This window comes from Oncorhynchus mykiss, chromosome 28 (genome assembly GCF_057628025.1).
Source record: "Oncorhynchus mykiss isolate SJ-2025 chromosome 28, ASM5762802v1, whole genome shotgun sequence".
Taxonomy (NCBI): Eukaryota; Metazoa; Chordata; class Actinopteri; order Salmoniformes; family Salmonidae; genus Oncorhynchus; species Oncorhynchus mykiss.
Genome location: NC_143049.1, coordinates 29615610 through 29739410, shown reverse-complemented (window position 1 = coordinate 29739410; position 123801 = coordinate 29615610). Strand labels below are relative to the sequence as shown.

Below are 123801 nucleotides of genomic sequence, written 5' to 3'. Positions count from 1 at the left end.
TTTGGGTTGGCTGAAGATTGCTTGTCCAAAAATGTGAAATGCTTTTTACTGGCAGAAGTGCCATATATTGCCTGGCGTTCACCTATACATATAGTAGGGGAGGAATCAGAAAGATAAGTACTGGATCAGTACTGGATAAACTTGCACAATTACCATAAATGGTTTGTCTTTCACTTAAACAATGGGAGGAACCAGAAATATAAGTTTTAGGCTACTGGAATTCTTTGCAGTTTGGATGTTTTAACTATAATTGTTTTATCACCGGCCAAATGGGGCAATCTCAGAACGGGCTCAACTGCTCAGTTGACTTGCCCCAGCCAATAGGGCAACGCTTAATGTCAATCCCTGCTTATACCAGTAACTTGCAACTTGAATTCTAGTTTATGAAGTTTTGGCTCAGCCACTGAGACTGGGTGCCAACAAACCGTTGGACAAAGGAAATTATTACACAGCCACATGTCAAGTTAAATAGTGTGAGCAGCCAGAAAGGAAAATGTGAACAATCCAAATCCATTAGCAACAAGGACTTCATTATAATCCTGAGAATTTTATATGGGAATTTATTGGCATTTTATTTAATTTGTGTTACTTTGATATTGGTCAAACGGAGGTAAAGGTTTTGTGGGTGGTTTTGCTATGTTATGTATGGTATGAAACCAAGTCTATCAATCATGACAGGTCTATTTATTGTGCTTGAAACCCATCACAGTGACCATATACTATCACAATAGTGGCATGAGAAATAATGTCAGTACTGAAGATGTCTTGAAAGTTAAGGAGCCTGTAGTCATTTTAGAAGGGGAAAGAAATGTGTAGGAGTAACAGTAGCCTGGGTCCAATATCTGCTTGTACTCTTGCCAACTCCATTGCTGTCATTAACATGACAATTCCATAAGGAGTTATCAAAAGAGATACAAACTGGCACCCAGGCTAGCCTAATGGTAGTTTGTACACAACATGACACAAAAAAATGTATTGTGATAACATACTGTGTGCATTGGGACAGAAGCCTAACACCTAGCTTACCTGTCACACATTAAGTCACGATGCCGAACTTTCTGGGTATACAAGGAGCAGAACATAGGCATCCTATTCAGTGTTTAATAGATTGTCTATGGTATCACCTGATTTGCCCAATTAGTGCTTGCGTTGCGTAATTAGTGCTTGGTTTGGTTGGTGCATAGTTTTGGATCATAAATTCTCTGCTAACCCAACTGGGAGGCTGCAGACTGCTGCCAGCTATTTGTGTGGGCAGCTGTATCTGGTCTCAGAGCATTTTGTATTATTCTGTACGTAAATCTGAGACACTCCTTTTTAGTATGATATGTTATGTATGTTATGTATTAATTTATGGATGTCCATCACCCATTTTGTATGACATGTTACAAATTAAAATTCGTATTACATGTTACAAATGTGCAAAAATCTATGATATTTTACAAATTCTAGCTAGGATGCTAACATTAGCTAGCTTGCTAACGTTAGCTAGGCTAGGATTTAGGGTTAGGGTTAAGGTTGGGGCTAAGTTTAGGAGTTTGGTTAAATGGTTAAGGTTAGGGGAAGAGTTAGTTAAAAGGGTTAAGGTTAGGGTTAGGGTTAACTAACGTGCTAGGTAGTTGCAAAGTAGCTAAAAAGTAGTAAGTAGTTGAAAAGTTCCTAATTATCTAAAAGTTGCTAAAGTTGTCCATGATGACATTCGAATTCGCAACCTTTGGTAACCCTCTGTCTTATGTAACCATACCAAAAGCAACATATCATACTAATTTGAGTATGCCGGATTTACATTTACTATGTTACTTCTAGTCTATGAGACAAGGCTGGGCAGCTGCAGCCGCCACTGGTTACTTCTACTATCAGAAGGCCCAGAAGACCATCAAACCCAAGGAAGAGGTCCAGGTGATTTACAATGAGAATAGTAAGCGCCGACAGAGATGGCCGCCTCGCTTCGCGTTCCTAGGAAACTATGCAGTATTTTTTTTTTTTTACGTGTTATTTCTTACATTGTTACCCCAGGTAATCTTAGGTTTTATTACATACAGTCGGGAGGAACTACTGGATATAAGAGCAACGTCAACTCACCATCATTACGACCAGGAATACAACTTTCCCGAAGCGGATCCTCTGTTTTGCCCACCACCCAGAACAACGGATCGGATCCCAGCCGGCAAACCAAAACAACAACGCAGTAAAAGGGGCAGACGAAGCAGTCTTCTGGTCAGGCTCCGGAGACGGGCTTATCGCACACCGCTCCCGAGCATACTACTCGCCAATGTCCAGTCTCTTGACAACAAGGTTGATGAAATCCGAGCAAGGGTAGCATTCCAGAGAGACATAAGAGACTAACGTTCTTTGCTTCACTGAAACATGGTCGTTACAGTCACCTGGTTTCTTCACGCATTGCGCCAACAGAAACAAGCATCTTTCTGGTAAGAAGAGGGGCGGGGGGGGGGGGGGGGGTATGCCTTATGATTAACGAGACGTGGTGTGATCATAACAACATACAGGAACTCAAGTCCTTATGTTCACCTGACCTAGAATTCCTCACAATCAAATGTCGACCAAGAGAATTCTCTTCGATTATAATCACAGCCGCATATATTCCCCCCCCCCCCCCCAAAGCAGACACATCGATGGCCCTGAACAAACTTTATTTGACTCTATGTAAACTGGAAACCACATATCCTGAGGCTGCATTCATTGTAGCTGGGGATTTTAACATTGGGATATGTTCCGCATTGCGTCAAACAACATTGACGAATACGCTGATTCGGTGAGCGAGTTTATTAGCAAGTGCATCGGCGATGTCGTACCCACAGCAACTATTAAAACATTCCCAAACCAGAAACCGTGGATTGATGGCAGCATTCCCGCGAAACTAAAAGCGCGAAGCACTGCTTTTAATCAGGGCAAGGTGACCAGAAACATGACCGAATACAAACAGTGTAGCTATTCCCTCCGCAAGGCAATCAAACAAGCTAAGCGTCAGTATAGAGACAAAGTAGAGTCGCAATTCAACAGCTCAGACACAAGAGGTATGCGGCAGGGTCTACAGTCAATCACAGATTACAAAAAGAATACCAGCCCCGTCGCGGACCAGGATGTCTTGCTCCCAGACAGACAAAACAACTTCTTTGCTCGATTTGAGGACAATACAGTGCCACTGACACGGCCCGCTACCAAAACCTACGGACTCTCCTTCACTGCAGCCGACATGAGTAAAATATTTAAACGTGTTAACCCTCCCAAGGCTGCAGGCCCAGACGGCATCCCCAGCCGCGTCCTCAGAGCATGCGCAGACCAGCTGGCCGGTGTGTTTACGGACATATTCAATCAATCCTTATCCCAGTCTGCTGTTCCCACATGCTTCAAGAGGGCCACCATTGTTCCTGTTACCAAGAAAGCTAAGGTAATTGAGCTAAACGACTACCGCCCCGTAGCACTCACTTCCGTCATCATGAAGTGCTTTGAGAGACTAGTCAAGGACTATATCACCTCCACCCTACCTGACACCTGTGACGACCCTCCCACTCTGTCTGCTGTATTCTGTCTTTGTTATTGTTTCCTTATTAGGATGCCGGTGGGCGGAGTTGGGAGGGTCGTCAGCTTCATGGGAAACACCTGGGCCAGGTGTCTCCCAGGATAAATAGACCTCTTCCACATTCATGGAGGAGACTCTCTCCATGCAGACATTTGTAGATTGTGTTGTGGTTCTTGGTGGCCTTTTGTTTGTTTGCTTTGGCACCTTTCAACACCCTGCATTATCACATTCATGCATGCAAAACACTCACTTACGCTACTGATTACTGATTACACACATCATTGTATATTTTCCTTAGTTGCTTTAGTTAATAAATATATATTTTGTTACTCCTTATCTCCACGTTGTCTCCCTTTGTTACGGGCTTTGAGCCGGTTCGTGACACACCCTAGACCCACTCCAATTTGCTTACCGCCCCAATAGGTCCACAGACGACGCAATCGCCACCACACTGCACACTGCCCTAACCCATCTGGACTAACCCATCTGGACAGCTCAGCATTTAACACCATTAGTACCCTCCAAACTCGTCATCAAGCTCGAGACCCTGGGTCTCGACCCCGCCCTGTGCAACTGGGTACTGGACTTCCTGATGGGCCGCCCCCAGGTGGTGAGGGTAGGTAACAACATCTCCACCCCGCTGATCCTCAACACTGGTGCCCCACAAGGGTGCGTTCTGAACCCTCTCCTGTACTCCCTGTTCACCCACGACTATGTGGCCATGCACGCCTCCAACTCAATCATCAAGTTTGCAGACGACACTACAGTGGTAGGCTTGATTACCAACAACGATGAGACGGCCTACAGGGAGGAGGTGAGGGTCCTCGTAGTGTGGTGTCAGGAAAATAACCTCACACTCAACGTCAACAAAACAAAGGAGATGATCGTAGACTTCAGGAAACAGCAGAGGGAGCACCCCCCTTGAATGGACACTCCAATTCAAAGCAATGCACCATGAGATGTGGATTGGCAGCAGCCATGTGGGATGGAACATTGCTTCAGTGAGTTTCAGAACATGATGTCTCCCTTCCTCTTCATCTCAGATTGCCTGGCAGAATGTGGAGCACTTATGCGCACACAGCTTTAGAAGTTACAGGTCTATGAGAGCCAGAAATCGTGCTTGTCTGTAGGTGACCAAATACTTATTTTCCACCATAATTTGCAAATAAATAAATTACAAATCGTACAATGTGAGTTTCTGGATTTTTTTTCTCATTTCGTCTGTCATAGTTGGAGTGTACCTATGATGAAAATTACAGGCCTCCCTCATCTTTTTAAGTGGGAGAACTTGCACAATTGGTGGCTGACTAAATACTTTTTTGCCCCACTGTAGCTCTTCCCTTGACTTCTTCCTCTAGCATCACACTGACTGATGTCATATTTTACATGTCAACTCTCAGGTGGAAAAAAAGCTGCACTGCAGTACATGTGCATCGTCAGGGGCAACAAGACACGCCTGTGCTAGGCCATGTACACAAAAAGGTCCATGCTGTGACTCAATGGAGTATAACTACGACCGGAAGTGACTTTCCATAGCAGATTCGGATAGCACTAACCCTAACCCTAGTGCTATCCGAACTAACCCTTTTCCTAACCTTAACCTAATTTTCCTAAACTTCTGTGTTAGCTCTCCTAACCTGCTACGTAAATTCTCCTAACCTGCTACGTTAATTCTCCTAACCTGCTACGTTAGTCCTCCTAACCTGCTATGTTAGTTCTCCTACAAAAAAAAAGTTACTTCCGGTCGTAGCTGTATACCACCTAGTCAAAACCCACTGGATGAGTCTGTAGGAGCAAAGACTCCTACCCCTTCAAAGATGTCACTATTATTTGAGATAAGCAACTCTATACAGTCAAAGATGTCCCTCTTATAGGAGATAACCAACTCTACACATACCTTAAGAGCAAAGCTAACACTCTCATAGGATTACAAACTCTACACCATAAATCAGGGACGGATAACTGGCTTATTTTTATTTTAGGAACTCTCAAATTACTGTTGAGTGTAAGAATTGTAGAATACTTAAGGTGCAATTTCGAAATTTGGTTGTGCATCAGCAGTTTATCTCTTGTTATGTCAGCCACTCATTTAGCCCATGTCAGCTAAAACATTTTTTGATCGGTAAGATGGCCAGACTATCTAAACTTTTAATAATCATGGTCGAAATACAGACCGGGAGGCCCCCATTGATTTTGTTAGTCACACTCACTCAGATATCATATGCTGGCCTACTAGGCAGAGTTGCTCTGTCCACTGTCTGTGTTCGTTTGCCCATCTTAATCTTTTATTGGCCAGTCTGAGATATGGCTTTTTCTTTGCTACTCTGCCTAGAAGGCCAGCATCCCGGAGTCAATTCTTCACTGTTGATGTTGAGACTGGTGTTTTGCAGATACTATTTAATGAAGCTGCCAGTTGAGGACTTGTGAGGCGTCTTTTTAACAAACTAGACACTAATGTACTTGTCCTCTTGCTCAGTAGCGCACCGGGGCCTCCCACTCCTCTTTCTATTCTGGTTAGAGACAGTTTGCGCTGTTCTGTGAAGGGAGTAGTACACAGCGTTGTATGAAGTCTTCAAAATATTTCTCGCATGGAATAGCCTTCATTTCTCAGAAGACGAATAGACTGACGAGTTTCAGAAGAAAGTCCTTTGTTTCTGGCCATTTTGAGCCTGTAATCAAACCCACAAATGATGATGCTCCAGATACTCAACTAGTCTAAAGAAGGACAGTTGTATTGCTTCTTTAATCAGAACAACAGTTTTCAGCTGTGCTAACATAATTGCAAAAGGGTTTTCTAATGATCAATTAGCATTTTAATTAGCATTCCAGCTTCAAATGGACAAATGGGCTCCTGAGTGGCGCAGCGGTCTTAGGCACTGCATCTCAGTGCTAAATGCATCACTACAGACCCTGGTTCGATTCCAGGCTGTATCACAACCGGCCGTCATTGGGAATCCCATAGGGCGTCGCACAATTGGCCCAGTGCTGTCATTGTAAATAAGAAATGACTTGCCTAGTTAAAAAGGTTAAATAACATAAAATGTTTATTAAAAAATTGTTGGTGGAAGGTCATGATCATTACTCTGAAATGTTTTTGGCTGCTATTCTTTTCAATATTCAATAGGGTTCAATCATTTTGGTTGAATAGGTTGGCTATAGTAGAAAACCAGGCTTCCTAGATGTGACAACATCGTGATTTTGGAGGTATGGCTACGCAAGACTAATAGTAGCATAATCTTTCTCACTGGACTTACAGTTGAAGTCGGAAGTTGACATACACCTTAGCCAAATACATTTAAACTCAGTTTTTCACAATTCGTGACATTTAATGCCAGTAAAAATTCCCTGTATTAGGTCAGTTAAGGATCACCACTTTATTTTAAGAATGTGAAATGTCAGAATAATAGTAGACAATTTATTTCAGCTTTTATTTTTTTCATCACATTCCCAGTGGGTCAGAAGTTTACATACACTCAATTTGTATTTGGTAGCATTGCCTTTAAATTGTTTAACTTGGGTCAAACGTTTCGGGTAGCCTTCCACAAGCTTCCCACAATAATTTGGGTGAATTTTGGCCCATTCCTCCAGACAGAGCTGGTGTAACTGAGTCAGGTTTGTAGGCCTCCTTGCTCTCACACACTTTTTCTGTTCTGCCCACAAATTTTCTATGAGATTGAGATCAGGGCTTTGTGATGACCACTCCAATACCTTGACTTTGTTGTCCTTAAGCCATTTTGCCACAACTTTGGAAGTATGCTTGGGGTCATTGTCCATTTGGAAGACCCAATTGCAACCAAGCTTTAACTTCCTGACTGACTGATTTTGCTTTAATATATCCACATCATTTTCCTACCTCAGTTGCCATCTATTTTGTGAAGTGCACCAGTCCCTCCTGCAGCAAAGCACCCCCACAACATGATACTGCCACACCCGTGCTTCACGGTAGGGACGATGTTCTTCGGCTTACAAGCCTCCCCCTTTTTCCTCCAAACATAACGATGGTCATTATGGCCAAACAGTTATATTTTTGTTTCATCAGACTAGAGGACATTTCTCCAAAAAGTACGATCTTTGTCCCCATGTGCAGTTGCAAACCGTAGTCTGGCTTTTTCATGGCCGTTTTGGAGCAGTGGCTTCTTCCTTGCTGAGCGGCCTTTCAGGTTATGTTGATATAGGACTCGTTTTACTGTGGATATAGATACTTTTTTACCTGTTTCCTCCAGCATCTTCACAAGGTCCATTGCTGTTGTTCTGGGATTAATTTGCACTTTTCGCACCAAAGTACGTTCATCTCTAGGAGACAGAACGCGTCTCCTTCCTGAGCGGTATAATGGCTGCGTGGTCCCATGGTGTTTATACTTGCGTACTATTGTTTGTACAGATGAAGGTGGTACCTTCGGGCGTTTGGAAATTACTCCCAAGGATAAACCAGACTTGTGGAGGTCTACAATTTTTTTTCTGAGGTCTTGACTGATTTATTTTGATTTTCCCATGATGTCAAGCAAAGAGGCACTAAGTTTGAAGGCAGGCCTTGAAATACATCCACAGATACACCTCCAATCGACTCAAATGATGTCAATTAGCCTATCAATTAGCCCATTAGCCATGACATAATTTTCTGGAATTTTCCAAGCTGTTTAAAAGGCACAGTCAACTTAGTGTATGTAAAGTTCTGACCCACTGGAATTGTGATACAGTGAATTATAAGTGAAATAATCTGTCTGTAAATAATTGTTGGGAAAATTAGTTGTGTCATGCACAAAGTAGATGTCCTAACCAACTTGCCAAAACGATAGTTTGTCAACAAGAAATTTGTGGAGTGGTTGAAAAACAAGTTTTAATGCCTCCAACCTAAATGTATGTAAACTTCCGACTTCAACTGTACATGGACAACTTAGCTGTCTATCTGTACGAGAACCTGTCTGTAATGTATTTTTTGTTGTGTTGGAACCCCTGGAAGACTTGCTGTAATCATGGAATGGGGATCCTAATAAAATACAATCTAAACCAGCAGTGAAGGATAAGAATGTGAGTCTTTTTGGACTTTCCCTCGTCTGTGATGTAAAGAAAACATGTGGTGTCGGAATGTCAGATGTGCTTCCAGGCACGAACCAGGCATGTTGGAAATGAATGGGAGGAGTCATGGACTGGAAAGAGCTCTGCAGGGTAGTTATGCCTCCAATAACAGACCTGGAAAAACCCAACTCAATGTGTGTGTGTGTGTGTTTTTGTTGTGGGTGGGTGTGTGGGTGTGTGTTCGCGCGTGTCAACGAGCCTCACAGTCCACTTACAGGCAGCCCTTCTGGGAAAGTTGTACTAAGCATCTCTGAATGCATTAGTAGAGGCATTTCCACGTCATTTCATTGAAATGACGTGGAAACAACATTGATTCAACCAGTGGGTAAGGACCCAGTGCTGGAAGTGTGTAGCCTGTAAACAAGACAAGTAAAATTATAAACTTGTAATAATATGTAAAGTCTACATTTAGTAATGGTATTTTGTGAAAAGGTATGTGGTCACAAAAATTAAATTCATAATTTACCTAAGATGTTGGAGCCACCTTATCAATGTCATGTAATATAGGTCTAATGGTTGAGTATGCCTACTGGCACAGCACATTTAGTACAAGGACAGTAGGTTTTGACCACAACAAAACATTTAGAGTAGTTGCTAATGCCTCTTTGTTGTAGGGGAAATGTTTTTTTTCGCTCTCCCATCACATTCATTTAGGATGCTGGAACGCATCCCTTTGGGCAAAAACTGGTTGAATCAACATTGTTTCCATGTCATTTCAACAAAAAAATTCAATATGGTGATGTTGAATCAACGCGGGAAAATGATTGGATTTGAAAAAAAGTCATCAAGGTAAGGGAATTTCATATTACTTTCACCCAACTTTTAAACTTAATTCAAGAATATGGTGCCATTTTTTTTGCTGATTTCACATTGAATTCATGTTAGTTGACAACTCAACCAAATGTAAATCAAAACTAGATGTTGAACTGAAGTCTGTACCCAGTGGGATGACAACATGACCTACCGTGGCACAGACGTGTGCAGTCAAAAGACTCTCCTGTTTCTTCTTAAGAACTTCTCAACTGGAAAGGATCTGACTAAGAAAAGGAAATAATCTTCTTAATCATCAATCAGAAAAACATCCTTACAGAGGCATGCCTGCGCACACTCACACACACACACTCACGAAGGGCGGGTTCAACATTACAGCAGACTTTAAAGGCGAGGCAAGACTGACGGATCTACAAATCATCTTACATCATAAATAACTACTCAATATAATATGTAGATCAGTTACCCATGAAATATCACGGTTTTGGTGCTCTCGAACACAGCCAAAGACTCGCGTGTGAAGGGATAGTCAGGGCTGACTGACTTGGCTAAGGAGGGGGATTAGTGGAATGGGAAATTGACTGTCCAGCAACCAACAGTCAAATTAAATTAAATTGTATTTGTCACATATGATGAATACAACGGGTGTAGACTTTACCATGAAATGCTTTCCCTTCCCAATAATGCAGTGTAAAAAAAGAACTTGGAACACGGCAGAATAATATACACAAGAATTAAGCTATATACAAGGAGTACCAGTACCAGATCAATATGCAGGGGTACGAGGTATTTGAGGTAAATGTGTACATAAAGGCAGGGTAAAGTGACTAAACATCAGGATAGATAAGAGTCAAATAAAACATGCGCCGTGACTAACATAAGAATAGGGAATGACAGAGGAATTAAAAGGAATTAAAGGATGAAAGGAGGGGTAGCAAAAAAGTCATGTTGTTACAAGAAGAAGGAATAGGGGATCAAACCTGCTGCACAATATGTCATGAGTCACAGACTCACACGAAGGCCATAATGGCTATGCAGCTTAGATCTCCCAAACTAGGAGCGGCACCATGCAATTCAACAATGTGAATTACACTCAGTGGTGGAAAAAGTACTAAATTGTCATACTTGAGTAAAAGTAAAGAAAGATACTTTTACTTGAGTAATTTTCTATTAAGGTAAGTCACATAATAAAATACTACTTGAGTAAAAGTCTAAAAGTATTTGGTTTTAAATAAGATTGGCAAATTCGCCACTGGCGCCCTGTGCTCTTCACAGATGAAAGCAGGTTCACACTGAGCATGTGGAGACGCCGTGGAGAATGTTCTGCTGCCTGCAACATCCTCCAGCATGACCGGTTTGGCGGTGGGTCAGTCATGGTGTGGGGTGGCATTTCTTTGGGGGGCCGCACAGACCTCCATGTGCTCGCCAGAGGTAGCCTGACTGCCATTAGGTACCGAGATGAGATCCTCAGACCCCTTGTGAGACCATATGCTGGTGCGGTTGGCCCTGGGTTCCTCCTAATGCAAGACAATGCTAGACATCATGTGGCTGGAGTGTGTCAGCAGTTCCTGCAAGAGGAAGGCATTGATGCTATGGACTGGCCTGCCCGTTCCCCAGACCTGAATCCAATTGAGCACATCTGGGACATCATGTCTCGCTCCATCTACCAACGCCACGCTGCACCACAGACTGTCCAGGAGTTGGCGGATGCTTTAGTCCAGGTCTGGGAGGAGATCCCTCAGGAGACCATCCGCCACCTCATCAGGAGCATGCCCAGGCATTGTAGGGAGGTCATACAGGCACGTGGAGGCCACACACACTACTGAGCCTCATTTTGACTTGTTTTAAGCACATTACATCAAAGTTTGATCAGCCTGTAGTGTGGTTTTCCACTTTAATTTTGAGTGTGACTCCAAATTCAGACCTCTATGGGTTGATAAATTTGATTTCCATTGATAATTTTGTTGTGATTTTGTTGTCAGCAAGAATATTTCATTCATTCAGATCTAGGATGTGTTATTTTAGTGTTCCCTTAATTTTTTTGAGCAGTGTACATTCTTTAGGCCCTAATCTATGAATTTCACATGACTGGGAATAGAGAAATGCATCTGTTGGTCACAGATACCTTGAAAAAAAAATTGGGGCGTGAATCAGAAAACCAGTCAGTATCTGGTGTGACCACGATTTGCCTCATGCAGCGCAACACATCTCCTTCACATAGAGTTTATTTTGATTGTGGCCTGTGGAATGTTGTCCCACTCCTCTTCAATGGCTGTACAAAGTTGCAGGATATTGGCGGGAAGTGGAACACACTGTTGTACACGTCGATCCAGGGCATCCCAAACATGCTCAATGGGTGACATGTCTGGTGAGTATGCAGGCAATGGAAGAACTGGGACTTTTTCAGCTTTCAGGAATTGTGTACAGATCCTTGCAACATGGGGCCGTGCATTATCATGATGAAACATGAGGTGTTGGCGGCAGATGAATGGCACAACAATGGGCCTCAGGATCTCGTCACGGCATCTCTGTGTATTCAAATTGCCATTGATAAAATGGAGAAAAAAAACGGATGTGGCAGTCCTCGGCCAGTTGGACGTACTGCCAAATTCTCTCAAACAAGGTTGGAGGCAGCTTATGTTAGAAATTAACATTAAATTCTATGGAAACAGTTCTGGTGGACATTCCTGCATTCAGCATGCCAACTGCACACTTCCTCAAAACTTGAGACATCTGTGGCATTGTGCTGTGTGACAAAACTGCATATTTTAGAGTGACCTTTTATTGTCCCCAGCACAAGGTGCACCTGTCTAATGATCATGCTGTTTAATCAGCTTCTTGATATGCCACACCTGTCAGGTGGGTGGATTATTTTGGCAAAGGAGAAATGCTCACTAACAGGTATATAAACAAATTTGTGCACAAAATGAGAGAAATAAGTTTTGTGTGCGTTTGGAACATTTCTGGGATCTTTTATTTCAGCTCATGAAACCAACACTTTATATGTTGCGTTTATATTTTTCTTCAGTATACATCATCCATACACATGCATTATGTAATAATCTAATGAACACTTCCACTGAGATTGTAAATAGTATAGGATACACCAACCAAAACTATTTTAAACTTAGGGCAAATTGGCCAGTTTTCTTTTTGGCATTCTGTACATATCAACTATTTTTTTTCTCTCTACTTACTTACATTCAGAATATCTGCAGTCAAGTTGGATTACCAATGACAGAGAGCAGGGTTTCTGGGTTGATGTGTTCAAATCTGTCAGGCTCCAAACTCTCTTGCATTTAAAGAAAGTGGAACAAGGATGTTGACAGTGAAGTCGTTCATCTGGAGAAAAAAAAATGTGAGCAATTTAAATGGTTCAGATAATGATTGGATAAGGGGAGAGGAAGAATAATTAACTACAAAGCGTCATTGTAGAATGCCAGGTGCCGTGTGCAGTAGACCAGTTCTCTAAGTCAGCGCATTGCAAATAGTTGGGGCCAGGTTAAGGGTTGTGAGGAGGCAGCGGAGCCAATGTAATGGGGGCCACATTAAGGGGAGCTAGGATAGTGATGGGGTTTGGACCAGAGAAAGAGACTGGGGATGGTGCTGCTGTACTGCCGAAATTAGGAGCCTGGCAAATGGGCTGGGCCAGGGCCAATGTAGTGCAGAGAATATGGGTTACAGGAGGCACAAGCTGGGTGTAAGAAAGCTAACTTGGTGCTTCCTTACTTGTCTTCTGTAATTTATATTAAATGTTTACGAATTACTTAGCACAGATCAAACACAGGTGACACACTCAACCAAAGGTAATATTTGGTGAGGTGACCAAGCAATTAAATCCCCATGTACACTGTGAAATGGGACTAATCAGATGAAGTGCATTAGTTATGTTGCTCGTTTAAAGCAGTATTTACAAATGTTTCTGTGTGAGATCTGTCTTGTAGCATGTGGATGGGCGTGGCCAACAAGCACACAGGTGACATGTGACATGTGCACACGGTTTGCTCATTAAGAAAACACATTCCATTACTAATTGGAGGGAAAGAGAAAACACACTCCATTACTAATTGGAGGGAAAGAGAAAACACACTCCATTACTAATTGGAGGGAAAGAGAAAACACACTCCATTACTAATTGGAGGGAAAGAGAAAACACACTCCATTACTAATTGGAGGAAAGAGAAAACACACTCCATTACTAATTGGAGGGAAAGAGAAAACACACTCCATTACTAATTGGAGGGAAAGAGAAAACACACTCCATTACTAATTGGAGGGAAAGAGAAGACACACTCCATTACTAATTGGAGGGAAAGAGAAAACACACTCCATTACTAATTGGAGGAAAGAGAAAACACACTCCATTACTAATTGGAGGGAAAGAGAAAACACACTCCATTACTAATTGGAGGGAAAGAGAAAGCACACTCCATTACTAATTGGAAGGAAAGAGAAAACACACTCCATTACTAATTGGAGGGAAAGATTTTCTGCTCTAGTCCAGCTCTTTATAAGTATTCTATATATGCTTGTATCGTACAGGTTATAGTATCTAAACAGTTATTGTAGAGTTGTTTACTTTGTTAATTATTTATTGGCTTAGTTTGACAAAGTGTTTTCTATTAATATAAGTGTTTTTTGTTTCCGTCCACCTGGTCTCTGCAAAGGTATGAAATGCTCAGGTGTAGCGCTTTATGATTAAGATTAAGATGGCAGTCTGTCTCTACAGGGGTTAGTTAGGGTTGTTCTGAGCTCTTGGGGCTAGTCAGACTGTTCTTCAGCCTTTTTAATTCTTAGGGCTAGGCCCCTTTTTTCTCCACTTCCTGTCTGAATGACATGCCCAAAGTAAACTGCCTGTAGCTCAGGCCCTGAATCCAGGATATGCATATAATTGGTACCATTGGAAAGAAAACACTTTGAAGTTTGTAGAAATGTAAAATAATTCAGGAGAATATAACACAATAGACATGAAAGGAGAAAATCCAAAGAAAAACCAACCAGATTTTCTTTTGAGAGACCATCCTCTTAGAATTGCAAGAGAAAGGTCATATTGAACATTTGCTCCCTGGATGCAATTCCTATGGCTTCCACAGGGTGTCAGCAGTTTATGTTCAAGGTTTGAGGCTTGTAACTTCAAAAACGAATAAGAAATATCAGTTTTAGTAGAGGGACACAGTCTTCGAAATTCATGTTTGCGTGCACCATGAAGACATTACGCACCTGCTTCCTATTGAACACACTCCTTTCCGAAATAAATATTATAGTTTGATTACATTTTAGGGTATCTGAGGGGTAAATAGAAACATATTTTGAAACAAAGTTTAGGGGTAGATTTTCAGATTCCTTTCTCTGCATGTTGAACGAGTGGATTACTCAAATCGATGGCGCCAACTAAACTGACTTTTTGGGATATAAAGAAGGATTTTATCTAACAAAATGACACTACATGTTATAGCTGGGACCCTTTGGACGACAAATCAGAGGAAGATTTTTAAAAAATAAGTGAATATTGAATTTTTATTGGTGAGAGTATGAAACCTGTGCCGGTGGAAAAATATTTTGATGTGGGGCGCCGTCCTCAAACAATTGCATGGCATGTTTTTCGCTGTAATAGCTACTGTAAATCAAAACAGTGCAGTTAGATTACCAAGAATTTAAGCTTTCAGCCGATATAAGACATTTATATGTACATAAATGTTTAAAATCCATAATATTTATTTATTTATAATATTTATGTATTGATTATTTATTTGAATTGCGCGCCCTCCAGTTTCACCGGAAGTTGTCCCTAAGAGGTTTTAATCAGTTTATCATTTACTTTGAGCCTGGTCCAGCATCTTGTTGGATGATTTGTATATTTTGTAAATACCTGCATCTGCTCCAATAACCTTTAAATAAAAACCTTTCACTGGATATTCTGCTTCCTGCCTCTCTTTGTTCACCAACAGTAAACAGACAGCTCGAACTATCCAGGGCAACTAAGGGGCCTACCATCCACCCTTACACTGCGGTTTATATGGGGGTAACTAGATACAGTTGGTCCTCAGGCTGAGATAATAGTTTGACCTAAAAAAGGTTGGAGGATTTGCGTAAGCAGTGAGGGGGTGTTGAATGTGGGGGTGGTAGGTGAATCATGTCTAACCCAGATGAAGACCAGTTAGACCACCCATCCCATATACCATATCTGTCTGTGAATCAGGAACCAACATTGAGTTTCCATGGCGATGGCACACATTCACAAACCTGACCAATTACTGGAACTTTCCATGATGATGCATTCACTCCCTGACCAATCACCTCTCCTTAACATGGACACACATTAGAGGAGTGTTTAATGTGTTTAAATGACTTTTCACTTTGCATATACCTGATTATCTAGCTGGTTAATGATAGTGATTTAACATTACACCATTATATCGTTTGATAACACAGTGAGCAATGGTTCCGTGGTTGCCATGGAGCCGTGAGTTCGCCTAGGTAGAGAGCTACTGTACATTTTGTAAATATTTAACAATCTGAAATCTGAAGTCCTCGTTCAGGTAGACTAAAACTGAACCTGACACACAATTCGTTCAGACAGAGAAAAGTATGATAAGAACTGGTTAGTATCATCAAAGACAGAACAATCAGTTAAAAAATATATATTGACCACAAGACAACTGGATTCTCTGAGTGTGTGACCCTGATAGGTTTGTGTTACAGGCATAAACAATGGATGAAAGGGACAAAGATACACAACAAGATGAAAACAATATACATTTAGTCTCTTCCTCTTTACATCTAATCGATGCCACTCCTTTCAGGAAGTGCAAAGGACTGAGTGACAACCTAAAACAAATACTCAGTTACTATAATGTAAGCAACATGACATTGAGGGTTGTTATAAGGACAATGAGCTCTTTATTATATAGAAGTAGGGATTGACATTAAGGGTTTCCTTATTGCCTGGGGAAAGTGAACTGAGCAGTTGCACAAGTTGAGCATGCTCTGAGGTTGCTCCATTGGGCCACATGTGCTTTAAACAACCAAACTGCAAATAATTCCAGGGGACTAAACAGATCTTTCTGGTTCCTCCCTTTTGTTTAAGTGAAAGACAAACAATTTATGGTATTTATGGCAGTCGGGCAAGTTGAGCCGGCTCTGAGATTTGTTTTACTGATAACAACCGAATTAAAGAATTCCAGTACTGATCTTTCTGATTATTCCTATATGTGTAGGTGAAATGCAGGCCATATATGGCACTTCTGAATGTAAAAAGCTAATTACAATTTTTGGGCAAGTGATCATAATCTTTGGGTAACAAAACAATTCTGCTGATTTGCCCAATGGTCAAATGCCTTTCAGACTTTAATGTCAATCCCTTAGAAAATCAGAATGTGTTCCCACTAAAATAATATGATGAAGAAGTACAGTGGCAAGAAAAAGTATATGAACCCTTTGGAATTACTATTCTGTTGTTAATTTACTTATGTGTTTTGGGTCGCTGTCCTGTTGTATTACCCAACTTCTGTTGAGCTTCAATTGGCGGACAGATAGCCTTATCCTTATATTCTTTTTCATTTTTCCGTTTTTCCGTCATTTTTCCATTGATGATAGCAAGCTGTCCAGGCCCTGAGGCAGCAAAGCAGCTCCAAACCATGATGCTCCCTCCACCATATTTTACAGTTGGGATGAGGTTTTGATGTTGGTGTGCTGTGCCTTTTTTCCTCCACACATAGTGTTGTGTTCCTTCCAAACAAGTCAACTTTAATTTAATCTGTCCACAGAATATTTTGCCAGTAGCGCTGTGGAACATCCAGGTGCTCTTTTGCAAACTTCAGATGTGCAGCAAAGTTTTTTTTGGACAGCAGTGGCTTCTTCCATGGTGTCCTCCCATGAACACCATTCTTGTTTAGTGTTTTACATATCGTAGACTCGTCAACTGAGATGTTAGCATGTTCCAGATATTTCTGTAAATCTTTAGCTGACACTCTAGGATTCTTCTTAACCTCATTGAGCATTCTGCGCTGTGCTCTTGCAGTCATCTTTGCAGGACGGCCACTCCTAGTGAGTAGCAACAGTGCTGAACTTTCTCCATTTATAGACAATTTGTCTTTCCGTGGACTGATGAACATCAAGGCTTTTAGATATACTTTTGTAAACATTTCCAGCTTCATGCAAGTCAACCATTTTTTATCTTGGGTCTTCTGAGATCTCTTTTGTTCGAGGCATGGTTCACATCAGGCAATGCTTCTTGTGAATAGCAAACTAAAAATGCATGAATGTTTTTTATAGGGCAGGGCAGCTCTAACCAACATCTCCAATCTGGTCTCAATGACTGTACTCCAGGTTACCTGACTCCTGACTCCAATGAGCTTTTGGAGAGTTCATTAGCCTAGGGGTTCACATAGTTTTTCCAACCTACACTGAATGTTTAAATGATGTATTCAATATAAACAAGAAAAATACAATAACGTGTGTGATATTAGTTTAAGTAGACTATGTTTGTCTGTTGTGACTTAGATGAAGACCAGAACTAATTTTCTGACCAATTTATGCAGAAATCCAGACAACTCCAAAGGGTTCACCTACTTTTTCTTGCCACTGTAATTTACTAATTTAACATCGAATTGTAATATAAAACATTATATAAACAGTTGAGCTTGGCTTCCAATGAGAATGTTTGTAACTTTCCACCCGCCTCTATCCACATCTGTTTCAGATATTATAACAGCAACTTGCCGGAAAGCAATCATCCTGTATGAAAAAAATCTGTCACTCTGCCATGCATATACAGAAGTATGCCCTGGTCTGAAAGTCCCAAGACAGCATTAAACCATCGCTAGTGTCAGAATGAGCAATATTCACACAGCTATTCATGTTTGGGAGCAGTATTGGGTTTGGTTTAAATTGATGCCAAATACACATTTTTATTTCAATTCATTTCTGGGCCTGAGGATTACGTCTCGTCTTAGTCATGATGTAATCCTCATCGCTTCGACAACCATATACACGCACATCCCTTTCACTAGGATAGAGCTCTGTGAGTCACAGAAAAAGTGAGGGCAAACGTTTAAACCAACAGAATCACAAATATTGTAAATATTTACTGTGTGGGAATTAGGGAATCCCTGTCATGAATCATGCTGTCTAGGAAGGAAATTCAGTCTGAATTCAGATTTGTTAATTCATCATAGAACAGTCTATGCTATTGGTTTTGCCCTGCAATGTATGCATGATAATGTGATTTCAAGAATTATTGGAAAATCTTTTTCAGAGGCCTACTGACTGAATATATAATTATTCTATTCTAATAAAGAATTAATGTTTCCCACGATACACAATCATGTCTAGTCACACATGCAGTCAATCACAGTCCCAAAGAGGAAACTGCTCTTTTCATTTTAGAATCTTTCCATTATCATTCTCTTCAATAGATTTCAATAGAAAAAGATTCAACAAAAGTCTAGCAGCATCCCTGCACCACTGGTTCCCCCGTCCAATAGTCAGTTATGCCATGCGCAAATTCTGTCTCATTTTAACCATTCATAACCTCTGTCACCTTGTTAGGTTATGATAATCCATACAGACTTTTAAAAATAATGAAACATTTGGACAGTCTTCTCTTGCCCAGCTTCCCAGATTCAGCATGTGTTATGCTTGGAGTTGGGCACTGCTGGCAGTATGAGGGGCCCCTAAAATTTCCATGTTGCATGTTCTGAGAAATTTATAAAATTGGGAGGGGGGTTAGGAAACTGATGTTGCCATTGTGATTGTGTAGCTTTTTTGCCATGTCGAACATGTGACTGAATCAAACTAGCTACACTTTAATGAGTTACCAGATTGAATAATCATGGTATTATTTACCCAAATTTCCCAACATGAAAACAATGGCCAGTAAGAGACTAGCAGGTCTAATCATGTTAGCTTGATCCCAGATCTGTCTGGCCCACCCCTATGGTAAACTCACAATGAACATTGGAGTTGACAAGACAGCACAAACAGTTTTGGAACCTATCTTGCCCTTGCACTGTCCAGAGAACACTTTTAGGATGTGGTCTGACTCTGCGTGCATCTCAGATGTTGTTTACAGAATGTTTGCTTACTTTACATCAACAGTGATACAGTGACACATCCACAGAGGATTATTTGGTGATGCATGTTTAACAGATGAAAATAAACTATGTGACTCATCCAGTTAGGGGCTGTGTTGCTGATATTATGCTTTCAGAACACACTCCTGAGTCGAAGCTACGCATGAGAACATATCCTGGTCTTCTATGACTGACCTAAGGCACTGGTGGCAAGCTTTCCCTTTCAAGGCCCTGGCAAGTTAGGTCTTGACTCTGTGTGTATGTAATATTGCCATAGCAACAGGAAGGGAAAATATAACAAGCCTGAAGAACAAATAAAAGATATTGACATAACTTTTGTTTTGCTTTACCTCCTGAGCATGCTGTACAGTCGTGGCCAAAAGTTTTCAGAATGACACAAATATAATTTTTCATAAATTCTGCTGCCTCAGTTTGTATGATGGCAATTTGCATATACTCCAGAATGTTATCAAGAGTGATCAGATGAATTGCAATTAATTGCAAAGTCCCCCTTTGCCATGCAAATGAACTGAATCCCCAAAAAACATTTCCACTGCATTTCAGCCCTGCCACAAAAGGACCAGCTAACATTATGTCAGTGATTCTCTCATTAACTCAGGTGAGTGTTCACGAGGACAAGGCTGGAGATCACTCTGTCATGCTGATTGAGTTCGAATAACAGACTGGAAGCTTCAAAAGGAGGGTGGTGCTTGGAATCATTGTTCTTCCTCTGTCAACCATGGTAAACACGTGCCGTCGTCATTGCTTTGCACAAAAAGGGCTTCACAGGCAAGGATATTGCTGCCAGTAAGATTGCACCTAAATCAACCATTTATCGGATCATCAAGAACTTCAAGGAGAGCGGTTCAATTGTTGTGAAGAAGGCTTCAGGGCGCCCAAGAAAGTCCAGCAAGCGCCAGGACCGTCTCCGAAAGTTGATTCAGCTGCGGGATTGGGGCACCACCAGTACAGAGCTTGCTCAGGAATGGCAGCGGGCAGGTGTGAGTGCATCTGCACGCACAGTGAGGTGAAGACTTTTGGAGGATGGCCTGGTGTCAAAAAGGGCAGCAGGAAGCCACTTCTCTCCAGGAAAAACATCAGGGACAGACTGATATTCTGCAAAAGGTACAGGGATTGGACTGCTGAGGACTGGGGTAAAGTAATTTCTCTGATGAATCCCCTTTCCGATTGTTTGGGGCTTGTCCGGAGAAGACAAGGTGAACACTACCATCAGTCCTGTGTCATGCCAATAGTAAAGCATCCTGAGACCATTCATGTGTGGGATTGCTTCTCATGAGCGGTTTGTGGCTGGTTGAAAATTTCAACAAGCATGTCTATTCTGGGCTCAGTTTTTGATAGTGCAACACTGAGGTCATGCTCAGCATTGACACAGTTTCTTTGCTTGAGAACCCTGACTTGCATATGTATGTGGTGCCAAACTGGATCAGAACATCTACTGCTTTCTCAGTCAGGCAGGAGACCGCTTCCTGTTGTAGATGAACAGCCCAGAACTGTCTGAGTGTTTGTCTAAAAAAAACCATCTTGCTTCAATCAGTTTATTCCAGTTCAGAATAAAAATGATTACTTGTATTTTAACAGCAACAGTTCCGACCTAGACGTGTTTTCAACAAACATTTCTACAGTTAAATGTACAGTAGGCCTGCATTTTTCATCTGTACTGTTTCTTAGGGTTGCACTATCAGTAGCTAGTTAGCTTGCTTTGGCTAACGTTAGCTATTAGCTGTGTAACGTTAAAAGGCCAGGGGATTGTTTGAAAGAGAAACTCACATCTACTACTATGAGAGATAGTACTCCCTTATTTCTGCATATACCTGTTATAAAATGACAACAATGCCTTGCTAGTTGACTGACTTTTCCACTTTAGAAGCACTGTTTCTGTGATCTTCAACAAAACTGCAGAGAAAAGATCCGGTAAACCGCGAAGCACGTGGTCATCTCCCTCTCCAACTCGCGCAACTACCAAACTGAGCAGAGCGCGTACTGAACCGAAAGCGCAGTCGCACTTGGCCAAATAAATTCCAGTAATTAATGAAATAATGATGCATTTACGTCGCGACCCACCATTAACAGGTCCGCGACCCATACTTTAAGAAACGCTGCTTTAGGAGCTTAGTTCAACTGTCCTACCCCATCATAACGCAATATACAAGCCGGTTTTACGTCATTGTTTGTAAACAATGAAATTGTAAACAAACCCTATATAGCCTCAAAACATGGTTAAAAATATAATTTTGATATAATGGATAGTCAGTCCTTGCACCCATAGCTCTTTCTATTGAATTGAGAGTGGTTAAATTTGTCCCGCAACATCCATCAAAGTTTTACTAAAAGGTGGAAGGGCTTTGTTATTGTTTGAGCTGCAGATTTTCCCTTTATAGGTTTATGGTTTTACAGTGTACTGTGCGTCACTGTGTTCTGACAGGTGTACTAAAGACCATGTTTCATGTCTCTGGGATTAGAATGCACATTCAGATGGTTAAAATACGTTAATCTGCAACCCATCATTTCAGATAACCAGCGCAATAGTCCGCACTAGATGGAGCAATATAAAACGACATCAGGCCTTATCATAATTTATGCTCAACATTATCGAAACCACTGAAATGTTTTGCTTGTGCATGGATCCATATAAAGACTATTCTGTAATTTACTGCAGCATAGCACACATTTGAGGGACAGTGCCTAGAGCACTGGAACGTCACCTTGGACACAATGATGATGTACAAGACAAACCAAAATACATTGACACACTGTACACATTTATTAAGAATCTAGCAAGTTGTGTTGGCAGCGTTATCATCAAAGATAATGTTTTATTTTCAGCTCTGTAGAAGCTTTATGGATTATGGTTGCCCTAGGGGGGAAAAGTAGCTTTTCAAATTTAGCGACAGAGATCAAATGAGAAAGGTTTCAGGTTAAATTGAGATGTTGTGTTGTAGTTGCTCTAACACTGGAGATGGAGATGGAGATATTTTGGGGGGAGGGTGTGTATATCACAAGGATTGGCATGGTCCAGATTAGTAAGGTTTAGGTTTGAGGCATTGTTTTGAGCAGGCCTATGAATGCTGTCATTACTCAGACTTAGCCGCATCATGTCTAAACAAGCTGCTGTTGTAATCGCCTCTTTAGATGCTCCACCTGAAGAGTTGTATTGGCTCCCTGATCTTATGCTTAGTGGTTTAGGGGGTCTGTATAGGTCATACAAATAATACATGCCACATTGTTATCTTTATCTCCAAGCAGCATCTTACACACGTAGTCCCACGCAGACCCATGAATTAACTCTGTTTTAGAAAACCCTGAATATTAGACATAATCTTAATCTGATAATACAGTATCATCCTGGCTCCCTCTGAATGTCTCTGACAGTTTCAACATGCTGCATACAGCACACAAGCCAGGCACACCTACGAACCAATCCTAGACATCCTAGACATGAGCCTTAACTCAGCTTCCATCACCCCATTTGTCTCCATACAGATGAGTATCCAGGAGTTTGAAATGATTGCAGAGGAGGATGAGAAGTGCCTGCGCAAGAATCGACAGCAGTGCATGAAGGAGATGCACAAGCGTCTCAGCTTTGGCCCTAAGTTTGACAGTGTGGTGGAGTTGGACAGCGCCGAGGCCTTCCTGGAGGTCATTGAGAAGGCGCACCGGCTCACCCTGGTGATCGTACTAATCTACGAGGACGGGGTCAAAGGTTGCGAGGCACTCAACTCCTGCCTGGACTGCCCGGCCACAGAGTACACCAGCAGCAAGTTCTGCCACATCCAGGCGACCGCAACAGGTGCCGGCGAGCGCTTCTCAGACAACGTGCTGCCCACCATTCTGGTGTACAAGGCAGGCAAGCTGCTAGGCAACTTCCTGTCCATGACACAGCACCTCAGTGAGGAGTTCTTCGCTACCGATATCGAGGCGTCCCTCAGCGAGTATGGCCTGCTGCCCGAGAAGGAGTTTGCGACCTGTCCTGATGAGGAGGATGCAGGTGTGGAGGTGGAATAAGGGTCTTAATAGGGTGTCAATGACAGTCAGAGCACATTTCTGAATCTATTAGCCTTCTAGGCTGCTGTAAATGCTATATTTTTAGTTAACAGTATCCACTATCCAGTCAAGACCGTTTAAGTTTATCACAGGCAGCGTACATTCACATCAGCAAAGCTACAGATTTCAGACATCAGCTCAATACTGTATGTGTGTATCACTATGAAATGCTTTTATTCTCTATGTGTGTGAGATTGATAAGTGGATAATATTGCAATCTTTGTTAAAGGTTGTATTGGCGACACAGTATAGGATCCTGCGGTTGGAGTAATGAACCCCCTTTTGGGGGCTTGGGCTTGTTTATCACTATTGACTCAACGTCATTGCATTCTGTGCTATATTTTCATGTTTGAATTCAATAGGTTTAATGTGTTTACCCCCAATCAGTCATTAAAAGCAGTGAAAGTGTTGGTTGGTTTCTCATGAAAGTGTTGGTTGGTTTCTCGGTCTAATTGTTTTATCAATATTAACAAGCCTATAGGGAAATGAATGGGGGTTTTGTATGGATTTTAGATAAACGCTGAAAATAAGTCTGTGGTAACAACAGGCTTAGGAGATGTTATACATTTTGTTCCTTGAAAATCAGCTAATGTAGCTTTTTGTGAATTTCGAAGCATTTATGTAATCAAAACAAGCCCGTAAAGCACTGTACATAATAATTGTTCATAAATTCATAAAGGTCATGTTAACTGACTGATATTATCTGACAGAACAAAACTTTTTAAATACTGTATTCTAAGCCTGTATTAAACTGCAACCTTATTTTCGGCATTTATCCAAAAAACAACGTCCTTCCCCGTAGGAATGGCTGAATGAACCAGAGGTAACTCATTGCTGTTTTGTAGGTCTACAAGCTGGCGAGCTCTATACCGAGCATGACCATACTGTAGCCCTAGGTCATCGCAAAATACTGTAATGAATACCAACGCTCTGAGCACTTCTGATGCATTTCCGTTGTTCGTTGTGCCAGCACTGTGGGTGAGGAGTGGTCCGATAGACATGGTTGTTGGCATGAAGCGTGGGTGGCATGAGGTAACATGTCAGGACAGAGTGGATAGTTTGTGGTTATCTCACATCAGAATATCTTATGATGCCTGAATTAACTGAAAATAACAATTAGCGGGTCCATTTTCCCCATCATAATAAATCATAGAGGGAATTTTAAATATATGCTTCAACATGTTAATTGGACACACACTTACTGTAAGACATTACACCATATTCTATACACATGCTTCTCTGAGAAAATTCTTTATTTCTCTCTATATAATTCTGCTTTACAATTCATTTGAAAATAAATATGCTAAATGATCAATACAGCTTGCATATGCTTGTATAATAATAAATCATGTCAACTCAATTTCATGAAAATGCAATTAAATCAAGCGATTTAGTCACTCCACATAGGACCAGCTGTTGTTGTGTGTGTATCCTGTGTGCCTCCACCACTTGTTGCTCAGGTAGAGCAGCAAGTTGCCCATGGCTAGGAGAGTGATTGCAACACCTATACAACATGGCAACACCTACAAAACACAACGGTATCTGGCTGAGTCAAGAGACAGCTATGTTACATACCTGATGATGCTGATTAATAGGTTGGTTAGGTGTTAGGAATGTCACGAGAGGTGCTTGCCTAGTGGTTCACAAAATAACCACAATACCATTGTCATGGTTCCACCTGTCACCAGAGGGCGGCAGAGACCATCCTAGAGACATTAACGACACTCAGGTGTGTCCTATTTACTTCTGATTTCCCTGTTAAAAGGAGGTGTTTTCTTGTGCAGAAGCCTGTATTATGTGCTGTGTGCGGTTGTCTCCCGAGTGAGTTTTCGAGACTCAGTGTTTGTTGGTCTCCCAGTGTTACTGCGATCCTTCTGTTACCGTTTCTCAGTAAAGTAACATGTTTTTCCTTAACCACTGATTCCTCGTCTGGTCTCGTTACACCTGGGGCTAACCTCACCATGTCACAACCATTACCCTAATCTTTTCGCAATCGATACTTCCTGTACATGCCTTTACATACACAAGCTTCAGTCTTTCTCAATAGCTATTGATATAATGTTAACTCAAATCACGACAGCCAGGAGTTTTTCCCTGGTCATTCAGAGTCGTTGGGTTAAATGCAGAAGACACACTTCAGTTGAATGCATTCAGTTGTACAACAGACTAGGTATCCCCCTTTTCAGTTCCTTTCCTTTCTTCCTCCTGAATTCTGAGGAAATGGTTGTTTGAAGAGAGTATTTCAAACTAAATACCAGCGTAGTACACTATATATACGAAAGTATGTGGGCACCCCTTCAAATTAGTGTATTTGACCATTTTAGCCACAGCCGTTGCTGACAGGTGTATATAATCGAGCATAGAGCCATGCAATCTCCAAAGACAAACATTGGCAGTAGAATACCCTTACTGAAGAGCTCAGTTACTTTTAATGTGTGGCACCATCACATTCCAACATGTCAGTTCCTCAAATTTCTGCCCTGCTAAAGCTGCCCCGGTCAGGAGGAGCAACAACAGCTCAGCCGCGAAGTTGTAGGCCACACAAGCTCAAAGAACGGGACCACCAAGTCCTGAAGTGCGTAAAAATTGTCTGTCCTCTGTTGCAACACTACCGAGTTCCAAACTGCCTATGGAAGCAACGTCAACACAAGAACTGTTCGTCAGGAGCGTCACACTTCACTATCTGGCAGTCCGAAGGACGAATCTAGGTTTGGCGGATGCCCCAATGCATAGTGCCAACTGTAAAGATTGGTGGAGGAAGAATATTGGTCTGGAGCTGCTTTCATGGTTTGGGATTAACCCTTAGTTCCAGTGAAGGGAAATCTTAACGCTGCAACATAGATGATTCTGTGCTTCCAACTTTGTGGCAACGGTATGGGGAAGGCCCTTTCCTGTTTTAGCATGACAATGCCCACATGCTCAAAGCGAGATCCATAGAGAAATGGTTTGTCGAGATCGTTGTGGAAGAACTTGAATGGCCTGCACATACCCCTGACCTCAACCCCATCGACACCTTTGGGATGAATTGGAACGCCGACTGCGAGCAAAGCCTAATCGCCCAACATCAGTGCCCGTCCTCACTAACGCTCTGTGGCTGAATGGAAGTCCCCGCAGAAATGTGCCAACATCTAGTGGAAAGCCTTCCCAGAAGAGTGGAGGTTGTTATGTCGGCAAAGGGGGGACTTTGGAATGAGGTGTTGGACGAGCAGGTGTCCACATACGCTTGGTCATGTGGTGTACATCTTGTATGTTTTGGGGTCTTCAGTCTTCAGAGGGTGTCTTAGGAGGTGCATCAACAGTAGATTTAGCCTTCAGCTACTTCTGAAAAATCATCTTCTCTAGGTCAATCATAGGAGCTTGAAAATCAGACATTTTCAACAATGTCACCCTTACAATCAATGGAAGACAAGTAGAAGTATGGAAATAATAGAAAATGTAGATTCTAAACTCTACAATGATTTAGGAAGCTAAAACAACCCATATGATATCACTTCTTAACCAACATACCAAAAGAAAAACTATTGGTTTGAAGAATTTCAATTATGAGTAACGACCATCATAAGATGTCTTTCCTCACGTGACTGACTAAACCGAAACACAGTTGACAATGAGGTTTCCCCACAACATTGTGTGTCACGGTGGGGAAACCTGATATGTTTCCAAGTAGTCATTGTATGATCTTTCATGAACTATTCACAGGCATGTAGCCTCAGGTTACTGATTGTGACCGTTTCCCTCTGGAATTCCTGTTTCATTCCTCATAGGGAGTAACACTCCTTGCTTTATTGACCCGGTCATTGGAAGATTACACTTGATACTGTGGTAGTCTACATTGTCTATACCAAAACAGAGAATACCCACTTCCTGGATCATGTTTATTATGGCATGTTTGTGTTTTGCTATGGAAAACGAAAATTTGTCTTTCCTATTGGGAAAGTTCAGATAGTACCTCCCTGTTTGACAAGCATAATTTTAACAATCAACTAGCGTAATACTTGTCATTCTTTGAGTTACTTATAATCCAAATTAAACTAACTGTCATGGCGTCCACCTACGTTGACCCCTGACCACCAGTTGTCATGGTAACCCTAACCCACCTAAGAGGGCCTCCTGGGATGTGCCTATGTTGTTCTCGGGCATGTCCCTGTCCAGCATCTCTTTGAGACGGTCACTCACGTCGGACACACACTCGTCACGGAACATGTAGTCACACACACACAGGCCCATGCCGGGCAAGGAGGCAAAAACTCTGCGAGGGAGCACTAGCTGTAAACCAACTGACCCCGCTGAAGAGAGGAGAGCAGAAAAGCATTATTATTATTTTTACCTTTAACTAGGCAATTTAAGAACAAATTCTTATTTTCAATGACGGCCTAGTGGTGGGTTAACTGCCTGTTCAGGGGCAGAACGACAGATTTCTACCTTGAACCTTGTCAGCTCGGGGGTTTGAACTTGCAACCTACCGGTTACTAGTCCAACGCTCTAACCACTAGGCTACCCTGCCGCCCCATTATGTAAACTCTGCAGATTTAAGTATGAGTCATTGTTCAGTGTTTGATTTGTTAGTGTTTGGGGGAATATATACTGTAATGCAGGAGAACAGGTAAATGATGGGACAGTGAGTATTGCGACGACCAGTGAATGGTCAACAGTGTCACCTTGTGGTTGATCTGCATAGCCTAAAATCCAATGCATAGCCTAAAATCCAGAGAACTAATACTGTATCTTTGTCCTCTCTCTCTCTATTAAAATATCTTCCAGGAACATCTCCACTCTGCTGGACATTATGTTCATATTAGTGGTGTAAAATACTTTTGGGGTTATCTGTACTTCACTTTTCATATTTTTGACAACTTCTAATTCACTACATTCTTTTAAAAATTATGTACTTTTTACTCCATACGTTTTCCCTGACACTAAAAAGTACTCGTTACATTTTGAATGCTTAGCAGGACAGGAAAATGGTCCAATTCATACAATTATCAAGAGTGGTCATCTCTACTGCCTCATATCTGGGTAACTCAGGGCTCCCGAGTGGTGCAGTGGCCTAAGGCACTGCATCTCAGTGCTAGAGATGTCACTACAGACACCCTGGTTTGAATCCAGGCCGTATCACAACTGGCCGTGATTGGGAGTCCCATAGGGCCGGGCACAATTGGCCCAGCGTCGCCTGGGTTTGTCCAGTGTAGGCCGTCATTGTAAATAAGAATTTGTTCTTTACTGACTTGCCTAGTTAAATAAAGGTACACTTTTTTAAAATAAATTTGAAAAAACTCACTAAAGCACAAATGCATTGTTTGTAAATGATGTCTGAGTGTAGGAGTGTGCCTCTGGATATCCGTAAATTCAAGAAAAAATGTAATTGTATCGTCTGGTTTGCTTATTAAGATAAAGAATTTGAAATGATTTATACATTTACTTTTGATACTTTACACTGGATGATATCTCTTTTGATGACCTATCACAAAGGCGGCAGGGAGAATGTTCATTCAAAGATGCTAACTGTTGTGGCTCATGCAATGGAATGAATTTTTTGTAATGTCAACAAATCACAGCACAGATTGAAGGGTAAACTTCCTGGTTTTCACTCGCAATGGCTGCCAGTCCACCCACAATGCCACCATTTACTTGAACGGGCATGCCCATTCTATTCATTATATTTCTACAATACACACAAAAAAAAACCCTACTCATGACATTCTTACCAATAGGATAATGATCTGGGCTCGGAACGTCTGCTAAACAGCCTTTACGTTATTTTTCTGAACAGAAAAGCATTGACTTGTAATAAGCAGTAATACGGTCCTACGAACTACACTGTGCCACCAAAAGTAACGCTGTGCTTACCTGCCCTGCCACTAGCTACACTTCATCAGGCATCGTTTTGCCATTGATGAGGCAAAGCCCATCTTCAATCTGCTTTGCCCATGTTTGAAGTTCCTCCTGAAACACACAAGCAAATTATTAGTTTCACTAGAACTAACATTTTAATCCACTGTCCTATTTGAGAATATAAAAAAAGGCAAAGTGAGCTCTGCTAAAGAGGAACTCACTAGGCATTTCCTAAAATGTACTGTTTATTCATCTCTCATTTAGTGATGTAATGCTGACACACTTAATAAAGGTGTTTTAATAAGGGTGTTATAAACATTCATATGGAGCTATAACAATAGATCAGGTAATAGTATCCAATATAACCTCCATCACCTTCACACACTTTTCCATGTCCTGTGGAAAGACATGCATCTCTAACATGGGGAACAGCAGGTCCAGTTTCACTGAACATGTAAACATTGGCCACGAAGTACACCCCCACCACTGGTACTTCCAATCAGCAGGCTTGGCTCTGAAATCACCAATCAGAATAAAGTTAAGGCTTGTAGTATTTCCAGGGCTGAATTTGAATACAGAAAAGAGAAAGTAGAGGAAAATTGACCGCTTTAAAAAGGCCATACTGTCACACATATTAACTCATCTTGGGATCTCGAACATCAAATGTTCAGCAAACGGCTCTGAGAATGATACAAATGTTTTCCAATGCTAAGGCTTCTCCTTGCATCAAGCACACCACACAACTCGGCAAAGATGTCACCACCTTCATCAGGGACTTTAGTGAGACCATTGTTCATCATTTACTGTCTTTGGGCAGTAAATAGATGATGCAATTGAGACCAATTTGGGCAGATGTGAAGCGTGACCTCAGTAACATCCTCCTTTGTGAGACTCCATATTCGTCACTTGGATATGTGCTTTCCCACTGCAAAGATCAACAACTAAAAACACACTCTAGTTTTAAGAAGCCCACTTTCTAGTAATGCAGTTCCTGTTATTAAAATGCATGATCTCTCTATATATAATAATACTCAGATGGATTTAGGCTTTTGAAACATTATTATTATTGCCCCAGCTTTAGTTTGTGTCATGCTTAACTGTCTCAATGTATTTTGAGTCTCTTTGGGCAGCTCAGGTGGGGTGACAAGAAATATACCAAAAACTGAGAAACCTCCCTGTAACACCCGGGAAACCTTCAGAAAACCTACATTACTACATAATTAAACATTATTACAGAGTGAGACAGAGATATAAGTAATTGCTCACAGTGCTAAAACTGTGTCATGTTATGTGAACTAACTATAAGAGCTGACATTTTCATTTTAAAAGTTGCATTATTATTATTGTATAAAATGCACTATTGTCATTATCTAGCTGTCTGGCATGCTCAGTGACCCCGTCCAAGTCCAGGTGGTCCAGTGAGATCCCAGCTCTCCTGCTGACAGATGGAGACCCCAGTCCCTCTGTGTCCTTCTGAGGTGTCCTCATAGTCAGCACCACAAAGTCTCTCTGGGATGAACTCTGACAGAGGGGACTAGGATGTCCTACTTAAGAGTGGTTAGAAGTCCTACCAGGAGTTTTTCTGAGTCCCGTGACCTGAATAAGAAAAACTCTGGGCCCTCTGTAAAAAGTAAGCTATTTTCTGGTCAAATTGTGTGCTCACTAGACACCAAACTGAAGAAGAAAAAACAGACTAAACCAACTTTCCAGCTGAAATAATAAATGTAATAAAAATATAGATTCAATTATTATATATATTTATTTTTTTCCGATTTTTCAAGGGGTGCTGCACCCCTCAGCACCCCTACTTCCCATGGCTGTGTAAACATGAATATAAACTACATTTATTTGCAGACGATCTCCTGATATACCCAATCAATATGGAAAACTCAATACCCCCTTGTTTAAAATATTTTCTGAATACTCTAAAATCAGAGGATATAAAATTAACGTGGTTAAACTTAAATAATGCCAATAGGAAAAATAATAACTCATGATCTACAGCAATCCTTTAAGTGGACCATGAAAAAAATGAAATACTTATGATGCTTAATATAAGTGACATCTGTCACGTCCTGACCTTAGAGAGCCTTTTTATGTCTCTATTTGGTTTGGTCAGGGTGTGACTTGGGTGGGCATTCTATGTTCTGTTTTCTATGTTTTTGTATTTCTATGTTTTGGCCGGGTATGGTGCTGTCTATCGTTGTCTCTGATTGGGAATCATACTTAGGCAGCCTTTTTCCTTTCTGTCATTGTGGGAAGTTGTCTTTGTTAGGGGCACTATAGCCTTTGTAAGCAGCAAGGTCGTTTTTGTTATTTCTTGTTTTGTTGGTGACATTTTAACGCTGCACCTTGGTCTCATTCTGACGACGGCCGTGACAACATCAAACAACAAATATTTAAAGATAACTTTATCCCATTATTCAACAATATGAAAACAGATCTAATTAAATGGAACAATTTTCCCAAAAATCTTACAGGTAGAATAAACCTGTTCAGAATGGCATGGCTCCCAAATCTATTCCCGGTAATACCAGTTACCCCACCGAAGACATTCTTTAAAAAAGTATACTCGTCATAACAGACTTTATATGGGAAAATAAAACTCATAGAAGAAAAGGAAAGTTTCACATCTCCCCAAGTCTGAGGGTGGTTTTAACCTCGCAGACGTGGAATTGTATCAACACGCAGTGGCGTGTATTCCTAGATGCCAAGGGAAGCCAAGGCTTCTCCAAAAATGGACAAAACCCCCCTACAAAAAACACATATCATTTATTTTTTTCATCATCTCTCTGTGTTTCATAATTTTCCTTCAATTTGCAAGAGTCTGAATGTATCTCACAGGAGAAAGCATCCGAGCGAGAGAAAACAGCGCCCCACTGTCTCAGTATGTGTAGGCCATCTACGTATCTGACACTCCTCTGGTCAAAAAGTGTATTGCATTGTTGCCACCTGTAGCATTGAACGCAAAGGAAGCCAGCGAGTATTTGGCCTCCCTTGATAAAAAAATGGTATAAAATAATAGCCAATCAGCATTGAGCTAAACTGAGTGAGCTCAATTGTGAATGGCCCTGGCGCACTAAAATAAATTGTCAAGGGAAGCCAGTTTGGATATGGCTTCACTCCTATCACATGGCATAGAGAGCATACATCATTGACAGACAATTTGAATTGTTGCATCTCATTATGTTGATGTCCTCAGGTACTTAGCTAGCTAGCTAAAATTGGCCCTTTCCTAAATTAGCTATGGATGGAGATAGGGATTTGGACTTGTGGTTTTACTTAATTATCTGTACTGGCCAATGGTTGTTACTGGCGATTCTGATCTAACCATAAATTCATACATTGTGCCCCTTGCCCGAGAGGATGGAAGTTCAACATGTAACGCTAGCTAGATGTAGAAGGCTAATGTTAACTAGCTAACGTTGCCCATGAAAGGAAGTTAGGCTAGCGAGCAAGCATTTTAGCCAGGTAGCCTAGGACAACAAAAAATAAAAGCGTGTACTTTATAACAGAGTCATAGACCGTTTCGTCAACATGAAAGAGAGGAGGATGGCATTGGCGTTCCTCTACAAGTAGGGTGAATCAACATGGTTTTTCTATTTGCACGAATGCATCCACACACACACACACACACACACACACACACACTCACATACACACAGAAATAAGAATCATGGAAAGCCACATCATATTTAGCTTACGTTGTTTGAACTAAATTGTTTTTGGTATATTTTAGTTGTCACTGTACTAGACTAAGCAGAGGTGATTTGATGATATTGAAGTGGGGGTCTTGGCTTCTCCAGTGATTTTACCCACGCACCGCTACTGTCAACTCGCCACCCAAGGCTTTTACTTGAGACATACACTGAGTGCACAAAACATTAGGAACAACTGGTCTTTTCATGACATAGACTGGCCAGGTGAATCCAGGTGAAAGCTATGATCCCTTATTGATGTTACTTGTTTAATCCACTTCAATCAGTGTAAATTAAGGGGAGGAGATAGGTTTAAAAAAGCCTTGAGACAATTGAGACATGGATTGCGTGTGTGCCATTCAGAGAGTGAATGGGCCAGACAAAAGATTGAAGTGCCTTTAAATGGGGTATGGTAGTAAGTGCCAGGCACACCGCTTTGAAAGGGTCAAGAACTGCAACGCTGCTGGGTTTTTCACGTTCAACAGTTTCCTGTGTGTATCAAGAATGGTCCAACACCTAAGGGACATCCAGACAACTTGACAACTGTGGGAAGCATTGGAGTCAACATTGGCCAGCATCCGTGTGGAACGCTTTAGACACCTTGTAGATTCCATGCCCCGACAAATTGAAGCTGTTCTGAGGGCAAAAGGGTGTGCAATTCAATATTAGGAGTGTGTTCCTAATATTTTGTACACTCAGTGTATTGTTAAATGCACTAAAGAGGAACAATGGGTACATATTGTTTTCAAAGGATAAAGCTAAGAACATTAACATAATAAGAACACCATAGCAATATGGAAGAAAATGAAACATTCTACAAGAATCAATATCACTCCCAAAAAACACACCCCTATGGAACAATTCTTGGATAGCTTTTCAGAGCAACAACATCTCCACCCCGCTGATCCTCAACACTGGGGCCCCACAAGGGTGCGTTCTGAGCCCTCTCCTGTACTCCCTGTTCACCCACGACTGCGTGGCCACGCACGCCTCCAACTCAATCATCAAGTTTGCGGACGACACAACAGTGGTATGCTTGATTACCAACAACGACGAGACGGCCTACAGGGAGGAGGTGAGGGCCCTCGGAGTGTGGTGTCAGGAAAATAACCTCACACTCAACGTCAACAAAACTAAGGAGATGATTATGGACTTCAGGAAACAGCAGAGGGAACACCCCCCTATCCACATCGATGGAACAGTAGTGGAGAGGGTAGCAAGTTTTAAGTTCCTCGGCATACACATCACAGACAAACTGAATTGGTCCACCCACACAGACAGCATCGTGAAGAAGGCGCAGCAGCACCTCTTCAACCTCAGGAGGCTGAAGAAATTCGGCTTGTCACCAAAAGCACTCACAAACTTCTACAGATGCACAATCGAGAGTATCCTGGCGGGCTGTATCACCGCCTGGTACGGCAACTGCTCCGCCCACAACCGTAAGGCTCTCCAGAGGGTAGTGAGGTCTGCACAACGCATCAATGGGGGAAAACTACCTGCCCTCCAGAACACCTACACCACCCGATGTTACAGGAAGGCCATAAAGATCATCAAGGACAACAACCACCCGAGCCACTGCCTGTTCACCCCGCTATCATCCAGAAGGCGAGGTCAGTACAGGTGCGTGCATCAAAGCTGGGACCGAGAGACTGAAAAACAGCTTCTATCTCAAGGCCATCAGACTGTTAAACAGCCACCACTAACATTGAGTGGCTGCTGCCAACACACTGACTCAACTCCAGCCACTTTAATAATTGATGGGAAATGAAGTAAAATATATCACTAGCCACCTTAAACAATGCTACCTAATATAATGTTTACATACCCTACATTATTAATCTCATATGTATACGTATATACTGTACTCTATATCATCTACTGCATCTTTATGTAATACATGTATCACTAGCCACTTTAACTATGCCACTTTGTTTACATACTCATCTCATATGTATATACTGTACTCGATACCATCTACTGTATGTTGCCTATGCCGCTCTGTACCATCACTCATTCATATATCTTTATGTACATATTATTTATCCCCTTACACTTGTGTGTATAAGACAGTAGTTTTGGAATTGTGAGTTAGATTACTTGTTGGTTATTACTGCATTGTCGGAACTAGAAGCACAAGCATTTCGCTACACTTGCATTAACATCTGCTAACCATGTGTATGTGACAAATAAAATTTGATTTGATTTGATTTAGAATTCACAATAAACTGGTCCACAAAGAAAAAATTAAAGTCATAGAAACCATAAATGACTTGGTAATAGGAAATACATTTAATTCAATTACAGAATTAAAAAGCAATTTTGGACTGACCTATGTAGATATTTTCAAATACATGTCACTTAAGTTTCATATCACGAATATGTGATTTGAAATCATTTGGACATCAGAGCTATGTGGAGGGAATCCTATTTGTGTCACAACTTCCTCCGAAGTTGGTTGTCTTATCTTCCCACACACCTGGCATTGTAGCCGTGCATAATTGGCCGACTCCCACCACAGTAAAGGAGGTGCAGCGGTTTCTTGTGTTTGCCAATTACTATCAGAGGTTTATCCGGGGTTTTTGTCAGGTAGCGGCTCCCATTACATCACTGCTGAAGGGGTGGCCCGGTGAGTTTTCAGTGGTCGGCTGAGGCGGACAGGGCTTTTGGTCACTTGAGGGCTCTGTTTACCTCGGCTCTTCTGCTGGCCCATCCGGATCCCTCTTTGGCGTTCATAGTGGAGGTGGATGCGTCCGAGGCTGGTATAGGAGCTGTGCTCTCTCAGCGCTCGGGTACGCGCTGAGAGAGCACGAAACTATGACGTGGGGGACCGGGAGCTGTTGGCTGTAGTAAAGGCTCTGAAGGCGTGGAGACATTGGCTTGAGGTGGCTAAACACCCTTTTCTCATCTGGACTGACCACCACAATCTGGAGTACATCCGGGCAGCGAGGAGACTGAACCCTCGCCAGGCTCACCCGTTTTGTGTTCACTCTGTCCTAAAGACCAGGCTCCCAGAACGTGAAGGCAGACGCATTGTCCCGGCTGTATGACACAGAGGAGCAGCCCATGGTTCCCAGTCCAATACTCCCAGCCTCCTGCGCCGGTAGTGTGGGAGCTGGACACGGACATTGAGCAGGCATTACGTGCAGAGCCCGCTCCTGTCCAGTGTCCTGCTGGGTGTCTGTACGTCCCGTCTGCTCTCCGTGACCGGTTGATCTATTGGGCCCACACGTCACCCTCCTCTGGGCATCCTGGGATCGGTCGGACAGTGCACTGTTTGAGCAGGAGGTACTGGTGGCCTACCTTGGCTAAGGACGTGAGAGTTTATGTTTCCTCCTGCTTGGTGTGCGCCCAGTGTAAGGCTCCTAGGCACCTGCCCAGAGGGACAGCCACAAAGACAGTCATAATTATAGCTAAAAAAATCATAAGACATTGTAAGCCATACTTATCAGGACATTTCTAGTAAGACCTTTTGCTAAGGCACAGTCGTTAAGGCAACCACTGACCAATACCTATAAGCTACAACCTTGTTCGGGCGGCGTTCGGCCATCATCGGCCCACTTTTCATTTTCCATTTGTTTTGTCTTATCTCCCCACACACCTGGTTTCAATTCCATTATTCATTCCACAACAGCCTTGGTCGCACCTGTCGGTGGATTTTCTTACCGATCTCCCCGCTCACAGGGTAGCACCGCGATCCTGGTCGTTGTGGATCGGTTCTCCTAGTCCTGTCGTCTCCTCCCTCTGCCCGGTCTCCCTACGGCCCTACAGACTGCAGAGGCCTTGTTTACGCACGTCTACCGGCACTATGGGGTGGCTGAGGATATAGTGTCTGATCAAGGTCCCCAGTTCACGTCTAGGGTCTGGAAGGCGTTCATGGAACGTCTGGGGGTCTCGATCAGCCTTACTTCGGGGTTTCACCCCGAGAGTAATGGGCAGGTGGAGAGAGTAAACCAGGATGTGGGCAGGTTTCTGCGGTCATATTGCCAGGACCGGCCGGGGGAGTGGGCGGCGTTCGTGCCATGGGCCGAGATGGCACAGAACTCGCTTCGCCACTCCTCCACTAACCTCTCTCCCTTCCAGTGCATACTGGGGTACCAGCCGGTTCTGGCGCCTTGGCATCAGAGTCAGACCGAGGCTCCTGCGATGGATGACTGGTTCAGGCGCGCGGAGTAGACATGGGAAGCTGCCCGTGTTCACCTTCAGCAGGCCGTGCTGCGCCAAAAAAAAGAATGCAGACAGTCACCGCAGTGAGGCCCCGGTGTTGGTTCCTCTCCTTGTTCGGGCGGCGTTCGGCCATCATCGGTCCACTTTTCATTTTCCATTTGTTTTGTCTTATCTTCCCACACACCTGGTTTCAATTCCATCATTACATGTTGTGTATTTAACCCTCTGTTTCCCCCATGTCCTTGTCCGGAATTGTTTGTTGTAAGTGCATGTGCACGTTTATCTGGTGTGCGACGGGTTGATACCCATTGATTGTTTGTTCTGTTTCCGGTGATTTTTATTATTAAACTGCTCCGTTGTAAACACAGTTTTTGCTCTCCTGCGCCTGACTTTTCTGCCGCCAGTACGCACCCCTTACAATTTGATTCAGAAAATTATACTAATATGATAGATAAGATATACAAAACCTTGCAGAGAGCCTCTCGAACCAATAATTAAAAAGAAGAGATGTTGATTGGCACAAGACGGAGGGAGTGTTTGAACATAACTAACAAAATTACAGTTCAAGAAAATGTTTGCTTAATCCAGTATAAACGAATGTATAGAATGTATTATACAAGACAACAACATTCACAAATTCTACAGTACAATGGCAGAATCATGTCTTAAGTGTAAAACGGACAATGACTCAATAATTCAGGCCTTCTGGGAGTGCGATAAAGTCCAAAAGTTGTGGGCAGAGTTAGAATGTTGGCTGTCAGAAGGTTTACATTTTTTATTTTTTTTGAATTTTACCCCTTTTTCTCCCCAATTTCGTGGTATCCAATTGTTGTAGTAGCTACTATCTTGTCTCATCGCTACAACTCCCGTACGGGCTCGGGAGAGACGAAGGTTGAAAGTCATGCGTCCTCCGATACACAACCCAACCAAGCCGCACTGCTTCTTAACACTGCAGGCATCCAACCCGGAAGCCAGCCGCACCAATGCGCCGGAGGAAACACCGTGCACCTGGCCACCTTGGTTAGCGCACACTGCGCCCAGCCCGCCACAGGAGTCGCTGGTGTGCGATGAGACAAGGACACCCCTACCGACCAAGCCCTCCCTAACCCGGGCGACGCTAGGCCAATTGTGCGTCGCCCCACGGACCTCCCGGTCGCGGCCGGTTACGACAGAGCCTGGGCGCGAACCCAGGAACTCTGATGGCACAGCTGCGCCACCCGGGAGGCCCCCCGAAGGTTTACAATTTAAGATGACTTTTAATGTGTCTATCTGCATATTTCAGGGTGCGGTGAGATCCCCAATGGGTTGGACCATACTTTTCTCATCAATCATTTAAAAAAAACTTTTACTTAAACTGTAAATTAAATTATCAAATTCTTTATTATTTTAAAAAACATTGTGTCTACAGAGAGAAATATAATAGTGCAATTTGGAGCCATATTGCATAGTGTCAGAAGCACTGGAAACGCCCAAAGTATGAAGAATGAGAGGGCATGTTGGAGTGAGAGAAATGGGATGGGCATGGATCGGGTGGGAACATGTTGGTTTGAGTAGGTGTGATGTCATTGATGTTTGTTGGAATTTGTGTGCGTTTGTCTATTGTATACTGTCTATGTATGTTTTCTGATTTTTGAAAATTAAAATAAAATCTTAAATAATAATAAAATAAAACAGGTAGGGACTGCCTGAAGTGGTACTTTTCGTTTTCCATTACAAAGCGTTTTGCTACGATGTGTGACCCTGACACCTATTAGGGAATGACGCATAGATCCATGATATGTGAACCTTTCCTGGCCAATGAGAAGTCCTGTGACACAAAATGCACGGAGATTGGACAGATATTTCACCACCACACCCTCCACTATGTAGTCTCTGCCCATTCTAATGACAGAATGAAGACGGAGAAAGGCAGCAAGAGAACTTTTGCTTTCTCTTCAATCATGAAGCCCTGCAAGTTATATTCAGAAGCTGTGAAACACAACATTTTCCAAAATATCACAGTAGTTTATTTCATATAACTAATGGACAGTACTTCAGCAGAAATTAACGTTATAGTTAGCTAGCTCAGTCTGGCATGACACGTTACATTAGTGGATGGAAAGGTAACTTGGTTTTCAAAAAAACACATATCATCTAGAGGTTTGACAATCACACAGAGGTGTAAGATTGTATCCTTATGAGTTCAGCCCAAATGTATAAAAATGTAGGCTTAAATTTGTTGTTATAACGTTAGCTACCTGGTTGACATGAGTGGTTACTTCATGAACAGTTCCAGCAGCAAATTAATATGGTTGTCACTAATTAACACAGCCACAAAGACAGTCATAATTAACCCCACCCATTTCTACAATTATTATTTTTAAAATCAGATTTTAACCTATAGTGACACCCCATCCCGTGAACGGGACCGTTATCATCATCTGACACTTATTAGCATAACGCAATGGACATAAATCTTCCTAGAAAATATTCCTATTCATGAAAATCACAAGTGAAATATATTGGAACACAGCTTAGCCTTTTGTTAATCACCCTGTCGTCTCAGATTTTCAAAATATGCTTTACAGCCAACACTAGACAAGCATTTGTGTAAGTTTATCATAGCCTAGCATAGCATTATGCCTTGCTAGCAGCAGGCAAACTTGTCACGGAAATCAGAAAAGCAATCAAATTAAATTGTTTACCTTTGATGAACTTCGGATGTTTTCACTCACGAGACTCCCAGGTAGACAGCCAAAGTAAATTTTTTCCCAAAATATTATTTTTGTAGGCGAAATAGCTCCAGTTTGTTCTTCACATTTGGCTGAGAAATCGCCCGCCAAAAGATATATTCCAAATTAGCTCCATAATATCGACAGAAACATGGCAAACGTTGTTTAGAATCCATCCTCAATGTGTTTTTCTAATATCTATTCGATAATATATCCGTCGGGACAATTTGTTTTTCACTAGGACCGATTGGAATAATGGCTACCTCTGTATTTTACGCGAGAATCTCTCTCGGAGCCACCATGTGACCACTTACGCAATGTGGCCGCCTATGGCTATTCTTGAACAGAAATGCGTAAAACTACGTCACAATGCTGTAGACACCTTGGGGAATACGTAGAAAGCGTAAGCTCGTTGATGGTACATTCACAGCTGAATAGGGAGTCATTGGAACGCAGCGCTCTCAAAACCTGGGGCACTTCAAGATTGGATTTTTCTCAGGCTTTCGCCTAAAACATCAGTTCTGTTATACTCACAGAAAATATCTTTACAGTTTTGGAAACGTTAGAGTGTTTTCTATCCAAAGCTGTCAATTATATGCATATTCTAGCATCTTTTCCTGACAAAATATCCCGTTTAAAACGGGAACGTTTTTTTTCCAAGAGGTTTTAAACCTAACCACACTGCTAATATTATGCCTAAACTTAAATAAGGGACCAAATTTGCGGACAACAGAGAGGAAAAGACGAAGCGAGAGGGTCTACTCCGCCCAAAATCTGTCTACGAAATAAAACCATTAGAGAGGAATTGTATGCAAGTCAATGGGAGTGTCGATTTTGGTCAGCACAAATGTAATTACTAATTTGTTATTGTGAGGCGTATTTGATCGAATAAACGTTTAGTTATGGTTAGGCTGTTATGAATACACTGACATAAGTGGACACACCTGATATTTCGGCAACTTTGAAAAAAACGACTTCATATCAGAGATGGGAATAACTTGTTTTCTGTAATACTCTATTGAAATCGTTACATTAAGTACTTTCGAGGAAAATAGGCAGGTGCCGCGTTCAAAACAACGGGGAACTCGAAAGTATCCGACAATCGTGCGTTCAAAACTGGGAACTGAATAAAAACGAGCTCCGACTTGGAAAAATCTATTTGAACGATCATCCAACTCGGAATTCCAACTCGGGAACTCTGGCCGCTTCCTAGAGCTCCGATTTTTTTAGACATTCTAACTGTTGTGAACGCTCGGAAGTCAGAGATTTCCCAGTTGTTTTGAACGCGGCAATACCCTGCCTTTTAGAAGGGATTGTGTGACGATTAGTTTAGCAACCACGTGACGCAACCTGCCAACGTGAAAGCGATTGGTCAATTGTCTGTTGGACGGGGCGTTGATTCCCATTCATTGGCCACTATCGCCTCTAAATTGTACACCGTAAACCTTAAACCCTAACCTTTACCCCTAACTTTAACTCTTACCTAACCTTAACCGTTGTCCACTTAAATTGGGCGACGTCCCAACGATACGTTTAGATGGTTGCAACCCCTATTACCAGCCTGTTCAACCTCTCTTTTGTATTGTCCAAGATCCCTAAAGATTGGAAAGCTGCCGCGGTCTTCCCTCTCTTTCCTAGGGGGTGACACCTTAGACCCAAACTGTTACAGACCTATATCCATCCTGCCCTGCCTATCTAAAGTCTGTGAAAGCCAAGTTAATAAACAGATCACTGACCATTTCGAATCCCACCATACCTTCTCCGCTGTGCAATCTGGTTTCCGAGCAGGTCACGGGTGCACCTCAGCCACGCTCAAGGTACTGAACGATATCATAACCGCCATCAATAAAAGACAGTACTGTGCAGCCGTCTTCATCGACCTGGCCAAGGCTTTCTGTCAATCACTGTATTCTTATCGGCAGACTCAATGGCCTTGGTTTTTCTAATGACTGCCTTGCCTGGTTCACCAACTACTTTGCAGACAGAGTTCAGTGTGTCAAATCGGAGGGCATGTTGTCCGGACCTCTGGCAGTCTTTATGGGGGTACCACAGGGTTCAATTCTCGGGCCGACTCTTTTCTCTGTATATATCTCTGTATATATCAATGATGTCGCTCTTGCTGCAGGCAAGATCCACCTCTACGCAGACGACACCATTCTGTATACTTCTGGCCCTTCCTTGGACACTGTGCTAACTAACCTCCAAATGAGCTTCAATGCCATACAACACTCCTTCCGTGGCCTCCAACTGCTCTTAAACGCTAGTAAAACCAAATGCATGCTTTTCAACCGTTCGCTGCCCGCACCTGCCCACCCGACTAGCATCATCCACCTGGACGGTTCCGACCTAGAATATGTGGACAACTATAAATACCTAGGTGTCTGGTTAGACTGTAAAATCTCGTTCCAGACTCATATTAAACATCCCCAATCCAAAATCAAATCTAGAATCGGCTTTCTATTTCGCAACAAAGCCTCCTTCACTCACACCGCCAAACTTACCCTAGTAAAACTGACTATCCTACCGATCCTCAACTTTGGCGATGTCATCTACAAAATAGCTTCCAATACTCTACTCAGCAAACTGGATGCAGTCTATCACAGTGCCATCCGTTTTGTTACCAAATCACCTTATACCACCCACTACTGCGACCTGTATGCTCTAGTCGGCTGGCCCTCGCTACATATTCGTCACCAGACCCACTGGCTCCAGGTCATCTATAAGTCTATGCTAGGTAAAGCTCTGCCTTATCTCAGTTCACTGGTCACGATAACAACACCCACCCGTAGCACACGTTCCAGCAGGTATATCTCACTGATCATCCCTAAAGCCAACACCTCGTTTGGCCGCCTTTCCTTCCAGTTCTCTGCTGCCAGTGACTGGAACGAATTGCAAAAATCACTGAAGTTGTACACTTTTATTTCCCTCACCAACTTTAAACATTAACTATCCGAGCAGCTAACCGATCGCTGCAGCTGAACATAGCCCATCTGTAAATAGCCCACTCAATCTACCTACCTCATCCCCATACTGTTTTTATTTTATTTACTTTTATTCTCTTTTGCACACCAGTATCTCTACTTGCACATCATCTGCTCATTTATCACTCCAGTGTTAATCTGCTAAATTGTAACTATTCGCTCCTATGGCCTATTTATTGCCTCCCTCCTCATGCCTTTTGCACACACTGTATATACTTTCTTATTGCTACTGTGTCATTGACTTGTTTATTGTGTTATTGGCTTGCTTATTGTTTACTCCATGTGTAACTCTGTGTTGTTGTCTGTGTCACACTAGTTTGCTTTATCTTGGCCAGGTCGAAGTTGTAAATGAGAAGTTGTTCTCAACTAGCCTACCTGGTTAAATAAAGGTGAAATAAAACATAAAAATGGTTCAATGAGACAGATATTTCACCGGATGTATAAATGTGAAGCATCTGCTTGGCGTTTGCGCGTAGTGCGAGGAAGCCCAATGGCCACCAGTGGGAGAAGATGGAACGAGATGGAGTTTGGACGATATTCTGCACATTTTCTCAATACCGTTTTCTGTTCACAAAACTAAAATCTGTCTAAAAGAGTGGACTACGTTTTGTAGACTTTACCCTTTGCCAAAGTAAAAATGTTGTTGTTTAAGAGTGCAAATACCAATTTAGTTAATCCACACGTGCACTTCAAAGTAGACCCCTCCTGTCTCAGCCTCCAGTATTTATGCTGCAGTAGTTTATGTGTCGGGGGGCTAGGGTCAGTTTGTTATATCTGGAGTACTTCTCCTGTCCTATTCGGTGTCCTGTGTGAATCTAAGTGTGCGTTCTCTAATTCTCTCCTTCTCTCTTTCTCTCTCTCGGAGGACCATGCCCCAGGACTACCTGACATGATGACTCCTTGCTGTCCCCAGTCCACCTGGCTGTGCTGCTGCTCCAGTTTCAACTGTTCTGCCTTATTATTATTCGACCATGCTGGTCATTTATGAACATTTGAACATCTTGGCCATGTTCTGTTATAATCTCCACCCGGCACAGCCAGAAGAGGACTGGCCATCCCACATATGCTCTCTCTAATTCTCTCTTTCTTTCTCTCTCTCGGAGGACCTGAGCCCTAGGACCATGCCCCAGGAATACCTGACATGATGACTCCTTGCTGTCCCCAGTCCACCTGGCTGTGCTGCTGCTCCAGTTTCAACTGTTCTGCCTTATTATTATTTGACCATGCTGGTCATTTATGAACATTTGAACATCTTGGCCATGTTCTGTTATAATCTCCACCCGGCACAGCCAGAAGAGGACTGGCCACCCCACATAGCCTGGTTCCTCTCTAGGTTTCTTCCTAGGTTTTGGCCTTTCTAGGGAGTTTTTCCTAGCCACCGTGCTTCTACACCTGCATTGCTTGCTGTTTGGGGTTTTAGGCTGGGTTTCTGTACAGCACTTTGAGATATCAGCTGATGTGCGAAGGGCTATATAAATACATTTGATTTGATTTGATTTGCGTTCCCTAACGGAAATATACAAATTATGATAGAACGCCTCAATAGGATCTCGCTAGCTCGTGCTTGGCGTTGCCCTCCTCCTTGCTTGTTTTGCCCACTGGCAAATGTCTTCCCATTTGAAACGATGGGCTGTGGTCTATCTTGGTTTAGTTATTTAAAAAATGTTGGTTGATACACAGAACAATGAGTTCGTTCTAAAACGTTTTTGGTTGATACTTGTGGCATCGCCTAAATAATACGTCACTGCATCCAAGGAAGATGATTGGACAATATACTCAATCTCCCGTGATGCTCCGCGGTTAATGGTATTGTCGCTGATTGACAACGTAGGTTATGCTACTCGAGGTCATTTTTTTCTTCTGATAGCTATCCCAACGAAGTTGTTTTGCGCTGTTTCGGACTGGTTGGGAGATGGCGGCAGTTCTGCTCCAAGTTTTGGAGCGTACAGAGCTTAATAAACTCCCTAAAGCTGCTCAAAACAAATTAGAAAAGTTCCTTACTGACCAGAAGAATGAAATCGAATCCCTCAAAACGCAGCACGAGCGGTTCAAAGCGGACTGTGGTAAGTGGAGCATTGGCTAGTCGGTTAGCTAGCTTAGCTAGCTATTTATGTCAACCAATATAACTTTAGCTGCTGGTTGGTTATATTTTACGTTACTAGTTAGCTAATAATCTATGAAGCTGGCCGTATTTATTAGCTACCACAGCAGTAACGTTATAGCCTGAGATGGTAGTAGTACAGGCCCTGTACTGTAATGTGAACGTTAGCTGGTTGAGTGCAATTATTGTTTTGCAAGTGCGTTTTAAGTAAAGTGAGTTTGCTAATTATTTAAGCTCGCTGCCTCTACCTTCTAGGAAGGGATGACTAAACTGATCACGTTTTATTCCATGTACATCCTCAAATTCTGGCTCCTACACGTTTCTCATTCATATTTCCAGTGTTACTCATTCTTGTCTAGAAGACTAGCGCTAGACACACAAGCTACCTACATCATATTATTGCCTCCCATGTCAATGTTTTGTACCTACATTGCATCGCTAGCCCTTGCTCATGACAATTTCCCATTACATAAGATTAATTGGACGAAGGCGTTTTCTGTACGGGGGAGTTTTGTTAATTAAGAGCCCTGACGCTCAATCTCAATAAGTGTATAAGGATTATTTCTTGCAGATGAAGGATAAGGGCCATATGCTACGAAAGCCATATTGCAAGCGATGATTGTTGACATTTCTTAACGTGTTTGAGAGCTAGCCTATCGCCTGCCCATGTGTGACATATCCCTATGCCTTACTACATATATAGAGCAGCAATACTTTGACGTTGAGAAGAGATTGGCAGAGAGTCAAGAGCAGATTGTGTCTCACACCCGGAATTACCAGACTCTCAAAGAGGAGAATACCAAACTCAGTAAGTAGTCTGTTGTTTTCCACACTACCAATGTTGACATTCCATCTGTCACACAGTCCAAGTCCAGGAGGTTAGATTGAAGGTTAAGTGTTATATTCTCTTTCTCTGTAGTCGAAGAGCTGAACAATCTGAAAGGTGTGGATGTGGAATCGTCAGAGGAGAAGGAATCACAGCAGCCGGTGAGAATATGCGTATCTTTCCGTTATGCATGCAGAAAGCTTTTTCATCAAACTTCAGGGAATGGAAGGGCATGAGCGTTAACATATATCATAACTCTATCTCAGAGCAAAGCCAAATATGAGATTGAGGCCGAAAGGCGGGAACTGGCTCGTCTGCTTGAAAAGAGAACTCAAGATGTGGAAAATCTCACCGGTAAGACACGGACTTGGCACATGCGAGTTGTCCTCATTGTAAATGATTTGTTTGTCTTACTACCTGCTATTATTCCATATGATGAGTGTGTTAATTTGTTTTCCGCAGAGGATGTCAAGCGGCTCAATGACAAGCTGGTGGAGACCAACACAGCCAAAATAGATCTACAGCTCAAACTGGATGAGATCCAATCTTCTGAGGTCTCCATTCAGGTGAAAAATTCCAGAGCCTCAGAGCATGCTAGCCCTTTACTTTATATTAACTACATTGCCAACATAACAAGGTTGTATTTCAAGCACTTTGAGAAGCAGATTGAGATGGGGTGTCTCTGAGTATGCACCTGTCTGATCATCCCTATATTGTATTGAATACAATGATTGCTTAATGATTTCACACATTGTATTTCTAGCACCGTGAGAAACGTATGGAGCAGGAGAAGGAGCTACTGCAGAATCAGAACACGTGGCTGAACTCTGAACTGAAGACCAAGACAGAGGAGCTGCTATCAGTCTCCAGGGACAAGGGCAAGGAGATCCTGGAGCTCAAGTGCAGCTTTGAGTGCAAGAAAGATGAGGTACTGTACCATAAGGCCCACTGGTTTTATGACTTCTTGTGCAAATATATGATATATGCTTCAATTTCACCAGGCTGTTCTGTAATTGTATGATCTCGTATACAAAGCAATAGGCATAGAAAATGTCAATATAACTCTTAGCCATAATGATGTGGAGAGCATTACATTTCTTTGGTATGAATGTTGTGACCATATAGAGCAGTCTATGTTCTTACACCCAGTGCCTTCCACCCTCTCTCCAGGTCACAAGACTTCAAACCCAAGTCACCAATCTGAAGAAGAGCAGTGAGAACCTGCAGAAGCGAGTGGAGGACCTGATGACAAAACTGAAAGAGGTTTGGTGTAAATTCAACTGATTATAAATGGGATTATTGATAAGGAACTATACTGTTATCAATACATCTATGTATTATAGGCTAAAGACCATCATAGCACCATGGAGGAGAAGTACCGCAATGAACAGAATGCCCACATCAAGCTCTCCAACTTGTACAAGGTAATTATCTGACTATTCTTCTAATGTACTATGTTGGAATATGTATGAGCACTGTTTTTTAGTATGCAGGGGTATATTTTAGCACTGTTTTGCATTATGTACAATATTTAGTGTGAACATTTAGTCATATAAGGCATTCATAGCAGTGCGGTGGTAGTTTGCTAATTGTCCGTTCTTCTATGTGGTTTCTTTAGGGGTCAGCGTCAGATGCAGAGTCCAAGAACGAGGAGTTGAACAGGGCCGTGGAGGAGCTGCACAAGCTGGTGAAGGAGTCTGGTGATGGTGAGATACACAATGCGTTCACTCTATTGTTTCCAATTCCTAATGGCTGTTGTCAACCATTGATACAATCTATCTAAATAATATCACATTTTGAAAAGACCCAAATGTTATAGGGAAAAGTAACACTTTGGTTTGGCTGAAATCTAATAGAAAAATTAATAAAAACATAGTATACATTTTTTTTCTAATTATGTCATGGCTCTTCCTTCCAACAGCGAGACAGAACATGGAGAAGAAGCTGGCAGATATGGAGGGGTCAAAGAGCAAACAGGAAGCTGAGCTGAAGGAGAAGTTTAAGAAGATGGAGCTGGAGAACGCCAACCTGCGTGCCTCAGATAAGAAAAGAAGTATGGGACAGTACTGTATATCTGTATTGTCTAGAATTTTCCTTTAGCTACAATCTGAATCTGTTGATCTTGGACTCCTCAGTCCTATATTCTCTTGAAATTTCTTATTTGAGATATTATCTCATACTGCAAGACAAGGTGTCTAGGATTGTTGAATGATTTGTTTTTTTTAAAGTGTTTATTTCTTCAGGCATGCCAGTGCTCACAGAGGAAGAGTTGGACTCCATGTGTCCGACCGCAGCTGCTGTGGCCAAGATTGTCAAGCCTGGAATGAAGTTCATGGAGGTAAAATGACATGTTTTAACATTGTGACGAAGCATTGAAATGAAGTGTCCAAAAGTCTCGAAGATACAGTGCCTTCAGAAAAAATTAATACCCATTGACTTATTCCACATTGTGTTGTGTTAGTCTGAGTTAAAAATAGATTAAATATATCTTCTTTTTTTTTATTACCCATCTACACACAATGCCCCATAATGACAGTGAAAACATGTTTTTAGAAATTTTAACAAAAACTATTTAAAGTGAAATACAGAAATATCTTATTTACATAAGAATTCACATCCCTGAGTCAATACTTTGTAGAAGCGCCGTTGGCGACGATTACAGCTTTGTCGTCTTGGGTACATCTGGATTTGGGTGAGCTTTGGCTGAGCTACTCAAGGACCTTCACATTCTTGTTCTGAAACCATGCCAGGGTTGTTTTTGGGTGAATGCTTGGGGTCATTGTCCTGTTGGAACGTTAATCTTTGCCTCAGTCTAAAGATGTCCGTATGCTTCCCAGATGAAACGGGTAGTAAGAGTTTGTGCATATATTATGAAGACATTTGTGACGTTTTGGATTACATTTTTTTCTGGAGTCAAGCCAAAGTCTACGCCCCTTTGTTGGTGATTGGTTAACAGGAAATCGTCTAGCATCCATACGGTTTGGCCTGCAAAACTATTATGACCCCTCTATGGAAAGAAAAGACTCTCACGAACACGTACATGACCACAGGCCTCACAATACCCGCCTGAAGGTCCCCCAGTACCAGCTGAATAAATGAATGGAAGTATATATATGGAGACTGTTTTGTGTCAAAAAAATAAGGGGTTAATGTAAAAAAAAAAATGCATGTTTCCAGATGTTTCTTATCTTTCTCAGATATAGGACAAACTAGAGGTCGACCGATTAATTAGTGCCTATTTCAAGTTTTCATAACAATCGATAATCGTCATTTTTGGACGACGATTACATTGCACTCCACAGGGAGACTACATGGCAGGCTGACTACCTGTTATGCTAGTGCATCAAGGAGCCAAGGTAAGGTGCTAGCTAGCATTAAACTTCTCTTATTAAAAACAATCAATCTTAACATAATCACTAGTTAACTACACATGGTTGATATTACTAGTTTATCTAGCTTGTCCTGCGTTGCATATAATCGATTCGGTTCCTGTTAATTTATCATTGAATCACAGCCTACTTCGCCTAACGGGTGATTTAACAAGCGCATTTGCGAAAAAAGCACTGTCGTTGCACCAATGTGTACCTAACCATAAACATCGACGCCTTTCTTAAAATCTATAAACATGTATATATTTTTAAACGTGCATATTTAGTTAATATTGCCTGCTAACATGAATTTCTTTTAACTAGGGAAATTGTGTTTCTTCTCTTGCGTTCTGTGCAACAGCGTCGGGGTATATGCAGCTGTTTGGGCCGCCTGGCTCGTTGCGAACTGTGTGAAGACTATTTCTTCCTAACAAAGACTGTAATTAATTTGCCAGAATTGTACATAATTATGACATAACATTGACGGTTGTGCAATGTAACAGCAATATTTAGACTTGGGGTTGCCACCCATTCGATAAAATACGGAACGGTTCCGTATTTCACTGAAAGATTAAGCGTCTTGTTTTCGAAATTATAATTTCCGGATTTGACCATTATTAATGACCTAAGGCTCATATTTCTGTGTGTTATTATATTATAATTAAGTCTATGATTTGAAAGAGCAGTCTTACTGCATTCATTCAAACAGCACTTTCCTGCATTTGCCAGCAGCTCTTCACTCTGCTTCAAGCATTGCACTGTTTGACTTCAAGCCTATCAACACCCGAGATTAGGCTCGCAATACTAAATTACCTATTAGAACATCCAATAGTCAAAGGTATATGAAATACAAATGGTAGAGAGAGTCCTATAATAACTACAACCAAAAACTTCTTACCTGGGAATATTGAAGACTCGCGTTAAAAGGAACCACCATCTTTCATATGTTCTGAGCAAAGAGCTTAAACGTTCGCTTTTTTACATGGCACATATTGCAGTTTTACTTTCTTCAACACTTTGTTTTTGCATTATTTAAACCAAATTGAACATGTTTCATTTTTGATTTGAGACTAAATTGATTTGATCTATTATATTAAGTAAAAATAAGTGTTCATTCGGTATTGTTGTAATTGTCATTATTACATATATATATATATATATATATATTTTTTTTTAATCGACCGATTTAGTCGGTATCTGCGGTATCAGAACAGTCGGTATCAGAACAGACTTCCTATAGATTTGTTTGGTGGGGGACTATCTATACCATGTAGTGAGTTGTCCCCCCCCCCCAAATTGGATGCGCCCGACCTCAATTTGGAGTGTCATAGCAAGGGGGTGTGAATACTTATGTAAATTAGATTTCTGTATTTCAATACATTTGCAAACATTTCTAAAAACCATGTTTTCAGTTTATTGTGGGGTTTTGTGTGTAATTTAATACGTTTTTGAATTCAATATCACAAAATGTGGAATAAGTCAAGGGGTATGAATACTTTCTGATGGCAAATGTTTAGTCATGACTTAACATCTTCTTCTCTTTTTTTTTTAAACACAAAACAATCCCGCTCTCTTAGCTGTACAACGCATTCGTGGACATCCAGGACCAGTTGCTCGTGGAGAAGCAGGAGAACCGGCGTGTGACGCGCGTGCTGGACGAGATCGTGCAGGAGGTGGAGGAGAAGGCGCCCATCCTAAAGCGCCAGCGGGAGGAGTATGAGAGCATGCAGAGGTCCATGAACAGCCTCTGTGCCAAACTGGAACAGGCCAGGACGGTGAGCGGGAGAGATGGCGGGAGTGGCAGGACTGGACGAGTGAGGATCGATATGTGGGGGAGGGGAAAAGATAAATTGGCAGAGGAAGAAGTTGGGTCGTGTTCATTAGGCACCAAACTGAAGAAAACAGACAGTAAAAAGGGAGGGACTACCTAGACTTATAAGAAATGCTCATTTTAGTTTTGAAATGTCTTCCATTTCATGAACAAAACCCAGGTACATCACATAGAAGAGGGGAGAGAATACGACGCAGAAAAATATAGGCATGTATCAGTGCTAATGTCTGAGTTGAGGCTTGGATTAACCAATTTCGATCTCTTGTAATCTTAAGGAGATCCACAGCCTGCAGAAAGAGACAGATGAGGCCAAAAAGCACTGCTCCAACCTGGAGAAGGACAACCAGCACTCTGAGAGAGAGCTGGAGGACATGTCCCAGCAGGTATACATACCATGGTGTCATTTAGTGTCTACCGTTACCATATTAATATAACTGTTAATTTAAAATGACAACTACGTTCCAGTTTAACAACGTTTACTGAACCATATTTCCACAATACATTGTGTTCATTGCTCTCAGGCCAGGTCCATCAACAGTGAGACTCCTGTCCAGGTGCACTAATAACAGAGTAATAGCACTGTAATAACAGAAATATAGGGGAACTTAAAATATGAAGTTAACAGTTTGGTGGCTATCAAAGTGTCTTGGTTTTCCTTGCCTTAACAAAATCAAGAGAAGCTCCTCCAGGAATAAGAATAGGAGCCACTGCCTTTAATAAGTTGCTCTCATATAGATTTTACTCCTTTTCATCGCGCCCTCTAGGTGCGCGTCCTGCTAGTGGAGCTGGAGGAGGCGCGTGGCAACCCGGTGGTCCGCGAGGAGACGATGAACCTGAGCAGCAGCTCTGAGATCATCAACCCACGCCAGGTTTCCTTCCGCAGTGTGGAGGAGCTGCAGCGGCAAAACCAGAGCATGCTGGCACGTCTCCGGGAGCTGGGGGAGAAGATGGAGAGAGAGCAGACTGAGGCCAAGTCTGCACGGTAGGGAACATTTATCAACCCCTTGACATTGTACTTCCTCACCCTTGAACATAGTATCGCAGTCATACAGTCAGATTTCATTTGCTTAGTGCTTTTTACAAATGCATTATTTCTGAAAACAAACTCTATTTCTCCTGTCTTGTGTATATGTAGTGTGACCCAGCTGGAACAGCAGCTAGAGAAGGTCCAGAAGGAGCTGGAGATTCTAAAGGAGCAGAGAAACCAGCAAAAGCAGCTGGCTGACTCCAACGGCCGCCAGAGAGACATGTACCGCATCCTGCTGTCCCAGAGCACCGGCTTCAACCTCCCACCACAAGGTGAACTTCTCAGCAACCATCTCACAACCTAACCCCAACCTACCCGCTGTAAACACTCAACTTAAACGTAACCTCAACCACCACAATATAACCACCCCTCAACCTAACACTGATCACGAAGATATATGCATTGAGCCTACCTTCACACATAACCAAATCAATACATGGACCCGGGCATGTTTATTTATTGGGCCTTGGAGCTTTAGATCAATTCATTGATCTTTGTTATGCTGACAGGATATGTTCTTATTCCCAGGTCCTACACAGGAGGCAGCCCCCCAGATGTACACCCCCAGCCGGCCCTCCTTCCCCCCTCCCACCAGGTCCACCCCCATGAGGGCTTCAGCCGCTGAGTCTTCCCAGACCACCCAGGCCAAGGCTGCTCTCAAACAGGTCAGATGCGTACCAGGGAGAGGCAGTCAGACAACATTCAAGTTGACACTTTAATTTATTCTTTGTTGAATCAAAGGAAATTGAATAGTATCTCATCTATGTTATGAACTTGTTTACTTACCTCGCGTTGGTCAGCATGCGAAACTGGGCACAGTGTGTAGTTTGACTAGCCTACTGTTATTGCCTGGGGTTGTCCAGCATGCAAAATGACTTGTAGATCACTGTCACTGCTGTTCACATGCAGTTCGGCACTGCAAGAGAGAACTCATCAGTTGTTACAAAATATTTTGTATTTTGATGTAATAATCATCATATCGAAGTAAACTTGGAGTCACGTGATATAATTTTTACTTCCACTAGGAGTTTATAGGCAGATTAAATAAATTATCATGAACTTTATGGTGGTGATGGACAGTGGTGAGCTTGACGCAAATTTACAATAAATGTTGAGAGTATTATTTGAATGCTGGTGACATATGATAATCAATGGTTGGCTGCCAATTATCAAATATAAATTATATTCCTCTTATCCATATCATCATATAACGTACCCTGTCCACTATCAGTGAACTGTTTAGAGAGCATGTGCCAAAACCAGATTGCTCAAGTTTGCGATTTATTGCCACAGTTTGCGACAAAACAATCCGTAGAGTTGAAAATGCGATGGAAACCAATTTAACTTACACTCAGTGATCAAAGGGGAACGATCGCAGTTTATTAGGTTTATTAGGTACACCACCCCGTTCACAAAAATATTTTTTTCATTCTGCCCCTTCCAGTTGAACGACTCCTTCACCACATACAAGAATGAGAAGGCGGTGAACGACAGGATGCTGAACGAGCAGAACGAGAAGCTACAGGAGCAGCTGTCTGCGGTCCGCTCCCAGAAGGCCAAGCTCTCCACACAGCTGGAGTTCGCCTCCAAGAGGTAAGTTGTTTTTTAAGTTATACTAAATCCAACAACAATACTGATGTGTATGTCCAGCATTGCTTTTTCATACTTCACCTGACTTATTTTAGAAAATTTGGAGAAAATTGATTTCTGTTGCATTTTTAATTTTGGCTATTGATCATTTTCCACTTCCCTTTTCGAATGCTCTGAACAAACACATCTCATATGTATTTCTTGGGGCAGAAGTGTCCATCTGCTGAAGTAAATCAAACCATGTTTGGTCTCTGTCAGATACGAGATGCTGCAGGAGAATGTAAACGGCTACAGGCGGGAGATCGCTGCTCTGCACGATAAGAGCCAGAAGATGGCCGCCACGGCTCAGAAACATGAGCAGATCATCCACACCATGACCCAGGATCTCCGGGCGGCCAATGAGAAGCTGGCCTTGGCAGAGGTTAGGAGGTTAAGCTTGGCCCAGGCGGGGTTAGTTAAGTTGCGATGGGGTATGTATGTTTATTAATTTATCTTCTCCCCTCTCTCTCCATTTCTTCTTTCTCCTTTCTTTTCTTTCTTCCCCCCCACCATCAGGTGCGTGGTGAGAACATGAAGAAAGAGAGAGACATGCTGAAGTCAGCAGAGTCCAGACTGAACCAGGAGAAGGAAGCCATGATGGCTGAGCAGCGCAACCAGAACCTCCTGCTCACCAACCTCAAGTCAATCCAGGTACACACACTGCTCTTACATATGTCAACCAGTTACACAAACACATTGTATCCTTACTGAGGTCTATCCTGACAGACTCTTCACAGTGGGCCTCTAGTAATTGAAAATGCCTCAAAGGACAAATCTGTGGTTTGGCTTTACCCCACTTTCATTAGCCCTGTGGGATATCACTGCAAATGCAGCTTTGCCGTAGAGTCCAGTCACACTACTCTAGTGTAGAAAAGATCTATGTTTAATGACGATCACCTCCCTGCCTTACTCTTGTCCCATAGCTGACGATGGAGCGTACAGAGACCGAGACCAGGCAGCGTCTGAACAGCCAGATAGAGAGACTGGAGAGAGAGCTCACCCAGTTTAAGAAGAAACTGGCTGAGGAGGTGGAGCAGAGGCACATGCTGGGCCGTAACCAAGACGTTCGTATATACTCAATCTTTTTCTTACTTCACTTCCTTCCCTCTTTCTTACTGATTTTCTCTCTGACACTGGTTGTCTTTTTTTCTGTCTCCTTTATCTCCTCTCACTTTTTCATCCCCTCTTTCTTCCCCCAACCCTTTCGTTCTGTCCTTCTCTCTTTAATTGCCCTTCTCGTAGGGTATGAGTTGAATACCCGTGACGATGAGAATATTAGACCTTCTGTGGCTTTTACCATAACATCACTTAAGCATTCCGCATGCTTCGGTTCAGCTCGCAAACTCCCTTAAAAGAACGAGAAAAAAGCGGCAATAGTACTGTTTGTCCGTCTTTAGACGCCGTAGCCAGTATACACTTCCTCAACATTCAGAATTAATCTAAGATGACTCAAGAAATCTGTCATTAATTATGACGTTTTTGCCAAGATTTTAGTCGAGCAATTTTACATCTAACTAAGATGTTTGGTGCAAAAAGTGAAGAAATTTGCATTAAATGATTTGTTTCTCGTTGAATGACAACAAGCACTTCAGTGAAGAATCCCTACTAATCCCTACTGACCAATCACTGACGAAGGGGCGTAGACTTCGTCTTGCCTTCAGACATTTTTGTGTGTGTGTGTGTGTGCACGAACAGCCCCAAAAAACCTTGCCGAAAACCAAAACAAAGAAAAACGTCACAATGTTGTCATAATATATGCACTAACTTTTTCGGCTGGGAGCATGCGGACACTTTTAGGCCCCCTTTCCTTCCTCCACCAGTTTTTATTTAAATATACTCCCTCAGGCTCAACTGCTGGAGGCCAAGAAGCAGCTAGAGGCCCAGTGTGCCCTGCACCAGAAGACCAAGGAGCTGTTGAAGAATGCTGAGCAGCAGGCTAACCTTCTGAAACAACAGCTCAGCCATGCTGAAAGCCAGAACCAGGGTTCAGGTCTGGGCCAGGGTCAGAGCCTGGGCCAGACTAACCCCCGGGCACCCATCAGAGCACCGTTAAGAGGTAGGCTTTTGTCCAAAGGGTCAAATACAGATGTCCTCTGGGAATTTGACAGGAGACATTGCAATGTATTGTGTAAAAGCATTGGAAATGGTGGCATTGGACCAGAACTGTTGGCATTTTCAGTCACTCTCTGTGTGTTTGTTTGTAGCTCCATCTCAGACCCAGTCCCAGGAGGCCCAGGCCAAGCTCCAGTCAGAACTAGAGGAGGTGCGTGGGCGTTTGCAGCAGGCCGAGAAGCAGATCAGCGATCTGCAGGAGCGCCTGCAGAACGCGAGCACTAACGTGGAGCAGTACCGCACCGTAGTGCTCAGCCTGGAGGAGTCCCTCAGCAAAGAGAAACAGGTTATGTGTTGAGAATTAGCACAAGAAAAGCATACAAGTACTTATTATCCTACAAAGACCCTTTCCCTTTGACTTATCAATCTTCCATCCTTGTAGTAATCGGCACTACCAGTGGAGTTCAAACTCACTTTGAACACCAATTTGATATAACTTCTTTGATGCCTAACTTCCTCTCTCTCTACCTCTCAGGCTCGTTCTCCTGTGGAGACTCGTCTAAAGGAGGCCCAGGAGTTCCAGCGTGGGCTGGAGAAGAAGCTGGTGGAGGCTGAGAAGGAGAAACAGGAGCTCCGTGAGGAGAAGAGGAAGGCCATGGATATTGTGGAGAAACAGGTAAGATGGCAACTGTACCAAATACTTTCTCAAAACATCAGAAGCCACAGCTGTTGCTAAATGTTGCAATGTATTGCCCCCTCTTAAGTTTGGATGTCTGGAGCTGGCATGTTAGTCGGGGGCCCAACAAGGCTCTCCTCTGTCATCCTCCGCTCATGCCTACTCCTTTTCCCCCAGGTGAATGAGCTGAAGAGGACCATGAAAAACTTGCAGTCAGAGCTGCAGGAGGCGGAGGAGAGGAAGGCTGCAGCCATCACCCAGGAACAGAAGGCCATGCAGGACAGCCTGCAGCAGGTAGACTTCCAGCTATGTCAGGCTACATGTTCTCAGTCGATAATTAAGGGCAAACTGCCCTGGATGTTGCTTGCTTCAGATCCTTTGTGCTTCACCTCTAGTTATACATGAGGTAAACCGCTAGAAAGACTGTTGGTATGACAGTGTCTAGGCATGGGTTTGTCAAACTTGACTCTCTCTTTTTCCTTGCACAGGGCAAGCTGGCAGCGGAGGCCCAGAACAAGTACGAGCGGGAGCTGATGCTGCATGCGGCTGATGTGGAGGCGCTACAGGCGGTCAAGAAACAAGGCCTGCAGGGGAACCAGAGCAGGAAGCAGCTGGAGGACAAGGCCAAACAGACCACCACCCAGCTACAGGAGGCTCGCACCAACTGGAACCAGCTGGAGAAGAAACTCAAGGTTGGTGGTTGGTCAGGAGGTGGGGGGGAGATGTGACGTGAACGTTGTTGAAAGAGTTATGCGGATCTTTTTGACAGACAATGTGGTAAAGAACTATTAGATTTGGCCAGGATGTAGCAGGTTACCATTCCATCAGTTGCTTACTGGTGATGAGCTGGAAACATTGTTCTTCACACCCTGGCTTCCCTCTTCCCCCAGGAGGACCTGTCCAAGCAGCAGAAGCGGGCAGACGAGCTGCAGAAGCAGAATGGCCTGCTGCACCAGCAGATGGAGAGCCTGGGAGCCAAAATGGCCGCCACAGTACAGCAGCAGCAACAGGCTAGTAGGGAGAGCAGCCTCAACCTGTCCTTCAGCGAAGAGGGCAAGTCCCAGGAACAGATCCTGGAGATCCTCAGGTAGTAGATAGGGATGTGACTTTGCTTACTGTGCCAATTCCTTTATAGATACTTGATACCTGTATTGCTGACCTGTGTTAAACATGGATCATTTACATCTGAATCTGCGGTCACCTGAATTTCCTGATTGTAAAACTGAAAGATCACACTGATACATTTTTACACTACAAAATGGTTTCCCAGACCAGATTGAGCTAGTTCTAGACAACAACAAAAAAGGACCATTCTACCTTAAAAATGGGCTTAATCTGTGTCTGGAAACCGAGCCTATACTAGAGCTGTTCCTAACCAGTACTTTAGCGAGCAAGCAGTTTGTTAAGCCTGCTCTGACCTTTCCCTCCTGCAGGTTTGTGCGTCGTGAGAAGGAGATTGCAGAGACACAGTTTGAGGTGGCCGAGGTTGAGACACTGCGCTACAAACAACAGGTTGAACACCAGGATCGAGAGCTGAAGGAACTACAAGAGAGCCTCAACGCTGAGAGAGAGAAACTACAGGTAGAATTAGAAAGTTCTTAACCTTTCAGAGCATCCTTTCCTCTGTTACAGCCTGCTACGGGTTCATATTTTAATTTCAACCAACTCTGCTGTCTGCCCCCCAGCTGACAGCAAAGACCATGGCCCAGCACGATGAGAAAATGAAGAGGATGGAGAACTTAAACGTGCTGGTGGAGACCAACAAGATGCTGAAGGAGGAGAGGGAGCGACTGGAACAGGAGCTGCACCAAACCCAGGCTAAAGTAAGGACTACTATACACTCTATTGAGTGATGTGGAAAACACGGACAGAATCACGGAATCCAGACATTTAAACGGAATTCAACAATATTATAACATGTATCGAACTTATTAGGAAATCAACTAAATGTTTTGAATTGATAAACGCTATAATTTGCAGCTTTCTGAAACATGAATGCCCATGTTTGTGTGCGGTGCGTGCGTTTGGTACACATTTTGTGTAGCCGTTAATGATGATGCTAATGATGACTGTAAATTCGTAGATGGAAAAGCATTCCTTAACCTCAATGAAATGTTAACTACAAAGTAGCCTATGCCTACCTGGCAGAATATCTGATTATTTACATCAATCCAGTGGCCATTTGTTTTGTTAACTCTGCAATCACATGAGTGCTACAGAAACACTGCATACCATACAATGGTCTCTGTGGGTGATTTGGAGAACAAAAACCAGAAGACGAAAACAAACCTAGAAAAACAAACGGAATCAAGCAAAACGCATGAATGGATTTTATTGGGCCCTATGAGTGTTAAAAGCATCACTAATAATTGGTACTAGCTACATTATTTCTTTCTAAAGATGTTTGTTAGCTGCAGTAATACTCCCAAATGTTTAGTAGGCATCCTAATGTTGATTTCTGAGCCAGTCTGTTGTCTTTTGGACACACATCACCTGTATGATGAGACTGAATTACATTTTTTATAGTTCTGTAGAACTCCGTTGCTTTGATGCTATACACGAAGAACCCTTGTCTCTATACATATACTGACAGAGTGCTCTTTTTCTCATGTGAATTGTGCATTTACCATTACCTCCTTTTTCTTCCAGGTGCGTAAGCTGGAGGCGGACATCACTCCCCTGCAGGACTCCAACTCTGAGCTGAGTGAGAAGAATGGCATGCTGCAGGCTGAGAAGAAACTGTTGGAAGAGGACATCAAACGCTGGAAGGCCCGCACACAGGTCAGAGGTCAACTTCAATGTTTGTGTGAGAGAGATTATGTACAATATGTGTGCGTGCTGTTTGTTCATAAATTCACTTTGGCTATCTACTCTGATTTCAGAGCACTCTCATCTGAGTGTACAAGAGCGCAGAATAACTGATGCATTTTCGAACACACAACACCCATTGAATATGGCCGGTGTCATTAAACGTCTGCAAATAAGTGTAATTCAATTATTGCAAGCAGGACAGTTGCAGTCACCAACACCAATAACATGAAAACAGCCTAACCAGCTCTGCTAGGGAGAGTAAAATGGTCAGAGAGCTGTTCTCTCATTTGTTTCTTGAAGTAGCTAGCCAACGTTAGCCAGTTAGCTTGGGTGCTTGACTCCCATTGTGAGGTCAGATCAACCCTACTCTTCAGCCAGATCATCCAGTGTGCACTCTGAATGCTCAGAGAATTTACGAATGGACAATCTGACAACGCTCTGAATTTGCAAACGCCCAGAGCACACTCTGGCATTCCAGAGTGAATTTGTGTGTGTGTGTGTGTGTGTCTCAGCAACTGGTGAGCCAGCAGAAGGACACAGACCAGGAGGAGAACAAGAAGCTGCACTCTGAGAGAGAGGCCCACCTCAAACGCATCCAGCAGCTCTCTGAGGAGACTGGGAGACTGAAGGCTGAGGTGGCCAGGTCAGTACGCACTCACCCGAAATAGACTCATCACAATTAACGTACAATTCTTTATATTTGTTGATATAAAAAACAAGGCAATAACCTACACTTATCAAAACTACTATAACTACCAATTTGCTGTCCTATATTTATCTTGTCTTACTACTACTACTACACAATACACCTGTCATGTTGTGACATGCAATTTGCCGCTCACTCTGATTCTATTCATCGTTGTAGAATTATAAAACACGTGCACACCAGGGTTGGGGACTATTCATTGTTTCCAATTCAGAAACTGAATCCAAATGTAATAGTACAGTAGGCTCAAATATAAACTGTCTCAAGATTATTGTCCAAAATAATTTTATTAGGTTATTTTCTAATCCGCATTCATCTACACTTGACTCTGTACATACCCCTGTCCTCCATTAGGACCCATGCGTCGGTTATCACAGCCCAGAGCCAGGCGCAGAACCTGAAGGAGAATCTGGGCAAGGTGACCACTGAGAGGGATGCGAAGCACCTGGACATCCAGGAGAAGTGCAAGACCATCACGCAGGTCAAGAAAATCGGACGACGCTACAAGACGCAGTATGAGGAGCTCAAAGTGCAGCACGACAAGGTGTGTGTGTGTGTGTACATTTGCTGATCGTGCATGTTTAAACTGTACCTGCACATGTTTGCACCCACAGCTACAATGACCGGGGCCAGTCAGAACTTTACTGACTGTTAATTCTGTTCCGTTCCAACACTCTGCTCCTGTCCCCTTTGGTAGCTGGTGGCGGAGGCAGCAGCCAAGCCAGCCCAGGAGGAGGTGCTGCAGGCTGTGCAACAGGCCCAGCAGCAGGCTCAACAGGCCCAGCAGGCCTCTGCCCAAGAGATCCAGAGCCTGAAGGACTCCCTCAGCCAGGCTGAGACCAAGGTCAAAGACCTGGAGGGACAACTGGAAAACGTACAGGAGGTAGGTATACTGTATGTGTATGGAGCCAGTGTTGTAGATGCTGGGCTTAACTGCTTTTCTAAAAGTCTACTTTTGTGCAGGTGGGTGTTGGCACCTTGTCAATATCATAAACCATGTTTCCATCCAACCATTTAATGCGGTTGAATTACCTGACGCATAAAAAAAAGTCCTGACAGGAAATGTCGGTGTAATTTCATAAATGTCGAAAAACTATTTGTTCGGTCGACATGGTGGGATCTTTTTGTCTGTATAAAGAATAATGCACAAAATGGCGGTGGAAATGCATTCATGCGCAAATATTAACATAACCATCATATCGAAGTAAACTTGGAGCAAATGATATTGGCCAACCACCACAATGTGGAAAACATGAAAAGTTATGAATTTCAGCTGGTGGTTAAGTGCACAGTGATCAGGCACATTTCCAATAGGCTAAATATTGAGGGTAGGCTGTTATTTGAACGCTTGTGACCTGATGATCGGTGCTTGGCTGCCAATTATCAATTGAGATCGTCTTGCTCTTATCCATATCTCATCATATAACCCCCTGGCCACTATCAGTAAATTCTTGTCCTAGAGAGCATGAGGTGAAACCAGACTGAGCGATTTATCACTACAGTTTTTGTGACAAAACCATAGACTGAAAAATAAATGATGTACATAGCCTTTTATCCCCAACAAGTCAGTTTTATGGACAACTCACCACTGGTGAGAAAATCTGGTGATTTTATGCAGATTTTTTAAAATATTCGCCTGATTATCTGTCACCATTTGGATGGAAACCTAGCTATTGACTAGAAATGAACCTTTGATTTGATTGTATTTGTATTTCCATGAAAATAAAAAAATCCAGAGAAAGGTCATGATTGAATACATTGCCACCTTCCTTGTCCAGCCATGATCCTGTTCCCTTGTTCTGGAGGACCAATCTATTCCCTTTCCTGTACTTCCTTCACCATACAGCTTTACAAAACACCTCAAACCGTTGACCCCCAAACCCCTCTAATGATAGCAGGAGACACATTTCTATCTCGTATGGATTAATAAAGTATTGTTCTCAATCACCCTGTCAGACGGTGAATGAGCGCAACACAGAGATGGGGCGGCTGAAACAGGAGCTGACCCGGCTCCAGGAACAGTCTACACAGGCCCAGGGGACACAGAGTGAAGTGACCCGGCTGAAACAGGAGCTGACCCGCCTCCAGGAACAGTCTTCCCAGGGGACCCAGGGTGAAGTGACCCGGCTGAAACAGGAGCTGACCCGGCTCCAGGAACAGTCTACCCAGGCCCAGGGGACCCAGGGTGAAGTGACCCGACTGAAACAGGAGCTGACCCGGCTCCAGGAACAGTCTACCCAGGCCCAGGGGACCCAAGGTGAAGTGACCCGGCTGAAACAGGAGCTGACCCGGCTCCAAGAACAGTTTACCCAGGCCCAGGGGACCCAGGGTGAAGTGACCCGGCTGAAACAGGAGCTGACCCGGCTCCAAGAACAGTTTACCCAGGCCCAGGGGACCCAGGGTGAAGTGACCCGGCTGAAACAGGAGCTGACCCGGCTCCAGGAACAGTCTACCCAGGCCCAGGGGACCCAGGGTGAAGTGACCCGGCTGAAACAGGAGCTGACCCGGCTCCAGGAACAGTCTGCCCAGGGGACCCAGGGTGAAGTGACCCGGCTGAAACAGGAGCTGCAGGAGAAGACTGCTCAGGAGGAGTCGCTACGGCAACAGATTGCCGACAAGGAGGAGAAGACCAAGAAGGTCTTCATGGGCGCCAAGCAGAAGATCAACCAACTCAACAGTAAGTCACATAGCTAGCTGTTTATGTTTTGTTTATGCACATTATCTAGTTTGTTGCCCCGATTTTAAAGAAATTATTTAAGTGATCTGAGAACTATCTGGGGTTTGTACTCATCACGGATTCCAAATGAAGTATTCTGTGTGTGTCCCAGTTGCGAAGGAGCATCTGACCAAGGAGGTGGAGGAGCTGAAGCAGCAGCGGGAGGAGCAGGAGGTGCGTCTGAGTGCTATCAAGTCCCAGTATGAGGGCCGTCTGCACCGACAGGACCGAGAGATCAGGGAGCTCCGAGACCACCGTGACGAACAACCTCAGAGAGACGAGTCCCAGGACCAGGGGAAAAATAAGGTACAGGCACTGAACACAAACGTCTGCATGCACCCATACGTACTGTACAGGGAGTACTGTACACTTGATTTGGGATAAATTACATTTTAAATTCAGTCAATCCAGGAGATGAATTGAAATTCCAATTCAATTATTTGTGATGGACACTTTCTTCTTCCAGACCCAGGAGCAGCAGCAGAGAGCTCCAGATCAGAGGCAGATCAACCAGAGGACTTCCCAAGCTGCAGACAGGGGAAGGTAGAAATGTCTGAATCATGCACACTGAAAATAAATACTGGTTTAAAATCTAAAGTAACTGATGCATCCCCCAACTCTTAACACCACGTCTGTGTCTTGTCTCCCATTTCTTACCAAACAGTGGTTCTTCCGGCTCTTCAGAGCAGCCCCCCACTGCCAACATCAAACCCACCACGGTGTCGGGCGGTGCCCCCAGTAAACCTTCCCCCATCCCCGGGAACAAGTCCACCCCCAGGGCCAGCATCCGACCCATGGTGCCCATAACCATGCCCACCCCCACGGCCACTGTCATGCCCCATACACAGTCTGAAAGCCAGGAAGGTGAGAGAAGTGGCTCTGTATTATAGGATTGGCATTAGATGGGCGACTGTCCCCCAGGGCAGCTGTGGATGGGCGACTGTCCCCCAGGGCAGCTGTGGATGGGCGACTGTCCCCCAGGGCAGCTGTGGATGGGCGACTGTCCCCCAGGGCAGCTGTGGATAGGCGACTGTTGACCTGACCTTGTTATCCCCTGTGTGTGTGTGTGTGTTAACCCCCACAGTGCTGCAGTCCTCTGAGGGTGGAACCCCCGTGGAACACGTGTCTGTGTTCGGCAGCACCAGCGGCTCGGTCCGCTCCACCAGCCCTAGCGTCCAGAACATCACGCACTCTCAGTTTCAGCCAATCAGCAGCCAGGCCACCGCCTTCGTCCAGCCAACCCAGCAACAGCAGGCCCCGCCCACCGCTGAGCTGGCCAGTCAGGAGACAGAGGCGGGCCCTAGTGGTCAAGTGGAGAGGCCCTCCACTTCTACGGCCGTATTTGGCTCCGCTATTGCTACAGGGGGCTCTGCTGGGCCAAAGCGTGCACGCGAGGTGGAGCTGGAGGCTCGGGCAGAGAGCGTCGACATGGCCCTGGAGAACCCAGACGAACCACCCATCCCCAAAAAGCTCCGTATCATCCAGAGAGTGGGACTGGAGGAGGAGAATGAAGAGGGCACTGATGGAGAGGCTGAGGGGTCAGGGGAGAACCAGGAGACTCCAGATGGCAGCCAGGTAAACCTTAAGACATAGGAGTGTGTGCGCACATTCATACGCATGTGTATCAGGCCCTGTATGTGTACAGGTGCATGCATTCATCATCACATGAGTGTTGTTGCAAAACCCTATCTAACTGTGTGTGGTAGGAACTACCAGACGTGTCCTTTCCTGTACTGGGAGAGGTGGAGGAAGAGGATGACGGGGTGTCCCAGTCTGTCCCCTCAGACCACCAGGTGACCCCCCAACCCTCGGACACCCAGGACTCCAGCGAAGAGCGCCAGCCTGACGTCATCATCATCGACACAGACAGCTCCAGTCGAGAAGAAGAGGAGGAAGAGGCAGAGCAGGTGAGGGTTTCAGTATATGTTGACGTTAAAATATATTGTGTTTTATGAATGTTTGCAGAATCTGATCTGTTGAGCTCTATTTAGGTGTTTAATTCGAAGTAAGGTGTGCATTTCACGCTAGAAGTGCATTTCACACTAGATTATTTACTCTCTGTAAAAGCACTTTGTGACAATTGCTAATGTATAAAATCTTTAAATACATTTGATTATTCAAGAGATGTTTGTATTTTCTCAGTATGAGGAAGAGGTGGAGGAAGAGAAGGATGATGATGATGACGAGGACCAGGGGATGGGAAGAGAGGAGAGCAACGAGGGGAGCGGAGACGCCAACGAGCCATTTGAAGGAGACGAGACGGGCCCTGAGACCTCGGAGCCTGCCTCGGAGAACGAGGAGAGCATGGGAGCTATAGACTCCACCTCCCAGAAACAGGCTGACTCACAAAGCGGTGAGAGACACTGTTTTTGTACGACATTTGTATTAGGAAGTCCCCCAATTTGCATTTGAAACACTGATGACTGAGGGAGTTTTGTCTGACAATTGAGAGACTTCCAAATATGGATGTCGTGTTTTGAAAGTAAAATGAATGCAGTAAATATCATTAAGTAGAAGTGAATAGAAACTTGAGGTAGATGTGACTGACGTATCAGAGTCTGAGACATTAACCCCTTCCCCTGCTTCCAGGTGAGGGGAGCAGCAGTACCACCGAATCCTTCCCCATGGCCATGTCCGACCCCCCCAAAGAACTACTACAACCTACCGCTAGTACTACCAGCACTTTCTCCTTCTCTACCTCCCCCTTCTCCCCCTCCTCCAGCCTGCGCCTGCCCCAGTCTGTCCCCCGCCGACCCCCACACCCCCTGCCCCCACGCCTCTACATCCAGCCCCCTGGCCCTGAGCTGGGCCTGGGACCTCCACCCACACAGGTAAGGTTTTGATACAGACGTAAATACAGATATTCAGATGTAACCTGTACTAACATGCTCCTGGGTTCAATTATACAATATTCACTATGTACTGAGTCAGCTGTGCAAAAATATTTTGTCTAGTTCAGTGTCCTTGTGGTTGTTTGTCCCACAGAGGCTGTCTGCGCCAATCCGCCGGCAGTCTGTAGGCAGAGGACCCCAGCTAACGCCTGGGATAGGCAACATGGTAAGGCAGGAAGGAATGGTGCCTGGCTAAATTTTGAGGCTTGGTTTCCCATACACAGATTAGTGTTACCAAGCTTATTCCTGGACTAAAGGCTTCTTGGTCTAGGCATAATTTGGGTCCAGGAGTATTTCAATGACCATGTAACCTAACCAAGTTATGTCTTGCACAGTTTGCTAGTCCTTTCTCACCATCTCTGTTCTCCATCCCTCAGCAACACTTCTTTGATGACGATGACAGGATGGTCCCCAGTACGCCCACGCTGGTGGTTCCCCACCGGACTGATGGCTTTGCTGAGGCCATCCAGTAAGTCTCTCACACACACACACACACTTACTTGTATGGACCCTTAAATGAATGTTGTGATTTGGTATTTATTGACTGGACCCAGTCTCTTGGCCATTGGTTTTTCATTGATATTATTATCGGTGTCTGTCTCAGTTCTCCACAGGTAGCAGGAGTTCCTAGGTTCAGGTTTGGTCCTCCTGAAGACATGCCTCAGGCCAGCTCGTCCCACTCTGACCTCGGACAGCTCGCCTCACAAGGAGGTATAACACACACCAAGTAGCACTGAGTGAATATGCTGCTCTGTACTGTCTTTTTCCTCTATAGATACAATATATCTGTCATGAAATGTATATGTCATTGTAATGAGTGTCCGCTTCAACTCCCTGACCTCTGTGGTTGTGTCTGTAGGTCTGGGGATGTACGAGAGTCCACTGTTCCTGGCCGCTCACGACGAGGAGTCTGGAGGGAGGAGTGTTCCCACCACGCCCCTGCAGGTTGCTGCCCCAGTGACGCTCTTCAATGAATCCCACCCCTCTGATGCCCAGGACATGGCATCCCAGTCTGTTCCCATGGTGACGACATCCACGAGCCACCACGGGATGGCAGTCCCCGGCGGAGAGGCCATCCCAGGAGATGACGGTGACGAGGTGTTCATGGAGGCAGATAGTGAAGGGTGAGAACAGGGGTTGTTGTGGTGTGGGGATGGGGTGTGTGTGTGTGTGTGTTGCTCATACACTTTTCAATCCTATTAGTAGGAGTGGTGAAGCGTCCATGGATAGCCAGGCTGAGATGGACTCTGTCCAGCCGTCAGACGATGCCAGTCTGCCCTCCACAAGCCAGGAGCCCACCTCCAGCTCTGCCGGTCAGTACAGCTTTCCCTCTCTCATGTCTCTCTTGCTTGTTCTCTCACACCTCAACCTTCTCTCATCCCTGCTTACAACCTCTTTGTCTCTTCTCTAATTATTTTGCTCCCTCTCTCTTCAGACACCAGCAGTAGTGTGCAGCCCAAGCCCTCCGGTCGCCCCTTGGCCCAGCACTCTCTGCCCATGAGAACAGCCAACAGGGGCAGGGCGCTCATCCGCAGAGGAGGTGAGCTTTCATCTACATTGAATTTTTAAGTCTTGAAGGCCACTTTTAACCCAGAACAACATGTTATAAGTCCATTCAACTAAAGCAGTAGCTTTGCTACCATACTGTTGCCTAATAGAGTGGAAACGCAGCACACAACAAAGTAGATGAGAATTTTTTTAAATTAGTTTGATAAGCAAGTGCAAGTAGGTGACATAAAGCACACATTGTAGACTTTTGTTTGGCATGTTGGAGTACATGTGCCACAAGTATAGTTGGAGCAGGGTTGCTGTCTTGCGAGAGATACTTAAGCCCCCCCAGGTATGGTTTAAACTTGGTCTTGTAAAATGTTTTATCTTAGGTTTGAACTTAGCACTGACAGTTTAGAGGTAATTATTTCAACGCACATCAAAACAATCTTCAAAGAAGCTATAGTGACCCAATCTAAAGCAGCACAACAGAGTTACAAGTGTCATGAAGTGGCCATTTTGGATGATGGTTAAGATGGAACTTGACTCTTTTCGCCTCCTCCATTCAAGGTATGGGCTTCCTTCGAGCAGGAAGAGGCCCCTTCGGCAGAGGAAACCTACCCCGCTAATGATGCCATCATGCACTGCTCCATCCCCCGGCCTTCATCCCAACTATCAATCATAGTGTCTTGGTCTACTTAAAAAATCATACTAATTTGTGATTGACTTTTCTTCCCTAACTTCGTGTCAGTGGATACCATGTGCTTTAAAAGCGTACATTTTGTGTTGTTTTGTATTTGTTTCAAGAAGAGTGATTGTTCCATTGCTTTTGTTTTTGCTAATAAACTTAGAGAAAAATAAAATGTTTGTCGTAGTCGTGCGTTGTCGGTGGTCCATCCATAGGGTTGTTCTAGACACACTTGAGCCAGTTGATGGAGTTCTGGCGGGGATCGGGGTTGTCTGGTTTGGCCAGAGCAGGCAGGTCACCAGATATCTTGATGTTGAAGTAGAGCGCTAAAATGGATTATAGATTATAAATAACTACCTTTCCAACAGAATAACTGTTTTGCTTTTAGATTAGCATTTTGACTTTTTAGTATTTGTTTTTATCCCAAGTGACCGGTCATTTCCACATTGCGTATTCCGTTTCTCTCCAAGTCAAAACATGTTTGATACCATTCCAGCCATTACTGTGAGCCCGTCCTCTCCAATGAATGTGCCAACTGCCGCTTGTGGTTCAAAGGCACTTAAATCTCTTATCTTGCCCATTCACCGTCTGAATAGGACATACAAACAATGTCTCAAGGCTTACACATTTTTCTTTAACCTGTCTCCTCCCCTTCATAAACACTGAAGTGTGTTTAACAAGTGACCTCAAGGGATCATAGCTTTTCAACCTGGGCAGTCGGTCATGGAAAGAGCAGGTGTTCTTAATGTTTTGCAAACTGTATGTCAAACGCAGCATCGGCGTAAGAATGATACATTTCTTAAATGTGTACATTACGTCTGTCTTTTGAACTGCAGTAACCCCATTTCCATGATATAACCAAGATATCAGATGTACAATACCTCAGACTAAGACTTGGGTCCAGCAAAGAGGAAGTATTTGTATCTGTCGGCCTTCTTGGCGCTGGGGACAGACACAGCTGAGGTCACTGAGGAGGGGAAGCCTTTCAGAGACGGCTTGATGTTAATCTCTACTCCCAGACGCACCGCTGCTCTGTGACCGTGGGGTTTCTTGGTACTGGACTTGGATTTCTTGCCACAGACGGGGCTACTTCCAGCAGGGTAGGAGTATTTCTGCATGGTGCCTCCTGTGAGAAAGAAATGGTCAATTAGGCTTGAGTGAAGCAAGCTCATTGGTGTAAATCATCATGTAAAGCAATGGGAATAGGTTAGGTAGTGGTAATCCTCAAAGCTCTCCCTAACTTTTCTTGAAGAAGTAGACAGACTCGGGCCTTCTCCTGTTAACAGGCACAGACAGGGCTGCAGTGATGGTGCCAGTCAGACCATCAAAACTAGAGGCAACAGATTTGGGGTAACCAGGCTCCATCTTGCCGTTGGCCATCCTCCAGTAGCCTTACATGGAAAAGAGATGGGGACAAAAGTGTTGCCATTTGGTTCCACCAAGGCATCTCCACTGCCCCAACCCTCTGAACTTCTCAGGTTCTAGGTTTTTCCTCTGCAGTTCTACAGCATCTTGATGTAGCTCTTTCCCTGGCAGTTGGTGCGGGTGATGGCACTGTCAATAGGGGACGGAATTCCAAACTCCTCCGTGACGTTGCGGGCTGGGCAAAGGGCCTTGGTCCTGGGGTCCATCGTCCAGAAGAAATGACCTGGTTGGGGGAAACCGAACCACAATCATTAGATAATGTATCAAGTCACTTCAGTTTTTGTCTGCTGCTGCTTTGGAAAAGCTACTTGACCTTCATAAACATTTAATCACTAAGTAATAAGTGAGATATGAGAGAGCTGTGTAGGACAGTGCTGGGCATGAGCTAGGCCACTATGCTCAACACACACTTGAAGATGAGAATGGTTCCGTTGGCCAGTCTGATGGGCAGGTCACTGCAGAGGTCTGGGTTACTGTTGGCATCTAGAGTAAAGAGGACACACCCGTGTGGGTAGAAGCCATTACAATTGTGAAGAATATTTAGGTGTTATTTACTATATAATATTATACATATAGCTTACTGTATAATAGCTAAATATTTACTTGACAGTGATTGCATAATAATAATAATAATAGCAATAATCAATTGATGCAGTACTATACATCACAACAGAGCAGACATCCCAAAAGTGACTGACGGAGAAACATGACAGTATCTAATCCTGAGGTCCCCAGCTGGTACACTTTTTTGTGGGGTTTGTTTGGGTTGTTGACCTCCAAGGCCTTGGCTATGCCTGCCAGGGTGCTGGGGCCGTTGAGCTGAGATGCCCTCCAAGAGACTGGTGGCTGCATCACTCAAGGCTTCACAGGAGATAAGGGGGCAAGATGGAGGACGTTAGAACATGTACATACCAACAAACACAAGCAGGTATCAGCACTCAGAGACAAAACTAAGATGCATAGAGCTTTGCTCTTGTCGCTCGACTACCTCAAAACATAACTAGCTGTTCTGCCACTTTCTCAGACAACACCTTCATCAAACACTTGACACTCACTATCCATGACAGTGGCTGGGCCATAACAGTGGCTGGGCCATGAAGCGGTCAGTCAGAGGGTAAAAGTCAGGGTTCAAAGGGGATGCTGGGTCCTCGGAGAAAGGAGAATAGTCACTCTGACTAGAGCTGCTGGATCCAGGGTAAGGGCCGTTGGTGTCTGTGAGAAACACAGACCGGTTACAGGAATCCACAGAGCAGGCTACCATAAACTCTAAATTATGAAAATGACTGAATGATTCTAGCATGTAGTTGTAATTCTTAATCAATTGTTGCCCAGCACCAAGTGCCTTGTGTTGACAAAGTCCTCAATCTCTACATTTCATACATTACATGCAGTGTTATAATGTCAATGATGGACAAGAGCACCCACAATAGGCTGAACTTACAATAGTCCTGAGTCTCAGGAAAGAGGTCAGACGGAGCGGGGTATGTGACCTTACTATGGTCTGAAAGCACAACAAAAATACCAGAAATGATCAACTTTTGTGTTCTGAGACCCAGAGGGCAGACAGACACGGGTTCAGCCCCTGAACTGCTGCATGTATCAGTACAGTTACTGCTTTCATCTCATCTGACCACAATACATCGATAACCTATAGAGGCCTATTGTGGGTTGGATTATCACATGCAGTCAGTCGGTCACTGATCAACACGTAACCAGATGGAGGCTAATTGCTCTTCCAGTCAATAAGCATGGCCTTGGTTTGGAAAAACTCAGGACCCCAGCTATTACACACATGCCTTATCTGCCTTCCTCACTCTCGCTGTTTAAAGTTTTCTTGGAAAATTTGAGAGACTTCAATTCTGTCTTGCTGGAGGATTTGTTCTTAGGAAGCGCTAAAGATAATTAATTGTATCTTATTCAAACGTTTCTATTGTTTAAAATGGCCCACTCTAACCTAGCACTGAGACAGTTTGGCCTATTATCAGGGTACACAAGCTCTGTTGATCCATGCAGTTACTTTGCTACAAAGACAAAGACAATAACTGAGCCTGTTGGCTTTTTCGTGGCATCCTGCTTGATCCTCTGGGTTGGTGTTGGAATTGGAGTGGCATCTAAAAACAGAAGAAAGTTGATGGTGATAATCAAAAACGATTAGTAAATGGTCTGACCCATCACTCTATTCAACTCACTTTAAATCATTAACTACATAGGCAGTGTTCTTTAGACATGTTCTCTGTGGGACTGATGGGTTTAATGGATTACTGATTGCTGGTTGTATTGTCCTGGTTAAGTTGAGCTAACTATCAGATATCATGAAAAAGTGTTGTAAAGAGTCTTCATAAAGATAGCTGTTGGACGTACTGCAGTGGTTCTGGTAGTCACGGCAACAGGTGTCATAGCGGACACAGCCTGAGTCACATTCGCAAAGCCTGCCTCGTCTGAACCATTCACCACACCTACCACTGCACGACCTGATATTCACCAACACACAGACTTTCTCTTTGTACATGGTCCTCTCTACTACACCATTGATGGATGACTTGGCCTGTCACATAGTTTGAGTTTCAGGTACATCATCACATGTTTACATTCATGCATATATACAGACTCTGATGAATAACCATGCTGACTTTTAAATAAAGACATAGTAATAGCATCAGTCTTACCGGAAGTGCAGAGAGCCTCAAAGTCCTTGCAGCACTCGTCATGAGGGAGGCAGCTGGCGTCACACTAGCAGGGCTGACCACGAGCAAATGGCTCACCACATCTAGCACTGCAGCTGTCTGCAGGTTGGGACGACAGCGATGGGGAGGGATGAGCTCAAAAAACAACTACTATTGTACATTCAATGCTACCATTAAAAAAGGTCCAAAGTGACTTACAGAACTGTTGCATTAACAGTGTCACATATTCAGCATATAATGTGGCCCCTGTACCAGACAATGGGTTCTTACCTTGAGCAGCAGAGAATGGCAGAAGAGCAGCACGGGTCGCCACCACGAAGGCAGCCAACAGCGACGATGCAGTCATCATGAGTTTGTCTCTAATAGAATAGAAAAAGAAGACTATTATTAAATACCTTTTGTCCAACTCAGTAGGATGAACTGGAAAAAAGCATCCTCCTCTTTGGTTTCATCCATAAAGGAGTGTTACAAAGTTACATTCAAATAATCAAACCATAACTAATTATCAACGTTCTTTTCACATGTTATGCTTGGTAGGTCCCTGAAATAGAGAAAAAGATCAAAGAAAGCCAATCACCTTCACACAAGTCAACTGCAGTCGACTCACCTTGCTCTCCCTAACTTCCTATGGGCTTTATATAGTGTGAATAGGGCTGGTTTTGGAGTGACAGCTACCGCAGGATATTTTTATTAGTCCAAATACAGCAACAATTAAAACCACAAATGATGCAGAGACCTCCTACGCACTCACAGGAAGTAGAACTAACCTGGCCAGGCGTGTTGAGGCGTGGAATACGAAACTGAAAGAGCATCTGTGGGAATAGACACCGATGACATCACAGTGAGGTGACGACCTTGCTTTTCAAGGGTTCCCAAAAAACACTATGTTCTTTATATTAATAACCAGACCTGCATGGTTGTTCCCGCCACTCTGTGTGGACTCCAACAACGACACACTGATTGGTTTTTATCATCTTAATTAAATTAAAGTCCGCCTGACAACCTCAATTGGTTAAAAGGTTGAATTGTTCTCGTGATTCACAATGTACCACAGTGTATGATCAAGCTTTCACTCTCAGGGCCCAAACTTCAAACTGATGTATTAGTACTGTATTACAAAACAAAAATAACAGTTATTTTTTGGTGATATTTTAACTACATTCTGACTAGTGTTCCTTACAGTAGGTTAGTGGAACATGGTCAATCATGACTAAACTAAACCAATTACTCTATAACCAGGAAGAACTCTATGATAGTGCCAATATAATAGGTAATCTCTGGCTAGTACTAGGGCTCTTAAAGGTTTCCCTTGTCAGATCATGTGGTCAGGAAAATCTCTGGTCCTAAGTGATAATGTAGCAACTGAACAGTGTGCAGTGATTTGAATGTAAATCATTCAGCACACCTTTATTGTGGCGTTCATCTCTCTGAGTAGGTCTGTGTACAACACAAGGGGTATACTACAACGCAGGATCAATGAGTTAGCAAGCTCACCTGCTTAAATATTCTGAAATAACTTCTTATTTAAGCTTGAAATGGACATGGTCTAATTGAGTCAACAACCAAAAACACACATCTAAGTTTAGCCTTCTTAATGAACCAGAAAATCAATAGTTATTTCTGGTTGTTTATCAAAGTTAGCTGGCTAACTCATTGATCCTGCTTTGTAGTACACCCCTGAGATCTTCCAGTGATTTGATCTCGCTACAATAACAATGAGGCGCACCGAAACACAGCACTTACTCTCACTACCATTTGGTATTTTATTAGGATCCCCATTAGCTGTTACAAAAACAGCAGCTACCCTTCCTGGGGTCCACACAAAACATGAAACATAAAACAGAATGACATAATACAGAACATCATTAGACAAGAACAGCTCAAGGACAGAACTACATAAATTTTAAAAAAGGCACACATCAATACATACACACAAACAAGTGTCAATTGCTGCTTTATTTTTTTTTGAAAATGTTTTTTTTTGTGTGACCCTGCCTCTTGATACATTTTCAGTGTTTGGAACAAAATATACTTTTCAAGAAAGAACAGTCTCTCCTGGTTCTATTCTAAGGTAATGTCTTCTACCCCACCGACGAACATGTAGGTATTATTCAAACCGTCTCTCCGAGGCAATATGTTTCAAGAATGAAAATAGCAGTGGGGGGAAAAGTACCCAATTGTCATACTTGAGTAGAAGTAAAGATACCTTAATAGAAAATGAAGTGAAAGTGAAATGAAGTAAAAGTGAAAGTCACCAAGTAAAATACTACTTGAGTAAAAGTCTAAAGTATTTGGTTTTAAATATACATAAGTATCAAAAGTAAATGTAATTGCTAAAATATACTTCAAAAATCTAAAATGCTAAGTAAAAGTATAAATCACTTCAATTTCCTTATATTAAGCAACCTTTCCTTTCTTTTTTTCAGGGCCACACTTCAACAGTCAGACATCATTTACAAACAAAGCATTTGTGTTTAGTAAGTCTGCCAGATCAAAGGCAGTAGGGATGACCAGGGATGTTCTCTGTTTAGTGAGTCTGCCAGATCAAAGGCAGTAGGGATGACCAGGGATGTTCTCTGTTTAGTGAGTCTGCCAGATCAAAGGCAGTAGGGATGACCAGGGATGTTCTCTGTTTAGTGAGTCCGCCAGATCAAAGGCAGTAGGGATGACCAGGGATGTTCTCTGTTTAGTGAGTCCGCCAGATCAGAGGCAGTAGGGATGACCAGGGATGTTCTCTGTTTAGTGAGTCCGCCAGATCAGAGGCAGTAGAGATGACCAGGGATGTTCTCTGTTTAGTGAGTCCACCAGATCAGAGACAGTAGAGATGACCAGGGATGTTCTCTGTTTAGTGAGTCCACCAGATCAGAGGCAGTAGGGATGACCAGGGATGTTCTCTGTTTAGTGAGTCCTCCAGATCAGAGGCAGTAGGGATGACCAGGGATGTTCTCTGTTTAGTGAGTCCGCCAGATCAGAGGCAGTAGGGATGACCAGGGATGTTCTCTGTTTAGTGAGTCCTCCAGATCAGAGGCAGTAGGGATGACCAGGGATGTTCTCTGTTTAGTGAGTCCGCCAGATCAGAGGCAGAAGGGATGACCAGGGGATGTTCTCTGTTTAGTGAGTCCTCCAGATCAGAGGCAGTAGGGATGACCAGGGATGTTCTCTGTTTAGTGAGTCTGCCAGATCAAAGGCAGTAGAGATGACCAGGGATGTTCTCTGTTTAGTGAGTCTGCCAGATCAAAGGCAGTAGAGATGACCAGGGATGTTCTCTGTTTAGTGAGTCTGCCAGATCAAAGGCAGTAGAGATGACCAGGGATGTTCTCTTGATAAGGGCGTGATTTCGAATATTTTCTGTCCTGCTCAGCATTCAAAATGTAACGAGAACTTTTGGGTGGTGTCAGGAAAAATGTAAGGAGTAAAATGTACAATATTTTCTTTAGGAATGTAGTGGAGTAAAAGTAAAAGTAAAAAAAATAAATAGAAATAGTGAAGTATAGATACCCCAAAAAACGACTTAAGTAGTACTTGAAAGTATTTGTACTTAAGCACTTTACACCACTGGAAAATAGTGAGTGCTTCAAAGAGCAATCTTAAACACACCCATGTTCACACATGCGCTTGGCTTCACATAAACATCCTCTTTGACCAATAATCTTACAATCAGAATTTTACGAGTTCACTAGATCAAAAATGTATAGCCCCACATTTACCATTTATCCAGAGTGACTTACAGGAGGAATTAGGGTTAAGTGCCTTGCTCAAGAGCACATCGACAGATTTTACCCTGGTCGGCTCAGGGATTCAAACTAGAAACCTTTCGGGTATTGGCCCAAAGCTCTTAACCACTAGGCTACCTGCCGGCAGGTTAACATGTGGAAGATGCTGAATCTTACTGAAGGTTGATGCCTACAAAGGGACTGACTGAGGCGACTCCCTGCTCTGTGACCCCAAATTCTTTCTCAGTTCTGTGAACATTATGTTGTAGTTCTTGATTTCAGAGTCTTGTAAAAGGTGGTTTGTAGGAGCTGTGTTGGAGGCCTTATTAGGCTAGTATACTACCCAGCTGTCAGCCTACAGACCACAGGAACACAAGCTGGCAAGACTTCCACAGCTAATCATGACCTTTGTCTCTCTCTGCCTCTGGACTGGACTCACCGTGGGTGACGAGAATTATATGGTTACAGTCTGATCTGCCCAGAGTTCCTATGAACTAACTATGATCTGCTATACTGTACGGCATCATTTAGTGTGGAACTCAAGCCAGGTACTATGGATAGGGCCAGGATTTGTCTTGTTCTTGAGATCTGGTCAATTAAATCTCTGGGCTCTGAGATATAGGCCGGCAGATAGCCTAGCAGTTAACGCATTGGGCCAGTGACAGAAAGGTTGCAAGTTTTAAGCACTGAGCCATCAAGGTAAAAAATCTGTTGATGTGCCCTTGAGCAAGGCACGTAATCGTAATTGTTCCAGGGTAGCCGTTGATAATGGCATACCTTGGCTGTGACACCACTCCGAGGGTGGAATTTTTTACATTTCCAATTCATGCATGCATATTAATACATGTGAAATGGGACAAATACTACTATTATTATAGCCTATAACTTGGGCCCAGAGTTTTTGCAAAGTCAGGAAGAACTCCTGGCCCAATTTGAGTATCGTTGCTGTAAAGGGTGGCTGGCATTGGAATGAATTAATGAAAATCAGACCGCAGTTGTTCTTTTTGCTCCAACACTCTTGAATGGACACTTAATAAATACTCAATAAAGGAGATGTGCAATGACTTGTTGGGATGAAATATGTGTTATAGAGATTAAATAGCTACCGAATGGCATTTACATATTTTGTCACTTAAAAGAGCAATACTAAACGAGACACACATGTCAACTTTGTGTGTAACCTTGACGTTTTATGAGGTAAGTCTCTAATTTCAAGAGAATAATTAGATAGTATTTCACTAATGCAACACAAAATGATGTATGGCAAGTGGGAGAGCTGTTGGTTGGTCCACTGACATTATAAAATAAACTGTGGTTCTATGTCTTACTACTATTTAGCTTTTCCACGCATTTGACATTCTCAGGCTTTCCAACGCTGCTTGTGCTCTTCACATATGGGAAGGAGATTACAATAGGACACAGAACATGATGTTACCACATACCATTGAGTTTATTGCAAGTTTATAGCATAACAAACTGACTGAGTGAGGTTCTGTTCAAATCTTTGCTAGGTTTCTTCTCCCATCCTACACATAATGTATTTACAGTAGAAGTCGGAAGTTTACATGCACCTTAGCCAAATACATTTAAACTCAGTTTTTCATAATTCCTGACTTTTAATCCTAGTAAAAATGCCCTGTGTTAGGTCAGGTAGGATCACCACTTTATTTTAAGAATGTGAAATGTCAGAATAATAGTTGAGAGAATTATTTATTTCAGTTTTTATTTCTTTCATCACATTCCCAGTGGGTCGGAAGTTTACATACACTCAATTAGTATTTGGCAGCATTGCCTTTAAATTGTTTAACTTTGGTCAAACGTTTCAGGTAGCCTTCCACAAGGTTCCCACAATAAGTTGGGTGAATATTTGCCCATTCCTCCTGACAGAGCTGGTGAAACTGAGTCAGGTTTGTAGGCCTCCTTGCTGGCACACGCTTTTTCAGTTCTGCCCACACATTTTCTATAGGATTGAGGTCAGGTCTTTGTGATGGCCAGTCCAATACTTTGACTTTGTTGTCCTTAAGCCATTTTGCCACAACTTTGGAAGTATGCATTATCCATTTTGATAGACCCATTTGCGACCAAGCTTTAACTTCCTGACCAATGTCTTGAGATGTTGCTTCAATATATCCACATATTTTTCTGCCTCATGATGCCATCTATTTTGTGAAGTTCACCAGACCCTCCTGCAGCAAAACAACCCAACAACATGATGCTGCCTCCCCCGTGCTTTACGGTTGGGATGGTGTTCTTTGGCTTGCAAGCATCCCCCTTTTTTCTCCAAACATAACGTTGGTCATTATGGCCAAACATTTCTATTTTTGTTTCATCAGACCAGAGAACATTTCTCCAAATTTCTTTTGATTTTCTCACAATGTCAAGCAAAGAGGCACTGAGTTTGAAGGTAGGGCCTTGAAATACATCCATATGTACACCTCCAATTGACTCAAATGATTTCAATTAGCCTATCAGAAGCTTCTAAAGCCATGTCATAATTTTCTGGAATTTTCCAAGCTGTTTAAAGGCACAGACAACTTAGTGTATGTAAACTTCCGACCCACTGGAATTGTGATTCAGTGAATTATAAGTGAAATAATCTATCTGTAAACAATTGTTGGAAATATTACTGCCAAAACTATAGTTCTGTTAACAAGACATTTTTGGGGTGGTTGAAAAACTAGTTTTAATGACTCCAACCTAAGTGCATGTAAACTTCAGACTTCAACTGTACATACTGTATTTACATACAGTATGTTTAAAGAATGGGATTTATCTTTGTTGTCCTGTTTTGTAACTGCACTTTAAATAAAAATCTAATTGAGGCTGAGAATAAAGGTTGACAGAATGAATTGACCAGACTTGAAGCAATTTATTATGTTAAAAGTTGTCTTTCTATTTGCACAGATATTCTATTCTGGTGACATTGTATTTCATACCGTTCATCATTGAATAAAATAAGACATGTTGCATTCATTTGTTGCTAGATCTGATAATTAATACTCTTCTTTTTACAAAAACAAATCCTCTTTAAAATTCACCTTTGACAGTGTTGCATTTCTTAAAATACCAATAGAAACTTTTTATTTTCACATTATTAATTGTGCTCGGTACAAAATATGCAAGTGAAGAACTCTCAAGTTTGACTTCATAGCAGTTGTACTCTGGGGTACGGGATCTGGGAATTGGGTTTAGGGGGTATTTACAATGGGTAAGACTTGTGTCATGTGATCTGGTGCGGCGCTTCGAGCATTTCCATGAGGAAAGTATCTATGGGCGTATCTCCTATCAGCTTGAAGAAGAAGAGGTGCTCCAGACACTTGAGGCCGATGGAGCGTAGTGCAGGCAGACGCAGCAACAGCTTGGCAAATCTAACCAGGAGAAAGTAGATAAGAGGGAAGAGGGAGGATTGATTACACTTGTCTGGGGTGTAATTTTAAAGCCTTAACAAATCACATTTTATTTGTCACATGCACCGAATACAACGCCTTACGGTGCAATGCTTACTTACAAGCCAAGAGGCTTGGCTATATACAGGGGGTACTGGTACAGAGTCAATGTGTCAAGGTGCGGGGCCACCGGTATTGAGGTAATTATGCACATGTAGGTAGAGTTATTAAAGTGGCTATGCATAGATAATAACAGAGAGTAGCAGCAGCATGGGGGACAATGCAAATAGTCTGGGTAGCCATTTGATTAGCTGTTCAGGAGCCTTATGGCTTGGGGGTAGAAGCTGTTTAGGAGCCTCTTGGACCTAGACTTGGCGCTCCGGTACCTCTTGCCGTGCCGTAGCAGAGAGAACAGTTTATGACTAGAGTGGCTGGAGTCTTTGACAATTTTTATGGCCTTCCTCTGACACCGCCTGGTAGAGAGGTCCTGGATGGCAGGAAGCTTGGCACTACCCTCTGTCGTGCCTTGCGGTCGGAGGCCGAGCAGTTGCCATACCAGGCAGTGATTCAACTCGTCAGGATGCTCTCAATGGTGCAGCTGTAAAGCTGGATCTGAGGACCCATGCCAAATCTTTTCGATCTTAGTCCTGTGTTGATGCTTTGCCTGTTTGATCGTTCGTCTGAGGGCATAGTGGGATTTCTTATAAGCTTCCGGGTTAGAGTCCCACTCCTTGAAAGCGGCAGCTCTACCCTTTAGCTCAGTGCGAATGTTGCCTTTAATCCATGGCTTCTGGTTGGGGTATGTACGTACAGTCACTGTGGGAACGGCGTACTCGATGCACTTATTGAGAAAGCAAGTGACTGTGGTGTACTCCTCAATGCCATCGGAAGAATCCCGGAACATATTCCAGTCTGTGCTAGCAAAACAGTCCTGTAGTTTAGCATCTGCTTCATCTCACCACTTTTTTTATAGACCGAGTCACTGGTGCTTCCTGCTTTAATTTTTGGTTGTAAGCAGGAATCAGGAGGATATAGTTATGGTCAGATTTTCCAAATGGAGGGCGAGGGAGAGCTTTGTACGCATCTCTGTGTGTGTGTGGAGTAAAGGTGTAATGGAATACGCAAACCATGAAGATGAATTTCGATTTATCGTCTTTAAGTCAGACTTAGCGGAGAAGGAATATGGGAAAATTAGAGCCTATATGGGTAGAGTAAAGTGTGATATTTTAAAGAGCTGCAGTGTCATATAGTAGGAAGAGTCAGACACATGAGACTGTTGAATGACTGGACAGTAGTGTGTATGAGTGTGTCATTTACCTAGACTAGGGATTGGATTAATCTGTGTTGTGGGAGATCGATTGAAATTGAAATGCAATGTTCCCGTGTTTGCAAAGACTGCATTCGCGGTAAAGGCTGAATTTGTCGGGCTAATTCTGAAATGTCCTTTACATTTTAGCGTGGGTCTTCTGGGATACTTCCACAATAGGGATTGAATGCAGCCCCAAATTAAGCAGAAAATGTATAAGACTGAAGGAGAGTGTGACTGTGAGAGACTGACCTGCCAGGCTGCTCCGGATATCTGTGTTTAGTGTAGGACTCCAGTGAGGCGTACACCTTCTCTCTCAGGGCTTCCACCTCTGTAGGATTAGACAGGCCCTTGGCATCTGGAAGCAAAGAACATTCATAGACAGAAACTTACCCTTGTGCACACAGTAGACAGTATGTGAAATATATTATAAGTGTATTTCTAATGTATTTCTAAAGTCGAATATATGGTGGTCGGTGAGTTAAAAACTTTAAATTATTTAAAAAATATAAGTTAATTGGACAATAAAATGAACGAGGATGACCATCCTCCTCTTCCTCCCTGGACGAGCTGCCTCTTGTATGATGATGGTAGTTACCTGGGTTGAAGAGAACAATGGCTCGGAGGCAGCCCAGCTCAGTCTTGTCCATCTGCATGTCTTTCATCTTAGACACCAGCTCCGTCAGCACCCTGGAGACCACAACACAGCAAGAAAATACACTGAAAACAAGTCAAGGGAAAAAAACATGGTCACCCTTTATTTTGCAATTCCATCTATAGATATTCAACAAACTATCATTAAAGACATTTCTACTACTGCAGAAATACCAGGGCTACATTTCTAGCCATGTTACATAAGATAAAGCTATAGTGTAGGCCACAGGAGGCTGCTGAGGGGAGGACAGGTTATAATAATGGCTGGAATGGAGTGAATGGAAAGGTATCAAACACATGGAAACATGTTTGCTGTGTTTGATACCATTCCATTGATTCCGTTCCAGCCATTAATATGAGCCCGTCCTCCCCAATGAAGAAGCCACCAGCCACCTGTGGTGAGGGCTATGCGTTACTATGGTATCCATATTACACATGTCAAGGGGTTATACTGTTCAAGTATTTTTCTCTGACCTGTCAAAGATGGAGCCCACCCCGGCACTGTGGGCGCTGCTGCGGTGTACGTGGAGCCCCGTGGCCAATAGGATACCATCCTTCACTGTCACAGAGCGGTGGGAGAACGAGGCAATGAGCAGCTCATTCCAACCTAACAGAGAGAGAGAAAAACACACTGTGGTTAACTGTTGAGTTTAACTTGAATTGTGACTATGTTGTTGAGACTAGAACTACCTACGTGTCCAGAGGGGTAAGGGTGTGCTAAGGAAACAGCTCTGTGCAAAAATATACTGTATTGTTCTACCACCACTACTCATAGTAAATATTTCCATCAATGCACTAGATTAATCAATAGGTGTCTATGGTGTGTGAACAGGCATGGTGATCTGCTGTGCTGTAGCTGGAGCCTACCTGCTCTTAATAAGATGACCTGGTCGTCCAGGGGCAGCTCAGAGAAGTGGGGGATCCTCTTGGCCCACTCCACCAGGGTGAACAGCTGCTTGTCTGCTGCCTGGCAGATGTTGGTGACCGGGTCGTTCTTCTGTCAGATAGACAGAGACACACATGGACTATTCAATAATCAGCTATGAAAGAGGACACTGAGTTTGGAACAAATAGACATGTGTAGAGTGACCTCAAGCATTCAGGACAACAAATATGATTTGACGTAGTGGAGATCTGTCCATAGAGAGAGAGAGATGGGCGGAAGGATGGACAGAGGGAGGTTTGCTTACAGAGTTGCCTGCGCTCGCCTCCATATAGGCTTCAGTCTTGGGTTCGATAGCCAGCTCCGCGTCCAGTATCTTCTCAACAGGCATGTCCTCATTAAAACTACTGGTAGACTCCACCTCATTATCACTCTTCTCCCGGCCCCGCTGACGCTCCTCCTGCACCGCTGCGCAGAGGAACACACAAACATGGGAGTCACACACACACACACACACACACACACACACACACACACACACACACACACACACACACACACACACACACACACACACACACACACACACACACACACACACACACACACACCTTCTCTCTTCATGCCCATAGCCAGACACTTCTGATAGCGGCAGTACTGGCAGCGGTTGCGCTGGCGCTTGTCGATCAGGCACTGCTTGCTGTCTCGACACGTGTAGCTGAGGTCCTTCCTGATGGTTCTCTTGAAGAAGCCCTTGCAGCCTTCACAGCTGTACACGCCATAGTGTTTCCCTGGAAGAACATGGAATATATAGAAGATCAATAATGTATCGATCAGATCACCTCTTAATGTAAATGAACTGTTGTTGTGTGGTTCTCTCTGGATGTTATCATTCTGTTAATGCTGTTAGTGAGGGGATATAATATGATGGAGCATTTCATAAGGAAATGTTTTGGCTTAGTTATCCTGTAGCTATGTTGATGAAGGTGGTATGGTATACTAGTAGTAGGGAAGGAATATCTTCCAAACCATGTAACTTGTCAAGGGGAAAAACTATGGTACAGTATAGTGTGGTCTAGTCAGGTAACCATCTACAGTACAGTATATTATAGTCAGGTAACCATCTACAGTATAGTATGGTCTAGTCAGGTAACCAGCTACAGTATAGTATGGTCTAGTCTGGTAACCAGCTACAGTATAGTATAGTCTAGTAACCAGCTACAGTATATTATAGTCTGGTAATCAGCTACAGTATAGTATGGTCTAGTAACCAGCTACAGTATAGTATGGTCTAGTCTGGTAACCAGCTACAGTATATTATAGTCAGGTAACTATCTACATTATAGTGTGGTCTAGTCAGGTAACCAGCTACAGTATAGTATGGTCTAGTCTGGTAACCAGCTACAGTATAGTATGGTCTAGTCAGGTAACTATCTACAGTATAGTATGGTCTAGTCAGGTAACTATCTACAGTATAGTATGGTCTAGTCTGGTAACAAGCTACATTATATTATAGTCTGGTAACCAGCTACAGTATATTATAGTCAGGTAACTATCTACATTATAGTGTGGTCTAGTCAGGTAACCAGCTACAGTATAGTATGGTCTAGTCTGGTAACCAGCTACAGTATAGTATAGTCTAGTAACCAGCTACAGTATATTATAGTCTGGTAATCAGCTACAGTATAGTATGGTCTAGTAACCAGCTACAGTATAGTATGGTCTAGTCTGGTAACAAGCTACATTATATTATAGTCTGGTAATCAGCTACATTATATTATAGTCAGGTAACCAGCTACAGTATAGTATAGTCTAGTAACCAGCTACAGTATATTATAGTCTGGTAATCAGCTACATTATATTATAGTCAGGTAACCAGCTACAGTATAGTATAGTCTAGTAACCAGCTACAGTATAGTATAGTCTGGTAATCAGCTACAGTATATTATAGTCTGGTAATCAGCTACAGTATATTATAGTCTGGTAACCAGCTACAGTATATTATAGTCTGGTAATCAGCTACAGTATATTATAGTCTGGTAACCAGCTACAGTATATTATAGTCTGGTAATCAGCTACAGTATATTATAGTCTGGTAATCAGCTACAGTATATTATAGTCTGGTAACCAGCTACAGTATATTATAGTCTGGTAATCAGCTACAGTATATTATAGTCTGGTAATCAGCTACAGTATATTATAGTCTGGTAACCAGCTACAGTATATTATAGTCTGGTAATCAGCTACAGTATATTATAGTCTGGTAATCAGCTACAGTATATTATAGTCTGGTAACCAGCTACAGTATATTATAGTCTGGTAATCAGCTACAGTATATTATAGTCTGGTAATCAGCTACAGTATATTATAGTCTGGTAATCAGCTACAGTATATTATAGTCTGGTAATCAGCTACAGTATAGTATGGTCTAGTAACCAGCTACAGTATAGTATGGTCTAGTCTGGTAACCAGCTACAGTATAGTATAGTCTAGTAACCAGCTACAGTATATTATAGTCTGGTAATCAGCTACATTATATTATAGTCAGGTAACCAGCTACAGTATAGTATAGTCTAGTAACCAGCTACAGTATATTATAGTCTGGTAATCAGCTACAGTATATTATAGTCTGGTAATCAGCTACAGTATATTATAGTCTGGTAACCAGCTACAGTATATTATAGTCTGGTAATCAGCTACAGTATATTATAGTCTGGTAACCAGCTACAGTATATTATAGTCTGGTAATCAGCTACAGTATATTATAGTCTGGTAATCAGCTACAGTATATTATAGTCTGGTAACCAGCTACAGTATATTATAGTCTGGTAATCAGCTACAGTATATTATAGTCTGGTAATCAGCTACAGTATATTATAGTCTGGTAATCAGCTACAGTATATTATAGTCTGGTAATCAGCTACAGTATAGTATGGTCTAGTAACCAGCTACAGTATAGTATGGTCTAGTCTGGTAACCAGCTACAGTATATTATAGTCAGGTAACCATCTACAGTATATTATAGTCAGGTAACCAGCTACAGTATAGTATAGTCTAGTAACCAGCTACAGTATATTATAGTCTGGTAATCAGCTACAGTATATTATAGTCTGGTAATCAGCTACAGTATATTATAGTCTGGTAACCAGCTACAGTATAGTATAGTCTAGTAACCAGCTACAGTATATTATAGTCTGGTAATCAGCTACAGTATAGTATGGTCTAGTCAGGTAACTATCTACATTATAGTATGGTCTAGTCAGGTAACCAGCTACAGTATAGTATGGTCTAGTCTGGTAACCAGCTACAGTATATTATAGTCAGGTAACCATCTACAGTATAGTATGGTCTAGTCAGGTAACCAGCTACAGTATAGTATGGTCTAGTCAGGTAACCAGCTACAGTATAGTATAGTCTAGTAACCAGCTACAGTATATTATAGTCTGGTAATCAGCTACAGTATAGTATGGTCTAGTAACCAGCTACAGTATAGTATGGTCTAGTCTGGTAACAAGCTACATTATATTATAGTCTGGTAATCAGCTACAGTATATTATAGTCTGGTAACCAGCTACAGTATATTATAGTCTGGTAACCAGCTACAGTATATTATAGTCTGGTAACCAGCTACAGTATATTATAGTCTGGTAATCAGCTACAGTATATTATAGTCTGGTAACCAGCTACAGTATAGTATAGTCTAGTAACCAGCTACAGTATATTATAGTCTGGTAATCAGCTACAGTATAGTATGGTCTAGTAACCAGCTACAGTATAGTATGGTCTAGTCTGGTAACAAGCTACATTATATTATAGTCTGGTAATCAGCTACATTATATTATAGTCAGGTAACCAGCTACAGTATAGTATAGTCTAGTAACCAGCTACAGTATATTATAGTCTGGTAACCAGCTACAGTATAGTATAGTCTAGTAACCAGCTACAGTATATTATAGTCTGGTAACCAGCTACAGTATAGTATAGTCTAGTAACCAGCTACAGTATATTATAGTCTGGTAATCAGCTACAGTATATTATAGTCTGGTAACCAGCTACAGTATAGTATAGTCTAGTAACCAGCTACAGTATATTATAGTCTGGTAATCAGCTACAGTATATTATAGTCTGGTAACCAGCTACAGTATAGTATAGTCTAGTAACCAGCTACAGTATATTATAGTCTGGTAATCAGCTACAGTATAGTATGGTCTAGTAACCAGCTACAGTATAGTGTGGTCTAGTCTGGTAACAAGCTACATTATATTATAGTCTGGTAATCAGCTACAGTATAGTATGGTCTGGTAACCAGCTACAGTATAGTGTGGTCTAGTCAGGTAACAAGCTACATTATATTATAGTCTGGTAATCAGCTACAGTATAGTATGGTCTGGTAACCAGCTACAGTATAGTGTGGTCTAGTCAGGTAACCAGCTACAGTATAGTATAGTCTAGTAACCAGCTACAGTATATTATAGTCTGGTAACCAGCTACAGTATAGTATGGTCTAGTAACCAGCTACAGTATAGTGTGGTCTAGTCTGGTAACAAGCTACATTATATTATAGTTTGGTAATCAGCTACAGTATAGTATGGTCTAGTAACCAGCTACAGTATAGTATGGTCTAGTCTGGTAACAAGCTACATTATATTATAGTCTGGTAATCAGCTACAGTATAGTATGGTCTGGTAACCAGCTACAGTATAGTGTGGTCTAGTCAGGTAACAAGCTACAGTATAGTATAGTCTAGTAACCAGCTACAGTATATTATAGTCTGGTAACCAGCTACAGTATAGTGTGGTCTAGTCAGGTAACAAGCTACAGTATAGTATGGTCAAATCTGGTAAACAGCTACAGTATAGTATGGTCTGGTAACCAGCTACAGTATATTATAGTCAGGTAACTATCTACAGTATAGTGTGGTCTAGTCAGGTAACCAGCTACAGTATAGTATGGTCTAGTCTGGTAACCAGCTACAGTATATTATAGTCAGGTAACTATCTACATTATAGTGTGGTCTAGTCAGGTAACCAGCTACAGTATAGTATGGTCTAGTCTGGTAACCAGCTACATTATAGTATGGTCTAGTCAGGTAACCAGCTACAGTATAGTATGGTCTAGTCAGGTAACCCGCTACAGTATAGTATGATCTAGTCAGGTAACCATCTACAGTACAGTATGATCTAGTCAGGTAACCATCTACAGTATAGTATGATCTAGTCAGGTAACCATCTACAATATAGTATGGTCTAGTCAGGTAACTATCTACAGTATAGTATGGTCTAGTCAGGTAACTATCTACAGTATAGTATGGTCTAGTCTGGTAACAAGCTACATTATATTATAGTCTGGTAACCAGCTACAGTATATTATAGTCAGGTAACTATCTACATTATAGTGTGGTCTAGTCAGGTAACCAGCTACAGTATAGTATGGTCTAGTCTGGTAACCAGCTACATTATAGTATGGTCTAGTCTGGTAACCCGCTACATTATAGTATGGTCTAGTCAGGTAACCAGCTACAGTATAGTATGGTCTAGTCTGGTAACCAGCTACAGTATATTATAGTCAGGTAACTATCTACATTATAGTGTGGTCTAGTCAGGTAACCAGCTACAGTATAGTATGGTCTAGTCTGGTAACCAGCTACATTATAGTATGGTCTAGTCTGGTAACCCGCTACATTATAGTATGGTCTAGTCTAGGGCCTGTTGTGTTTTACCTGAGGATCGGTCCCCACAGATGGCACAGATGTGCTTGGACATGGACCCTGGGCTCATGCAGCCGTAGCTGTTCATGTGACCCAGTCCAGCTAGGCCTGGAGGAGGCTTGATATCCTCACTGCTGCTCACATTGTTCAGAGAGTTCATCTACAGAGAGGGGGACATCGACAGCAGAGAGGGGGTTAATGGGGAAATGTGTGTGGGTGTCTCACTTTCGCCAACTGCCCACTGTATCACAAAGGTCAAAAGTAAAAAGTCACCGACTTGCAGCTTCCCAGTTTTGTTGAAGACAGAACTCAGCACTTCCGGGTTCAGCAAAGATCACAGTGAGTGATATATTATGTCAGTCTTTCTATGACAACATCCCTATTTAAAAAATATATATATATTTCACCTTTATTTAACCAGGTAGGCTAGTTGAGAACAAGTTCTCATTTGAAACTGTGACCTGGCCAAGATAAAGCAAAGCAGTTCAACACATACAACAATAATAGAGTTACACATGGAATAAAGAAACATACAATCAATAATACAGTAGAAAAATCTTTATACAGCATGTGCAAATGATATAGGATAAGAGAGTTAAGGCAATAAATAGGCCATGGTGGCAAAGTAATTACAATATAGCAATTAAACACAGGAATGGTAGAATGTGCAGAATATGAATGTGCAAGTAGAGATACTGGGGTGCAAAGGAGCAAGATGGGGATGAGGTATATGGGATGGGCTATTTACAGATGAGCTATGTACTATTTCAACCATGCATTAGCTACACAGTCAGTGCCTTCCTCAGTGTATTTGTGTGTATGCACCCGTGTCAATCAATGTGCATCATTCAAACATAATAGCCCCCAGGTGTGCTAACGTGTGTTTGTATTCACTCCTCCCTTGTCCTTTCTGCCTCCCCCTCCCACCTTACAACCTTATCGGAAGTGTTTTTTTCCTTTGTCATGTGACCTGTTCCCTCTAGGTGAGGAAGTAGCAGTTCACTTTGAATGTTTACTCTCAGCGAACACCCACAGTCAACATGGACACAAGGTTCTTAAGGAAGGGCACAAAATTATATCTGCTGATACCAGTTTGAATTCTAATCGAACTCAACTGAAAACACTCAATTGAAACCTGTTACATGCAGTTCCACATGAGAGCAGTAGAGGGAGGTAGTTGGTCATTAAAGAGCGACTGCCTTTAAAATCAACTAGGCCATTTTCAAAGGGATTATGTGGTATCGATATGAGTCATAAACAGTTAATATAGTGTCAAAATTGACAATAAAGTCTAAATAGGGTAATTTTTGTAATAAAGTCAGTCTGGTCTAAAACGGAGTTTGGAAAGATTTTGCGTTACAAAGGGTAAATGAAGGTTGGGTTTGTCACGTTCTGACCATCGTTCGTGTGTTTTCCTTGTTTTAGTGTTGGTCAGGACGTGAGCTGGGTGGGCATTCTATGTTGTGTGTCTGGTTTGTCTATTTCTATGTTTGGCCTGATATGGTTCTCAATCAGAGGCAGGTGTTAGTCATTGTCTCTGATTGGGAACCATATTTAGGTAGCCTGGGTTTCACTGTGTGTTTGTGGGTGATTGTTCCTGTCTCTGTGTTTGCACCAGAGAGGACTGTTTTAGGTTTTCACTTTTCTTGTTTTGTAGTTTATTTTCATGTATAGTGTCTTTATTAATTAAAGAACATGAATAACCACCACGCTGCATTTTGGTCCGACTCTACTTCACCCAAAGAAAACCGTTACAAAATCACCCACCACAACAGGACCAAGCGGCGTGGTGAAAGGCAGCAGGAGCAGCGTAAAGAGGAATGGACATGGGAGGACGTTTTGGACGGCAAGGGTTGTTACACTTGGGAGGAGATACTGGTTGGAAGAGATCGCCTCCCATGGGAACAGGTGGAGGCACTTAGGAGAGCAGAGGCAGCCGGAGAGAGGAACCGGCGATACGAGGGAACACGGTTGGCAAGAAAGCCCGGGAGTCGGCCCCAAAAATGTATTGGGGGGGGCTCATAGGGAGTATGGCTACGCCAGGTAGGAGACCTGCGCAAACTCCCTGTGCTTACCGGGGGGCTAGAGAGACCGGGCAGGCACCGTGTTATGCTGTGGTGCGCGCGGTGTCTCCAGTGCGGGTGCATAGCCCGGTGCGGTACATTCCAGCTCCGCGTATCGGCCGGGCTAGAGTGAGCATCGAGCCAAGTGCCATGAAGCCGGCTCTACGCATCTGGTCTCCAGTGCGTCTCCTTGGGCCGGCTTACATGGCACCAGCCTTGCGCTCGGTGTCTCCGGTTCGCCTGCATAGCCCAGTGCGGGCTATTCCACCTCGCCGCACTGGCAGGGCGACCGGGAGCATTCAACCAGGTAAGGTTGGGCAGGCTCGGTGCTCAAGAGCTCCAGTGCGCCTGCACGGTCCGGTCTACCCAGTACCACCTCCACACATCAGCCCTCCGGTGGCAGCTCCCCGCACCAGGCTTCCTGTGCGTGTTCTCGGCCCAGTACCACCAGTGCCAGCACCATGCATCAGGCCTACAGTGAGCCTCGCCTGTCCAGCGCAGTTGGAGCCTTCCGTCTCTACAGCGCTGCCGGAGTCTCCAGTCTGCATAGAGCTGCCAGTCTGCATGGAGCTGCCAGTCTGCATGGAGCTGCCAGTCTGCATGGAGCTGCCAGTCTGCATGGAGCTGCCAGTCTGCAAGGAGCTGCCAGTCTGCAAGGAGCTGCCAGTCTGCAAGGAGCCGCCAGAGCTGCCAGTCTGCAGGATGCCACCAGAGCTGCCAGTCTGCAAGGAGCCGCCAGAGCTGCCAGTCTGCAAGGAGCCACCAGAGCTGCCAGTAAGCATGGAGCAGCCAGAATCTTCCAGATCCGCTAGTCAGCCGGGATCCGCCAGTCAGCCAGGATCCGCCAGTCAGCCGGGATCTGCCAGAACTGCCAGTCAGCCAGGATCTTCCAGATCCGCCAGTCAGCCAGGATCCGCCAGTCAGCCGGGATCCGCCAGTCAGCCGGGATCCGCCAGTCAGCCGGGATCTGCCAGAACTGCCAGTCAGCCGGGATCTGCCAGAACTGCCAGTCAGCCAGGATCTGCCAGAACTGCCAGCCAGCCGGGATCTGCCAGAGCCAACTACCTGCCTGGGCTTCCTCTCAGTGCTGAGCTACCTCTCAGTCCCAAGCTACCTCTCAGTCCCAAGCTACCCCTCAGTCCCGAGCTACCTCAGTCCCGAGCTGCCCCTCAGTCCAGTGGGGCCCTTGGTGAGGACTACTAGGCCAAGGTCGGCGGCGAGGGTCGCCTATCTAGGGACGCTAAGGAGGTGGACTAAGACAATTATGGAGTGGGGTCCACGTCCAGCACCAGAGCCGCCACCGCGGACAGATGCTCACCCACACCCTCCCCTATAGGTTTAGGTTGTGCATTCGGAGTCCGCACCTTGGAGGGGGGGGGGGGGGGGTACTGTCATGTTCTGACCATCGTTCGTGTGTGTTTTCCTTGTTTTAGTGTTGGTCAGGACGTGAGCTGGGTGGGCATTCTATGTTGTGTGTCTGGTTTGTCTATTTCTATGTTTGGCCTGATATGGTTCTCAATCAGAGGCGGGTGTTAGTCATTGTCTCTGATTGGGAACCATATTTAGGTAGCCTGGGTTTCACTGTGTGTTTGTGGGTGATTGTTCCTGTCTCTGTGTTTGCACCAGAGAGGACTGTTTTAGGTTTTCACTTTTCTTGTTTTGTAGTTTATTTTCATGTATAGTGTCTTTATTAATGAAAGAACATGAATAACCACCACGCTGCATTTTGGTCCGACTCTACTTCACCCAAAGAAAACCGTTACAGGGTTTTGATTTGACGATGTCCCTTTGCCCACTATCATGGGGTGACCAGCTGTGGTGACTGCTCTCTATCCAATAGCATAGACAGTAAGGCTCTGACTTTGTTTACATAAGACAACACATTGTGCATTTTTTTACATGAGAACTACTGCACCAAACACCTTGGTTAGATATAAAATCGTGCAACTAAAACATCCTCAGCAAAAACGTCAAAATAAATTACAGATTTCTTGAGTTATCTTAGATTAATTCTGGGGATTTTGAGGAAGTGAAATAGGCTCCCGTATCTGCAGTGTCTCATGGGGGACAAACATCATTAACCAAACTGTATCGGTCAGAAAACACACGTCCAAGACTGAAAACTTGTTTTTCAAATGAGCAACAGAAAAACACACGTGCCAATTGGTGTGCTCAGTTGCTCTTTAAGGAGGCTTTATAAGCCACTCTGGGCCATCTAAAGGTCTAATAGGGGTTACTTATATTTGTCCTGTTTTACACATGTACAAGTGTTGGTGTGAAATGGAAATGTGTTTTTTGCATATCCCTCAGAGAGTGGGGTCACGGCCAGGGATCAGCCATTATAGATGCCGACCCTGGAGCAATTAGGGTTAAGTGCCCTTTTCACCTTTTCACCTAGTCGGCTCTCGGATTCAAACTAGCAACCTTTCGGTTACCGGCCCACCGCTAGGCTGCCTGCCGATCATTATCAGACCATGAAGTATTTGTGTTCTTTGAAATACTTTGAGTTTGATTGAGCCTGTCTAGAGTGCCAGAGGGGCGGGGCTTACACTTTAAGGACTATTCCATTGGTTCCATTGTGCCAGATAAGCTCAATCAAGCCCAGCTAAAGTATTAGAAATAGAACAAATACTATTTGAACCCAGGTCTGATCATTAAGAATGAGAACATCCTCCTAAAACTGCATTATTCTGACAGTGAGGGATGTATGCGCTGTGCTATACAGGCATGCTCAAATCAAATCAAATTGTATTAGTCATATGCTCCAAATACAACAGGTGCAGACCTTACAGTGAAATGCTTACTTATGAGCCCCTAACCAACAATGCAGTTTCAAAAAATACGGATAAGAATAAGAAATAAAATGAACAAGAAATTAAGAGCAGCAGTAAAATAACAATAGCGAGACTATATTCAGAGGGGCACCGGTACAGAGTCAATGTGCGGGGGCACCGGTTAGTTGAGGTAATATGTACATGTAGGTAGAGTTATTAAAGTGACTATGCATAGATCATAACAACAGAGAGTAGCAGCGGTGTAAAAGAGAGAGGGAGGGGGGGGGGGTGGCAATGCAAATAGTCTGGGTAGCCATTTGATTAGATGTTCAGGAGTCTTATGGCTTGGGGGTAGAAGCTGTTTAGAAGCCTCTTGGACCTAGACTGCTGTGTACGCACGCGCACACACACAGGTTAAGGGACTATTGCAGGTCAAGAGACCAGCCTGGGTCTAGTGTGTTTGGGTAGTAACAGAGCTTTCTGGCCCCTAGTCGGCTTACCGCTGTGTACTGTACTCTACTGTAGACTAAAAGGCGACAGGGTCGACACACACACACACACTCACGCACGCACATACACAAAGGAAACATATGCACGGATGACCTATATAGTTAGTCTACACACCACATCCCATGTCTCTCACTCCACACATATCAGCCATGGGGCCCTTGTTGAATACTTCACATAGCCTATACATTATTCACAGTGCTCTTAATGCTACCGACTGTTCTATACACATTTCTCTGTTGCTTGGCTCATTGAAAGTACCAGCTCATTGAAAGTGTCTACTTCTTTGAGACCAAAAGGGAGCTGCACTATTAGCGGTAAGAAGAAATCCAATTTTAACATCCTATTGGCAATAAATGGATCTGAATCTGACTATTGCATATGTGTCCCTATTTGCTTTACAGAAGCCTGTTGGCACAGCTGTCATCAGATGACTTCAATTTGTGTACTCTTTTCTGCTAGCTAGCTAGCCTTCAAGGCTTTAGCTTAGCAGGCTGGGTCAATGATATCTCCCTCCGACTCACTAGCCATCACGCCTCATTAGCTTAGCTCAGTTAGCTCCGAGTGGGACAGCCAAATACAATTTGCTCATCCCCTCTAGGGCAGGCAGAGGCCCAGCCAGTGGTAAAGGCAGGGACGGTGCAAAAAAACGGTCAGAAAAGGAGACATTCTAGATTCTATTTAATGCAGGACAGAACGGCAATGTTTTTTTTTAACTAACTGAATAAAATGTTAACTTTTAAATTCACAAGAGTAAGCCTCTATTTCCCCCATTTGTTATCTATTTGAGACTTGGACTCGAAGTAAGTGGAAGCGCTGTCTCACTAATGGAGTGGGGACGAGTGAATTGAGCAACAGAATAGAATGAGGTTCTATTTCTAGGGCAGTGATTCAGTTGTAGTCTGTGGACATGAATGAGTCTGGGTCAGGCTAACCTAATGTAGCAGGCCTGAGCTGTGTTTCTTTCTTTCTGGTCCTGACGAGAGAGAAAAAAAACTGTCAGGGGAGGTTTTCCTCTGCACTGGTCAACCAATCCAGTAAATGTGGAGATGTTAAGATAGAGTGTTGCCTTGTTAACATCCAAAAGCAGAAGTTGTGTCACAGGCTTTTTTAATTTCCCTTGAAAACCGGATTCATTTTTGGCGACCCCACTGTGGGTGGGGTCAGGCTAGCCTTCTAGGTTCTGTTAGAACAGTGGTCACCAATCTCCAAGGCATTCCTAACAATGAAGCCTTGCGTTCATATTTGTATTTATTTGTCTCAGGCTGTTGGCGGTAGGTGCACCTGATTCAGCTGCCCTACATGCCAGGTAGGTGAAGTGTTGCAATTTAGAACCATTTCATGTGTCTGAAGGTACAAACTATGCCTTCTTGGAGGGCAAAACTGTTTGAAGTAACGTAGCAGGTGTAAAAGAAGCTAAAGCAAAGTCGATACTGTGAGATTTCAAAATGTTTAAAACCAAGACCAGAGAGACTGTCAACGAATACAGCAAAGAGCTGCTGTTTTTATGACTGAGTTCATGTTGAAGTTTTTACTCTTTTTATTCAACAGTTTTATAAGCCATAAAATGTGCATTCTTCCTACCTCCACTCGTGCTACAACAAACACTGCAGCTGTAATGAATGAGTAGGAAAGTGTATAGGTGGGCTTGCATTGTTATTATCAGCGGCTTGGGTCTTCTTTAATATCGAGGAATATGTCACTTTCTCTGGTCATTGAAGTAACAACATGAATTTGTGCATGAGGCAGAAATAATGCGGTGCGACTCGAGCTTAACTATCAGCTGGAAGACGGTGTCTTTTTTTGGTCAGTGGAGGAAAGGGAGAGCGGAGGAACGTTAGGAGGTAGACCCTCAGGATGCTGCGTTCTCTCTCCTCTGAGACAATCAAATGCAGGCACCATCAGCCCAATAAAATACAAATAAAAAGCAAATGTATGCTCTCTCAGCTGTGCCTCACATGTAATACAACAACTGATCTATTACCGGTGTGATCATATTGTCTACCTCAAATGGTTTAATATAATATAAAAAGTGGTCTGAACAACAATACACTGGCAGGGGAATTAAAGCAAAGCCAATATGCAGTGATAACGTATTGGGCCTATAGCCTACTGCACAAACCTCATTTCTACAGTACTGTTTTTAATAGGTTAACGTTGCATAGGCTTACGTCCTGTCAAAATGATTCTGAGCAGTTGATCTCAACCTGCATTTTGACTCAGAATGTGATCTTGACTCAGAATGTGATCTTGACTCAGAAAGGGTTGGTGACCACTGTGTTAGAAGGATGCAGATGACCACTAAGGAGTCTGAGACTTCTGTAACAGTTAGAAATACAACAGGCCAGGAAAGGCTAGTCAGCTGGGTGTAGAGTAGTCTCCTTCAATTGGCATGGGTTTAAAGCTTGGCATGCAAGGCTAGGGCATTGAGAGACTCATATAAGTGACAACAATGTATCCAATGCAGTAGTTCCAAAGCAACTTTGGTGGGTCGGCTCACCTGCTGTAAGGCCTCTCGTGTTTTTAGTGTGTTCGTGTTTAACAAGTGTGTGTGTATAGGCGTGAGCATAAATAATTGTCCAGGAGGCAGGGAGCCTAGAAGTTAAGAGTGTTGGGCCAGTAACCGGAAGGTCACTGGTTCTATTCCCCAAGCCGACTAGTGAAGAAAAATCTGTTGATGTGTCCTTGAGAAAGGAACTTAACCCTAATTGCTCCAGGGTCGTTGTCAATAATTGGCTGAGCCCTGGTCATGGCCCCTGTCTCATGGGGAGTTGGGATATGAAAAAAATACATTTCCAATTCAAAAATAGGACAAATATAAGCTAATTATTAACTAATTATTATGCATGTGAATACATTGACCCTTACCTGTGGGCTGGAGAGTGTGCTGAAGCCCATGGTGGGAGTAGGGGGGATGGAGACACTTGGGGAGCCCAGAGATGACGAGGTGATGACTGAGTACGGCGAGCTGCCCTGCCCGTTGAATGGCGAGCCCAGGGTGCTCATGGGAGACGGGAGGGGCTGCCCAGGGTTGACAGAGGCACTGATGACGGAGGGGTGGTGATGATGATGATGGTGGTGGTGATAGGGGTGGTGGTGAGGGGGCCCCACCATGGTGCTGAGGGACTGAGATGGGGTGGAGCTCAGGTGCGAGACCTGCACAGAAGAACCTGTAATTAGAGCAAAAAACAGCCAATCAGAGATGAAAATGAAGGAGTTAGGAGACACGGCAATCAATAAAAGAACAGAACAGAATGGAACACAGCAGGGTTTATTCATTAGAGCACACCGTAGAAAAGCTTGCTACAACTGAACACAAGCATTTCTTATTGGACCAGTTCATGTAGTTGGTGCCTCATGAATTCGACCGTCATCTATATAAACTATTTTGTCCTCAAAGAGGATAACCGTTTTCATAGGGATCAATAAAGTGAAACATTCAGATGTTGCAGGTAGAAATCTACAGTGTAGAACCAAAACTCTAACCTATTCTAGTCTATTCCATATGAAAATAAAATGTTCATGACTACAGCAAAAGACCTTGGTTCTGGTTCACAGACGGTGTGATGACCAATCAGACCAGAGAATAACAACTAGACCCACATCAGCCCCTTTTCACAGCAAAACGAGGTGCTTGAGTAGACAGCCAGGGGTCCAAAATGTCCATCACTCCATTTAACCTCATCACTGATCCAGCTGGTAAATGCACTGTGATGGACCTGATGTAGCCTGATGTAGCCTGATGTAGCTGGTCGCTTGGGGGTCAGTACATGGGGAAAACCTGCATAAGGGACTTCCATATATCACCAGAATAGCCCAAAAGGTCAGTGCAGAGACAGGCTACACTGATCTGATCATTCATAGGAGCTTTATAAGGTCATATTCACATTATGCATCAACATGAGGAAATGTCAGGGGGATGTCACAGGGACGCTAGAGGGATGGTTGGGCAACATCATAGAGCTTTTCTCTATGACCTTAGCCAAAATAACGACAAACATTAGCCTACATCACGACGACAAACATTAGCCTACATAAGGAAAGTGAGACTTTAATGCTGCACAAAGATTGTTTTTTAGTTTGTATAGCAATTTGGGTTGATATGAAATTGCCATGATTGTATGAGAACAAAACAAACGAACAACAGAAGGTGATAGAAGGTTATTTCCCTTCCAAAACAAACCGACTAAAACTCCCATTATAAATCTGCGTCATCAAAAAAATCATATCAACAACCCCATTCCAACAGAAACATAATTCAACAAGAGAGGGCTTTATCAACTATCCAATCTATTTACATGTATGCAGATTGTAGCACGGCCAGGGTTTTCTTCCTAGCTGGAATATAGAATGACAGGTTGACATTTCAGGCCCCAACAATTTAAGGTTGGGCTGTTGGGCAGAGCTGTGTGTCACAGGGTTAATGGGGGGTGGCATTTGCATGGGGCATGGTTTCAGGGTCGCCATAGTCAGTCCTGGGTACAGGGATCTCTCTCATGTTACACAGGACAGAGTCTGATAGGTCAGCCAGACCAGCAGCGCTCGGACGCCAGTCTACAGTGGTCACTGATACTAGCATGTGTTAGTGGGGTTGGGACGTTTTGTGTGGCAGTGTTAAATGACTACTTGATTTTCATGCACACAGAAAGTCTCTCTCACACACACACACACACACACGATCATAGCCACACATGCTTCACACCATAATCCACGCATTACAATAAACATAACGCTCACACAAGTATAAAAAGGTTCTATCTATAAAAGTAGCAAGTCTAAAACAAGCTAAAGGAGGACAAAGGCACTTCCTCATATTGTGTAGTAACAGCTGTACCTTTAGCAGTTTCTCTGCCAAACCAGACGCAGGAAACCCCAATGTATATTTAGACAGGTTGAACAGAATCTAGAAAATAAATGTGTGCGTGTCTGATCACACACACACTTTCACCAACTGTCTACTATTGTGTCACAAAGGTCCAAAGACACCAACACACAGCTTGCCATTTTTGTTGAAGACAGAACCCAGCACTTCATGTTCAGCAAAGATCACAGTGAGTGATATATCATGTCAATCGTTCTATGCCAACAAATACATGCCCACATACTTCAGTTAATTCATGTATTAGCTATTGTACCTAGCATACAGTCAGTGCCTACCAAGTCAAAGTATATTACTCTGGACTATATGTATGGTCGAAGTGGCCATCTATGTTACTCACTGTCAAAGTCAGGAAGGAGCATCAGGGGCTGGTAGTTTACGTACATATCTAACTCTGATTGGCTAATGTCTATTAAGTCGCTTTCCTCTTTTCCTCCGGAATCTCCGACACCTGCTATGATTCTCATGTCTGCAGGCGACACCTCGGAGGATCTGCAGGGGGCTTGACCCTTCCAACGCAGGCGGCGGGCTGGCAGCCCCCGATCATGTGTGTGTGTGTTACAAGCAGCTGTAGAGTGGCACACACACACACACACACACACACACACTCGCTCTCTCTGTCTCTTGGCACAGCTCCTCCTGTGATATTAATGCCTGCTAAATGTCAAATTCCAACAGCAAAGAGCCTCACACACGTACAAACACGTACACGTGTACACACACACACATATTAATAGGCATATTTGAGCAACACACACGTACACATATGAATGTAAATGAGTATGTCACCATACAAACATCATCTGGGTTAAGTGGTTTAGAAGTGTTTTCAAATGATTTCTTTCACTGACTTTCATAGAGATACCATCATCATAATAAAAAAATATGATCAGTGAGCGCCTTAGCTTAATCATGTAAAAAGCAGGCCTGTAGCCTTTTGGCCTGGTCTGGTCTCCCCTGTCGTATTCATTATGATCTGAGAGCCAAAACTGATCATAGAAAAGCCCAGGCCTGGTGTGTGGAGACAGAGCCCACTCATTCCTGTCTAAATGGAGATGATGTCTGATCAATCAGGGACCGTATAATCCTCTTAGCCTCTGTAAGCATCTCCAACCTGGTTATTTACTGTGTGTGTGTGTGTGTGTGTGTGTGTGTGTGTGTGTGTGTGTGTGTGTGTGTGTGTGTGTGTGTGTGTGTGTGTGTGTGTGTGTGTGTATTAGAGGTAGTGGGCTTGAAGCGGTTGAGTGGGGGCTTGGTCTACACGACAGCATGCTGAGGCACTGTAGAACACATTTCCCAGTTGCTTGTTACATGACAAACATACACATTCATTCACACGTGCAGTCTCTGTCCCTGTTCCATGTGTCTAAAGGGATTTGGCCTAGAAAAGGAGAAAATTATATCCTGTCTGTCGGATGGGCTCTCTCAAATACCCAGTGGGGGATTGGATGACTTTTTAATTAAAGATGTCCCTTCTCTCTTGTAGACTTGTCCCTTTTTCCTGTTGAAATGACAGAAGATGTGCCGAGCAGACATCATTAACTTGTATGGCTTAAGCATGAGAGGAGAGTGAAGTGAAATAGAGAGTCCATTCAGTCCAACTCAAAGCTTCACATTCATTGATAAAACAATTCAGTATTACATGGGAGGATACAGTAACTTTGCTAACAGTTACTAATGGTAATATGGAGTCAACTGCTGATATACTGTATTTGTAATGGCTTGGGACCACTGGTGAATGGATTCATGCACTAAACCAGATATGCACTTTTTCCTTGTTCACGTATCAGGACATCACACTGTATCAATTCCTATGGCAGAGGACACCTATTTCCAAGATGATTGTTCAACGTTGGTCTGACCAATCAGAATCTAGGCTTCGGGATTGTTTTGATCATGCGGACTGGGAAATTTTCCGGGTCGACGTATACACTGACTCAGTGACTGGGTTCATCAGGAAGTGCATACAGGATGTTGTTCCTACCAAGATGATTACAATTTATCCATCCCAGAAACCGTGGATAGATGGTAGTATTCACACAAAACTGGAAAGCACGAACACCACATTTAACCACATCCAGCTATGACCTCCGTAAGGCAATCAAAGAGGCAAAACAGAGGCTAGAACAGGGACAAAGTGGAGTAGCAATTCAACGGCTCAGACACAAGACATATGTGTCAGGGACTCCAGACAATCATGGAAAGCCAGCCACATCGCGGACACCAACGCCTCGCTCCCGGACAAGCTAATCCCCATCTTCGCCCACTTTGAGGAAAACATCGAGCCACCACCGTGGGCCCCCTCCGCTTACGATGACTCTGTGCTCTAGTTCTCCATGGCCGACGTGAGTAAGGTATTTAAGAGTGTTAACCCTCGCAAGGCTACCAGGCCCAGACGGCATCCCAAGCTGCATCCTCGGAGCATGCGCAGACCAGCTGACTGGAGTGTTTGGGGACATATTCAATCTCTCACTGTCCCAGTCTGCTGTCCCCACTTGCTTCAAGATGTTCACCATTGTTCCTGTACCCAAGAAAGCGAAGGTAACTGAACTTAATTAATATCCCTCCATAGCACTCACTTCTGTCATCATGAAGTGCTATGAGAGGCTAGTTAAGGACCATATTACCTCCATCTTACCTGACACCCTAGACCCACTACAGGTTGTATTCAGTCCCAACAGATCCACTGCCCTATCCCACCTGGACAAGATAAATACCTATGTAAGCATGCTGGTCATCGACTACAGCTCAGCCTTTAACACCATAGTGCCCTCCAACCTCATCACTAAGCTCAGGGCCCTGGGTCTGAACCCCGCCCTGTGCAACTGAGTCCTAGACTTCCTGAGGGGCTGACCCCAGGTGGTGATGGTAGGCAACAACACCTCTGCCACGCTGATCCTCAACACGGGGGCCCCACAAGGGTGTGTGCTCAGCCCCCTCCTACACTCCCTGTTCATCCATGACTGTGTTGCCACGCACGTCTCCAACTCAATCATCAAGCCTGCTAACGACATAGCAGTGGTAGACCTGATTACCAACAATGACGAGACAGCCTACAGTCCCTTCAGGACTACTACAGCACCCAATGTCACAGGAAGGCCAAAAAGGTCATCAAGGAACAACACCTGAGCCACTGCCTGTTCACCCCACTGTCATCCAGAAGGTGGAGAGTACAGGTGCATCAAAGCTGGGACTGAGAGTCTGATAAACAGCTTCTATCTCCAGGCCATCAGACTGTTAAACAGTCATCACTAGCCGGCCTCCACCCAGTACCCTGCCCTGAACCTCAATCACTGTTACTAGCCGGCTACCACTCGGTACTGAACTCTGCACTTTAGAGACTGCCGCACTAGGTACATAGAGTCATTGAACACTGGTCACTTTAATAATGTTTACATACTGTTTTACCCACTTTATATGTACATACTGTATTCTAGTCATGGCTCATCCTATATAACTACTGTTGTACATACCTTTTCTATTCATATACTGTCCATACTGTCTATACACACCATTTTATACACTGAGTATACCAAACATTAGGAACACCTTCCAAATATTGAGTTGGCTGGATGTTCTTTGGGTGGTGGACCATTCTTGATAGGGACGGGAAACGGTGTCCCCGGTGTGCCTGGCACCTACTACCATACCCCGTTCAAAGGAACTTACATGCTTTGTCTTGCCTATTCACCCTCTGAATGGCACACATACACAATCCATGTCTCATCCACGTCTTAAAAATCCTTCTTGAACCTGTCTCCTCCCCTTCATCTACACTGATTGAAGTGGATTTAACAAGTGACATCAATAAGGGATCATAGCTTTCACCTGGATTGACCTGGTCAGTCTATGTTATGGAAAGAGCGGGTGTTCCTAATGTTTTGTACACTCAGTGTATATATTTTGTCTCATATGATACATAATGTACTGTAACCAAGACAGAGTACCTCTCTCCTATAGCTGCACACCAAACTGCACCATTTCACTGTTATCATATTACTTACAGTACATTGTGGTTTGACTTTTTAATAATTCAACCCTGTTACATTTAGACATGTCAACCCTGTTACATTTAGACATGTCAACCCTGTTACATTTAGACATGTCAACCCTGTTACATTTAGACATGTCAACTCTGTTACAGTGGGGCAAAAAAGTATTTAGTCAGCCACCAATTGTGCAAGTTCTCCCACTTAAAAATATAAGAGAGGCCTATAATTTTCATCATACGTACACTTCAACTATGACAGACAAAATGAGAAAAAAAATCCAGAAAATCACATTGTAGGATTTTTAATGAATTTATTTGCAAATTATTGTGGAAAATAAGTATTTGATCACCTACAAACAAGCAAGATTTCTGGCTCTCACAGACCTGTAACTTCTTCTTTAAGAGGCTCCTCTGTCCTCCACTCGTTACCTGTATTAATGGCACCTGTTTGAACTTGTTATCAGTATAAAAGACACCTGTCCACAACCTCAAACAGTCACACTCCAAACTCCACTATGGCCAAGACCAAAGAGCTGTCAAAGGACACCAGAAACAAAATTGTAAACCTGCACCGGGCTGGGAAGACTGAATCTGCAATAGGTAAGCAGCTTGGTTTGAAGAAATCAACTGTGGCAGGAATTATTAGGAAATGGAAGACATACAAGACCACTGATAATCTTCCTCGATCTGGGGCTCCACGCAAGATCTCACCCTGTGGGGTCAAAATGATCACAAGAACGGTGAGCAAAAATCCCAGAACCACACGGGGGGACCTAGTGAATGACCTGCAGAGAGCTGGGACCAAAGTAACAAAGCCTACCATCAGTAACACACTACGCTGCCAGGGACTCAAATCCTGCAGTGCCAGACGTGTCCCCCTGCTTAAGCCAGTACATGTCCAGGCCCATCTGAAGTTTGCTAGAGAGCATTTGGATGATCCAGAAGAAGATTGGGAGAATGTCATATGGTCAGATGAAACCAAAATATAACTTTTTGGTAAAAACTCAACTCGTCGTGTTTGGAGGACAAAGAATGCTGACTTGCATCCAAAGAACACCATACCCACTGTGAAGCATGGGGTTGGAAACATCATGCTTTGGGGCTGTTTTTCTGCAAAGGGACCAGGATAACTGATCCGTGTAAACGAAAGAATGAATGGGGCCATGTTTCGTGAGATTTTGAGTGAAAACCTCCTTCCATCAGCAAGAGCATTGAAGATAAAACGTGGCTGGGTCTTTCAGCATGACAATGATCCCAAACACACCGCCCCGGCAACGAAGGAGTGGCTTTGTAAGAAGCATTTCAAGGTCCTGGAGTGGCCTAGCCAGTCTCCAAATCTCAACCCCATAGAAAATCTTTGGAGGGAGTTGAAAGTCCATGTTGCCCAGCAACAGCCCTAAAACATCACTGCTCTAGAGGAGATCTGCATGGAGGAATGGGCCAAAATACCAGCAACAGTGTGTGAAAACCTTGTGAAGACTTACAGAAAACGTTTGACCTCTGTCATTGCCAACAAAGGGTATATAACAAAGTATTGAGATAAACTTTTGTTATTGACCAAATACTTATTTTCCAACATAATTTGCAAATAAATTCATTAAAAATCCTACAATGTGATTTTATGGATTTTTTTCCCTCATTTGGTCTGTCATAGTTGAAGTGTACCTATTATGAAAATTACAGGCCTCTCATCTTTTTAAGTTGGAGAACTTGCACAATTGGTGGCTGACTAAACACTTTTTTGCCCCACTGTACATCTGTTATATCAATCTAAATTTGTGATTTTTACAACTGTTTTGGCTTTTCAGCAACACTGTCATTATAACATCATGATAAAAGACAACACATGCTACATACAACTGTTAATGTATTCACACAAATAGCCTTGGACACGTGACAGTGACACAAGACCATTACAAATGCATGTCGTAAACAGGCGTTCAATCAACCATTTCATACATGTTCACCATCATTCCATGCATGCATCTTCATGAGTCTGTTTTCTAAGCATTGTGTAACATCATATACAATGAATAAAGTCAACCACATTCTGAGTGGGTTCCCACTGTATATAGAAACCCTGATCTCGCTCTCTCTCTCACTCTCTCATTCTCTCTCTGAGGTTAACATTTCCATCCTGGTGTCTATTTCATGTCCTGATTAACAGAGGTGGGGGGGGGGGGGGGGGCAGTCATATGCCATGTGGCCAGGGGGTAGCAGGGGAGGGGCTCACCGTCTGTGGAGTTTGGAGAGGGAGTGTGCACGTGTGTGTGTGTGTGTGTGTGTGTGTGTGTGTGTGTGTGTTTGCTTGTGGGGGGGGGGGGGGGATTAAAGGGGATTATCCCCCTGGAGAAGATGGTATATTGAAGCAGCTCTATAGAGCTTTTGGGCAGGGGAGGAACCCAGGATATGGTGCTGCTGTACAGAAAACAACTGGACCTTCTCCAAGGCTAGAAGCTTTTCAATACTGTGCCTTCACTGATCTCCGTCTCTAAGAAACTGGCCACTATCTCTGACCACAATTGAACTCACACAACAAAAACAAATTCCCAAAAAGCTGATAAACATCTCAACATTGAGATGTTATGTACAAGCAGTTACAGTATGGCATAGAAATAGAATCACTATTTATGTAGATGCTCTATAGGCTATTCTATTCAATTCCCCTATAATCCTACAAAAGACTACAAAGTTCTGAAGTTTCCATAAAGAGTAAAGCCAACCACGAGCCCCTCTATCTGTGGAGCAGCACTGCTCTCCTATTCTACTGAAGCAGTAGCGTTGGCTACCCAGACTGGGCCCACTACAACTGGGGCAGAAAAATTACCAATTAGATAAGGGAGCTGATTCACAATCACAAGCCTGCCGGGATACACATCAGAGCACCGCGCCTGGCCCTGACTAAATGTTATCTAATGGCCGGGCCTGCCAGCCCTGTATGTTGACACCATTTCTGCCTCTGCTATTTCTGAGTTTCCTCCATACAAAGAGAGACAGACAATCAGAACAAATGACAATAAAATGACAGAATGAAGAACAGAGCGGTGTATAGAGGACATTGGTTATAGCATCAAAGCACAATGAGTCGGGTACAAAAGAGTAGCCCACGGCAACAAGCGCGGTTGAAAGCGGAGAGCATGGCAGCAATAAGGTTATGATGAGAAGGCAGACAGGGACCTGATATTAATCCTATATGTTGGATCAGGTCTGGACATAGCCAAGTTACTCTCAACTCCACGATGTACATCACATTAAAGGAGTTGAGAGGAGACAACTGTGGGCGGACTGAAGCTACAAGTACATAGAAGGTCCTAAGTAATCCAATTAGACGGACAGAGAGACAGATAGACAGACAAATACACAGACAGGTACACAACACACACAACTACAGAATGCTCACACACCCACACACGCACTCACGCATTTGACAAGTACCAAGCTACATACTAATATCTGTTAAGAAACAGGTGTCTTGTTGAATGCCAAGTAAGATCGAGCGAGGGAGAGAGAGAGAGAGAGGGAGGGAGAGAGACCAAAGGTGCCACTTGATCTCCCCACTCTCTTCCCTCTCTTTATCTCCTAACCCCTTTACAAACACAGCAGCACATAGAGGGCCTCTCAGTGCCCAGGACCCAACACAACACAGGCCTTGTACTACCTATTAAGGGACATCATCAAATAATTGTTAATGAAACATGAGGCCCATGTTGGGTCATCGGATCCCACTGTGTAGAGAGAGAGAGAGAGAGAAAGAGAGAGAGAGAGAGAGAGAGAGAGAGAGAGAGAGAGAGAGAGAGAGAGAGAGAGAGGGAGAGAGAGAGAGAGAGAGAGAGAGAGAGAAAAAGAGAGAGATAGATAGAGAGAAAAAGAGAGAGAGAGAGAGACAGAGAGGCAGAGAGAGAGAAAGAGAAAGAAAAAGAGATAGAAAAATAGAGAAAGAGATAGATAGAGAGAGAAAGACAGGGTGAGAGAGAGAGAGATAGAAAAAGAGAGAAAAGGAGAGAAAGAGAGAGAGAGAAAAAGAGAGAAAAAGAGAGAGTGAGATGCAGCTTATCTCTCAGTAGGCCTTAGTTCCCAGGAGAAGACTCAGAAGTGGATACTCATCCTGTGGAGCACTGCTTATGCTCCAGACACTACATGCTATAGCACTGAATAAATCAACATTAGTTTATGTGGCTTCACCTCAGACAGACAACATTGACTTAGTCTATCTGTCTTTCATATCAGTCGGTCTATCGATCCATCTACATGTCTGTCTGTCTGCCTGAATGCTTGTCTGTCTGTCTGCCTGTCCATCAGCTTTCCTGTCTGCCTGACGGTCTGGCTGTCTGTGGTGTGAAGCTCAATATGAACTGATGGTGATTTATTCAGTGATATCAGGAAGTCTCAACACTGATTATAATGAGTACTACAGAGAACACTGGTAGCTAAATCGACTTCCATCCCAGTTCTATACAGTATAAGGGCAATTAAGAGGTAGCGCGTAGGAACGAAGCATGCTAGTGAATAATTAACTAAGTATAACTAGGGGGACCTTTGGGGGTATTTGAGGAATCAGAGTATTTTTTGACATCCTCTTCTTGTTCTACTGTTGATGAATATAATACAGCAACATCTGTTCCCAAACCTGTGTCTAAATGTCGTCTTATTACAACAGCATTTTTCTGTTATTTTTAAACAGGCATTTATGTAACAACCTTTTCATGAACAAATATGGTCAGCGCTGAGAATTATGTCAATGGTATAATAACACATGAAGAGACATGTTCAATAGCAGGTTTATTAGCAGGTTTAGAGTTGCTGATTTACCTGATGGCTTGCAGACAGGGGAAAACAAGTATGTCAAACTACAGTATGGAGCCTGAACTGAAATTAGGCCAAATAGTGTACTGAAGTTCATTGATCTTTGGCTGACACCAGTGGAGAGGCTGTAGACCCAGGATGCTGCTCGTGTTGACTTACCCTGTCTACAGACAAACTAAAACACAGCATGGTACCATATATAAAAAATACCAGATTAACTCTCGCTTTTCATTTCCAAAAAGCCTCCACTGAAATGGGTCATTGTCTTCTAGTCCTGCTGTTCCAACACCGACAGAATTGTCCTATTTTGGCAGAGAGAAAATAAAGTAGCTTACAGTATATTATAAACTCTGTGGTTGGAGCCCTAAATGCTGATTGGCTGACAGCCGTGGTATATCAGACCATATACCACGTGTATGACAAAACATGTATTTTTACTGCTCTAATTACATTGGTAACCAGTTTATAATAGCAATAAGGCACCTTGGGGGTTTGTGGTATATGGCCAATATACCACGGCTAAGGGCTGTATCCAGGCACTCCGTGTTGCCTCGTGCATAAGAACAGCCCTTAGCCGTGGTATATTGGCCATATACCACACCTCCTCGTGACTTATTGCTTAATTATAAACTTGGTGGTTCGAGCCCTGAATTCTGATTGGCTGACAGCTGTGGTATATCAGACCGTATACCACGGGTATGACAAAACATTTATTTTTATTGCTCTAATTACTTTGGTAACCAGTTTGTAATAGCAATAAGAGACCTCCTCAGGCCTTATTGCTTAAATATAGTGAAGTTATCCTCACATAGCCTGGCATGAGATAACATGTACAGTAGTTTAAATACACCATCAAACCCTTTGAAATGCATGAATGGTGCTAATGAAGGCAGTTTGTCAGTAATCGTATAGCCTCAAACCATTCTCTCGCATCAAATCAAATTTTATTCGTCACATGCGCCGAATACAACAGGTGTAGACCTTACAGTGAAGTGCTTACTTACAAGCCCCTAACCAACAGTGCAGTTTTAAAAAATATGCATATGTGAGAGGCTCAGTCAGTGGACGAGTGTTAGTAGGCTTGTGTTGTCAAGGGTCCGTGCTATCTGGGATCCTTGGGGCATCCCTACCCAATTGAAGTTGACATTTAAAATGGTTACGGTTAGGGTTAGGCAAAGGTAGGATTTAGGGTTAGGATTTAGAGTAGGGATATCCCAAGGATTCCGAATACCACTGACCATAGTCAACAGGACTGATCCCATGTCAGCCTTCCTAATCACCATTGGCAGTGAAAACCAGAATGACTTGGCCACATGACTTCTCATTCTCTTTGACTGCTTGCTGCAGGAAGAGATCATGGAACTCACAGCTGTGAACGTAGCGCCATATGGCTGGTTCCTACTCCACTAACGTGTTCTGCCATTGCATTGGTGCATTACAGTATGTGTTACTAGTGAACTATATTTCATTGAATTGTGAACTAATGTGAATTCAATGTGAAATCAACAATAATTTGAACCATGTCATGGGATTTAGGTTCAAAGTTCGGTGAAAAGAATGACTAAATTCTCTAAATTCCTTTACTTTGATGACTTTTTGCAAATCAAATCAGTTTTCCACGTTGATTCAATGTCATCACATATGGGTTGTTTTTTCTGACGTAGAAGCAACATTGATCCAACCAGTTTGTGCTCAGTGGGATCATAGCAGAAGTCAGACCATGCCAATGTTGAAATAAAACAAAGTCCACCGCTGCAGAGGAGACGAACCCATGCAGATGAACTTGTCCCACACTCATTTGTTCACATAACTAAACCCTAGAGAGAGAAAGAGTGTGAGAGAGAGAGAGAGAGAAGAGAGTGGACGAGAACAATAGAGTGAAAGAGAAAAAGAGAGAGAGATAGAGAGAGAGAAGTAAAAATAGATCAAGATGTCTCAGATTCCTGGTCCAATGTGGGATAATGTCCTCTGTAGCAATATAAGCATGTCATTACACAAACATAACATGCTGAGAAAGTAATGGATTTGAGTCCTTCAGAATCCTCTCTGTAGCAGTATAATTTACTGCATGCATGGATTCATGCTTGTTCTGGTAATAATCCACTAAACTGATTCAGTGACAATTGCTATCACACTTTGTCTGTTTTTTTAATGAATGAATTATTGACAATAGTTGGTGTTATAGATTGTAATGATCAATACTTTTACACTAAAATCTAAATATGAATCGGGAAATGATACAGTCGCCTAGGCTGTGTGGAAATGCAATAGAATATAAAATAATGTGCATTTCCAATACAAAGATAGAAGAAGTCTTTGGGTCCACAGGACTGCTTATTCGTGGTTTGTTGTGCTGTGGCCTCATTTTCGTTCTTTGATTGAAAAAAAAATATGATGATTCAATTACGGAACAATTTCAACCAATTAAGAATAACCTGCTAAAGAGAAGTAGAGCTTGCAGTGAGAAAAAAATCGTATCGGCCTACCCTCTCAATGTAGTCTTCTTGACGAACTTTCCTCGAGAACAGCCGTGAGGTGAGTGAATGTATGGCTGTCGAATGGATAAGCGCTTCTCTGCCAAGCCAGACCCATAAATAAGAACAAGGCAGCGAACAGTTTAACAAGAGGCGCGTAAGAAAGGACATAAATTACAAAAGCGCAATTAAAGTGCCAACCCCTGACCCTGACTGAGGAGCAGAATCACTATCAGCTGACTTGAGCATTGGCACTGCCTCCTTGTCAATCAATACACATTAGGCGCCGGACAAGTGTTAACTACATAGATAACATTGCCACGCGGGATTTATTGCAGTCCGTATAAAGTCGGCTGTGCAGAGGGAATTCGGAAACTAAACAAACACAACACAGAGAACTGCGAGAGCAGCCTATGCGGGATATACCGCCCGCGTCTCAAGACTTGATAGAGAAACGGAAAAACATACTTACTTAGATGTAGATAAGAGTCATTGTTATCCATAACTGTATGGACGTTATTATTATTGTACGTTTTTTCTCTCCAAGATGAATGTTCTTGTTTAGCGTTCATAGGGCAGCATCTCTCTGTGAACGTCGTCCCCGCCTTGACTGAGTTCTCTTCTTACTGTTGCCTGACTGGGCTACCACACACGGAGGGGCCCAGCGGAGGGGGTGGCGAAATCAGGAATCCCACTGGGCAAAAACAGGTTGAATCAACATTTGTTCCATGCCATTAAAAAAAAAAAAGAAGCTATGTCATGATGCTGAATCAATGTGAAAAACTGATTGGATTTGCAACAAGCCATCACCATAAGGGAATTTCGTATTTCTTTACCCAACTTTTTACCTAAATCCAATGACATGGTGATTTTTCTTCTTCTTCACAATTAAGGTTAGATGACAACTCAACCAAATCTAAATCAAAACTACATGTTGAAATGACGTATGTGTCTAGTGGGATTCTCCCAAATGACAACCTAATTCGCTTAATTTACAAATAATGACATCTATTTACAAATAAAATCTAGTACATTAGAGGCATGCCAATTTAGGATAATGTGTCTGCAAATTTTTTGGGGCACAGCAAAAGTAAATTAAATATGCCAATATGCTATATACTTAATTGAGGAATTAAAGTGGAAATTCCTCCAATTCCAAGGGGATGCTACAGGCTGTTTGACTGCTGATGGAAGGTCTGAAGACCCCTTGGACCCCCCCTCCCCTCAGAGTGAGGGGTCATTTAAGGGTGAGCTCCCACTACCTCGGGAGGTTATTCAGAAGTCACCGGCATTCACAGTCTTGAACTCTCGTTTAAGGGGGACGGGGACGCTCCGCGAGCACCGCGGCTGACCACTCCACCACTCCCTCAGTCCAGCCACTCTGCTCCCTGGCTGGGAAAGACTCCCCCAGCTCCCCTCCTTCTAAAAACAACCCACAAAAGAACACAGGAGGATGCTAACAAAGATGAATAGCTTTTCTTCCAACTCATTCCACACTAATCAGGCCCCTTTTCATTTGTCCTCCTTTAGATAATGTAAATTCATGAAAGTCAAAGAAGGGGACTAAAAGGACCATTTATCACCCTGTCTTTTATCTCACTAATGGAGCCACATGGTCTAGGACATTAGTATTGTCTGTCCCCTGTTACTCAGTATCATTGCATAGCACACGGTTTTAAGTGGCAAAATACTATTTTGTTTTCAATCATGGTGGTTCAAAATGAAAATCAGAGGGTTGTGAATAACAATCAACATACAAAGTTTGTGTGTGTGCGTATGTCAGTGTGTGTGTGCGTGTCTCAGTGTGTGTGTGTGTGTGCGTGCGTGCGTGCCACTCTCTGTGTTTCTCAAAGCATGTGAAAAAAAACAGGCTTGGGTGTGTGTATTTAAATATTCCAAAATATTCAACATAATCAAATAATGTGACTTCAATCATTGCAGAAGGGATTTAAAACATCTTAAATGTAACTAAATGTAATCAAAAATGTAATGTATGTAATTATTTATCATGAGAGCACCATAAACAATAACAGGTAGCGCTGCATAATCCAAGAAAGGTTCAAATCTCACCCTTCTGGGAAAAATAGTTATAAATGGATGAGGTGTCGTCACTTTTGAGGACACAAGCTCAAGTACACAGTACAAATATGACAAAAAATCTGAAATCTGAAATATTTGATATGATGTATTTTCTATTCAACAAAACTGTATGAATAAAACTTTTAATCATTTATATGTTTTCATAAATATAGTATAATCAATTTATAAAATGACTTAACTATAATTTTTCACCTTCCTTATAAGTATAAAATACATATTTGTATATTTAGTGTTAGAGAAAATGTGCATATTTTCTTAACTCCTGCGCCCATCGCTATGAACGTCCCACAGAGCTCTAGCTTGGCTTCTTGAACTTGCTTCATCTCATATTAATCTTGTCCGTCTATGTTTTTTTGTTTAAAATCTATGAACGTTTTTAGATTACTGGCTATATATACACATCTCTGAATGTGCTACTGCAACGAAACCACTCTCTCCTGCTGCGTTATGATGTAAGGATTTCAATCATATGCCTTATTAGTGGCTGTGACATAGGGTTCAGCCAGGGGTTGATGGACAGTCGAAAGAGCGAATGAAATGGTTGGAGGGACATCCCAGCTTCAAGTGGTGTCAAATTTCACATCCTGCTTCACACAGGCAGAAGATACATACTTCTGTGTCCATGAGAATCAGGGCTACCGCTCAACGCAAGCCATTTCCATCTATGTGGTCCACATATCAATTTATAATCTTAAATGTGGGTTGGAACCGGTACCAGAACCAGGCAGGTCCCCAAAACAGGGGACTTTACATATGAGGTTTTAAACAGGAGCAAACATTGCTGCTAGTCAACAACAATAGGCCATGTGAAACCCATTGAAAAGCACAAGGCAACAGACCCCACCCTCAACACCATCTATCACCACTTAAGCTGAAGCATTAACCCAACTCAGAGAGCTGAGAAGCAAAAGTGACCACAGCTCGCCCGGTCCCTCATATAGCCCAGTGAAGCAAGCTCACTCGATAGTGTCTTCCTTAGGTAAAGTACAGAATTAACAGTTGTAGCTAAAAATGACCATTGTGCATGATGAAACATGTTTTTTTTCTTACCATCACTGCATTTTGCTTCTGCCCACAATGTCTGCAGAATAGCTTCATTTCCTCTATTGTCTGTATTACAAAGGTGACAGTCAGTCTGGTCTGTTACACATCGTGAGCATATGGCCACTACAGTTGAATCACCCTGCCTCCACTGTTTAAACTAATATGACATTATGAGATCGAGGTGTGTGTGTGTGTTGTGTGGATCTTCATGCATATAGATTTTAGTGTTTTCTTTTGAGTGTGTGTGTGCGCATATAATTGTATCTGTGTGTTCAATAATCTGTGTGTCAGTGTGTCTTAAAACATGTGCTATGCATCTGTGCACGTGTGTGTTTGTGAACGGTCTTCGGCTTGGTTGGCTGAGTCGTTTCCATCTTCCATGAACTCTTAATCTAGGTCTCATCATGCCTCTATGAGCTCCCTTCCCTCTTGCTCTCCCCTCCCCTCTTCCTCCCCCATCATCACCCCCCACACTGCTGCGGAGTGCATCCCTCCCGCACAGCACCCAACGCAGGCGTGTAGAACATCATCAATCTCATACATCATCAATCTCCGAGCACAAAAGATGAAACGTGCAACCCAACTTTCCATTGTAAGCTCTTTCTTTGGCCTCAGCTAAGTTTCCATGCGTTCAGTTGAGTTAAAGATACTGAAACAAAAACAACCATGTCAGGGATAGTTCCAGACTAGGAGGCTGTATGATGAGATCTATAGCCACAGTAAAGTGTGTTGAACATGAAGATTCATGAGGCTAATGGACAGTTTGGTTTGGTTTCTCATCAGCGTTTGAAAATATGGCAGTCACTTATCTAGGAACTCTTTGTACTTCCAAGATGGGACCTTTGCTCTCATCTGAAGTTCTGTAAAAGGGGCCAATTTTTAATTCATTTGCTGTATCTGCCTCTCTTTGTTTGGCCAAGTCAATAAAAACTTAAAGAAGTACAGAAATACTGCCCTTCAGGGATTGGTGAGTCAACATGTTGAGTCAACATGGCCCGATGAAGACACAGGAATTTCGAGGTGAAAGTGGACATTCAAGTCTGTGGAAATTTGAAATCGCAACTAGCTTGTATCATTCTATGATCTTGACTTGATAAAAATGAGAAGATTTGTACTCGTAATTTTTGGTAATCACCACACAGTTCTTTAACCAACAGACAGAACAGGAGACATTGTGGTTACTTCCAAACAGGATCTGAACTTTAGTTTTACTGGAGAAAGCCCTGACCAACAGGAAAGACAGCTAGAGCAGCATAACCTCATGACTGGCGTATCGTTTCAGCGGCACAGGAAGTCTGTCGTAAATCTTACTCAACAGATCTGTCAGCCGGGCTCATGGGACCTGAACCATGACACACTGATCAACACATGAGCGCTCTACCACGGGCCCAACGCTCAACCCTGAGAGACCCCCAAAAAAGCTGGAATTGTTTTCCAGTCCCAAGGTCATCCAACAACGTATCCAAGCTGGATTGTAAACTGCAGTCGGGCATCAAAATGTTTGTCCAATTCATCACATTGGGAAATTAGCTGACTTTCTGAGGTAAATGTTACAGGGAGAGTGGACATCATTAGCAATCAGCTAATCCCAATGGAATCAATGGAGTTGAGAGGGGCCTATGGGATCCTTGGCATCAAAATAAGTATTACTTCAACAACAAGAACCTTGAGCAATAATTCAGAGGCAGGGAGACAAAAGGGGAAGCCAAGTTTGCAACATATTGTGAAAGCCAGCTCAGCAGCTAACCAGATGGACAGCATGCTCTGACCATTTTATCAGCAGAACAACCATTGGAGAGATCCCATGCATTCAAGTAGGGGAACGACCGAGAGGGTGAAATGTGTCTGCCCGGTCCTTATTCAGGCTCCCATAGTCTCTTTCAACAGCTGCTGTAACTTACGAAGCGAGCCTATGAGTCTGGTCCGTGAAGCTAACCAACAGCCTGTCCCAATTCGCTTCATTTTCTTCCCCGTTGGCCTACCTAACCCCTCAATGTTTGCAGGTCCAGAGGGTCTGGATAGGTAAAAGCAGTGTACTGGCTTAGCTTACACCATATGGCGTCCCCCTTACAGATCTGCAAGCATCGAAGGGTTGGGACCATGAGGAAAGTGTAGTGAGGCAGGCTCACCAAAACACCTACAGTTCAGGCAAACAGACCAAACAAAGAGTCAATCTGGGAACAATTGGGAGACAAACAACAGGAAATCACCTGGCCCTTCCCTTGAGAACTCCACCTGAATCACAGCACAGTGGCCAAACAGTGGGCTAAAACAGACATCTTCAAGAGGACATTTGACAGGAAACAACAGAGCAAAATCAATAGGGCCTGAAGAAGGCCAGAGCGGGTGACCGGGGGCACACACCATCAACTAACAGAGGAAGAGAGTACCCGCCTGCTGCCAAATTGGAGGAACACTCAAGGCTCTTCCTTTCCAAACAAGATAGTTGCCAGAATAATTATTTGTAAAAGTACAATGACAGTGAAAGCCTACGACAACAACAGGTTCGAATGTAGCAGTGTAGTAGACAACAAAAAGAGTGCAAGGGACATTCTGGCATTTTGGACAAAAAGGAAATGCTCTATCTTAAATATATCACAATTAACTAGGGTCAGGAGTTATTCCATGTGCTGACTATCTTAAATATATCACAATTAACTAGGGTCAGGAGTTATTCCATGTGCTGACTATCTTAAATATATCACAATTAACTAGGGTCAGGAGTTATTCCATGTGCTGACTATCTTAAATATATCACAATTAACTAGGGTCAGGAGTTATTCCATGTGCTGACTATCTTAAATATATCACAATTAACTAGGGTCAGGAGTTATTCCATGTGCTGACTATCTTAAATATATCACAATTAACTAGGGTCAGGAGTTATTCCTGACCCTGCGCGATCTACACATTATGGTACAGTTGTTATAGAACAAGATCGAAAAATGCACCACAATAGTATTTTATAGCCCATTTTTTCTTTTTAATGGAATGTCATGTTCACTCGCCATTTCACATATTTTGGCAACTACAAGAGCACTAGTTTTATACTTGATGAATTTACATTATGTCTGTGTCATATTTTTTCTGTGATGGTATAGTGGCCATGATGTAAGCACATACACTGAGCTCTTTCCATGACAGACTGACCATGTGAATCCAGGTGAAAGCTATGATCGCTTATTGATGTAACTTGTTAAATCCACTTCAATCAGTGTAGATGAAGGGGAAGAGCAAACCTTTTAAGGATCCAACCCTTTTTTTACATTTTCGCCTAAAATTACATACCCGATCTAACTGCCTGTAGCTCATGGGCCTGAAGCAAAGATATGCATATTCTTGATACCATTTGAAAGGAAACACTTTGAAGTTTGTGGAAATGTGAAATTAATGTAGGAGAATATAACACATTAGATTTGGTAAAAGATAATACAAAGAATCTTTTATATTTTTTACCATCATCTTTGAAATGCAAGAGAAAGGCCATAATGTATTATTCCAGCCCAGGCGCAATTTAGATTTTGGCCACTAGATGTGAAGTTTTAGACTGATCCAATGATCCATTGCATATCTGTTCAAAATGTGGTATCAAGACTGCCCAAATGTGCCTAATTGGTCAATTAATACATTTTCAAGTTCATAATTGTGCACTCGCCTCAAACAATAGCATGGAATTATTTCACTGTAATAGCTACTGTAAATTGGACAGTGCAGTTAGATTAACAAGAATTTAAGCTTTCTGCCCATATCAGATATGTCTATGTCCTGGGAAATTATTTTGTTACTTACAACCTCATGCGAATAACATTAGCCTACGTTAGCTCAACTGTCCCGCGGGGTGGACAACGATCCCATAGAGGTTAAAGAAAGATTTTTTACCCTTGAGACAATTGAGACATGGATTGTGTATGTATGCCATTCAGAGGGTGAATGGGCAAGACAAAATATTTAAGTACCTTTGAATGGTTTATGGTAGTTGGTGCCTGGCCCACCAGTTTGTGTCAGCAACTGCAACTCTACTGGGTTTTTCATGGTCAACAGTTTCCCGTGTGTATCAAGAATGGTCCACCACCCAAAGGACATCCAGACAACTTGACGCAACTGTGGGAAGCATTGGAGTCAACATGGGTCAGCATCCCTGTAGAATATTAGGAAGGTGTTCCTAATGTTTGGCACACTCAGTGTATTTTTCCTGTACATAGGCCTTTGCTATTCAAGAGTGGTGGTCAGTCCACGTGCACTGTCCTTTAGAAAATATATGTCTTACAGTTGTTATATTTCCACCCTCTCCGAGGACCAATTGCCATCTCCAGAAGACCTCGAAAGACGCATTTTATGAACCTGTTAATCCCTGGTTCTGTCTAGAGGGTTACAACAAATAATTGAGATGAAGCCAACCAGACCATAGATTTGTCATACCGCATAAAAAATATATGATGTTGATGTGGCCCAGTCCTAACTGACCTAAGAATAAGCCCAGCCACTATTTTGAATGATTGCTAATGTTGCCCAAACAAAAATTAGACGCAAATTACACAGAAATAAAAATAATCCCACCCCATTGCATCCTATATGCGTGCAAAAAATACAGAATCTGTGGTCTGGCTTAGAGACACTGTTGTAAAAGAGACGGCTGGACCAGGGATTCGCCTAGAACACCTCAGGTTAAGCTGGATCTGTCCTGAAGGGACCAATCAGATTAGTGCCAGAGACACCTGCTTCTTCATGTCACACTGGTCTGGTCTGCTGTGAACTGTTTGTTCCTCTGTACCACTAAAGAGCATGTTTCACCCTCCTTTCGTAGTTTTAGAACAGTCTTTTTTCATTACGTTTTAGTCATTTATCAGACACTCTTATCCTCTTATTAATCTTAAAATAGCTAGTTGGGACAACCACGTATCTCTGTAATAAGTAAGTACACGGGTGATAACTGTGATTTTTAGATCAGAGCAGCTCTGCAGCCCCGAGTCCACATCAAGGCTGCAGAGGCCCTTGAAGAGTGACTCACACTTGCTCAAATGTCATCGTATCAGCTTTCACATCACATCTAACACAGCCAAAACAAAAATGGCAGTTGTATCATTTCTAGCAAACAACACTCCATTTTAGATACTTTTTTGGGGGAAAGGGCAGAGGAATATGAAGGTGCAGCATTGTATTTTACTGTCAAAATCACAGGGTCACTCCAGTGACCAAACCAGGACGAAATGTCCAAATTGGACACGGAGGGACTACTTTTCAACGAGGGCCATAAATTGAGGGTAGCCTAACCGTGTCGTCACACCCTCTAGGAACAGCTCTCTCTATTTATAATGTAAGTCAAAGGCTTATTGGAGACATTCGCTGAAACTGGAGAGCAGACATGGACTAGCATCAAAAATCTGACTTGGCAGGATCAATAAGAAATGGGTGTTGTTGAGTTCAGAGGAAAGTGCATGATAGCATGTGCAGTGTACTTTAATATTTAATATATTTAAGCATTTCACTGTATTGTGACAATAAAACTTGAACTATCAACACTGTGACATGAATAAACTGTTGTATCATATATCATTTTCACAAACACTTCAAAATGTTGATGCATATGTTGAGTGGCCCAAATGTTTATAAATTAATTTTCTCTTTGATACTTATCAATACATTTTGGAGACTTCCAAAGATCGCTGATCGTGGACTACAAGAAATGGAGGGCCGAGAACGCCCCCATCCATCGACGGAGCTGTAGTGAAGCTGTTCGAGAGCTTCAAGTTCCTTGGTGTCCACATCACTAAGGAATTATCATGATCCACACACACCAACACAGTCGTGAAGAAGGCATGACAACGCCTCTTCCCCCTCAGGAGGCTGAAAAGATTTGGCATGGGTCCTCAGAGCCTCAAAAAGTTCTACAGCTGCACCATTGAGAGCATTTTGACTGGCTGCATCACCGCCTGGTATGGCAACGGATCAACATCTGACCACAAGGCACTACAGAGGGTAGTGTGTACATTCCAGTACATCACTGGGGCCGAGCGTCCTGCCATCCAGGACCTCTATACCAGACAGTGTCAGAAGAAGCACCTAAAACTGGTCAAAGACTCCAGCCCCTAAAGTCATAGACTTTTCTCTCTGCTACAGCACTGCAACCTGTGTGGATGCACAATGTCTGGAACCAACAGGACACTGAACAGGTTCTACCCCCAAGTCATAAGAATGCTAAATAGATAATTAAATAGTTAACCAAATATCTACCCGGACTATCTGCATTGACCCTTTTTGCACTAACTCTTTGACTCATTACATACACTGATGCTACCGTTTATTATCCTGTTGCCTAGTCACTTTATCCCTACATACTGTATATGCACATATCTACTTCGACTACCTCATAGACCTGCACATCGACATGGCACTGGTACCCTGTTTATATAGCCAAGTAATTGTTACTCATTGTGTATTTATTCCTTGTGTTATTATTGTTCTATTATTTCTGTTATTTTCTCTTTACATTGTTGGGAAAGGCCCGTAGGTAAGCATTTCATTGTTAGTCTACACCTGCTGTTTACGAAGCATGTGACAAATAACATTACATTTGATTTGAAGTAGTGTCACCATTTCCATGCATCCATTTAAAACGTGTATTTGCTGCCATCTAGTGAAATAAATATGTAATATCAAATCAAAGTTCATTGGTCGTGTACACAGTTTACAGTAGCAGATGTTATAGCGGGTGCAGCGAAATGCGTATGTTTATTGCTCCTAACAATGCAGCGAAATGCGTATGTTAATTGCTCCTAACAATGCAGCAAAATGTCAAATAATTAAAATGTAAGGGGAAAAAATACAAATAAGACAAGAAATTGAGAATGGCGGGACAAATCTGACTACAGTTTTTTTCATCGCTTTGGTACTATTTTCACAAGTATGTGGTAACATTTTACAACTCTTAGTACAAAACTCAAAACAAATCATCAAAAAGGCATTTTTTTCAAAACTTGAAGCACATTTTCAATTGACTAAGTACAACACACAAAATCACACGGTAACTTTTTCACCAAACCTTTTTATTTATTTTATTTCACCTTTATTTAACCAGGAAGGCTAGTTGAGAACAAGTTCTCATTTACAACTGCGACCCGGCTAAGATAAAGCAAAGCAGTGCGACACAAACAACAACACAGAGTTACACATGGAATAAACAAACATACAGTCAATAATACAGTAGAAACGTCTATATACAGTATGTGCAAATGAGGTAGGATAAGAGAGGTAAGGCAATAAATTGGCCATGGTGGCGGAGTAATTACAATATAGCAATTAAACACTGGAATGGTAGATGTGCAGAAGATGAATGAGAAAGTAGAGATACCGGGGTGCAAAGGAGCAAGATAAATAAATAAATACAGTATGAGGATGAGGTAGTTGGATGGGCTATTTACAGATGGGCTATGTACAGGTGCAGTGATCAGTGAGCTGCTATGACAGCTGGTGCTTAAAGCTAGTAAGGGAGGTAAATCTCCAGCTTCAGTGATTTTTGCAGTTCGTTCCAGTCATTGGCAGCAGAGAACTGGAAGGTAAGGCGGCCAAAGTAAGAATTGGCTTTGGGGGTGACCAGTGAGATATACCTGCTGGAGCCCGTGCTACGGGTGGGTGCTGTTATGGTGACCAGTGAGCTGAGATAAGGCGGGGCTTTACCTAGACTTGTAGATGACCTGGAGCCAGTGGGTTTGGCTTCAAGTATGAAGCGAGAGCCAGCCAACGAGAGCATACAGGTCGCAGTGGTGGGTAGTATATGGGGCTTTGGTGACAAAACGGATAGGCACTGTGATAGACTGCATCCAATTTGTTGAGTAGAGTGTTGGATGCTATTTTGGAAATGACATCACCGAAGTTGAGGATCGGTAGGATAGGAACAGGCTAGTAATAGGGGTTGCAACAATTTAGCAGAATTTTTCCAGATTGTCTAGCCCAGCTGATTTGTACGGGTCCAGATTTTGCAGGTCTTTCAGAACATCTGCTATCTGGATTTGGGTGAAGGAGAAATGGGGAGGCTTGGGCGAGTTTCTGTGGGGGGTGGAGGGCTGTTGATCGGTGTAGGGGTAGCCAGGTGGAAAGCATGGCCAGCCGTAGAAAAATGCTTTATGAAATTCTCAATTATAGTGGATTTATCGGTGGTGACAGTGTTTCCTAGCCTCAGTGCAGTGGGCAGCTGGGAGGAGGTGCTCTTATTCTCCATGGACTTTAGTGTCCCAGAACATTTTTTAGTTTGTGCTACAGGATGCAAATTTCTGCTTGAAAAAGCTAGCCTTAGCTTTCCTAACTGCCTGTGTATATTGGTTCCTAACTTCTCTGAAAAGTTGCATATCACAGGGCTATTCGATGCTAATGCAGAACGCCACAGGATGTTTTTGTGCTGGTCAAGGGCAGTCAGGTCTGGAGAGAACCAAGGGCTATATCTGTTCCTGGTTCTACATTTTTTGAATGGGGCTTGCTTATTTAAGATGGTGAGGAAGGCACTTTTAAAGAATAACCAGGCATCCTCTACTGATGGGATGAGGTCAATATCCTTCCAGGATACCTGGGCCAGGTCGATTAGAAAGGCCTGCTCGCTGAAGTGTTTTAGGGAGCGTTTGACAGTGATGAGGGGTGGTCGTTTTCACCGCAGACCCATTATGGATGCAGGCAATGAGGCAGTGATCACTGAGATCTTGGTTGAAAACAGCAGAGGTGTATTTGGAGGGCAAGTTAGTTAGGATGATATCTATGAGGGTGCCCGTGTTTACAGATTTGGGGTTGTACCTGGTGGGATAATTTGATAATAACCTAATCAGTGTTTCATCTATAATTATCTTTCAAATAAAGTAATTGCCTTTCACAAAGCAATGCTATCAATCATTTTCATATTATTCTCTTCTCATTTGTTTGAAAATGTTTGACCATCACTTAACCCAACAGCGCTTAATGGTTAATCACTTAACAATTTGGTAATCCTATAGATTTTAAACTGGTTTGTCTGCTATATATGGATTTAGAGAACTACAGAAATAAAATGTGTGTTTGTAAAGTATTGTAATGCGTGCGTACTGGCGCAGAGAAGTCAGGCGCAGGAGAGCAAAGACTGTGTTCCAACGGTACAGTTTAATAATAAAAACCACAGTGAACAAAAACAATGAATAAATACAATGGGACGAAACCCTTCGCAGACATAACGTGCACAAACTCTTACAATCAACAATACCGGGCAAGGACATGTGGGGAACAGAGGGTTAAATACACAACATGTAATTCGAGACAAAACAAATGGAAAATGAAGGTGGATCGGCGATGACTAGAAGACCGGTGACGTCGTCCGAACAAGGAGAAGGACCGACTTCCGAGGAAGTCGTGACAAGTATAAACATCTAAATTATATGTATGATACATGATAACTATACATAATGTATATTGACTTTGAGGGTCCTCTGTAAGAATTTCCTCATTTTGGTGTCAACAAACAGGATCAGTGATTCCACCTGTGGAGCATCTCAGTGAAGGTCTGAGAGGGGAGACACCGGTGCTGCATTCCCTAGTGAGAAAGCGTAAGGGAATTTCCCTTCTGACCAAAAAAGGTGACGTGGATCAGACTTCTACTGAGATCGGTCCTGGGGGAAGATACCCGATATGTGAAACTCTGAGGGACATGTCTTCTGAATTCCCGTAAGTCAATTTAAATGAATTTGTATTAAACAAATACTAATAATGAAATCGAGGCGATTAATGAATAAAATGGTATCCATAGCCTTATAGAGAGAAGACTATTCACTAGTTTAATGAGAAATAATGAGAAAACTATAGCGAAGGCTTAACGGTACCATGGAAAGTCCCACTAACAGCTGTCTGTAGGCATTTATAAGATATGTCTGTGTGGTCTGCAGCCACTACAACATCACATGAGGTACACTACTGGTCAAAAGTTTTAGAACACCTACTCATTCAAGGGTTTTTCTTTTCTTTCTACATTGTATAATAATAGTGAAGACATCAAAACTATGAAATAACACATATGTGATCATGTAGTAACAAAAATGTGTTAAACAAATCCAAATATATTTCATATTTGAGACTCTTCAAATAGCCACCCTTTGCCTTGATGACAGCTTTGCACACTCTTGGCATTCTCTCGACCAGCTTCATGCGGTAGTCACCTGGAATGCATTTCAATTAACAGGTGTGCCTTCTTAAAAGTGAATTTAACACATTTGAGCCAATCAGTTGTTTTTGTCAGAAGAGAACTGGAGAAATGTAAGAGACAAAAAGAGAAGAGAGAATGTAGAAATACAAGACGCAAATTAAGGAGTGCAAGCAGCAGGAAGAACGTCAGTAACAAAAATAGCCGAGATGAAGAAGATGAAACAAGCAGCAGTGATGACAGCAATGAGGGCAAAAAACAGAGAAACGAGAAAGAAAACCTCCTCGGGAATGTATCTGTTAATACGCTACTCCATCCCCAATGGTGGTGGTAGCATGTTGGAAATGGATAGACCGTGGGATGTTGATGAAATTAAGGCAATAGTGGGTGAAGTCACTGACCCAGCAAAATATGCTGTAAAGTTTGAAGAAGAGGTAAAAACAATCATCTCCATGTACAACCCCTCCACCAGAGAAATTGAAGAAATACTCTGCTGTTGTTTAAAATGTAAATGGAAGGACTATAAACATGTGCGACCAGCTGGATGCAGTGTTCACCGCTATAAAGGCTGCTTTCCCTAAACATACAGACTGGCAGAACCATTTCCTCTACCTGTAGATAACGTAGATAATGTTATAGATCAGCTCCCACAGAACTGGAAAACTCAGCTCCCACCAGTTTAATATCCACATTTAAATCGTAATAGTACTAATTTCAATCCATTTATTATCCAAATTTCCGTAATTTGTGTTACAGCTTAATATGTCACATCACACAACTTTCACATCCACATTCACTTAGTACTATTCCCAAACACACTCGGTAATCTCCTCATTACCCCATGTGCATCTTCAACAATTCTCTTGTCGTTACGTGCTATACATATGAATAACACCCGTTTTCAAAAATACACAATCTGTCAAATGTTTCAGAACACCTACTCATTCAAGGGTTTTAGTTTATTTTTTACTACTGTTGACTGCTTTTCCTTCACTCTGTGGTCCGACTCATCCCAAACCATCTCAATTTGGTTGAGGTCAGGGAATTGTGGAGGTCAGGTCATCTAATGCAGCACTCCATCCCTCTCCTTCTTTGTAAAATAGCCTTTACATATCCTGGAGGTGTGTTGGGTCATTGTCCTGTTGAAAAACAAATGATAGTCACACTAAGCCCAAATCAGACTTATCGTGAAGCATTTATTTGGGCTGCAATTTCTGAGGCTGGTAACTCTAATGAACTTATCCTCTGCAGCAGGTAGAGGTAACTCTGGGTCTTCCTTTCCTCTGGCGGTCCTCATGAGAGCCAGTTTCATCATAGCGCTTCATGGTTTTTGCGACTGCACTTGAAGAAACTTTCAAAGTTCTTGAAATTTTCCGAATTGACTGATCTTCGTGTCTTAAAGTAATGATGGACTGTCGTTTCTCTTTTCTTATTTGAGCTGTTCTTGCCATAATATGGACTTGGTCTTTTACCAAATAGGGCTATCTTCTGTATATCACCCCCCCCCCCCCCCCCACCCGATAGCTTTCTATCTTCTATCTTTGA

The 123801-nt window shown here is 43.0% G+C and overlaps 4 protein-coding genes and 1 pseudogene across 8 annotated transcripts; 2 read left to right on the top strand and 3 right to left on the bottom strand.

Annotated features, from left to right (window-relative positions):
• Window positions 1–22792: 22792 nt before the first annotated feature.
• On the top strand, window positions 22793–24891 carry LOC110508863 (phosducin). Its single transcript, XM_090224999.1, has one exon. It carries the CDS (start codon window positions 22915–22917, stop codon window positions 23479–23481), a length of 567 nt encoding a protein of 188 aa, XP_090081125.1. The 5' UTR covers window positions 22793–22914; the 3' UTR covers window positions 23482–24891.
• A 23-nt stretch (window positions 24892–24914) lies between these two features.
• Window positions 24915–39094, bottom strand: LOC110508210 (protein odr-4 homolog; annotated as a pseudogene).
• A 5600-nt stretch (window positions 39095–44694) lies between these two features.
• Window positions 44695–67891, top strand: LOC110508860 (nucleoprotein TPR). Of its 2 annotated transcripts, none has more exons than XM_021589729.3 (47): window positions 44695–44969; window positions 45711–45815; window positions 45927–45994; window positions 46100–46187; window positions 46296–46399; window positions 46597–46761; window positions 47004–47096; window positions 47177–47257; window positions 47452–47539; window positions 47755–47886; window positions 48077–48171; window positions 50779–50976; window positions 51308–51415; window positions 51797–52014; window positions 52168–52331; window positions 52588–52724; window positions 53504–53652; window positions 53908–54070; window positions 54205–54339; window positions 54612–54752; window positions 55534–55744; window positions 55893–56086; window positions 56276–56416; window positions 56594–56710; window positions 56905–57108; window positions 57307–57503; window positions 57850–57997; window positions 58102–58239; window positions 59066–59197; window positions 59740–59870; window positions 60288–60477; window positions 60631–60816; window positions 61890–62610; window positions 62762–62955; window positions 63116–63192; window positions 63314–63513; window positions 63734–64224; window positions 64356–64556; window positions 64792–65002; window positions 65239–65480; window positions 65635–65706; window positions 65918–66009; window positions 66145–66251; window positions 66400–66664; window positions 66747–66853; window positions 66976–67080; window positions 67599–67891. In XM_021589729.3, exons 1-47 carry the CDS (start codon window positions 44819–44821, stop codon window positions 67655–67657), a joined length of 7716 nt encoding a protein of 2571 aa, XP_021445404.3. In that variant the 5' UTR covers window positions 44695–44818; the 3' UTR covers window positions 67658–67891. The 2 variants fall into 2 exon arrangements, with proteins under 2 accessions (XP_021445404.3, XP_021445403.3); XM_021589728.3 differs by having other exon boundaries at window positions 66744–66853.
• Window positions 67892–68485: 594 nt separating this feature from the next.
• On the bottom strand, window positions 68486–71924 carry LOC118944891 (proteoglycan 4-like). 2 transcript variants are annotated; one of them, XM_090224997.1, is made up of 3 exons: window positions 71808–71924; window positions 68958–71252; window positions 68486–68842 (listed from the first exon to the last, which is right to left on the bottom strand). In XM_090224997.1, the coding sequence occupies exons 2-3, from the start codon at window positions 69094–69096 to the stop codon at window positions 68604–68606; spliced, it is 378 nt and encodes a 125-aa protein (XP_090081123.1). In that variant the 5' UTR covers window positions 69097–71252; window positions 71808–71924; the 3' UTR covers window positions 68486–68603. The 2 variants fall into 2 exon arrangements, with proteins under 2 accessions (XP_090081123.1, XP_090081124.1); XM_090224998.1 differs by lacking the exon at window positions 71808–71924 and having other exon boundaries at window positions 68958–69364; window positions 69552–69683.
• Window positions 71925–78392: 6468 nt separating this feature from the next.
• LOC110508859 (retinoic acid receptor RXR-gamma-A) lies at window positions 78393–109671 on the bottom strand. Of its 3 annotated transcripts, XM_021589727.3 has the most exons (11): window positions 109438–109650; window positions 108978–109065; window positions 95687–95988; window positions 87487–87634; window positions 82379–82558; window positions 82075–82235; window positions 81752–81881; window positions 81359–81491; window positions 80829–80920; window positions 80483–80588; window positions 78393–78906 (listed from the first exon to the last, which is right to left on the bottom strand). In XM_021589727.3, the coding sequence occupies exons 3-11, from the start codon at window positions 95930–95932 to the stop codon at window positions 78759–78761; spliced, it is 1344 nt and encodes a 447-aa protein (XP_021445402.1). In that variant the 5' UTR covers window positions 95933–95988; window positions 108978–109065; window positions 109438–109650; the 3' UTR covers window positions 78393–78758. The 3 variants fall into 3 exon arrangements, with proteins under 3 accessions (XP_021445402.1, XP_021445401.1, XP_021445399.1); XM_021589726.3 differs by lacking the exon at window positions 108978–109065 and having other exon boundaries at window positions 109438–109671; XM_021589724.3 differs by lacking the exons at window positions 108978–109065; window positions 109438–109650 and adding an exon at window positions 98038–98316.
• Between the last annotated feature and the right edge of the window lie 14130 nt (window positions 109672–123801).

Bases quoted from the DNA above. Each gene is read 5' to 3' on its own strand.
- LOC110508860 (XM_021589728.3), top strand. From the start codon at position 44,819: ATGGCGGCAGTTCTGCTCCAAGTTTTGGAGCGTACAGAGCTTAATAAA. The intron at 47,540-47,754 runs GTGAGATACACA...TCCTTCCAACAG, and splicing joins GGTGAAGGAGTCTGGTGATG to CGAGACAGAACATGGAGAAG. The intron at 66,252-66,399 runs GTATAACACACA...TTGTGTCTGTAG, and splicing joins ACAGCTCGCCTCACAAGGAG to GTCTGGGGATGTACGAGAGT.
- LOC118944891 (XM_090224997.1), bottom strand. From the start codon at position 69,096: ATGGCCAACGGCAAGATGGAGCCTGGTTACCCCAAATCTGTTGCCTCT. The intron at 68,843-68,957 runs GTTAGGGAGAGC...TCTTTCTCACAG, and splicing joins TGTCTACTTCTTCAAGAAAA to GAGGCACCATGCAGAAATAC.
- LOC110508859 (XM_021589724.3), bottom strand. From the start codon at position 98,164: ATGAGAATCATAGCAGGTGTCGGAGATTCCGGAGGAAAAGAGGAAAGC. The intron at 82,559-87,486 runs GTAAAACACAAC...ATGTTCTTCCAG, and splicing joins CTGTGGGGACCGATCCTCAG to GGAAACACTATGGCGTGTAC. The intron at 78,907-80,482 runs GTCAGTCTCTCA...TCTCCTGGTTAG, and splicing joins TATCCGGAGCAGCCTGGCAG to ATTTGCCAAGCTGTTGCTGC.
- LOC110508863 (XM_090224999.1), top strand. From the start codon at position 22,915: ATGAGCCTTAACTCAGCTTCCATCACCCCATTTGTCTCCATACAGATG.